We start from the raw sequence: 144,179 nt of genomic DNA, 5'->3' as shown, positions 1-144,179 counted from the left end.
ATTTTAGCTGTGGAAAATTCTTTTAGAGTTCTGGTTATGAAACCAAAAAGAAAAAAGATACTTTGTGTAAAATACTACAAAGCAGTTATTAGAAGGATACATGCAGTAATTTTTGAGGATAAGACATAGCTCTAGTATCTTGATTATTTAGGGCTTAAATGGATGCCTCACTATTGCATTTGGATTTCCTTATGGACAACGGACAAAAATGTCACACATGCTCAAACAGAGGTCACAACACCAAGCATGTCAGAATTCAAGTGTTTGGACAATGCATTCAGGTACCTGGTGTGATTCCTGGGGTGTCCTGTGCAGGGCCTGGAGCTGGATTTCAATTATATGGATGGGTCCCTTCTAACTAGCATATTCTATGATTCTGTGGTAAATACTTTCACCCTATTGCAAATCACACTCTGATCAACTGCTTTATTGCACTCCACCACTAAGCATTGCATATTGGTTGATGACAGATAAAAGCTGGCCCCAAAAACTCATCTGTCTGCCCACAGCAAAGTCAGTGAACATTTCATAATAAAGTTCTGCCTTGCATCATACAGATTTTAATCCAAAATAGCAAGCAAAGGAGAATATGAAACCAAAGAAGTGCTCTGGGTCACGCAAATCTGTCTTATTTCCTTACATTTTAAACCATAGGTGTCCCACACTGAGCAAAACACAGTGTCAAATTTGCAGGCTAAGCTTGGCTTGGCTATATTCAAGACAGGGATTTGTTTTACAGTTTGAACTGAAGTTAAATAGGTTAAGTTCTTTGTCCTTAACCCTGGCACTCACTAGGTGTGAACCAGTGTCTACAGAGCTTCTAGAACAGGGCAAAAGTCATACTTCTGAAAAGTTTTGCTACTTGGCACATAATTAATTCTGGGCTAATTCTGACCTATAAGGCCCACACCACTTTGAACCCTGTATATATTAATAAGATCATTGCATTTCAACTTGACAGATAAAGTATTTAAAGAGACAAGACTTGATGTGTGCATCTGGCTGGGGGTAAATGCACACGGGATGGGCTTGCAACTGAGCAACTGCCAGCTCACCATCTGGTATGATCTGTAAGGGAGGGTGATGTCAAAGTGCACCCTCCTTGCCAGGTCCTCTGGAAATTTGCACCTGCGTCTCAGGACAAGACAACTTCAAGAAAAATAGTTTTATTATCTAGAACTACTTTCTAACCCTCTGCTTATCAGAGCCCACGTCTGTTTTTTCTCAAGACCTGTTTTAAGACTAATTTTCTTTCTCAGGTGATATTTTTTTCTTTTTTTCAGGGGAGGTTTTTGTGACAGACAAAGGCTTTGATGAAGCAGGTTTGGCTACACTGGCTAACACAGGATTAGCAGCTGTCTAGCAACAGGGATGCTCTGTGACATATCTCAAGGGCAGCTGTAGAAAGAGTACCTTGTACAGGGATTTTATACATCTCTGGTAAAGAGTGCAACCTTCTGTATGTGCAGTCCATATATACAGAGGGTGAATAGTGTTCCTTTGTAAAGTATTTCTGTAACTTTCTTTCTCTCACCTCTGCTACCTAATGGTTCTGCTGTTTCTCAGGCTCTCTATATCCATCCAAGTGAGACAGGATTTCCTTTAAAACTAACACATCTGGAGTTGCTTTTTTTTTTTTTTTCAATTTCAGTGGGGAAATTTATTTACTTATTTTAAAATATTCCCTTCATGAAATTCTTACACAGGGTCTGCCATTAAAGTTCCTGCTACCTTTGGCAGGAGGTGAGTTTTACAAGTATGAAGAGCGCCATGAAAAGACAGTTTCTTTTCCAATAATTGCATCTAATTAAGGATTTCAAGTTTTCTGAAAGCCTTGCTGTTCTCTCACCTCCTGTGAGCCTTTCCTTCTCTGCCAGTACCATTTGTAGACTTTCAAGAGAATAAGGGTGGCTGTGCTAGTAGAGGTACCTGGGCCCTGGGTGTAGCCAGTAAAGGTACCTGAGCACCCACAGGCCTTTCTGGCCCTGCCTCTCCTGAGGTCTTTCACCACACCTGGCCATGGCCCAGGACCTCATTTCAGCTCAGCCCAGGGCTACCAGACCCTGCCCTGTGCCACGTGGCAGCTGTACCCTATCCAAATCTGCCTCTCCTCGTTTTGCCTTACAGCTGATTTTTGCAAGATACTCCCCAGAAATCAATTCAGTTTTAACCTTGCTGATATGATGTCAAATGTTCTTATTATTCATAAATATTTCCAGTTCTCTTCTAGAAAGAAAAAAAATGATGCTACTATACACTTTGTTTTGGTTTTCTTCTGGTTACAAATTTTTTAGACTAACTGTAGTTTATGACAGGTAAAATCAAGTAAAACACAATGAAGATTTCAATTTTATGTGCAGTTATTACAATGACCAAAACAGGAGGGAGAATTATATGGCTAATATACTGCATTACACATGAATGTTTCCCTCAGAATGCTTCTTCCCTACATATGAACTTTATTTGCCTATATGGGGTACAACAAGCCTAGCACAGACATAGGAAACACAGATAATATAGACTCTAACCTAGCTCAATCTCCAGTGTGTTCATAGCTGTCCAGTTGTGTTACACTGCACTTCTGACACAGCCAGCAGCAGCAGACAAAATAATGAATATAGCTTATAATCATTGCAACATGCAGTAAAAATATATAATGGCTGATAACAACTAATAAAAAAAACCTAATAAATGACTAGCCCAGAGTTTATGTGAAGCAAACTCACATTTTGAGTCCAAAAACTTTGAGTTTCTCTTTGATAGTTCAGCAACTCTAATTGCCAGTGATCACAATGAAAAATCAGGAATGTACTGGGCTGCAAATTGGTTTTGTCCATGCTGTGAACCACAGGCAGCGTCGTGCAGTATTGAACTGGTCTCTCCTTTCTGGGACAAAGTAGGGGAGCAAAATAACAAGAAACCTCATCAATAGGGGAGTGCCATAGGATTAAATGCTACCAAACTCTTTCACACTCCTAGCTATTACCAATTCCATCTGAAAATACAAAATGTACAATGCTTCCCCACCTGCAAAGTCTCTCAAAAGACTGATAATTGTATTTAGTCAAGTTTGAAACACAGGCTAAAGTGAGAATGGATGCCTTTCTGTGTCCTTCAGGAGTAAGTGCCTGGGACCCAGAGTGATTGCTAACATTGCCCATGTGTATGACTGAGAGACCCACAGGTTATTTATAGATGCCAGAAAACAGAATTTTAAGCTTGGAGGTAATTCTTCTAAGCACGTTTCAGAACTAAATATTTAAATTCCCTTTTCCCTAGAGAAAAATAAATTCAATAAATTTTCCCTGTGGAATTTTGATTTTGCAGAAACTGCTTTTCTGTCACAAAAGATTGTATTGAAAAAGCTCTTGAACTGCTCTGGGTGTTCATAAAAAAGTAAGGAAGAGAATATGTATCTGCTTAAATATTTCACATGAATGGACAGAAAGCCTTAGATGATTTTTCAAGAATGGAACAATTCCCTTTCAAGGGCATTTATTTCTTTGCATCAAATTTGAAAATAATCAAATCCTCTGTTTTTAAAAATAGTATTTTTTTTTCAACTTTAACAATAAAGTTTATTTTTAAAAGCACACAGTCTAATTGTTAAAATAAGTGCTCAGAATTGGTCTGTGTAGTAATGTGTGAATTAGGAACTAACACGACATAGCCAACAAGGTTTGCTGTTGAGTATTTTCCAGTAGGGAAAACATATCAGGTTTCCCTTCACATAGGGTTAAGAGTATATGAACGAATCTCTAGGATAAAGTGTAGCTGATTTCATTTATTGCAACATGTTCTAACTTTTGTCATTTGTTGCTTTTTCCATTGGCCATGTGCAGTAAGTTTTTTCAGCTGTTTCACCTCCTTCTTCAGAATATGTTCTTTAAAAGACTGAAAATAGTGGCTTTTCCCTGTGACAGTAAAATCCTCATTTATTAACCTACAGCAGCTAAATCACTCTTTAAAAGAATTTAGTAATATGAAGAACCCCTGCCAAGGAAAATTCAATGCAAATATTATGATTCTATTGGAAAGTAACAAATAAAGACTCTCACACTTTATCTGTTTGGAGAGACTATGTAAGTCAACTGTCTGCCCAGAATTTACCACTGACCCAAGGAACAACCTAGAATAAGGTGTCTTGCCTTCTCTCCACAGTGATTTCTCCTGCCATTCTCTTTCTGCTTGGCTTGTTAAAATAATTCACATTTTGTGTAGTATCTTTTACACTGTCAAGTTCTGCTCACAGTCAGAGTGGACTGCTGAACTCAATCTATACTTAATGAGAGTAAGAGTTGTTCTGTAGAAATACCAAAAATTTAGAGCCTTAAAAATGGCAATTTCCATTATTAAAACATTAGTCCTCTTCTTGCTTGGGAAATTGTGTGAAGGAGAAATGAGTCTGTGGGAATTGCTCTGAAGCCTACAGACATTCTACCTTGTTGGTATGCTATGTGCTGCAGATTTTGCCCTACTACAAATCTCGCTTTGCCTCCTAATTCACCTACCATGCACGTGAACTTGGCCTCCTCAAGTTCAAAGTTGTCAGTCCTTTGCAGAAAGAGAGTCTGAGGAGATGTGGTTCACCACTGTGCTGTGATTTCTTTGGAGCAGTGAGTCATAGCTGGCTGGATGCTTACGAGGTTCATTGCAATGTCCCTTTGGCTACTTTTCCAGTTTCTACGGAGCAGTCAGGGAAGACAAGTGGGTGCCTCCTACCTCTCAGGTGCTCTTCAAGGCAGAGCACATGGGCACCAGGCTTCTTTCTGCCTTCAGTGAGGTGTGGGCTGTTTGCTGCCATCTCCCACTTGAGATCAGCATTGGCTGTGGAGTGCATTTCTTCCTCTCCATCTGTATCTGCTGTCAAAGAGGTTACTTTAGTGCCTTGGAAGAATGGACAGTGTCAAAGGAGCTCATCTTGATCAGCTCTGCCTGATCAAAGAGGCAATCACTGCCTCTCACTTCTACTAAATTTTGCCTGCATGAATAATTCTTCATTTAAGATAAACTGATTGACTGATAGCAGCAATTTTGGTGGAGGCCTAGTGATTGCTAAAGCATGATTCTTTTCAGAGGTGACCAGCAGAGCATGGAGATCCTGGGTTTGATTGAGAAGTGGTCATTTTGAGTGGTTCCTGCTCTGGTGAGATGAATGTTTGAAAACTTGCAGTATTAAATTTTTACAGATTGGGGAACTGCAGTGCAACATATGTAGAGATCATGAACTTCTGCTGTGGTCACAGACTTGCAGAGCTTGGCTCAAGTTTTGCCAGTCTCATGCTCATAGACTCAAATTAAAGATTGACGCCTTGAGCCTTCTGTCAGTCCTGCTTCCTCACACTGCACACAGAATAAATTATCTCCATGCTCTGTATCTTGTTCCTCATCACATTCTTCCTCCCATCTTAGCACCCCTTTCCACAGCATATTGTAATGAAATAAATTTTTTTGTTTGATTTTCTTTTTTTAATTGGACATGCTGGGAAGTGATTTGCATTTGGTTTTGAATTATGGCTTTCTTAATCCTAAATATATGAGAAATTCAAACGTTGTTTATCAAAAAAGGAATAATTTCAATGCAATGTAAATACTCCGAGTTTATCTGCAACAGAAAACTGAGGTATCACTCTTTCAGGCCTGTAACCCAGGCTCTAGGGGCAGGTAGATAGAAATTATGGAATGATAAAAACAGTCAGCTGCACAGTGAGGCATGTCCTCTGCAGTGTTCCATGTGCCTGCTAGCACATATGAAAATTAACCAAATGAGATGGGTTAGAGCAAGACCTACTTGGTGTTCAGTGAGTCAGTGTATATCCTGGGAATGCTCTCCATGGGACTCCCAGGGCAGAAAATGCATTTACAATTGTGCCGTTGCCCTGGAGTGATAGCAGGATATACACGATAACTGAGTTTGCCAACTTGTTACTGGGCAAAGCTTCAAGCTGCTCTGATTCTGGCCTTCCCTTCAGTTTTGGTTACGCTGACATCTATGGGAAGTGTCACAGCTGACAACTGAGAGTGCTGAGTGAACAAACCAGTCTGAAGCAGCCGCAAAATGGGAGCAATGAGAGGACTCTGTGTCCTGAAAGAGCCTTCTAAGAGCTTCCTTTGACCTGATCAGGTGTACAGCCTGAAGGGGCATTAGATTATCTCACTGGATCTCCCAGTTCAAATGGTCTGTTAACCCAGTTCTGCTCTATTACCCACCAACCCTTACACTGAGAGTTGGTGGGTTGACCACCATTTATGAAAGGGTGGCCAATCAAACACCTTCCAGGCATCCAGTGTTGGCTGAGTTTCCAAGAGACAGAGGCTCTACCTCAGTGGTTTGATCATTCACAGTGTCAAATGTTACTTTATTTATATTGTCAACATACCTGACCTCAGACATTATCTTCTGTCAGACTAAACAGGGACTTTAACAGGTTTTTGTGATTCATCATCCAATCATCACTCTAGTCTCCATGCCATTTGTCAGTCTGTGTCTAATTAATGAATCTGAATGAGTCACAGTATTTTCTAGCATATCTTCTCTAGGCCTCACATGAAGCTTAAAACGTGTTTCAAACTTTAAATTTCCAATTTAAAGCTGTGTGCACAGGAACACATTTCCCATCATGAGTCTTTTCAGTGCTCTGGGACATGTCACCTCTTTTACAAAGCTGAAACTGGATTCATCTGGACATTGCACTGAAAGCTCTAGATTAATTTCTCTTCATTTGCTACCCTTGAATCTTCCTTTGAGTCCCTAGCTTCCAAGGTGTCATCTCTCACCCTGCAGATATATCCTTCCTGCTTCTTAAATGTAAAGAAGATGTAAAAGAGTGGATCCAAATAAGTAATCAGTCCAGATAATTTTGAGTACTTTATTCTCATCATCAAATGAACTACACAAAAAATGTCTCCTTTGGAGCATTAGAGAAGAGAAAGATCTTCATTGCACTTGGGATCGCAAAACTGAAACGAAAACATCTGAAAATTTTAATACAGTGTCACCTGGCATCTTATCTCTGGATTTCCAAGGAAGTGTGCAGGTGATTCATAAGTATGTGGAACATTGCAAAGCCCAAATAATTAGAAATTTAAAGGACTGTCTGACTAAAATCATAACCTCTTGTATTTAATGCAGAGTTTATGGATAAAAATAGATATTGTTTTGTTGGTTATCAAGCTATACCTTTTCTTCCTCCTTTTCTCCCTTCCCAGTTTGATAACATTTACTGAAGTGGCACATGAACATTTCCACATTGTGACAACCATAGTTAAAACATGCAAATTCAAGGAGTGGTTGCAGAGAAAGAGAAATGGAACATTACTTAAAAAAACCCCAACAAAGCAAAAACAAAAACACGCAGACATCCCAGAAAGCAGTCAAATATTTATGCAAAATGAGTGTAGCTTTATACATTGGCACTGAACAACACAATGCTCTGTCTCACACAATACTGTCATTCATGTGCGTACAAACTGCCACAGGCAAAAGTCCCACACAAAGTATTTTTATACAATTGTAGCATATTTCATTACAAGTTGTTTTTTTAATTCCCCTATGCAGGGATTCTCATGATAGAGACATTCTGTCTCCCCAGAGTTTCCTAAAAGGAAGAAGGGCTGCCATTAAGAAACTAGAGAAAATTGTGGAATAAAACATTAAATTTCAGTTTTAAATAGCATTACCAAAGAATAATGTTATACCAATAACAAAGGAGATGGAAAGAAACTTTTTCTCCCCTTAAGAAAACACACCGAGTTCTATTATTGTGTGTTCTCAGAGCTATCATGTAAGCAATTAAAAACACAATGCAAAATAGAAGAATTACTAGTATTCAATTTATAATACACAGCATATTAGAACCCTGAAATCTCTTAGTGTAAATAAGAACTGGAGCATACTTCTGCAACTGAAACACAGAGCAGAATGACCTCTCTACCCCAACAAGCAAATATCTGGTATCATTCTACCCACCCAAGTAACAAGTGATATGATGACAGAAAATGGCCTCAAGTTGTGCCAGAGGAGGTTTAGATTGAATAATAGGGAAGATTACTTGACTGAAAGTGTTGTCAAACACTGGAAGCATCTACTCAGGGAAGTGGTAAAGCCACCATCAGTGGAGATATTTAAAAGATGTGTAGATGTCATGCTTAGGGATGTGGTTTAGTGGTGGACTTGGCAGGGCTAACTTAATGGACTAAATTAAGGACTTGATGATTTTATGAGCTTTTACAACCTAAATTATTCTACAATTCTGCTTTGAAAGAATATCAAAGGCAAGTTCCCAAAGCCTTAAAATGTGGGCAAAGCTAACGAAAAGCACATTAAATGCTTCACTTCAGTTGTCTTGAAAGCAGCTGTGATGCAAAAGCCAAGGCTGAACGCATAGCAATCATATGCATGAGTTGAATCCTGGACTGTGGGCTGTCTGAAGCCCTGTGGTATCATGGGCAGTTGTTCCAGGTCATTGGTAGTACCTGGCCTCAATGTGCCTTGTTCCAACACTCAGAAGGCCTGTGAGTGAGGAAGGACCAGAAAATAATGTGGCTTTCCCTGTTCTACCCTCCTAAACTGGACTGCCCCTCTTCACTCAGCATGGGTTAGAAATAAGAAATATGGAAGCATTGTCTAGTTCTTTCCTGTACAAATAGACTGATAATTTCCTGGGGGAAAAAAATAAAATATACCCTCTGTGGAAGCATCTAGTGAGGAACCAGCTGTTTGTTCTTCTCTGAGATACCAAAGACAATGAAATGATGAAATCTGCACACAAGACAAAGTCTGCTTCATAAATGAATAAAACATTGGTTTTAATTCCTCTGTGGGGGCTTTTCTGTGAAATCCAGGTGTCCATTCCATTCAAATTCTCAGAAGAGGAAAAAAATTACACTATTCATTACTCCAGGCACAACATTTGCATAGAACACTTTTCATACTGTGGCTCTTGTCAAAATATCCCTTGCTCTTGCCACATCAGCTCTCTGCCACTATGTACTACTTGTGACACCCTGACATGCATTTCCTATGTCCACTACACTCCAGCGTGCTAAACATCCTATACCCTGCATCCTCTTCCTCTTTGCAGGATGGTGAAGATTTATCTTCCTTCCTCTTCCTGGCAGACATCGTATCCTGCTTAAAATCCGTAAATCTGTGTGAAAACTTCAGGTCTTTAACAGAAGGGACACACTGAATGATTTGAAAGTGGACTCCCTTTATGGTGTTTTTTTGTGAGGTCATTTTTCTCTGACACTTCCCAGTGGTTGACAGATACTTGTTTTGGGGGGAACTAGTTTGTTTTGATAAATTACAGGGCCTTCACATAGATTTCAGTGTTATTATGAAGCTAGGGGTTTAAACAAGCCAGTTCCTGTAACTTCATGCCTTTAAATGCATTACTCCTCTTTTATATCCTCTTAAATCATTTATGTACACATCACTATTGAACATACCATACTTTGCATTCCTCATGTAGCAGCACAGGACACTTACAACAATTCGAGCTAATTAAAGCTACAGGGTAAAACTCTGACCCTGTTGAAGTCAAAGGGAATTTTGCATCTTACTTCAATAGAGCAACTATTTCCCCCTGAGGCCCCTTTTGTCCCCCTCAGTCTTCCTGGCTGTTTGTGCAAAAAGTCCTAGAGAATATGAGGTCTCAGAGAGCCAATTAGCCAAAGACAGTTGTAGAACAAAGCTTCCTCAAGCCATTGTGGAGCGGGCAGCCCTCTGCCTCCAGGAATCAGGCCCAGGCTGGAAGAGGTCCGAGTGGGATGGAGCTGTAGCTCCAAGTGGCAGCCCCCATGGGCAGAAGGTAAAGGTGGAGGAGCTGCTCTGCTGATGCAAGGACATAACTGGATACAAAGCTCTGGGAAAGTCATTGAAGGTGAGGGGAAATGGCCTAAAGCTGTGTTGCCATGGCAAGTGATTTGAGCACTGGAAAGCCAAATGTATCCCCAGTTGCTTTTTAAAATGACTGCTCCTGACCAGGGGTTCCTAACCTGAGACACACAGGTCCCTCCAGTTGCCACTGAAGAGCAGTACATGAAGACAAATCCCTTGGGGAGGACCAGATGTCCTGCACATGCAGACAACATGAGATATTTTGCCTTTATTTTCTACTTTCCCAAGCGCTTCTCAACAGGAAGAGAGAGTAGGTTGCTGACTGGAGAAATGACTCCTGCAGTGCAATCCATTCCCAGTTGTTCTGCGTCCCATGGGGTCCTTCAGCCTCCCACAGATAATTTAATAGATGTGCACTTTCCACATAACAGGAAACAGGGTGCCAGGTGGGGCTACAGAAGTGGGTTGATCCATCTCCATTTCTACATGGCAAAAATAAGACACCATGTGAGATCTCTAATCACCAACATCACTGGCTCATCGTTTGCAAAGCTTTAAAATGTGACCTACAAAGATAAGTGCTTGCACGTACAAACTCTCCAAGCTGATTGCTCCTGGGTGGGTTGTGGAGTGGTCTGAGTAGCCCAGCAGGATTAATTGCTCCAAGTGTTAAGCTAGGTTTTGAAGCCTATAAGTGTATTCTGATCTGAAATATTGAATTAAAACTATATTTCTTCTTGACATATTTTGTTTCAACAGAAAGGATTTTGGCATGATCTGGCCTTTACATTGGCCAGTGCAGATCATGCAATGGGAGGATCATACAATAATTACAAGCTGTTGAATGCTCAGGTGGTACTCACAGAATAGTGCACTTGGACTAACGTTCTTGGACCGTGGTTACACTTACTGTGAAACTGAACCTAGAGAAGAAAAGCAATTCTTGAATGTGGTATTAGATCAAGGCTGTTTCGAGGTTTTTGAGATTCTTAAGCCCTATGAAAACGTGAATCAGACATTGTTCACCTTCCAAATGACTATGCCATTGCCTGAAGGCCTCCTTGGTGCTTGAAGTTCCTTGCTATTTTCACTTTACTTTTCTCTGTGGGAATTGAATGTGAACAAACAGTGTTCATTTTGGTACTCTTGTGTTGCAAAAGGTCAGGTCCAACTCTGTAATTCTATGTATTCATCTCTACAAAGAAGGGTTGTGTTCAATCTGGACTCAAAAGATAATGAAAGCTCTTTAAACTGGTCAAAGGAAGACATGGACTCATTTATCCAGTTAATTTTGTTGTTTTAAGAGCAGTGAAACACTGCTTTTGAAAAATCTTTGCTGAATTGCCTTGAGGAATCTTAGTGAAATCAAAATCGATATACTTGTAAATACTTAAAAAGCTGCCCATGCCATGATGGCATGAAGTTTTTTTATCTTCGTGCTGCAATCATTAGAGAGGATGACATAGAAGAGGAGCTCCACTGTATTCTTAGCAAACATTTGGATTTTTGGTTGGTTTTTTTCATTAAATGCTTTATCGGCATAGGGGTACATTCATCAGAAAGAAGCTCAGATTCAGAAAAATAAAGTTATCAAAATGAATGACCATTAGTTTATCCATGCCTGGCAGTGTTATTGATGAAATGCTGGAGTATTCAGAATTGTTGGATAAATTGGAAATAAATTTATTTTAGACCATAACAACTGTGGAAGAATTGTTTAATAATCCCCTTACAAATACAGACCAAATAATGAGATTACATAAACAGACCTTCCATTAATTCTCTTACTAATGTTATTGCTAGCTAAAAACAATAATACTCTTTTTTATGATTATATGTTTTGGGATGCAGTAGAAATTAGCTTTTCTTTTGGGTAAGTACAACTGGGACACTATCAGAAGACCATGATAGATGGTCAAAGGTCTTTTATAGACAATACAACAACAACCTTTGTTCCTGGTTGTACAGGGAATAACACTTTCAAAAAGGGATTTCAGGTGCATTTAGGTGAAAAGATTTTTAGCCAGCAGGGATGAATTGGTCACTGTTTTTCCTCTCAAAGTCACTCTTTATAACCTCTTGAATTTCTCAGGCATCTGAGCTGGAGAGCTCAGTGAAAATGCAATCATTATCAGCAGCAATGGGGTTAACTGAATGCAACTCTGAGCAGAACCTCTTAGGCCAAACTCAATCATCTTCCACAAAATACCACCACCATGCAACATACCTCATGGAATGGTCTTTTGTTGTAATAAAGCATGATGCACTGAACCGCATGATTTTTTGCCAATCTTAATATCTGTCACATGGCTGCTCTGCTTTATGGGTGGTAGAACCAGCTCTCCAGAAACACCAATCTTCACAAGTCCAGGGACCTGCTAGGCACAAACTTTGTCAAACTGAGTAAACTCTGAATTGCTGAGACGACTGCAGTCAATGAGCCCATGGCATTCAGTGTAAATGTAGAACTTGTTTTACAGCAGCTCCAGCTAAAAGAAGAATTTTCATGGATTCAGCAAGACAGTAACAAGAGGCATTTTGGAAGAGGACCTTTGACTGCAATGCTCATGCCAGGGGTGTGAATTTCCTAATGCCCTTTCCTCTGGAGAATAAACAGGTTTTTATTCACCACACTTTGAACAGATAAAAGAAAAATTTCTTTGATCCCATGCTGTAAGCAGTGTTGTTTCCACTGTCAGTGGCATGGCTTGCGTTTTCAGTCTGACCCGTTCTGTGATCATCTGTGCAGGAGGTGCTAACCAGGCAGTGGGGAGCTTGAGGACAGAGGCACAGACTGTGACAAACAGGGACCTGCTGGTGTCTGCTGTACATTTCGAGCTCCCAGAGCAGGACAGATGGATGTGCTGATGTGCTGTATGATAGGGACTGAAAAGAAAAATGCAGTGCATTGGTCAAAACCCAAGCCCTTTTATGAAGTCATTTGAAGTCAGTGGGTCAGTCAACTGGAAGCACATAGTCAATGCAAACATTCACTGTTCATAGCCTAAGATTGCTCTGCCCTCATTTTCCACATGGCATCTCCCTCCTAACAGGTGTGTGCTACCCCTCCAAAAGTTACCTTCAAAATAAAAGTTATTATACCATATTGCTTGTTGAATTGACTTCTGTGAAGTATTGATCTCTTAAGATTGGATATGATCATACTTCCTCCTCTATTCTGACATAAGCGTGGAAACAACTGTTCTTTTAAGGTCATAAATCCTTCAAACATGAGATTATATTTTGTTCTTGTAAGATGACAGTTATACCAGTATGAGTTTTTTGATTAAGCAACGTGAACAGCATCTTATTTTGCATACCTTGTTTGTAACTTTTAAAATGAAAGGCTGAAATATAATAGAATCATGTACTTGGAAATATAAAATTGTATTCCTTTCTCATATATGTCACACTTTTCTGATGAACACCACCCAAACCCTGGTTTCCTTGACTATTGAAAGGATTGATTTGCATCTCTGGATAAGGATGGTTCTGCTGCCCAGACAGCCATCTCCAAAATGCTTGCTCTTTCCACTCTTTCTAGTTATTATAATGAAGTACTCTAGAGTAATCTAAATTATGTAAATACTCTTTCCTATCAAATATGCTTCTTATATATTCCCTTAGAGCAAGATTAAAACAGTGAAGGAAGTGTGCTTGATACTCCCTCTAAAATTCTATGTACTTAAACTGTACTTTTTCATAGCTTTTCTACAGGAGTGAATTAGGCAAAGCAGAATTAACCTTGTCAGTCACCAAGTCTGTTTCTATGACACAGAGTAGTGTAACTAAGAATACAGAAATAAAAAGCGAGCCCCAATGCATTCACCCTGCACTGATTCCTGCACAGAGTATGTAAAGTGCTTTGGGGTGCTCTGAGGAGATAGACCCAATATAAATGTAAAGTAATAGTTAATGGAGAAAAGCCTTTTTGCCTGGAAGTGAAGGGCAAGGGCAAGTATTCTCAGGCAAAAAAAGAGCTTCATGTCCAAACCCATGTATGGTGAAGGAAACTTGGCACCAACCTGAGACACAGATATGAAGCACTGAGCTGCTGACTGGAGTGTGGGGACTGAGCAGGAGTTTGAGTAAAGAAAACAGGCTGCTTTAGCTCAAAGCAGAGGAAAAGGGAGAGACCAGAAAGATGCAGTGACTTGGGAGGGAGAGGCCATGTACAAAGTGATGTGAAAACTGAGTCCATGTGGTGGTAAACCAGCCTGAACCCCAGAGAACAGCTGCCAGATCTTCCTGTTCTGACTAATTTAGTCTGGTAAAGGCAGATGATTAATGGGAGCGATGCAACCATGTGTTTCTGAAAGTATGGTATCTGCCTTTCTGCTGATATAAGACCATAGGAATTATACATATATATATATATATATATATATATATATATATATATATATATATATAAACATTATAAAATGTTGCCAAAACATTTATACGGAAAACACATCTCAAAATGCTCTTTGTTCTGTGAATGCAGCAGCATTGTTATTCTGTGTCGTCCCTTGTTGACGAGCCTGTTTGAGTTCCAATAATGGAAAACTATCATGTTGATTTGCTTCAGATTAACCTCATCTTCTTGTCATACTACAGGTATTTTCGATAACAAGAAACAAATATATGGTGATAGGTAAATGATTTTTATAAAGTCTGACAAATATTTTAAAACAGCTGCATAGCTGCTTATTTTATTTTAGAAAAAAACAATAGCATCACAAAATGGCATTTGTCAGATGTCTTTGGTAATTTTATCATTAGGTGTTGTCATGACTTTCTACATCTGGCTGTAAGCTACAAAAGCTTTTTTCTGTGTTATAAACATAATTTTGAATATCTTAGAATTCTAAACCAATCAGTAAGAAGAGCTGAAAATAGTGAAATCACCAGCAAAACTAACATTAAGGACTGTAAATAATTGCTCTAACCAATTATAATAGGTTAGCTTCAGCCTACAGTAATTTTGTATCCCAGCCACAGAGCTGCTGATTGCTTCTTTTGTTTTCCCTTTCAGATGTGGGAAAAGTGAGTTATTCTGATCCTGCAAGGACAGTACTAATGTCACAGTGCAGAAAGCATCAAAGCATACAGAGGTGCACAATTGTGTGGCTTTTACTTTATCACTAGCAGTTACCAGAAGAGACTAAAAGTCAGCACTATTTTTTGCTATAACAAGACACTTCTTCAGTCCTTTCCAACACAACAATAACTTGTGCGATTGAAACTTTGGAATTATGTTTCAGAAGGTAAGCTCTGCACTTAGAATGTGTAGATGCTGCAAGCCTCTACTTATCCACACCCATACAGGTACTGTGGTGTGCACAGTAGCTCTCTATTAGGCAAATTAAAACACAAACCCACTTATGCTAAATGCTACCAGCACAGGGCTTAAACTTGAAGGCAGTCTCTGCTCTTTTTTCTACAAATTCACTCCTTTAACACCTTTATTTATCAGGGATGGAGAGCACTGACTGGTAACAAACTCTTGTGATTTAACCCCTTTGGACAGAGTGCAGCAGAATGTTGCATTCTGTTTGTCTGGGTTGGAGTCAAGTCACCAAGGAAAGAGCTTGAACAAAAATGGACTATGTGAAAATCCTTGAGATGTCCTCTACATTCCATAATAATACTGACTTCAGAGATTTTGAAACTACCAGTAAAGTTTGTCAGGGAATCTACAGGTCTTGGTCTGGTTTGGGAAAAAAATACCCAAACAAAAACCCCCATGTGCCTAAATTACAAACCTTAATACGACAAACACAGAAGGAGCTAGTGGTATAATTCTGAGCATTTTAAACCTGAACCCTATTGCTGTCTGATGCCTAGTTGGTCCATGTGACCATTTTCTGGTCTCTTTCCAACTATGATCAGAGAAACATTCTACCTAAAAATTCCCGTACCATGATTAGCACTTAATAAGCCATCCTCAGAAAAAAGCAGAAGGGCTGAAAAGCCAGCAAGGCAGAGTTGAGTCCTCTGATGTGACACCTCTGAAGCAGGATCTCCCTCCCTTGACCAAGAACAGGAAGGAAATTGACCTTGTCTCCATTTCTCCGTCACGCAATGCCAGCTGACCAGCTCACGGGATGTAACACTGACAGAGACCCACCACAGACCACAGGAGCTCAGAATGGATCTCCTCCTCTTGTTCCCACCGTGTCTGCAATTTCTGAGCACCCAACCCAGCTTACTCCTTCAGTTTAGGAGTGCCCTCTCACACATCCATGATTCCACTCTAGCATCCATTTCCGCTGTCCTACCTGTGTGAGGGAAGCACCCGGAATCACAAGAGGGTTTCTATTATTTCCACCTTGGGAAATTTAGTGCATTTTTAGTGGCATTATCTGTTTGTCCAGGCACAAAAGTAAGGTCAGATCTATTCCTAGGGCCCTGTTGGCATCCATAACTGCCTGATTTGTGCTCTAACCATATGTGACACCCACCGAGTGAATTTATTGTAGCAATTACTTTGAGCATATCTCAAAGATTTCATCATGATATTTTCTTGCTTGCAATGCCAGAGAGAGAACAACAGCATGGAATGAAATGCACAGAACTTCCCCTCATATGAAAGAGAAATGAAGGAACAGAAAACAGGCTGAATTTCTCCAGGGTAATTTTATGTAAAAGAAAGACCAGCAACATCCTTTAAGGCCTGAAATGTCAAGCTTGTAAAAATAGTATTCTTGGGAGTTGTATTTGATCATTTGTTAAATACTGTGATATAAAATGTAGAAATCCATGTGTAATGCTTCAAATCCCTAATCTGGTTTAAAAGGTCAGTTGAAGCCTAAAAGGACTTGACATTTTCCCTTTAAAAATCTGACTTTTTGACTCAGAGCTAACAACATTTGAGCCTGAATGACCTGAAGGATAAATACAAAAGCTGATTTCAATTGAACTATTTAGAAAGCAGGGGATCTTCTAATTTGTAAGATAGCATTCAGGGAGGTTTTTCCATTAAGAACTCAATCGACTGAAAAATTATTTCCTTGGGTATTCCACAATCTTTCAATGCTTGTGTAAATTTTACACAGGAGGGGGCAGCGAGTGAGGTTGAAGATATATATAACACAATGCCAGGAGAGCAGAAAGCCTCCTATGAAACAGAGGCAACTGGCATTTGCCTCAAAAAGATGTACCCTTTTCACCTCCTCCTTCACTGCCTTGGCAGACTGGGTCTGCTTCAAAATCTTTTGTGTCCTGTGCGGATGAAGCTTGCAAGTGAGTACTAATGTCTTGATAAGTATGAATATAGCCCTTTCCAGCAACACCCCTTCCCACAGACTTCATTTGGCTTGCAGTGAGTGCTCCGTGGGGGTTTGACGGCTGCCTTCATGGAGGTGTGCACTAACCACCTCCCTGGCTCTGCGGGTGTGGTTCCCTGCAGAGCCTCTGGCTCTTCTGCCTGGCTCCAGCTGCACCACAGGTTCACTGTAGAAATGAAAGCCCAGTCCCTTTTCCTTCCCCAAGCCTCCACTCTTCTCTGATCGCCTCCCACCCTCGTGGCCTGCAGTGTCAGACCTTCTCCTGCCTGCCTTGCACCCTCTCAGCCGATTTTACCAAGGCAATGGTGGAGAAACAAGGGATGCCTGGTGGTGGGTCATGCACACCCCTTGGGCTGCTCACACTCACTGGTGTCGGCCCCGCTGGGCAAAGTCCTCCAAGCACCCTGTGAGGCAGGGGGTGATGGATGCTGTGACACCTCCCAGATCCCCCGGGGGACAGGGTGCGAGGGGCCTGCCTTCCCTGGGCAATCACCACACGGCTCCCTGAGGTGCGGCACCACTGTGCCACACCGACACCGCCAGACAGAGCACAGCCATCCCTCACCCGCTGGCACAGAAATGCCATTGATTTCAGCAAGTGTTGTCCCAGGATGAATGTCTCCCAGCTTCCCCCGGTATTTGTTTTTGATAAATGCCTCAGTTTCGGCTCACATCCACCCAGCAGCTGGGGACTATTATGCCGTGACAACCTTCTATTCCATTGTCACAGTGTCAGATGCCTGAAAAGGATAATAGGTAGATATTTCTGCTCTTTGGATGTTAAGAAGTAAGTGGCATTCCTATTCCTTATTTAGTTACTTCTTAATTTTAATTAATGGCTTTAGTGATAATTACCAGATTCCTATATTGATAAAAACTGGCACATTCTGCATGTTAATAATAGCACAAATTTGATATTTATGAACTGCTGTTCTTTTGCAAATACAGACATTTGGTAATCATCATTATGGTGATAAAATTCATTAGAATTTGAGAAACAACCTATTATCCCTTCTGCCCATCATCTTTTAATTAAGTAACACAAAAAGATTTTATAAGACTTTTCTACTCACACTGCACAGTATTGTTTCTGTAAGGGAGTCTTTCTATATGAAAATACCTCCCTTTCAGTTTTTGATAGACTTAATGAAAAGACCAAAAGAAGACTGACAGTAGATTTATTCAAAAATGTATTTCAAAAATTCTAGCCATGCTTAGTTCAACACACACTTGAATCTTGTTTGGATTTAGACTGGGGTTTGTGCGTAAACTGGAGACTAAAAAGTTATAGTCTACAATACAATATGGTAGTTTGCAATAGGGGAAAACTTTTATGATAAATTATTCTTCGGGATTTTCTAGCAGTATGAATGCTGGAAAAATTGTGAAGTCAGTCACTCACATTAAAAGTTCACTGGTATCTAAGTAAGTCTCTATTTTAATGTGGATTTGGCCAAAAATCAAAAAAGTATTAGGATGGATTAGATTCAGACACATTCAAACAGTGCAGGCATTTGATGAGGTTCAGTTGGAGCTTTCAGTCCCTCATCTACTCCTTATCTACATAATACTTAAAAATTGTAATTTGCATTTTGAATTACAAAAATATAAACAGCATTAATATAAGGGGGGTTTTATATCTTATATATTAATATCTGGACAGAAGAGATTTCTTAAGCAGTAGGAGTGTTTTGTTATCATGATCATGACTTTCAGGACTACATCCACAATAGACACCATTTTTTTTATTTGATAATATCTTAAATTCAAGTCTCATCTTGTTAACGCACACCTGAAGTTACATTTTATTGCATGTATTTACCTGACTTAACCAAAGACTTGTACTAATTTCCTTTGATGCTTCCTTCTACTGTAATCAGTAGAACTGTCAAAAATACTGCTGACAACTTCTTTTCAGAGTTCTGCTGTATTTACCCTTTATTCCTGATCACTTTGATGCTGGAGAATACTTATGTGCACAGCACAGGGAAATGTTACAGGGAAAGATGCCTATCCTATCTTTGCCTTTCATTCTTAACCAGGGTCTAATATACCAACACATCCCGGCAGATTCTCATGCATACTGTGATATATCATCACTGTGTTCAGCCAAGAGTGAAGGAAGCAATTTTGTGAGGTCACAGGATGGTCAATGCTCTTCTATTTGAGTTTTTCTTGGGTTCATCCAGGCAATTTTAATCTCAAAAGGTTGTTCCCCTTTACATAGTTAATTCCTTCCTCTAAAAATCTGACATAACTCATTTGAAGAAAGCTACATAGGTGTTTCTTCTTCCAGACACAACCTGGAGTCCTAGAGAGACCATGATGACACAGTAACAGAAAAAATAATTTAAAAAACCCACATGAAACAGAGGAACAAAATATTTCCTCCTGCTTAGTCCAAACTTCACTTTCATGTTTGTTTGGAAATTACTGAGGATAGCTAGGGAACTAAAATTCCCAACAGGAAAAACAAACAAACAAACAAACAAACAAACAAACCACCCACCCACCCAAGCAAAAAAAAAAACAAACCAAAGAAACAAAAAACCTTAAACAACAAACTGTCCCCACTATTTTAATTAAAAATAAATAAAACCTCAAGAACTGAAATACTTTGTCCTAAATGCAAAGATTTAAAATGGGATATGATTCTGCACCCGGGATTTGCTTCCTTTCTGTTCCCACCATTTTCTGAGGGTTGACTTTCTCGGGCAAACTGGAGCACTCATTGATGCATGAGAACCACTTCTATTTTTGAAGAGTAATGGTATTTAATGGAAAATACCACCTTGTCCATCCAAACAACAGAATGAGGCAACTGGACTGCAACTTTCAGGATGTGCTAAAATTTTACCACAGATGTGGGGTGGGAAAACAAACCAAAACAGTTTGATCCCCAAACTGAGATCTCTTCTGAAACATTTGCTTGAAAGTGAACAAATCAAAGCACAGTTACTTTTCTCAGTCTTTCTCTAAAAATCATGTCAAATCACAAATTTTAGATGAATTCTATGATAATCTGCACATCATGAGAAACCTGCTGGATGAAAACTTTCCCATCTCTACGTTTCAGAGTCTAAAATTACCTGGAATAATGCTGAATTGCTGTGCAAACATTTTTACACAATTTTCGGTAAATACACAATTTTGTTGCTTTGAAATAGCAGATAAAACAAGCTATTTTAGCACAGACAGTCTGCTCAAGTACCATCTTTCACTAATAATAATAAAAAGTGATGGAAATATGATTTATATCTCCAGAAATTTCCAAGGCACTGCCAAATGTTGTCTTCAAGCACCCTGCTCACAGGCAGCCACTACAGTGAAAACATTCCCAACATCTTTCCAATGCAGCAAGCAGGAATAATGTAATACTCTTCCTCCAGATGCATTACATTGTTAAGCACTTAATCTCAAGGACCTTTTTGAAGTTCAGATAGTCCTACTTTATTCATCATCTAGTGTTTAGTTTAAAGTAACAAATGATTGAGCTGAAAGTCTTTCAGAAACAAAATTCCTTTTTTTCCCATACATAAACAGAGTTGCAGCCTTTGCATTTTTCGCCATCTGGCCCGCAGTGTGAAATGACATTAGTAGCATGTCAGGTTTATTCCCTTTTCAAAGAGAGAAATAAAGAAAGCAAAAGAAAGAAAAAGCATAATCCTAATCTATAGTATGAAGAGTATTAAAATGAAACATCTGCCTTGCTGAAATGAGTGGATGAACTCTGAAGTCTACAAGCTGCTGGAGTTTGTCAAGTACATGTTTACATTGCTGACTGCTGTAAATTTGCAGCATGATGACAAGAAGTCCACAAACTAAAATATCTTATTCAAATGTTTTTAAACATCTGTTTCAAACAGAAAAGACCAGAACAATGAAGTGGCAGAGTGATCACAGGCAGAGCAGGATGCAATAATATAACTTGGGTTACATAATAAAAGACGATGGCAACAGAGGCTTGTAACTGAAGTCGATTGACTGGAATGCTGAGAAGGTTGTGCCTGTCGCCAAACTATGTGACTCTATCCAGACTAAGGACAAAATACAGTCAAATGCTTCTCAAAAAGCTTACTTTTGCTAAAACACCTGCTGATTACAAAGCTTAATAAATTCTGCGCTCAGGACAACAGCTTTGAACACCTTCAAGAATGAAAGATGTCAGATTTCTCAAGAGCTTTGAAAAACCAAGCAGCATTTGACCAACGAGACTATATTGTTTAGCAAATAGATTTTGTCCTTGCTACTGAAGGGCTTTTGCTTTGCAGGACTTAAGAGTAGAGTCCTAGGATACAGGACTTCTTTTATCACCAACATGAACGTGAGATGTTGCCATGTGCTGAATAGTAATCTTTATTTTCACCCTAAAAAATACAGAGACAATTTAAAAAAAGGTGCTAGATTGTTTTGCTTTGCTTCTCATTATTTTGAGATGCAGCCAAGAATGAAGCAAGAAACCCCAGTATCTTCCTTGTCAGTACTCCTTTATAAACTAATTTATTTTAAAAAAATAAAAATTACTACACTTTACTTGTCTTTGTGATATAACATTCTTCTGAAAATCACCAAAGTCCTTTGGAGAGTGCTCAGACCCAAGTACTTTTGATATGAAGCAGGGATTGATGGATTTTGATATAAATCTGGGATTTATATAAATCTTTAACTCTAGCAAAATTAAAATATTGCACTGTCTTCAAAATAACTTTGAACCGATGGAGCACAGGGCCAGGAAGCTGAGCAGGGTGATCATGGCAAAATATAGCCATGGCGTAATTATGGCCAGGGCTGTCTGTAGTATTTATTGTTAGCCCATTCTCCCATGCAGTTTTGGCACATGTCAGTCAGGAACAGTATGCAGGAGTACTGAGGGAGACTGAAAGGAACGAGGATTGCTCCCAGACGGATTATGTTGGGCAAAACTGCTTTGGTTCTGTTTTGGGAATTAGAAGGCAATGTGAATTAAATTTTGTTATATGGATAGAGATGTGTCACTTGCTTGAAAGTTAGCAAATATTCCTAGTCCACTTTTATTTCCTAGTACCTGTATCATAATTTATTGCAACTAGCATTATCACAAGCAAAATAATTTTACTGTGTATTTGATCAGTCTAAATGATACAACAGTATATTTGCCCCATTTCTCCTCCACGTTATCTTGGGAGGATTAATTCCCAGCAATTTCATGTTTCTGCACCCAGGGTAAGGACACTTGCTCGTGTTTGTGAAGGAATGACAGTACTACTGACCTCATCAGTACAGGGCAGGGTGAACTGCCTACCTGCAAAGGAAGCATGTGATCCAGGAGTCCTGTCCAGGCTGCTCTGCCAGGCTGCCCTACCCAGGTGCTAAAGCATAGATATAGATATAGATATAGATGGAGTTTCTTGGGGCAGTCACATAGCAGCACAACCTAAATTGATGTCGGAACTTTAAGGAGAGGAAGTAAGATGAAAGCAGGAAAGGGAAGAGGGGTGATTTATAAGCTAATGATAAAGGAATGAGTAGACTCCCTCATCCATTGCCCACTACAGGGCAGTACAGGTCTTTGTTCTGAAGACATAACTCAAGATACAATTTATACCAAAGAATGCAGTTAAACCTCATAGTTGAGCTTAGTTAACATAGTTATCTGATTGGTTTCAGATAGCTTTTATTGTTATCTTTTTAATATTAGTGCCTGATTTACTGCATCTTCACAGTATCCCAGCCTTGCTAAACTTACAGTTAGCACTAATGATTACAGGTTTTATTCTTTATTTTCAGGGTTGCTGCCCTAGAATTCTTTTCAAGGGGAGGATCCCAGTAGCAAGTCTTCATTAGGCTATCTATGTAAAATAAATTATTTTCTCAGGGACCCTGTATGACTAAAACTTTAAGAGCGTGGCTATCCCTTAAAAGTACATCTTCAGCTTCTTTGTGCTTACTTGCAGTCAGATCCAAGGCTAAGGATTTTGCTTCTGTAGCATTTCACATAATCTTTCAGGTTTACTACAAACCTGGGCTCTATCACCTGGAGACAGCATAGAAAAATAACAGCCCATATAGAAAATAAAACAAGTCTTATGAGTGGTTTAGATAAAGTACATGTAAAGTAACTTAAATGAAGAAATGGCTGAAACAAATAATAATTACTTCTGTAAAGAACTTTTTTGTCTAAGAGGTTCTTAATAAACTCAGGAGGCTTCTTCATAGACTTAATACCATTCTTCATATACTTAATACCATTACTTGTTCATGTAAATACTTTTTAAGCTGAGGTTGAACAGAGAAGTGGTGGTCACGCACTTGGAGAGGGAATTTTGGTGGGAAGCACGCTATGGTTTTACAGAGATACAGGAATGTGTTGCTTATAAAGGTGTTAGGGTCCAGCAGTCAAGAAACTTGCTTAAAAGAATCTTCAGCAGCAGTTAGAACCACTGGTTTGTAGTTACTGAAGCAAAGGAGTACACTTTCAACTATTCTGGTTAGCTGCCCCATATTAAAGAACGTTGCACTCTCAGCTCTGTTTCTGGTGAAATCATTGCTCTTGAGCACATGATCCCAAGTTAATGTGGAAAAAAATTTTCTCCATCAAGATGAAATTTACTCCATCTATTTTTATTAGTGTTTTTTTTAATTTCAGTTTAATGTAGTACCCTCTTCTATTGAATCGTTCATTTATTAGGAAAAAGATTGTTAACATGAACTTACATTCTTGATTTTCCAGCTCCTTGATGGTTGGTGACCAGCATTCCTGATTTAGCCTATAGTTCAGCTCAGCTAAAAACACTGGAGTAAAATCTTTCAGGGTGAAAATTTAAGACCTTAAGGGATATGTGGAATCCTCATTCACTTAGTAAATCTATTGCTCAAAAAACCACAAAGCTTAGACAATTACCAATGTGCAGGCATGCCTGATGATAGAAGCATGTTTCTCAAACCTAGGAACAAATAATCACACTGTAGTTAAAGATTCAAATGCTATTTAGATGGGAAAGAGAAGCTTAATACCCCAAAAGAATGTGCATTTTCTAGCTGGTTCTCACACCTAATGTAGTCATATAAAAATAAAGCAGCCTTTACACACAGAGTACAGCTTTCTTTAATATGTCTTCTGGGTTCTCAGCTCATCAGATTGAAGTTCAAACAGAAGGCCAGAATAATTCAGAGAGTGTAGCAAATGTACAATCACAGAATCTTCTTCTGTGGCCATAATTCCGAGCAGTGGTGAAGTACTGCCTCATTCTATATAGAGATATAGGGATATAATAGGTGTATGTAAATGCATCTTGTGGAGATATGTGAGCATATTGTGTGCAGAACAGGATTAAGAAAAGGTCATTTGTTGGACTGTATTTCTACTGAGGGGAAAATTCACAGGGAACGAACAAACAAGCGACCTCACTAAAAATATGTTTCCAGCACACTGCCTGGAAGAGTGTGACAAGCCCCCATGGCGCTGGGAGGCTAAACTGCATTTCATAAAGGGTTTTCTGCAAAGCTGCAGCAGTGCTAACAAAGATTTGTCATTCTGAGCACTCAGAAGCTGTGTCGGCTCCACACAAATGCAAGTGCAGCACAAAGCCCACTGGATCTTCTGTTGAAGTCAGTGGAGTTACACAAATATATTATTTATTAAAACCTTTATCTAGACACAAGGTTTCTGTTGTAGCGAGGCTGCCAGAAGCATTGTTAGCTTCTCCACTTCACTCTTTGATAAAGTAAAAGGTCTGATCAAGTATATCACATGCTTGGGTTCACCTGCTATACTGCATGGTTACAAAAGAACAAAAAAATATACATGAGAAGATAATGTTGTCGGTGAGTTTGCTCTTCATCTGTGAACAGAAAATTATTCCTCATCATTGCTGAAATAATTAAACCTATATTTAAAGTTAGAACTGTATTTTGTGTATGTATTCAAAAATATTTGAACACAATATTTGAATATATTTGAATCAATAGCAGCATATATTAACATTTACATATTTTTGCTGCAAATTAAACAGAAAACATTTTTGCATTAACAAATAGTGGAAGAAATTGTGAACATCAAGATAAATTAAGTGAAGAAATCTTTCTTTCCTACTCACTGTTTTGGTTGGGAACAGGGAATGCTGAGGAAGGTGTCTTTGAAACCCAAACTCCAGACCACAATTTAAATTTCACAGACTTTTAACCTACAGAATTTTAACCAAAAGAAAGCAAGCTGGCAAAAGGTCAGCCCTTCAAAGGCATGATTATTTGTAAAAAAGTGAAAAGTGCAGGGTTACTAAGACTGTAGTAAATAACAGTTTTCTGAATGAACAAGAATTTCATACAATGTAAAAAATTATAACAAAATATTTAAAATATAGGAAAAAAAGAAAATTGAGTTATGACTAAATATTTTGGGAAATACTTCATTCTATATAAAAATATTACAAAAGTTGAATAATATAATGTACATCACTACTGGCAGTGCTCTTGTTAAGGAAAATATCCAATTTGCCAAGGGCCTTTTATTGAACATAGAATCCTTCAGCTTGACTTTAACTCGATAAAACTCAGAGTTTTCCTACAGAGTGTTTAATACTTTCTTGGTGGACTCCTGAGCCCTTCTCAAATGCAAAATATTTTGTGAAGGAACAAGCTTTTCTTATCAAGGTGCTTCTGTTTCCAGTTTATCTAAAAAGTGCATTATTGAAAACCTTTTCCCTTCACAGGAATTTTGTCTATTGTTTACATAGGTATCACAGAGAGATATGTTTGATACAAATTGTTTCAGTTGGAAAGAGCTCTGCCAAAGAAAACAGACAGGCAGCTGTTTGCATTGCATATAAAAATTTTGTTAAATATGGCTGCACCTGTGTAAACACAAATTTATTTCCAAGAAGTGCCCCTGCAGCTGCAAAAGCTTTCAGACGTTGCCAGACAAGTTATTTTTATTAAACCATGTAACATACTAAATAGCTCTTTCAATGGTTGTCATGCTGTAAGAACATGTAACATAAAAAAAATCTTGTCCATTTTTAGGGAAGATTTATTTTGTTTTTATTTTTCAAAATCCAACAGAGGAATGGATCCATGCTATAAATTAGCATTATGCGTTATTAGTATGAACAATTTTAAGCAATGCATAGATGTATATACTTTATGAACCCTGTGTGTGTGTGTGCGCACACTTATGTAGAATTTAATATTTTGCTAGAGCCTCAGTTTCTGCCTGATCCAGAGTCTATCAGAGATGATACAGAAATTTTTAGCGCCTGCAGCAGACTATGAATCAGAGTCAACTTGAAATGCCTGTATCTGGCAGAGTTTTGTATTTTCTGTGCTTCACCTCTAAAAAGCCTAAACAAGACATTAATTTAAAGACCAGGAGATGCTCGGATGCCCTGTGGTGGGCAGAGATGGAATGTGGGGAAGGAACAGGTCCCCTACTTTCCAGCATTCACCAACACGCTCCTGCTTCAGCGAGACAGGAGAGAGAGGGAACAAACCCCTGGGTGTGTTGGAAACCTGCCTGGACTGTGAGCAACCTGCACCCAAATTAAATGGCCAAAGAAAGCAGCGTGTCCATGCAGGACATAAGCAAGACAGTGCTTTCTAGCCGTAAGGCAGAATTTCTTGCCCAGCTCTGGTCACCCTCAAAGACACAAAAGCACCCTGCCAAAGTGGGTACAAACGAGTCTCCAGGGACCACCTCAGAGACCAGGGGCCTCAGTCCCTATTTACGAGTATGCATTCTCCAGTCTTTAGTAGCCTCTGGGGTAGGATTAATAGACATGGTGTGCCTCAGCTCTGGGTTTCCCTATGCAGATGCATATTATGTAATTTATCTGGGGTATTTGCACTCACTCTGTGGTCCATTCTGGTCCTGTGCCAAACTTGGGACTGAAAATAGATGTATCGTTATTTAAATCTGTACATATACACATTCAGGCTCTGTGCAACGCATCAAGAGGTCTACCTGTGCTTAATAAGTTCACAGATCTCCCACTGACATTTATTTTAGTTATTTATACTAAATCATTTTCGGGAGAATAGAAGCTCTTTTATACACTGTAGGCCATATGAATGGCTTCTCTAGAAAGCCAAAATCAATAGTGTTTAGTGATTCAATCAGTGTTAGGTGCAGCACCAATTCAAGGGTTAGGGAACTTCACTGGATGGGATAATATGGTGCCAATGAACCCATCTGAGCTTAGCTCTCCTTTCTGTCTCGCCAGGATGATGCAGGGGACAGGCTGCTAGAGGAACTGCTTCAACTGTAAGGTGAAGTAAAGGCTAGTGTTTTAATTTATAAAGTGATCTAGCCATACATAATTATTTTTACAGCATAATTCTGGTAACTAAAGTGTAAATGCAAAGACACATAGACACACATTATAAATATACTTTTTAAAGACAATTGTCAGTCATAGCTCCCTTGACAGTTGTCTCTCTGTGACCAATTCAAGCACTAGGGAATGGATCTTCAGTAAATGCCACAATACTTCTCAGCAGCCTCAATCTCACTACCCATGAAGATCTCAAAGGAAAACTAATTGGTAGGTGGGGTATTATGGAGCTGCCAGAGGAGCATTCAGTGAGAAATGCAAGTATCAGAGCATTTTATGCATCTTATGCATTTTAACACAAATGCAACCTGAATTAGTGACACTATTAATTCATCTTTGCAGGAGGAACAAGCCTGAAGTACTGAGGGAAGCAGATTAGATAGAACTGTCATGCAGCTGCTTGAAATAAAGCAGCCATATTTCACATGCTGCTCCACTTCTGATTAGATGCTCTAAAATTGCAGGGGTGATAGAGAAACCAGTTTGGAGAGGGGGAAAAAAATGAAGCCTATGGATGTAGGGAAGAAAGAAAAAGCAAAGCAAATATGATGAAAGGTGATCACCAATGTTTACTTCAATTCCAAAGGGATGCTTTTTCTGTTCTTCACAAGAAAGTTGCCTTTGGCTCCCACAAGCCTTTGGAGAATGATTTCTTTGAACATGTCTGCAGTGACAAGTACTTGGATCTGCTATGCCACATCAGACAACCGCTGGCATGAAACTTGCACCAGATACATGAGGAAAATGTATATGGAACCTACAAGAGGCAAAGTTAGAAATAATTTGACTTTCAGAAAATCTCAGGCAAGTAAAAAAGTAGGGATTCCTGTAATTTGAAGACTGAACTTTCAGATAGCTGTAAGAATGAAGTACTGAAATACTATGATTCTGGAGAATCTTGCTACTAAAGTGATTTGCACATATGCAGAAAACAAGTAAAATTTATTGTTCACCACTGAGGAATCCTTTATTACTATTTCAACATTTCAACAGTTAGTCAAAGAAATGAAATTATGAAACAAGTAATAAAAAATTTTCAAACAAATAAATGTTGAAATAGTGTTACAAATTCAGCCACAATTGAAAAATGAATCTATAAAAATGATGAATCACACATTCACCAAAAAAAAAAGACAAATCAAAACACAAAACAAGTAGGGGACAGGAGATGGGAGGAAAAATCCCTGATCCAAAGAAACACCCTCCCACATTCATGTTTCTCCTGGTAGGGGAAAAATATGAACCTCAGACTGTGTGTGCAGCTCTCCTACCTTGTACCAGATGAGTTTATGCAGCAAATGTCCATCCCAGAATCTGACTGTAAATAAAGGAGCATAAGATTGAATTAAAGTGTGTTGAGATCCTGGGACCATGATGAGCAAAGAGTAACTGTTTTCTGTGCCATTAGGGTATGAGTGAAACTTTGGACCATGGTCTGGAAGTGGTCTCCATATCTATGCTGACAGCTATAATTTGACATGTTTGAACCTGACTTTTGTAAACAGCATATTCTTTAATAGTGTGTATGAGGTTGACTAGATGGAAAACAGCACAAAGCCAACAGAAAAATTGAAAAGACAAGGTCAGTATGCTCCAGTACTCTTGGTAAGTAAGACTAAGGAAGGAGGCTTGTATCCACTCATTGGACAAACATTCTTCAACACAGTGCTGTGTCAGGAGGCAGCAGTGAAAAACGTAGAGTTTCCTTAGTATGAGGCATGATGGCATTCTGTGATTGAAAAAAAACATGGCCATCAGTTTTCCTGCTGAATGGGTAAGGAAACTGATGACAGCCATCAATTTGGGGGTTTTGCTATCCAAAAAAATGGATATGGCATTTTTCTGACTGTCTGCTGTCCAGAATGTACAGGAGTCCTGAGAGAAAGCATGATTGCACAGCCAGCACTGTGTGAAGCAATCATGAAATGCATTGTCCCTGTGGTGATTCATATTTTATTGAAGAAAGCCCTAAAATATAAAGTGTTGGTTGATTATGGGTAACCAAATCATGCTAGATGTCCATAAGCAATTATAATAAAATATTAAAATAGTTTTATAGCCTAGTAAAAAAAAAAAGATAAAAATATAGAGCCACATACTTTTGATTTAGTTGCTTCAATTTCCTTTTTTGTACATTAAAAATGTATACAGGAGCTGCCATTTCAGTTGCATGGGATATCAAGCCACTTTATTTTTCGAGAAACACCAACCTAAGTACAGCTGATTTGCCAAGTCACAAAGATTTGCCCCCACTAAGCTGCACATAACTGAGTTATGCTCATGATCCGTCCTTAAATAATAAATTTAGAATCCTTATTAAAAAAAGTGTTGCTGTCTAGCAGTTGAAGATAAACTATGCTGCAGAAGTCTCTCGAAAAAGATAGAAATAAGTCACTTAATAAAGTCTAAATCATTCCTTAGGTTAGCTAATAGAAGCACCCGTGGTTATAAAATTAATCAGTCTCTGCTATTACAGCAAATTGGTGAAGATTGTATTGACACATCTTCATCTGCATGTCTCATCAGAGGTGTCCGTGCCATTTAGCTACAAAACCCTGGAGGCTTTACTCTGCACAGAATCTTATAATACTTCAATTAAGGGACACCAAGCTGCCAGCCAGACAGCAGAGCATTTATTTCTTGATGACTCCTTAAGTTGTGCCACAGGCCTATCATTAAGAGAATATTTTTCACAGCATGTTGCAAAGATCCTCATGCCATTAAAAGGAATTGAAAAAGCATCAATTTGTTGTTTCCACCTAACACAGATATTTTTCATTGCTGGAACAGCCATTAAAAACAATCTGTTTTATTGCGTTCTGAAAAGATCACAGGAAGTACACATTGTGATTTATTTTAAGTATGACATTAGTATGAAAGGTATAGAAAATCTGAAATATTTGCAATAAATACTTAAAACCACAAAGTATTAAATATGTTTTCTTTAAAAAATTTGCAAAAAATCCTTTACTACGATTTCATATGTCACCTTCAGAGATTCTTAAATGACCTTGAGGGGATCTTTGTTTTTTGAGAGAGGATCACACTGTTTTGTCCCTTTGATGTTCAGAACTAATGAACAACCCTATATAACGGATGCAAAAGCTAAAAGTGAATTTTTGGTTTCATAAGCTTCCTATGGCTATGGCCTTTCCTTGACATGGGGTAATACAACCTCTACACCAGGAAACAAGGAAGCTTTACATGGAATATTTTATATATACACACACACACACACACACACACACATATATATATATATATAAACACACACACGCACACACATACACATACATATATATATAAAGATAAATTACATTTCCTCTAATAATTTAGGACTCATCTGCAAAGGGCCTTCAGGCATTGATGAGCCACCTGAACTGCTTAACTTCAATAGCAGGAAAGCAACTAAATCCCCAAGTGCCCACACTTCCTTAGACACCAAGGTTATCACCAATACACCTGCCAGCATGAGAATGCAATTTAACTTTGCTGACCAGCTGTGTGTTACCCAACACCTGGGTAATCTGGAGAGCAGCAAGCCCACACTGATCTCTCATGCAAACCCTAACCTAGGGCTCATTCCCAGACCTGCCTCCTCACTGGACTCAAGATGTTAGGGTCTAGCTGGGTAATACTGCACTGAGCACTGGGGCTCACAACATGAGAAGGACTTGGACATGCTGGAGCAAGTCCAGAGGAAGATGGTCAGAGGGCTGGAGCACCTCTCCCATGAGGACAGGCTGAGAGAGCTGGGGCTGTTCAGCCTGCAGAAGAAAAGGCTCCAGAGAGACCTAATAACACCTTCCAGCACCTAAAGGGAGCCTGCAAAAAGTCTGGAGAGGGGCTTTTGACAATGGCATGTAGTGGTAGAATAAAGGGGAATGGCTTTAAACTGAAAGGAGATAGGTTTAGATTACATATTAGAGAGCAATTCTTTACTGTCAGGGTGGTGAGGCACTGGGAGAGATTGCTCAGAAAAGATGTAGATGCACCATCCATGAAAGGGTTCAAGGCCAGGTTTTATGGGGCTTTGAGCAACCTGGCCCAGTGGAAGGTGTTCCTGCACAGGGTGCAGGTGGTTGGAACAAGATAAGCTTTATGATCCCTTCCAGCCCAAGCCATTCTATAACTCCATTATTTGATATGCTTGATTTTACCATACTGGTGGGTGAATGGGGCTCTCCTGTTTTTTCTCATCATCATTCTGCCTGCTGTAAATCAAGAATGTAAGCACAATCACCTCACACATCTGCAAGGGAGTCCATTTGCGAGGGTGTGCTTCCTGCTGGAGTGGGTCTCCTCTAGTGTCCCTGTTGGAGGTATTTTGCATTGCACTCCACTGTAAAGACAAGTAAGAAAAGGAAATGTGTGTCTTCCTAAGCCCATGTGCTAGCACCTCATGTAAGATTCCAAAACAATGGGGTCAGTGCTCCACATCAGGCAGTATGGGGATCTGAAGGATCTTGCATCCCCAATGGCTTGGTCCCTGTGCTGCTGTCATGGGTTAAACCAGGCTCAGTGACAGCTGACCATCAAAGCTGCTCCCTCACTCCGCCTCTCAGCAGGACAGGGGAGAGAAAATACAATAAAAGGCTGATGGATTGAGACAAGGGCAGAGAAAGATCATTCACCAGTTACTCTCACAGGCAAAACAGACTCAGGGAAGTTAATGGAATTAATTACCAATCAAATCACAGCAGGATGAGAAATAAAGCTGTATCTTATAAATAAAACTGTATCTTCTCCTCACACTTCCCTTCTTCCTAGGCTTCCCCCAGTTCTGTCTCACTCCTTTCCCTTGCCAGTGCAAGGGGACAGGGAATGCAGGTTTATCACAGGTTGTCTCTCACTCCTTCCTCATCAGAGAAACAACTCACACTCTGCTTCTACTCCAGCAGGGAATTCCTCCCATAGGAGTCCTCCACAAACTTCTCTAACGTAAATTCGTCCCATGGGCTATAGTTCTTCACAAACTGCTTCAGAGTGGGTCCCTTCCCTGGGGTACAGTCCTTCAGGAACAGGCTGCTCCAGTGTTGGTCCCCTGTAGGGTTACAAGTCCTCTTGGCAAGTAGGGTCCTCTCTGCTTCACATGAGCTCCTCTCACCATGGGGCCACACATCCTGCCAGAACTTTTCAGGAATCTTTCAAGAATCCTGAGAAGTCTCTTTCCGGAGACTTTTTTTTCAGGAATCCTTCCAGGATTCTTTTCTGAATCCTGAAATTCAGAAATTTGGTCTCTTTCAGGAATCCTCGTGCTTTCCATGTGGTCACAGTCTCTTTCAGAAATCCGCCTGCTGTGAGGGTTGTAGTTGGATCTCTGCATTGCCATGGACCTCCACGGGCTGCAGGGTCAAAACTGTTTCATCATGGTTTGTGTCACAGTCTGAAGGGAAATCTCTGCTCTGGCACCTGCAGCAGCTTCTCTCCCACCTTCTCCACTGACCCTGGTGACTGCAGAGACGTTGCTCCCACATATTCTCACTCTGTCTCCCTCTCTGGATGCAACTGTGCAGCAACTCTCCCCCCCTTCTTGAATACATCATCCCAGAGGTGCTACCAGTGTTGTTGATGGCAACAGCACAGGGTCAGCATTGGCCAGCAGTGTGTCTGTCTTCCACTGGCTCTGTTGAACAAGGGAGAAGCTTCTGGCATCTTCTCACAGAAGTCACCCCTGTAGCCCCTCTGCTACCAGAACATTGCCAAGGTTCAAAAATCATGCTGCACCCCTTTTTTGATCTTGACACTTTGCCAGACAGTTTTAACTTTAACTCGAATTTTAACCCTGGCTGTCCTGGGTACAGAGAGGTGGACAAGAGCCTCTTGAGAGCCCATACAAGCTTAAGCTGCCAATTTCTCCTGAATACCACCACTGCTACCTCTGTGTTCTGGGATAACTTTCCAAGACACCTCATTCTGTTTGTATTTGAGGAAAAACCAACTGTCACTGAGTGTTAAAGCCTTTCCAATACTCAGGTGCCTGATAATCTCAGCCCTAATGCTGTAGCTTCATGGTCAATTTTAAAGAAAGGGCATCCCTCATTTTGCACTTTAAGACGAGCATCACCCTCTCCCTGATGCTGGAACAGCTATTGATACAGTCATGGACATCATCTGGATAGATAGTGGGGATAAACTGGCTCAAAAAATATATATTTAGTTGGTTAGTTTCCAGCCAGATTGGGCTGAAATGGTCATGGTCAATGTATGGCTCCACAAAGGCATAGACATAGGGCAGGGCAGGCTGAGAAGGCAGGAAGAAACAAGGTGGAGCAGAGCAGAGCAGAGCAAGAATCCTTTCACCGGAAATAGAGCCAAATTTATTACTCTCTCAGGGAATTGTACTGCTGGTATGTCATTTAATTACAGCTGATTAAGTATCATATTCCAAATATCACAAAAAGATTGCTTTCTGAACATGTCTAACACACAAAAGTGAACAGCAGAACTGAAAGTGTTTGTCGCCATTTGATTCCTCAAATTGTTGTTTCAGTGTAAAATGTTTGCTTAATATAGACCAAAGAGCAATCGATTATATTAGCCGCCTGTTTATGTGGCCTTGATATTGATCCTAGAATCTTAACTCATGAACAATCCCACTGAATGAAATAAGATTCTTAACATGATTAAAATCTACTTCCTGAAGTAAAAACTTCTGGGATTAGGCTCCTTATTTGTAGCAAGTTTTTTTGGGATGAGCCATTACCAAGAGACATCTTCATTTCAAATCAACACTAAGCTATTATGTTAATATATGAGAGATTAAATTATTTGGCCTCCTGTCCTTATTCATATATGTAAATTTCTGAAAATATATTGAAAGAAGTAGCATTTGCAATTTCACCTCCTCTGCAATTAACTTATTTAAAACTAACATGTATGGCGAGTGACAATTTTGTGGAGAAAAAAAACCATTATATAATGAAGGCCAGACTCTATAGCTCTAATTCATGTGAATAGCCTTGCTTGTGTGAATAGTCCCATTGGTTTCAATGGACTATTCACACCAGTTCAATGGGATTATTCATATACATAATACACTATGGTATTTAGGATGAAAGACGCTATATAAATGTAAACTGTTATAAAAATATTAATAATATGCATTTTAACTTACAGCAAATCTGCGTTTATCCTGGTAGCCATTATAGCTGATAAGGTAAATCACGTTTGAGCTAAGAAACTCCTACTGTACATCCAAAACACTTATTTAACCGTGCGACTAATAAGTAGTTATTTTTGTGAAAATATAAATACACATTTACAAGAATGAAAATAATGACATGTATATATGAAAAAGCTTTTCAGAGCTTTCAGATAAATACTATGTATGTTTTCTTATTCCATAAAGGCAATATATTTTCTTTTTTCTTTTTCTAGAATAAACAAAATACAAAGGTCCAAATTCATCTCTGCAGTAGTTCTATTGACTTCAGTCAAGTTTACCAAAACCAGGGAGGCAATTTCACACAGAGGGTATCACAAAAAACCTCTACTGCCAACCATTTAAAGGACCAATTTGCAATGTGATGTGTGCAAGCAGTTCTTCCAAACCAGCATGCAAACCCTTCAGCAACTTCAGAGGAGCTGAATTGCACATTATGGTAAAATTCATGTTTCTAATGCCAAAACCTAAAAATCCATAGTTATTATAATTCCACATAAATTAATATATATAATTCATAGATTGCAGTAATAACAATAATTAGAGAAAAATTGACAGACAAGTTACATCTGAAGAACCTTTCCCCAATAAAATAGTGTATTTAAAAAACTCTGTGGGGGCACATCCACAGCCACCATGACTCTGCAGTCTTCAATTCAAAGTCAGCCAACTCCTTAAGAATAAAAAAGGGGAGTGAAAGCATGGGAGTGGCATACAGCCTTGTGCCTCCCAAACGAATAGCTGTGCAGTGAATTAATATCATACAGTCTAGGAAATCAGTCACTGTCATGGAAACAGTCTGCTAATTTATTAGTTTGTTATTAGTCTATTTTCTTATTTATTTATTTCTTGCCAATTCAGTATTGCAGTGAGCATAATGCAAATCCCAGCAGTACCCCTTGGTCTGAAAGCCAGACCTTTTTAGGCAAGTGTTGCACGTATGTAAAGCCTTATAAAATAAGGGCCTTTAAATCTTGGCTCAGACTTGCTACTCAGGCTAAGTAGAAGGGAACTATGGGAGAGTGATTCAGCTGGAATGGAGTAGAGACCCATGAGAGATGTGAGAGATGTGAGAGATGTGAGAGACGAACTGCGTGGCTGCTGCGTGTTCACATTGAGCTGTAGGGTGGTTGGATGACTTGGGCTTGTTGTGTCTCAAAACTGTGCAAACTGGTAACCAACTAACTGCTTAAAAAGGCCTGGTCTTTGCAATAAAGGGGCTCTCCTTTGCACCTGCCTGGGGACTCTATGTCGCTTTGCTTCATACAGGTAACCAGCATGGCAACCTAGCACAATGAAACTATGTTTGTGCTAGATGAGGCAGTTCCTCAGCTCTCTTCCTGCTTCTCAAAAAAAATTGGTCAGAGATAAGAGGGTGGTGGCTGAAACTTGTCCTCCAAAATGCTGAGCACTGTTACTTCCATTGGTGACACCAGCTGGGCTCAGCAGTTCTACCAGTGCATCTCATCAATGTGTTTTTTCAGTCTCTGTGTTGTGTTCTGACCCATGTGGGTTTACAAAGACATGAAAGTGAGGGAGCTAGGCCTGGTCAGCCTTGGGAAGAGACAACTGAAAGGGGACCTCATCAATATATATCTAAGTATTTCAAGGCAAGGTGTGAAGAGGATGGAGTCAGGATCTTCTCAGTTGTGCCAAGAAATAGGACAAGAGGCAATGGGCAGACACCGATGCACAGAAAGTTCCACCTGAATACGATGAAGAACTTTATTCTGCGGGTGACTGAGCACTGAAACAGATTGTCCAGACAGGCTGTGGAGTCTCCCTGACTGGAGATATTCACGAAACTTCTGGCTGCAATTCATTCCATGTGCTCTGGGATGACTTTGCTCGAGCAGGTAGGTTGGGCCAACCTGACCCATTCTGTGATTCTGTGATTACCATACACAATATGGTACAATAGGGTAGGAAGGGATGAGGTTTGATTTGCTGGTGTCTTGAGTGGCTCCAGTATTGTAAGTCCACATTATAGCTTCAATGGTGAGGAGGTCTGGGAGAGGTTCCAGTCCAGGCACACACTCTCTGTGCAGAGAGGACAAAACGGTAGAAGCCACACTGAGGACAATCTGAAGCCACACTGCAGGTGGACCATACAAATTTTGTCATCATGTGTCTTCAAATGCTTCCAGTAAAAAGGGAAAAAGGAAATTACACACTGTAATAGTGTGTCTAAATGCATGTTGTATTGCTCCATGTGTAGGCGTAAGGCAAATTTACACCCAAAATAAGCCCTCCAGTTCACTCTATTGACACTCTTGATTGACACTTTAACCTTCTCCTTTTTTTCTTCCCTACTCCTGGTGCTGGTGCTGGTATGGCTGTGGCACCAGACAATTTTCACAAGTTCTGCTCTACTTCTTTCTTAAATCCTTCATCCCATGTGTCAGATTACAGAAGACAGAGAGAAGAAATGCACAAGGATGAGAAGAAAAAAGCAGAAGCTGCTCCCTGCCATGTAATCTAAGTCCTGCCACTCTTACATTTTACAGGTACTAATTTTCCAAGCTCATTCAAACTATGCTGGACTTTCCAAAGTAAATAATAAATGCTGATCTGAAGAAGAATTACAGTGGAATGACTTCATAGTAACAGTTGAACTCGACCCAGAAGCATGCTGATCCACATCCCTCTATTTGTCTCCTTTTCTTGGCTTGCCTTGTCTTTGTTTTCTCCTTCCTCTGGTGAAGCATTTAATGCCATCTCTATGTATTCTTTTTCTATTTTCCATCCTATTTCTTCATCAAAAAACAACAAACAAAAAACCAAAACAACAACAACCAAACAAACCACCATGCAAAAAAAATCCACCAAAAAAAACCTCAATCAAAAATCCCAACCCCCAAAGTAGTACATTATTCTGTAAGTACTTCACAGCCAAATTTACTGGTCCCTGGGACTATTCTCTCTTCCCCTTCCCCCATTTGCAGTGGGGAAAGATGACTGATCAACTGAAAAGTACAAAGTTAATAGGAGGACTGAAAGTGCATGGAGACAACAAGGATCTGCACAGCCCAGAGGAGAGAAAGCAGATCTAATGCAGTGATCTGAATCTCACACAGTTTCAGTCCTGAGCTTAGTGACTGGGGAAAGGCAGTTGGATGCCTGAGCTCCATCAGGTCACAGGAAGATCTGAGAAGTTGAAAAGGGAACGTGTTTTGTCCTGTCAGACTCAGCTCAAAGTCTGGGCAAGCTTCAATCTCAGAAAGATCAGGCAGACCCATTCCAGTGGTTTCAAAAGGGCCCTTGAAAGCCTGGTATTTTCATCAGCATCCTAGAAAAACTGGTATGTTCATCATCTTTAGGGACTCTTTTTGCACAAGGTTTCTATCTGAAATCAAAGTAATAAGCAGGTGAGAAGAAAAAAAAATTAAATCCACCCTTGTTCACTGACTTAAGCTGAAGGTCCCATTGGGTCAGTCATGTTTAATAGGTATGAATGAACCAATCTTACATAAAAGTCTAATCTCTTTTGAAAAAAACAAAAACAACAAACCTGAACAAAAATGCACCACTTTTTAGTCTTCACAATCATGTAGCAATGAGTTCCACAACTCAGCTATATATTTTGTTTTATTTCCACTGATTGATCTCTCCTAAGCCCCTATAAGACAGTGACCTGAGAGTCACTCTTACTCTCTGGTTTTGGTTAATCTCATCTTCCTCCTTCATCTGAATAAATCCAAATGTTTTTCCCATTTTAAAAGACTGCTCTTCAACTGTAACTGTATTTCATTCTTGTCTCTTCCATTTCAAAAATCTTCAGTTTTTCCTGTTCAAATTTTTTTTCTGCATCCTCTTCAATCCAACTTCTACACTGCTAAGCCTGGAAAATTACACTTGAATTTCCCATGAGGCTATTCTGACCACTGAGGCAGTGTATAAAAAAGAAGAAGTGGCATTAATTCTTCTTCCAGATGTGCTTTCTCTGGGAAAAGCAAATTTTCACAAAGCTGCACCTTATTATTCTCTGCACAGCCAGCCTAGACTTCTTTTTTTTTTTTGTGTGTGTGTGTGTGTGTGAAACCTACAGCAAACAATGCTAAGACTGCAGCTTGTTTTAATGTTCCATTTCACTTCCTTACATCCATCTGCCATATATTTTTTCATCCTCTGAAACTTACTGAAACATGAGTTTTTTTGTCTTCTGCTTGTGTCTCTCCTTGTACACAGAACTCTGCTGTGCAGCTGAGACTCCCAGATGCTACCAAGCTGCAAGCAGTACTAATAACTTCACATCCTGCCATCAGTTTTTTGAACTCACATGCAATGTGAATCAAATTTTGTCACAGGTACAACAGCACACTTGAAAAAAGCCAGGTACCTATTGGGATGATGTTAAGTACAAATGCCAACGTTTTTAACCAAAGGTTGGTGCCGTGCCTGGGCTGGGGCAAGCCGTGGTATCAGCACAGGCTGGGGATGCTGAGAGCAGCCCTGCCAAGCAGGACTGGGGGTGCAGGACTGGTGGGTGAGAGGCTGGACAGGAGCCAGCCATGTGCACTGGCAGCCCAGGAAGGCAATCGTGTCCTGGGCTGCATGCAAAGCTGTGTGTGCCACTCTACTCTGCTCTGGTGAGATCCAGCCTGGAGACCCCAGCACAGGAAGGACCTGGATCTGTTGGAGTAAGTCCAGAGGAGGCCACCAAGATGATCAGAGGGATGGAGCACCTCTCCTATGAGAAAAGGCTGAGAGAATTGGGATGGCTCAGCCTGGAGGAGGGAGGATTTCAGCAAGACCTAGTTGCAGCCTTTCAGTACCTGAAGGGAGCCTACAAGAAAGATGGAGCAGGACATTTTACCAGAACATGACAGGACAAGAGGAAATGGGCTTCAAATGAAAGAGGAACAGAGTAGGCAGGGTTTAGATTAGATACTAGGAAAAGCTTCTTTACTGTGTGGGTGGTGAGACACTGCAACAGGTTACCTGGAAGAGTTATAGATGCCCCATCCTTGGAAGTGCTTAAGGCCAGGCTGGATGGAGCTCTGAACAATCTGATCTAGTGGAAGGTGTCTCCACCCATGGCAGAGGGGTTGGAACAGAATGATCTTTAAGGTCCCTTCCAGCCCAAACCATTCTATAACTCGATTTTCTCCCATATCACTAATTTTTACAATATCTTAGCCCTCTTTTCATGAAAAGGATGAAGCTGAGATACTTTTTCTCCTTTAGAAATAGTTCTGGTGAGTACTAAACCACTTTTCATTCTTGCTGAAAGTTAAAGTCATTGTGACTGCTTGACTGGGGTTACCACCAAACTAGAGACTAAATTAGGGCATGCTGAGATGCTCATCATTCAGCTACTTATTTACATGCACACAATGAAATAAATGTATTAATCTCAGAAACTCAAATTCTACCTAGGCACAGACTGAGAGTAATAAAATTATACAATAAATAAACTGGGGAAAGGAAGACGTAAATACAGGTGTGTGTGGGAATTTTCTGACATTGAAAGGAAAAACACTATCAAGGCAGACCCAGATCCTGGGGATACGGGTTTGGATAACTCAGGCTCTCCGTGCAAAAATTTGTTTAAGCGTCTGAAGATCTGAAATCAGAAATGTGTGGATTTTCAGCTGATTCTTCCTCTGTAAGAAGCCACCATAACTGAGCCATGAAAACTTTTTAATCTCTACAAAAATATGCTTGTAAGTAGAATAATACCATAAACACAGATGAATGCTCATTCATGCTGTACTTTTTGCAATAACTTGCAAGTCACTGTCAGATGACTAGTTTCCATGAGAGGGCTCATATTTCTTATATAATTTAAGCAGCTCAAGGCTCATGCATTATCTCAATCTAAAAGAAAAAAAACCCTCCATGTACAGACTTTTGTTTTATTCTGGCAAAACTCCCCCATGAAAGAACTGATGTGCTTCAAACACCCCACTAATGGTACAGTAAATTACATTTTCACATTTGGAACAATGTAATAGATTTCTCTACAGAGTGATTTATCATGCAACAATTAGGAACCCTCGGGAATTGGATGACCATTTTAAATTTTATCAGCTTGTTTCAATAAACTGTTAATGTGACCCTAATGTTTGGGAAGCACTTTAATATAATCAGATTTCAGTTGTTCAATCTACTGACATTAATGGCTACCTCATTAATCATAGGATTCTCACTGAGACCTCAGAGGCTGTGCTAAGTTCAGTGGACCAGTTCTTACAATAATAAAAACAACAGGCAATTTTCAACAGGGAAAAACTCTAACTGAAAAACATTGGGTTCTGTTATCCTCTTGGACCTGACAAGGTCATTTAATAATCCCTTAAAGTGTGGAAAAACATAATTTTTGTGTAGTTCCTTTTTATTTGTAAAGTGGTCAATTAAAAATTATAGTCATAAGAACTGCAATCTCATGCTTTAAACAAATAGTGCAGCCTCAGAGGTAAAACATGGGAGGAAGACTGTGTAACAAATGGCTCAGAATGTCTACCACATGTACCCAGGGACAGTGATGTTTCTGCCCTGAAAGTACTTGTATCCCGCTGTGGTGGCACTCAGCTTGCAAAATAACAATATGTAAGGTATTACCAGAATATTGCAGTGGCTTCCCTACCATCACCATCAAAATATCTTGTTGTCCTGAGCTGTTGAATGGAAGACCATACCAAAGGCTTTGTATCAGATAGGGTGTTAGAATTTGTCTCAAGGTCTAGGGAAATTTTTATTGACTGTTCTTGTAAAGGTCTTGACTGTAGGTGTCCATATGAAGTATGTTAGGAAACACACAGAGATATTTCAGTGCAAACCCTGAAGAAAGGTGTGGGCAAAGGATGTGAGGAGATACTTAAACAATTTCTGAGAAATTAGAACTGCAGCAAAAAATTACTAGTATCATAAGGAACTGCAAACTCAATTCAATAGGACTTTCATTCTGCACAAGCAGTTTTATCAGCTGATAACCTGTTTACCAGCCTTTGATGGACAAGCAGAATGGTGGAAACTTCCATCACCTCTGAAAGAAAACACTTTTCCTAATAAAGTGTCTTCTGGAAATGCAGGAGCCAATAATTGCTCCTAATCTTTAATACACAATCTGAGAGTATCAAACAGCAGTAAGCACTGAAACAGTTAATTTTAGAAGCTGATTTTAATAGGTTGTGGTTTGTTTACTGAAAATGTAATCTATTTTTTGTATATGTATATGTGTATTCCCCTGACAGTTAATACAGTTAATGTGTACTTGCCTTATTTGCTGAGTTAATCTGTCCAAAACAGGTACATGGTTGCAAGCCAAAGAGGGTATGTACAGTATTGACATATTTATCTAACAGTTTGTTGGAGCTTCAATAAAATTGGTTTTACCAAGTTACAGTGTCAGTTCTTTAAGACATTAGCAAGAATCATGAATTTTGATCCCTACTTTGCTTGGTAATGAAGTTAACAAAGACCACTAAATTAAGTCTATTTTTCTAATACATTTGAAATAGAAAAATATTACTTCAATCTTATCTGATAGATGTCTTCAGAGGAGGAAATGTTATCACCAATTTGAATAAACTGGAAGGCACCAACACAAAGCCATACAGCAGAGGTAATTGTTCATACAGCTCCCAAGTAAGAGATCCAGCAATTCACAGATACATTTTCAAGGCCAGTGAAAAAAAGCAAGGAACAACAAAAATCCTTGGATCACTAAGTCTACCTCCTGGCTATCCAAGCACCACACCAGGCCCTTTTCTTAATGCCTGTCTTTAAAGGGGTAAGATTTCTTGTTATAAATGCTTTCAATGAAAGTTACTCCAGTCCTTCTGCTCTCAAATGGTTAGAAATCATCTTAGTAAAAAAATAGTTATCTGTGGTAAATTTTACTATTGTATTACCATACTACTTTTGCTATTTGACTAGCTTTATCATCTGGTTTAAATGTTTTCCTATCAGCCATTCCCATTCCCTGGGCATATATCCTACTGAACTTCAAGTCTTCTATTCCACTGCCATATAAAATATATCTTATTTACATAAGTATCCAAAGCTTTTCCTTGTCTGTTCCACATCCACCTAATTCTTCTGGAACACAGCTGATGAATCTTGCAGAAGAGTGTCTTCAGAAAAGAACCCAATATTGGTGTGAAGAGACCTATGACAAATATATAATGGTGGATTTGAAACCAGAATAGAGAAGAGAGCTCTGATTAAAGACTGAGAGCTGCTGTTCTGAACTAGCCAGACAAACATAGGTGTGGCTATAGGAAAAATTGTATGAAGACAACAACTAGAGAAAGTAAATTCATGAGGCAAGCTATTGTATGACAAATAGTTCACAAAAAAAATCCTATTAAAAAACCTCCTATAATTTAAAGGGGACAATGTGTGAGAGCTGGGATTAGTGAGGGCAGAAATAATTCTGTAACAGCCAGCATCAGAAGTTTGAAAGTTTCTTTAATACAGCACCTTTCTATAATAGGCAAATTCAGGGACAAAATGAAGGGAAGGTGACTGGGGAGAGGGAATAAAACTAACAGAGAACATAGTACAACAATGAAATAGACCAGAATGAAGACACAGGAAAATGAATGGCCCTACAAGTTTTGGAAAGATTGAGTAATTTTAATTTTTACTGAAATCCTTAAAAAAATTTCAAGCCATAATCTGTTACTAATTATGTATGTGGCCTTGGCTGATGGTCCAGAGCAGGAGTTACCTGATATACAACTTTAGCGTGAAATCTGACATTTTTAGTACGTATTATCAGCAGTGATCCATCAAAGCATAATATGTTAAGATTACCCACTGGAACCCAGTCATTTGGCTTCAAGTGTTTTTATTTATAGTTTGTGCAGATGCAGATGAGGCAGTAAATCTAGGCTGGCATTGGAAGGCTTCAAAAAAAAGAAGCACCTTCCCTCTGGATTGTGCTTTGAGATAGAGAAGGTACTGTCAGCTGAACATCTCGTGTTGAACAGCTATTGTAAGCTTTAAAGGGACACTTAAGCCTAGGACACAGATCTGGCTGTTTGCTCTGTGTTTTGAGAGGGAGGGAGTATAGTAAGTGTTGGTGTTTCAAGGGAGGATGGTATTGCTTGTATTTAATTTATTTTGCTCTTTCTCACTGCTGTTTGGGAAGGAATGGCTTTGAACTCTTAATTGTATATTTTGTTTTTATCAGAGCACAGACCCATCCTGTCCTTTCTCACTCCCCCTCCTTTTCTCCTGCAGTCCTCACTTTACTGCTTTCTTCCTTCTCTCTTGCCTTTCATCTCCCACCCTGACAATAAACAGTCTGGAGCTGAATCCAGAGAGCAGAAATAGCTCTGATTCCCTCCCCATCCAATACATGTCCCAATAAAGCTTTAAAATGGCATCCAGATCTTTGCTGTGCGGAATAGGTTCTGTCTCTAGCACAAAAGAAAGCACACACCACAATTAGTCAAGGAGGGAGATTTTCCTCAAGCAATCTTCCTCACTAAAGAAAGCGCTCGCTCCCACATTAGCAGGAATGTTTTTGTTTGAGGAAGTGAGCACTAGGAATGGAAGCAGCAGCAGCTTGGGAAGAGGTGGAGCTTTGCAGAAAGGATGATGAAGATGCTAAGGACTAAGAGCCCGGATGCCTCTTGATGCATCAGGTATTTATGTCAGTAATTCTCATTAGATTTAATGTGAATAACAGTCACAAATCCTCTGAGGACTGAGAGAAGAACAGATTCCTTAATGTTTCCATGAGGAATACTTTGAAACCTTCATAAAACATTCATATTTGATGGAAAGGAAAACCTACTTTAATAAAACATGTTTACCACTATTATACAATCAGCAGTTGGTATTTTATTTACTTGACTATAATGTATAACATACTTGCATGGTTATTATATATTATCAAGCTAAAATTGCTTTACTTCATATTATTGGTTTGTTTATCTAACATTAACAGTTCATTTTACTGTAACCTCAAAACAGCATTTTAAGAAAGCCAGAACGAACCCAAGTTTACAGAACAGTTTCTTCTTTCTCTAAGACCCTATTTCTGAATGTAGTTCAAAGGAAGACACAGAACAAATGAGTTCGAAGCAATTGCTCTTTAATGTTTATTTTACTGCCTTAAATAAAGTTGGACTTAGTTTGGGGTCCTTTTTTCTGGGCACCAAAAAAATGCAGGAGATTTTCAGAGGCTAGTTTATTGACTACAAAGGTGTGTCACAAGACACCTGATATGCCCTAAGGTGCTTCACTTGGCTGCTTCCAAAGGCAAAAAATCCTGCAGGCTCTGTGCTTTATATGAACTGGGGAGCAGGCTCTTAATACACCACAGCAAACAAAACAGCATTAGATGCCTAAATTCAGACATCTTAAACCCATCTTTAAAACATTTGATGCTTCCAGGATACATCCAGGGACATTTTGCATTGCACACCCTCAATGTCCTTTGGCTACAGAGTAGCACAAGACATTCATAAAACAATGCACACAGCTACTAAAAATACTCCGCACACATACACACATACACAAAATTAATACAAATAATTCTGAGGAGAGCCAGAAAAGCAAGCTGTGCTCTATAAAAACCTTGCTCTGTCCCAATGTAATCAGCTTTCCACAGTATTCCAAGTAAAATTCATGAGTACCTTTCGCTGATGAAATTTATTTATCATAGTTTATTTTTAACTCATGTGTGTACATCTTATAAATTGAGGATAAAATGTGTTCAAGTTCCTGTGCAGCTGGGTAAGTACAGGTGTGTGATCCCAGTGTTTTATATACCTTCTAATGGTTGCTAGCATTGCAACCATTGTGAAAATAAGAGTATTACACATTTAAATCTCACATATCATGAGTAAAATCTGCAACACTTCTTGAGGAAATGTTAAAATGTTCAACATCCATGTTCTCAACAAGTAAATAACACATTATAGGGCTACATTATGACCAGATTATATCTATTAGTTACTGCTGTGCACCATGTAAATCTCCAGATTCCCCTGGGAAATGAGAAAAATCATTTCAGACTTCAATAACTAACAATCAGTTATTGCTCTGGGCAATAATAAAGCTGAATGCAATTACCTAAAGTGAAGTTAGCAGTGTAACAAATGAAATACAGATTTCTTTCTCTCCTAAAATAAATGTAGCATCTCCTCATCACACACCACTGCATGGTATAATAGGGGCTTCTAAACAGTGTTTTGTCTGAACAGCCTACTTGAGATTTGAAATACATGTGATTAAAACTTATATAAAAAGTTACTTTTTATGACATCACTTGCATGATTAGGGTTAGAAAAAGACTAATGGCTATGAATCTGAAAAAGCAAAGCACTCATTCTAGAAAACAGATTTTAAAAAAAGATTATCTGATCCCAGTAGTACTCCTCTTTCCACAGTAAAGACAATTTACCCCAAAAGGGAAATAGAAAATTTCAGTTCATAAAATGGCTTTGATCAGATTTTTCTCAAAACATGTTGAAGTTGTAAATGCAGCATCAGTCTTCACACTTATCCTACCTCCTGTCACATTAATTTATTATTTATTCTGTTAACATGAAAATGTTCAGTCTGTTAAGAAGGAAAAACTCTTTTTACTTAAAGCTGATTGTTAAAAGAAGTGCTTGAAAACTGAAGTCCCTAGAAGCTAGCACTTTTCTTAACTTAGCACTAGATTGTATAATATAAAGCATATATATATAAATGTTTGCAGGATGAGAAGTTTTGCACATAACTCAGGAATTAATAACATTTCAATAAGAATGAAAATATTAGATACTGGATAAAAGAATAATATGCACAAAAAATTCATAATTAAGAATAATAGTGTTTTCAGCTATACTACCTTTCACCTTATTATGTAAAGTAAGTATTAATATTCCATGCTGAATTATTGCTAATTAATTATCTGCATGTACTTTCTCTTTGTCACTACAGAATTCAATTATCCTGGAAAAGATTTCACAGTAGAAAGTTAATCCTAATTCCTGATCTTTTGAGAAACCAGCAGTTTTTTATTTATAAATACAGATTGGGTTTGAACCATGAATTTTGCAGTTATTTTGAGCTACTCAAGACTTTTTTTTTTTTTAAGAAATAGCTTCTTATCATGCAATGGGACTTTTTTTCGTATTTTATCCTACACTGGTGTTGACATCTTTTTACAGCTCCTGGGAAGTTAATGACCCCCTTTGAAACTGACCCACTTTTTAATTGTTGGACACTAGCTCATACTGTTATACAAAGCTCATTTTTAGATATTTTCAGACAAAAAATATCTTTCTCATTGCATATTTATATAATGCATGATTCAACATATCATTAGTACTATCAGTGTTAGTAATGATACATTTACAAAATGTGTTGAAGTAATTCCAGTCAGATCTGGCTGCCCTTCATTTTGGTACATGTTTTGTTTGAATAAAGATATTGAAAAGACGGCTCACTTTGGCTGTACGAATCTTGAATATCCTTTTGAGGTAATTTTAGCTTATACTTTGATATTCTGATATAAATCTCTTAAAATTAAAAAAAAAAAAAATCCATGCAGCCATTGAAGCAAGGCAGCATTAAGAAGAGCCTCAATATATAGCAGATAGGATAAAACATTACAGTGCAAAGCTGCATCACTTTGGTCCAGTATTGTCTCAGTTAACTGGAATAATGCTTGGCCATTATTTGTAAGGTTTGAGAAGTTCCAGCTTCTTATTGCTCTAACCTTATTCTACCAATGCAAAGCAAGGAGGAGAACAGGGCTGTTCTCCATGAATGCTGTCTACCACATTCTTAACAACGCTGTTAAGATTCAGTGTCTGAACTCTGGGTTTGATAACATTTAGACACAGGGGAGAATGACACCAACAAAGCCATAGCTCAGTAAAGGGAATTCAGTTACGTCTTTGGACTTGTGGCCAGCCAGGAAACATGAGTTGTCTCTGTACTTATTTTAATGGTTTGAAGCGCTGACAGAAAAAGCATCCACATTATTCTTGAATTCAGGCTGTGTAAAAATCCCATCTGTTTTCCCTCACAGGTGATGCCAGGATCTTTCTAGGAAGGATCCTTCTGTCTTGTGTCAATCATTACCAAAGGGAAAAGGTGTTGGGATGGGCAGCCTTGCCAGGAACAGCATGCCAGACACACAGAGAGTGAGCTGGTGCTTGCGTGGCTGAAGAGCACTTGCAACCTCTTCTGCTGTCATCCCTTCCAACCATGGAAAAGGACCAGCAGCAAAAATGGCTAAGAGGACACTCCTGAAGTTGCTCTCACACTTCAGTGGCCTGTAGTCACAGCACATGCCATAAGCAGGCAGAGGTTGTCAAGGTAAAAGAGCTGATTTCTAATTGTGAATTTTGTTATAACACTTTTTACAGAATTTTGTCCGTCCACTTGTGTTTGTGGGAAGAAATGGTGAAGGGTGACTCTTCTAGTAACAAATCAATAGAGCACATTAAAGATATTAAGAAACAGACAGTGAACCCAAAAAATAGCTACTAATGAAGATATACTTTAATAAGGTTTTTCTGGGAATGACAGTGAGCTACAGAGGTTTTAGGGTTTTTGTCAAAACTCTAGCTAGGAACAGAAACTCATTTTTTGTAACAAAAATGAGAACAAAAAGGTTGGCCAACAGCAAATAACATTGAGGATGGAATTAAAAGAGTGGCAAGAATCCATTACTGGTCTGGGATCATTAAACCATTTCTAAATGAAGCCAAACAAAAAATTAAAAGTGATACTTAGAAAGGTGAAAAGCTTTATTGCAAAAACTAATGTTTTGAAAATATTGTGGTCACTGCTTCCAAATGAATGATCCAATGCAGTTTGCCAAAGCAAAACTTTGAGAAAGCACATGCTTACTTTTTGGATAAGAAAGTAACTTCCAGGGTTAATGACATGCTTTAATTCTGAATTTGTCACTGATGGGATAATTTTTTTAATAAATCATGCACTCCTATCAGATGCATTCTGGAGATGCATTTTGATAAATTAGGCAGACCACAGCAGACACCTGTAAAAATTATGTGAGAACTGATGGAAATGCCTAATGATAAGAAATCTTAGGAAAACTCCCCAAATCTCAGTTTATTAAAATTAGGGTTAGTCTGTGGTCTGATTACAGTACATAAGCACCTTCCCAGTGAAAAGATGCTGAAAACTTCTCTGATAGATAAAGACAGAAGAACATTTACTTCTGATGTGAACTATGAATCTGGAAAATGCAGACACCATTGAACTGCTGTCTGTGACAAACTAAATTTTATCTGGAATACATGTTCAGGAGGAGTGAGACAAAACTCTAGGAACCATACTTACCTTGTTGTGTATCATGTAATCATTTAATTATTTTGTCAACTGTCCAGAAAATTTATTGATTATATAAAAGTTTAACATGGTTCACATTAAACAAACATTAAGTGAGAAGAAATATTTCCAAGTAGCCTTAACTGTATCAGCACAATAATTTGGGACTATCATGCAATTTGGAGAGTATAGATCTCAAAATATATTACAAATAATTTACAAAACTGTATATAGGTTTTTGTTTCCTAGATGATGACACTAATATTTGGAAACAGTCTTAGATTAATTCTGGCATTGCAAAATCCACATTCATTCTTGGAAGCTGAGCTTTTTATTTGATCCTGTAAGAGATAGCTATTATTCTGATATTTAGGAGGTTAGCTTTTTTTAATGAAATGAACCAAACTAGTGTCACAGTAACTTTCAAAACATGCTATTTCTCCCAGTATGAAACACATAATTGAAACTACCTAATTAAATCAGCAAATAAACAAATCTTCTTCCACAACAGAAATGACAGTTGCTCAGGTATAACAACTATATGTTACATAGGTAATTCTATGTGTTACATAGAGTAATACTTGCAAGCAGAAATTGTAGCAGGAAAATATTTTATTATAATGCTATCAAACTTCAGGAATCAGGACATACATATATACATACATGGGGATATATATATATATATATATATATATACACACACATGCGTATATATACACATACATAAATTTTTTAGGTAAGTGGGGATGTCTAAGTGTCCAAATTTGTGTCAAGAGAATGGAAAATCTCTACCATATAAAGAGATCTATTAATATTGTAGAATACAAATAAGGAGTTTTTTCTTTTTTATTCTTCAAGGTTCCCAAACAAATCACAGCTTACTTGATAGGGCCTGTTCCAAAGACCTTTCATGCTTCCTATCGAGTCAACAGACTTTGGACCTGGCCCTAAAGTAGTAAAACCTTTGTGGAATGTTTATAGATAACCACTTAGTCTGTGCCAGCTTAAGGAAAGCAAAAGGAAATAAATTAAATGGATCTTCCAGTGACATAAGTCTCATGAAGAATTCACTAGGATAAGCACTTACTCTAGCTGGTGCACTGTCGATCTGAACAACGCAGACAAAAATAATAATTAAAACATAGCTTCATGCTGAGATGAAACTTTCAAGAGTGTCTACTGTGTTAAGCTTATGATTTTTTCTGGTTTTGTATTTGCAAGCATAATTACGTCCCAGAGGCAACAGGAGCTAGAGCTTGTCAGTCCCCATTTTGCCCTCCGACAGGAGATTAATTTCTTTACACAGAAATCCAAAACTTGATACTAGAGCAATAATAATAATAATATAAACAATTATTTTATTCTTTTGATCTGGAATGCATAATTTAATGGCATAGTTGTATAAATAACGAAAATATCACATCTACTTTAGACAACTAAGGGTAAACTGAAGGTAACATTTAATGTAGTATTGATTGACCGCATCAACCAAACAACGGCAGACATCTGTATGGATGACGGCATTTAGGAAAATGCTACCAAGTCCATCAATACAGATCAAGTAGGGGTGGGATGGGGCAGACTTGATGGCTCAGAGTCCTGGTAATGGAATATGAAGCCTTTCACCTCCAGCACGCTGACTTGAGCCAGCCTAGGTCAGGCTGTCACTGAAAGTCATTACCATCAGACGGTTCAGTGAAATGGGTTTGTCCTAATGGCAGGCTGTCTGTGTCACAAAATGCACCATCTATCATGACTGACATCATGCTGAGATTTTCAGCTGGAAGGCTGGAAGGAGAGAGGATGGGCTCCACAACCCTCCTATCCCTGCAGAAAGCATGGGTAAGGACAGCTGTCTGGGGCTATGCTGCAGGGATTTTAGGAATGCCTGATTTTAGGGATAGTGGTGTCAAGCAGGATAGGAGGAGGCACAACATACCAGCAGCATGAAGTTACAGTAGCTCTCTTTTGGATGGATTTGAGAGAAACAGTGACATGTGGGGAAAGCAAAACAGGGCTTGTAAAAAAAATATAGCGGAGTCAGAATTCTTTATCATGCAGAGGGGAGAAATGACATATAAAAGCTAAGTGAAAACAAGACAGGATAGGAGAAAGAATTTGAAAATGAAAGCATAGTGTGTACAGAGCTGGCATAGAGAGACACTGGAGAGATGCAAAATGAGGAATTACATGGATAATGGGATGAGCTAAAGTGATTATTTCTTTCAGTAGCAGCTCTAGTTGGATATGAGAAGAGCAAGATTATATCTGTCAAAGCCACCAGAAATTACATTGTTAGGAAGTGACAGGAGCATGAAGAGAGTTTTAGCTTTGTGGTTAGATGGGGAATACTGTACCTTGTAGAAGTTCTGAAGTAAGGTATTATCTGAAAGTTTCAATGTTAGTCTGGATAACAGCCCAAATCAAATAGCTGTTTTATTGGCAATATTAGTAGAGTTTAGTTTAAGAGATAGGAAAAAACTCTTACTTGGTGATAGCAAAATTAATAGAACAAAAATAACTAAGAACATTGTTTTGCACCTTTGAACTTGACGTTTAGACATACATTAGGAGACTTCAGGTTAGACAGAAGACAAGTTGTTGCACTTCAGGGATATAGTTTTCTGTATGTTAATTCAATCTGTGTTGTCAACTTGGAACAAAGATATTGAGCATCATTTCCCAACCTTTTACCTAAACCAACTAAACTCTAAAAATTCAGGAATGGCTTTGCAAAAGATAAATAAAAGATGAAACCTATTTTCAATGGGCTCAACTACGCTTCCGTTAAGAAAAGTTTCACGAATCAGAAACTTCAAAATCATTGCATATAATGAGGACAAAAAGGGACAGATTCTCATCAGATTGTCAGAAGAATCTGAAGATCTTATGGAAGAATGAAAACAGGACGAAAACCACGATAAGACAGTCACTGAAAACAACGGCGATATATTTCCTTTAAGAAATTGTGAGGTAAAACTATGTAATTTAAAAATACATTAGAGTTTTACACTAATCTGATGCAGGGATATGACAGCAAACTGATGGGTGTGGTAAAATCAACAAATATCCTTCTCTGATTGAGATACATGGCAGTTACAGTCACATAATAGCAATGATACTTCTATTACAACCTGTAAAAAGAGATTTAAAATATCCTATGACACATATACTCCACCCAGGCTGCTTCTAATCCTACAAAACACACAAGCTTGTCACAGTAACACTTCATTGTCTAAAAGTCAACTGCTCTTCTGACCATTGCGTTCTGACCAGTGTGAATCGCTTCTTGCAGAAAAAAATCACAGTGGAAAACACACAATTTTCCCACAAAATGAGGATTAAGAATGAAGACATGAAAAAGTGAAATTAAAATGATGAAAACATATCAATGCTTATGGAGCTCTTTTTCATGAAATCACAATTCCTTGTGGCTTTTTTACAGATTAAGTATTGAGGCTGTCGGGTATACACTGGTTTATTACTTAGAAGAACAACTGAGTAGTGAAATGAATATTGTGATTAGGTCAAACTAGGTGAAACTGAACTAGAACCAGATGTATTTCGCTACTACAACTCACATGGATAAAGTCCTCAGCAGTGGTTCAGGTAATACAAAATAATGTAGCCAAGAACACCGACCTTGATATTTGTTCATGGAATTTTTTCTGGTTGCCAATCTACACGCAAAAAATCACATGTAATGCCTGTTTGAATGTGTTGCTGTTTTTTTTATAATACCATATTCAAAAATCCATGAGCATAATTGTGACTTAGATTTAAGTGAGTCATATGAAAACAATCAAGGAATTAAAATTAAATATTAATTTTACACCTATATAGTTTCTGCCCTACCACTAGGAGCATGAATGAAATAAAGTTATTGCTGAAAATTCTGAACACAGAAAAATCAGAGGGTGCCTACAGTGGTTGTGGCAACTCCAGTCCCAGAGGGGCGGGCACAAAATTTCTCGGGAAGAAAACATAAGGTTGCGTCCAGTGACCTGCCACATTCAAAGCTGCTAAATATCCTCAGTGTGAGATTTCTTGGCAAAAGAAAAGGGTACAAAAAAGGTATTTTGTTTCATGACTCCAAATCAGGACAGGCTATTCTTCTATGAAAGATATATCACTTAAAGCATCTATTAATCTTGGAATAGAAATGACTGGAGAAAACTGTGGTTTGGTACGCATGCCAGACACAAACTCTGAGTAATCAACTTTTCTGCAGGCTCATTCTCCATCTGTATCCACGTCATCCAGAAAGATGGGGAAGTTCACCTGGGTATGGCTTTCATTTCCTAAGTTGTAGAGGTACACAAATGAAAATGTTTATTTTTCTCCGTATCTTTCCTTACAAGGGAGAGCTACATTTGGCCATCAGGTGCCACTCTGCAAGACCCAAGGCATGCACTTTCAATATTAGCCAGTAGACTGTTCTGAGAATCAATGGCTTGCTTCTTGCACAGAAGAATTCTGTTGCAGAAGACCCAGCACCATCTCAAGGTACCCACAAAATTACCTGCTGGAGTTCATAATTATCCATGTGTTTTGTTTTTAGGACTTTGAATGTAAGCTTCCACTTGGCTTGTACTGATGGGTGCTGGAGCTACATCATTTTTATGGTCCCTTCCAACCCAAACCATACTGGGATTCCACAGCGTGAAAGAGGCTAGTTGCTTTTCGCTCTAGAAGTCTGGAGCAACATGGTACCTTCCCTGGAAAACCCTGCAACACACCCGAGTGCCGCACGCGAGCGGGAGCCACGCGGCCACATCCAACGCGGCGGGGCCGGGGCACGGCGGGCGGGACCGGGAGGCGGGGACGCTCGGGCAGGAGGTGGCGGGAGCCCCGCTAGCACAGGAAGTCGGCCCGGCGAGGGAGGAGGGAGGAGGCGGAGCAGTGCCGCTCGGCCCGAGGTACCGCGCCGCGTCCCGGGGCGGGCGGGCGGCCGCGGCCGCCGGGCCCGAGCGCCGCGGGGGCGCCGCCATTGGCCCGCGGCAGGCAGGGCTCGCGCCGCCGGCGCGCGCGGCCGGCCCGCTGACCGCCGCGGGCCCGCCCTGCCATTGGCCGGCGGGAAGCGCGCGGCCCCGCGATTGGCCGGAGCGCGCTGTCAATCTGGGAGGCCCCGCCCCCGGAGCGCGGGCTGGAGGGGCTGGGGTGGGAGAGGTCGGCGGTGCTGCCGCCATTTTGGGCGTGGGCGGGAATGGTTGGCGTGCTGCCGTCGCGTTTGGGGCTCCGTTTCACCGTACCGCGACCCCTCCAGTGCCAGGGCTGCTTTTCTGTGCTCGAAGAAGTACGACCCTGACCAGGCAGCCAGACTGGAGGGAAACAAACCCCTCACCGAGGTATCCTCGGCGGGGCCGTGTTCGAGGCCTGCCCAGCGGGGCCGAACTGGCTGAAGCCTGCCGTGCCTCCGTGGCAGGATGGCTCACGGTTTTCCTTCGTGGGCATGACTACTCCCATGCTGCCCGCCTGCGCGGTGTGGTTGGGTGTGTGTGTGAAACTCCGACTTGTGTGAGGTTTTAGGGTGTCTGGAGCTGGACAATCCGCTGCTCTGTGCGCTGACCCCCCACGTGCAATGAGACCGGGCCGTGCAGTGCTGCTGGATGTGTTCGGCCGGCTGTGGGTGTGCAGTAAATCTGATCCAACCTGGAGTGTTGAGCTGGCTGTGTTTGCCTTACAGGCGTGATGTGTTCCGGGTACATTGGACTCCTTTGTGTTCTCTGCAGAGTGCTCTGGTCACGCCTGCCTGTGCTCAGAAAATCCTGGACAGAAATATGTGAGAATATGTGAGCTGCAAGAACTTCTAAATGTGAAATGTTGGCAGGGGATTCTCTGCCGCAGTGTTCGTGTAGCTCTCAAGCTGCTCCACCTTCCATCAGCCCACACAGTTACAAGGACAGATCATTGTAGTATCAGAAACCCCCTCTGAAAGAGCTTATGGTGTCATTGGGTTGTATATGCAGCACACACCTTCACACTCAGTAATTCAATTGCATGTCGTAGGTTTTGAGTTCCTTCCCGTTGGGGCCCAGCCTCATTCCTAAAGAGTTAATCAGAATGCAAAGGTACTTGCCATTAAAGGTGTGTTTCTATAGTGGAAAACTGTGTAAAGTGATGTTTAAGAGATACACTAAATTCTACAAATGCGGGGGAAATAGAACAATTTCTTAAGTACTGCATTTTGGCATGTCATCCTTGGCTGAATCAGTCACTTTTTGGTACAGAATGGACTGGAGATAATCCATTGTTCAGAAAATTGCTTGTCTGCTCGCCTGAAGAAAAATTTGGCCAGTTTTTTGGTTGACATGATTGTCTTTCATCATGCATTGGAAAGATGTAAGTCTACTTCAGATGTAATTTATGTGTAAGTCTTCTCACTAAACCTGGTTGAGCAGGAACAGATGAGCACAAGTACATGACCTCAAAAGATGCATGAACAGTCTTGGGAATTATGTGATTTTGCTTTATGTAGCCAAGAAGAGATTACCACAGTGTTCTACAACCTGCTTGTTGTGCTTAACATAGTATTTTGTATCTGCAAAAACAAGACAGAAAATACTTTTTCAATGCAAATGTGGGAGCTCTTCAGACATCTAGATTTTGAATGATTACTTCAAATCAGATTACTAAAGAAGAGATGCCTTTCAACAGTGGCAAAATTTCTTATGTATTTAGCTTACACTGTCTTACACTGAGTTTTGTACAAAGACAAATATATGTGGCTTCTATAAAGTCATATAAACAGGACTATTCTTTCCATTTCAGATATAAGGAGCTGAGTTCCAGAGTTTATTACTGCATCACATTGAACGACCAGGATTTTTCCATACCTTGTTCCTTAAGAACATACTTTAGTGAAAGGTAATATGCAAGGAGATGCATACTTTGTTCATAAAATCGGGAGTAAAGGCAGTACGTTTGTTACTGGTTTTTGCTTGCTTAGTTGTGGGTTTTTTTCTATGAATTTGAACTATGCAGAGTAAGTTTGCATGCATTGAAAGATGCTACACTCACGTCTGCCCATCCTGAATTTTGTAGTTCTTGCTGTTAGACTCTGCAGCCTCTTCAGATTAGGAAGCCAGTTGGAAAATAATCTACCTCTCTACTGGTCAAAAATACAGAATGAAGTCTAGTCATGTAAGCTAATATATTGAGCTCTGGTACCACTTGGTATCTTTAGGATTTACTTAATTCAAATATTTCTGCAAAATTCCCACAGCCCATTCTAAAGGGCATCTGAAGCTCAGTGTACTTTATGGCAGCAGCTCCAGAGAATATCCAGTTTTAGTAGACCCTATGTAGAAAACAAGACAAGAGTTGTTTTCTGTGGATTATATTCTTGCAGTGCAGTGAAGACATTGCCCTTGCATTTTTTTTTTGTGGAATTTGTTTCTCTAGACCATGAATTGGTTTTGGTTAGATAATTTTAAATACTTTTCAAAATGAATTGATACCATGAACTCTAGCTACGGTTAATTACAGTTAGAATTTTAAGAGTTTTTGTGAGATTTTTATCATAACTAGGAAGTTGTTGGGTTTTTTCTTTGGGATATTTCCATATTAATCTAAATATTGCATTAAGCAAGGCAAGCTGTGAATTATAGGAGAGGAGTAGGGCTAACATCACAAAATTGCGTTGCATGTTAAAATACCTAAACCAGTTTAATATCATTGTGGGGAGCAAGTCATTCCATTAAGTACTTGTGAAGAATAAGTGAATTACTATTTTTACACATTATGAGACATGGGAAGAGAATGCAACATAGGTGATTGTAAGATGTTGACAAAGAAGGCAGTCATTTCCATTTGCAGTAGAAGTCTCCCCCAGTCCTCTGACTCTCGTACAGTGCTACTCTTGTAATACAGTTACTCCTGGGAAACAGGAGTGTGAAAGTCAATGTTTTCTGACCCAAACTCTGCCTTAAATTTTTCTGCTCTTGTGGATTTTTTCATTTGCTTGCAGGTTTACTTTGCTTGAGGAAAATATGTGAAGAGATTTACAAAACAAATACTAGCTGATCATTTTTCAAAATAAAAAATGAAGTGCTTTTCAGTGAATGGCTGTCCTCATTCCAAGTGAAGTCTGCAATGATTAAATATTAAAATGATCCATGGTTTAAATTAATATAAAGAATTTTCAGGAGATTATTACAAAGATTAACATTTTTAATGTTTTAATAGTCCCATAGTTGATCAATCATAGGCACAGTGAAACTGCTTTTAGTTAACTAACCTGATGATCCTATATATCACTGCAGTATTATGTACAACATAAACCTTATGGCGTGGTTGGTAAAGGAGATGAAGAAAACATTGTGTCTTATAGCTCTTTAATAATCAGGTTTATTCTTGAAGTATTTTTTGACACGCGAAACAAGCAGGTAACTTTTTTTTTCCTTTTGAAAATAGGAAGGAAAGACAGTTCTAGAAAAAATGTGTTTGCTGTAGAGGAAGGAGCTGTTGTTGCATGTAATGACAAACATAGATGGTTACTGGTATGGCTGTGGAAGAACAAGTTCTTGCATGTATGTTTTCAAATAGAACTTGCATTAATGCAGCTTTAATATTGCAGAATTATCTGCAATAGCCTACGATTCCTGATACGTTTTTATTCTTTAGAATTTTGTTTGAAGGTCATGGGAAAATGTCATGGAATCCCACGTGCTTTTTGTATCACTAGCTGCAAACAGATACCCCTGTAATCAGTGAGTTCAGTAAATACTTGAGGCATTCCTGACAGGGACAGTGCTAATTCCTTTGTTTCTCATTTGTTTTGCGTTTTTTTAGCCACAGGGCAAAAATCATCATTAGTGATTTTTTAAGTTTGATTCTGGCTTTCTAAACACACACTGCAGTGATACAGTGGAGCTTTGCACAATACAGTTTATTGTGTCCTGAGATTTTTTTCAGTTTTATATATAATACATACCTCATCAAAATATTGTTCATTCATGTGTTGTGATTGTTCTTGTTGTTATCCTTCGCTCAGTATGTTTTACAATCAAAAAAGAGGCAGAATTGGGAAGAAAGGCTGATGAATTAGCCAATGTAAACCCAGAAGGGTTTGTAAAGAAGGATTGGAGATAGAAAAGGAAGGGTGCAGTAGAAATCCAGGGCTAGATGTTGAGCTGGTAAAATGAACAAATAAGTAAAGACTGTTCTGACAGCAGAAACTTATGGTGAAGTCACAGCAGAGAGGACAAGTGTGAGAGGGGCAAAGAGCAAATGACAGCAGTAGGTTAGTGTTGGGAATGATAGTTGGAGAGTTAAAATCCAGAGTACAAGATGAAGCACACCATTTTCTACACAAATTTGTTGTCTCTTATTAATGCTATTATTTCTAGTTTTAGGTAAGACAACAAATTCAAAATGGGGTTGCATTGTCTGTAGTTGTTTGCCTCTAGCCAGAAAGCTAAATTAATTCTCCTGTATTTCTATTGAAATAAAAAGTGAAACAAAATAATAACATTTTATGTAATGAACTGTTTTTTATATTGGGGAAACAGATTGGGTTGAAAATGTAGTAGGTTTCGAAGTCTCAGTTGTTTTCTCCCTGGCTGTGCTGTGTGGTGTAAATGAAGAAAAGGTTACGTTTACCCATGATAATTCCCTCTCACATTTACATTATCAATCAGCCTGTGTAGCTTTTTGTGCTTTTATCTATTGTGTTTTTCTTGTAATCTTTACATATGAAGTTCTCAATTCTACAAACTCTTATGCTGAAATTTATTCACAAATGGCTCTGACAGATGTACTCTAGAAGCCTTAAATGCTGTAGTTTAGGACAGTGCCAGCTGGTTGCTTCTCCCCACCCGAGACTGCAGTCTGTATGGAGGAGCTGGCAATACCTGCACCTCAGTTCACTTCCCTCACCTGAGCTCATATTCCTTTTAGGGTGCTGTGTGCTGATGTGGAGGCTGGGAATCAGATCCTGGGTCCTGGGCACAGAATATTTCCCCTTTTGTTGTCCTTTCTTACAGCCTCCTAAACTCTGGCAGGAGATTAAGCACCTGGGTCAGCAACATCTTAAAGCCTCTCAGGTACCTAGAGTTTGTTGAAGGGACTCTCTCGGTGGTTTTGAGTTGAATATATTTAACTTTTTTAAAAAATTACCTATATTTTCAGTTTGTCACTGTATCAAGTCAGTGTGGAGAATTATTTCCAAGTTTGGCTTTACTGTATTACCATCTCTGCTTAAACTCTTGGCTTTTGTCTGCTTTTAGAAATGATCATGCCTAAAAGCTTATACTAAAAACCATAGATCTTTCTTTCATGTAACATGTATGCTACAGAAATTGTTTAGTAGGCGGTGTGTTGCTCTTATTGTGTGAGGAGCTGGTTACACTGCCTCCAATTAAGATTGCATCACTTACTTTACTGCTAGACCAGTTTTGTATTACTTACACTCTTGCCAAAAGGAAATTGTTAACCTGAAGCTGTGGATTATTTGTTTTGTTTTTGTGTCTTGGCTGTCAAACTGAAAGCACACTATTTATATAGCTAACATTTAAATTTGGTTAGGTCCTTGATTTACTGTTACTCAACTAAAATTAATTTTAAAATTCAAACTGTACAGTAACAATAAAATGGATAAAGAGCTGCTGAGCTGTCAGCACTCAGAAGTAATGGCTGGGAGGCCAGTGGCAATGGTTGAGAGCCTGTGAGGACTTATCCCAGCATTTGCATCAGGTGTGATGAGCTTGTCGTTTTGGTCAGTTGTCTGTGTGTAAACATACAGGCATTGTAGCTAAGTGAGCAAAGCATTGTGAATAGTTCAGTGATTGCTGGATTGATGAAGAAAGGATGAAGTTTAAAGTACGGCTGAGATCATGGTAACATGAGTCTGTTAGAATGTAGTTCATGTGCATGTGCCAAGGAACAAGGAATGTAGAGGTGTGGCTGAGAGAAGACTTAGAGGTTTGGGAGGAAGGTCCTGTAGACAAAGGGGATTCAGTTGCAGGGTGGTGTCAAGAAGGGCTGGTGTTGCCTAGGAGAGGTAGAAGCATAGTTTGAATAATAAGACCAGTGTAGGAATGTTGCATCTAGTTTTATTTCGATGGAAAACGTTTCCTGAAAAGTTTGAAAGCATGACGAAGGTCCTGAACAGACTTAGTTCTGTTTGTAGAACTGCCCTTGGGAGGTGGTTTGAGATTGGGTTCACGCTTGCTGTGGTGTTTCTGACCACACATCTGCCTTACCTCAGCCAGCACTGTTAGCTCTCCCTCCCACCTGGTTGCTGCAGAGGCCCTCCTGCATATGTACTGTTTAGTGTCCTAGGCAAGGCTATGTTGAATGTGTTTGAATTTGTCATTTCCTCCCTTTGCGGAGGACATGAAAAGCATTGTTTCTTTTTTGTTGTATATATATACATGCAGCATGAAAAGCTTTCAAGAATATGTTTTTTCAACAAATTTGAGTGTTATTTTAATGGAGTTGCTAAGAATTGCAGCAGCTAATAGTTTACTAGTTGTTTTTTTTTATTCTGAAATCATGAAATGGTAAAAGCAAGGGTGGGATGTTGCTTTCCTTGGAATTTTTTGACATGCTATTTAATTTATGAATGAATCTTCCTGTAATTTGGAGTGGAAAGGTTAATAAAGCATTGTTAGATTGATGCTTATTTTTTATTCTGAAAGATAGGATAATTTGAAAGCAGGGGTTATTTTGGTATCTTTCTGTGTATACAAAGCTAGAGACCAGCAGGCTAAACAGGAAGGGTGTTCTGGAAAAAATATTATAGAGACAAAACCTATTGAAAAAAGCTTGAAACTATTTTCATTTTAAGTACACCAGTGGGGTTAAATAATACTAATAACTTCTGTTAGAGTAACAGATCATAATAATTTAAAACTAAAGTTCCCGGCACACTTGCTAATATCTTTTATAGCTTCATTAAAATACATCTGAAATAATTTACAGAGCAAAGCTTCTGGGAGAATTCTTCCAGTTCTGCATGAGAAGAGTGCCTGTTTATCTTCATGCATGTTTATATAGACCTGTGGAAATTATGATGTAAATGTGGATGCTGTACTAAAACATAGCCATATATGCAGAGTAAGGAATTCAAAGCATTTGTATTCTGTCATTTATTGCACACAAGTAATGTATATTGTATAGGCTTGGTATAATTCTGTATCCTGACCATAGAAGGGCACTATAGAATATGTACTCTACCTTGAGGAGACCTTGAAGGGGAGGGAATGATGTGTGTAGGAAAAATCCCAGGGTGATGACTCTCTTACCAAACTCGTCTCTTTTCTGGTTTTGAGCCTTCACATTTACATACATTGCTGGAAATAGCGAAGAGCTGGGAGGATGTTTCCCTTGTACTATACTGTTACACATTTTTATTTACTCACCTTATTAAAATAGATAGATAGATCTACATGTGTATGTATATATAGAGAGAGATATAGGTATATGTATGTATATAAATATATAAATACATGTGTGGAAACAACTGGGACAGCTATAAAGCTGTGTGTGGGATAAAGTGTTCTGAAAAGTAAAAGAGGAGGCAATTTAGCTTCATTTTCAGAGTTGACCCAGCTCTCCTTAAACTTTTAAACTTACTTATAGATCTGTACAGCTGTTGATACAGTAGTGGCCAGACTGGGCAATTGTAGCAGGAAGAGAACAGACCTGCAGTTTCTTGTGATGTTGGTGTGTTCTTAAGAAAACCAAACTGAACTCATTTTACTGTATGCTCTAGAAGGTTTTTCATTGTTGTATGTCATGTATGCAAGGTTAGATTTCAGGCAGTGCAATCACCTTCTCCTAATAAAATTTTATGGCAGAAGCACACATTCTGCTATGACTCTAGCCAAGGGCATGTGCAAACCTCTTGTCCTGGTTTGTCACCCAAGGACTCCCTAGTGCTTAGAGAGAGGCACTCAGGAAATTTAAGCAAGTGGACTGGAATGTCATCTGCCATTTATCTCAGGCTAGATTCCATAAGAAATGCTCACAAACTGGTTTTCAGCTGATGTCTTTTAGCAGTCTTACAACTATTCTGTTTGTGGTATAGGAATCTCTCATCAGAGGTATCTTTTAGACCAGAAAAGGCCAACTTTTAACACATTAGAATTCAGGATCTAAAAAAAATGTGCCATCTTCTGAAGCAGCCCCCCATTAAAAAGTGTTCAATTTTGTATTTCATTTCTGTTTTTATGGTAACTAAAATTTCATTCATACTGAATGACTCAAAACAAAAGGCATACTTCTTTTTAATGTTTTTGTCTCAGTGTCATCCGTTCCTTTGGCATTCTTCTGGACAATGAACCCTAAAGCAAAATCCCTTTATTGTGACACACACCTGCACACTGTTCAGGAGCAGAGGGAAGAGATGGGGCTGTTCCCACCCTGTTCCCATTAGTGGGGGGGAGCCATGAAAGACCCCAAACAGGCGTTTGCAGAAATTATTTCATCCAAAACCTTCAGCTGTTCACATGACGTTCTATTTCAACTGATAATTTTCTGCTGGTTGATGATTTTTCATTTTGCTGCCTTTCTTTCCAGCTGCACTGCACAATTTTCTCTGCCTTAAAATGAGGCAGGGAAACAGTTTACCAGATTTTCTGATGGTTATTAAAGCTTACTTTCTCATTTGGTCCATATAAAGGTTTTAGCCTGATTTTGATCCATTAATTTCATTCAATCTTTGTTCAGGGTTCAGATTGTTGATAGATAACAGTGATCTTATACTCCCCTTTTTGCCCAAATACAACATAAAGCTCCCAAAGAGATGGTATCATGTAAGCTATTACTTTATTCTTTATCATAAATATCATTGCCTTTAATGGGATCTCTAGGTAGTTCTCAGGAGAGCCAAGTCTTGGAGCAATTTAGATAAAATCTGCAGAGAGTATGCTTGCCTATTGTTTTGAACAACTTTGCAAACTACTGAGCTGGTATTATTTACACCATATTGAACTTCTCACCCACTTGTGACCTAATCCTTCAAAACCAAGTAGGACTTGGTTTTGAAAATGCTGCTGTTAACATCTCTGGGTCTGTGTTAAGTAGGGCTGATGATTAAGCTCATTATTAAGTGTTGTAGGACTGAACTTTACAGTTTTTCTGTTAACACTTAAGCTGGTTACTGGTTATCTACTGGTTTTGGTCTCAATTTTAAAGAAATAAAGTAGAAAAAAAGATACATTGTGTTAAGGCTGATGGAATGCATGCCAGCTTTATGTTCTGATCTTTATGGGGAAGATCTGTATCTGGATGCAGTCCTATGCCAGGTGAGACCCTCCTTGATCAGGAATGTTGGACCAGATGACCCACTGTGGTCTCATCCAACCTGACCAATTCTGTGATTGCTCTGTCTTTAATGAGCTGTTGAATAACGGAGGAAAACGTAAATACAAAACCCACCAAATTAAAACTCCTTATACTTCATGTTTCTTTTGCCTGGTGACTAGACTAGATGATTTTTTTTGAAGCTTAGCTGCTTTCCTGAATGCTTAATACAGCATGTAAAGCAAAACAAAACAAAAAAGGCATAAAACTTGTTTTTCTTCATTCATAGATCAGCCTTTTTAATACTTACTGAGCTGCAATAGCTTCAAAGAAAGAAAAAAAATGTGCCTTTGTTCTGAATGCTGGATGGAGAGCTTACCTGAAGTGGTGGGCTTCAATGGGCTCTTCTGAGAGCGACCAGCGCTCTGGGGCCCGGAGCACACTTGCTACAATGAAAGAGGTGGAGGCTGGACTTTTCTCTGGACATCTGAAAGCTGTTTATTGCTTCAGAGGGGGTCCAGGGACAAAGACAAACTTGGGCTGAGGGCACAGGATTTTATATGGGGGAAAAGGGGTCAGTCTGAGGATCAAGGACAACGGGACCAGGTGAAAGTGGTGCAGGGGAGGGGGCAGCCAAACATTGGAACCAGTAGGGTAACAGGGGTGGGACACTGCGGCAGACTGGAACCAGTGGGGATCAGTATAGGGAAGAACATTCTAGGGAGTAATCAAATATGGTGAACAAGGGTTGAACTGGGGTGGAACAGCTGTACAAACCAGTAGAACTTGAGATGTTAACCCGTGCCTGTAAAGGCTTGTGGGAGGGAGGCTCTTCTGACCCTAACCTTAGAGGGGTGTTTCTCCCTGCCTGCAGCGGCGGCTGGCCTCGAAGATACGTGTGTCCCAGCTAGCTGCGGCCACCACCGCCGGCAGCACGGGGACACTCTCCCTATCGAGGACTTCGTTGGGAGAGCGCCTAAGGCTTTCGCCTTCTGGGAGCGAGGATCTGCGGAGCGTAGAAAGAGAGGCTGCTACCCACAGGGCAAATGAGACTCGGACCACGACTACAGTTCAACCCAGGGTTTATTCCAGGGGTGCTGACAGTTGAGGACCCAGACCGAATCCCGATGAGAGTTTTTATAGGGGTGGTCCTCAACCAATCATAAAGAAGCAGGGAGTGGTAAAGGAGTGAATGACAGGGTTGGGAATCCAATAGGTACATAGTGGGGGCGGAGCCCTGGCCAATCTGATCCAATCACTCGATGCCCAAGGTAGAAGGTTCTGGATGAAAAGGTGGGGACACCGAGTGACAGGCAGGAGACCAGGGAGGGATCAAGGGAGGATACAATGTTTGCGAGGGAGGAGAGAGGCTGGAGGGACTGGACGATCAAGGGAGAGGGAGAACCTGGGCAGAACCATTCAAACAAAAAGGGGTAACAGGAATATACCAAGACAGGACAATACATTACATGAAAGGCACACCACAACACCTGCCTGCTTTGGCCTCTCCAGGGCCGAGGTGTTACAGCTCTGGTGGCAGGCTTGGACCTCCACGATTATCCTTTAAGTCTTGTTGTACACCAAGTTTAGTAATGGAGCTAATAATTTTTTTTGCTGAAGTGTTACAATTAGGTTTATGTGGACTGAATTATTATTTGCTACTGTCATTTGTAGAGCGCTTTCAACTTTTGCCAGCTTGCTCAGGGTAAGATGGGAAGCAAACATTTGGCCATAACATGGTGACCAATTTTAGCAATTACTATGACTTGAAGTTGTATGATGGGACATTGTTTGATACTACAGTGAAATATGTTACAGAAGGGCACATTTGTCTGCCTCCCAGCTTTGTGCCTGCATGATGTATTTGTGACTGTTCTCTCTTCTGGTTTTCAGATATTAAGATAATTTTATTTGCTGAGAGTTGGGTTTCTGTTTGAATGACAGGCATATTCAAGGAGAGTGGCTATCAATGTTAGAATTAATGGAGAAAAACTAAGTGTAGACTTAACCTCATATACTTTAAAAAGTTTGGGTTTTTTATAAACAGTGTGAGAGCATGAAAAGAAAGAAAAAATTATAGCAGTTTCAAACTGTCTTGTTCTGATATGTTACTTTAAAAAACTGTTTCAGCTTTTAAATAATTTGCTCTAAAATCTTTTGGTTTTAGTAGTTTTAAGGTAAGGCAAGTGAAAAGAAAGGCATCATAGAAAATAAAAGTAAGATAAATATGAAATTGCTACCTATTCCAGTTTTTGTTTGTGTAAATAACTTTGGAAGTTATAGGATTTATTTTCAATAAAGGTCATTATCCCATATTGCAATATTGAAAAGTTTGTGAAACACTGTTCTCTGGATGATTGAGAACTGTAGTTTAAGATGGATATACAAAAGGGAAGGATAATCCCTAAATACTTCTTCTCACTGGAGGAAGAAATCAGAATTTCATTTCCATCAAAAATGAGCCTAAGCTTAAAAATCTACAAATGAGAAATTAACGAGTGTGTGTAATTGAAGCAGTCAGGCTTATAGCAAGGCCATGGCTTGTGGCAGTCCCAGGAAGAAAGCATTTAGGAAAAAACAGAACTTTTGTTAGTTCCCACAACTAAAGAGGGGAGAACAGAGGGTTTAATTTCTCATTTAAAGAAGGGAAAGAAGTCACTTTTCCCTTGCTGTAACACCTAGGAGGGCAAAACAGTCTCTGAGACTTTGGAGTAAGACTTCGGTAAAACCATATGGGACTCTATTGCATTTAAGAATGGCAACTTCGTAATGTACTGGAAGTGAAATGCTTAGGCAGACTTAACTGATTTTGAAATGTAAGGTCTTTGATCTCTAGCTTAATACCTGTTATTTAAATTGGTCCCTGCTTTATCAATAGAAGTGAGTGCTGAAGGGGTATGTGGCAGGGATCAAAGAGGGAGTAAAATTGCTGGGATACAACTGAACTGCAGAGGTGTCCTCTGCTGACGCATCAATTACTGAGACAGAGCAAATAATTGTTTCTCATTGTTGCTCTTGACTCTATGCATTTTTGATCTCAAGGCAGAGAGGTGTGCTTCACTGCTTTGTGTGGTGGAGGTGGTGACATCCTCCCTACACCTCATGCCACAGAGGTGACTGTACAGCGTCTGCAGGTGCTCCCATGAAAGCTGTGTCCATCCTTGGCAGATCTGCCTCTGGCCAGTGGGGTGGTCTGGGTGTCTGTTCTTCTACCCTTTTTAGCTCTGATTTCTACCATAGTCCCATGTCCTTCCCTCTCCCCCTAAAAATGTTTAGACAGATTTAGTTATTTTGAAGAATGTTATTCTGAAATACGGTGTCAGTTATTGTGTAATTGTCCCTTTAGTGGAGATTACTCTTCTCTCTGTGAAGTACTACATTTTAAACTGTCTGGCAAGGCAGAAATGAACCACATGTATGCTTTTTCTCCTTCATGAACTTCTTTAAGGATATTTTCTTGACACATCAGTGCCATCATAGATTAATAAAAGTGGGGGGGAAAAGTTCCTCTTCAAACATTTGGAATTTTAAATTTGTTCAGATGAAGATCTGTCATCATATTAAAGTGAATATATGTTTCACACATGCTATAGCTCTACTCATCTCTGAAGTAGGGAATCATGTTCTGAAGGCATAACAGTCCAGTAATGAAAATAAAATGTAAGGTACACAGAATCACTACAGTTAGGAATATTCTTCTGCAAAATTTCCTAACTTTTTATAGTAAGAATAACACCAATTGCAAAATAGATCTCTTCTGCATAAGTAGTGCTTTTCTAAGTGTGTTTTGGCCTACTACGTTTTCATCCTGTAGAAGCAGAGGCAAACTGTACTCTTCTGGGAATGGAAGGAAACCTTTTAACATTTTTAATAGCCTACTTTTGCTTAAGAAAGCAATTTTACATAAATATTAAGTCCTTTAAAAAAATCTTATTGAGGTTTTGCCACCCTTGAAATGTTCACTCTTCTCCTAGCTGTGAGTATATGTAAGGATGATCCTTTCAACTCTTCAGATGTTTGAAAACATTCCATGTTTAGCAAAATTATGTAGACTCTTCACTAGGTGACAAAATGCAAATATTTGGGTGTAAATAATCCCACCAAATTTTAGGCACTGTGAAGAGAATTGGAAATAATAACAAGAAAGCAAGATTGCCAGAGGTGATTTGGATTTCTAACCATTACATTTCTTTCTTCACCCATTGCAAAGGGAGTGGACATGGCCTCCTGTGTAGCTTGTGTGTCTGAGTTATATTCCTGAAATTTAGTGGGACTAATCTGGATTGTTGATGAAATTAGTTTTTCAGAATATATTGTCTTAGGATTTTGAAACATTCATGAGGATATGCTCAAAATTCCTATGAACTATTACCTGTTTATTACTTTTGTTAAATAAATGCAGAGCTAATTTCCTGTAGTTTGTAGGTATTGTATAGCTAAAAACCAACAGAGCATCTCCTTTCCCTATAGTGCAGAGGGTACTAATTGGAAGCAACAATGTGTGTTTTGTTCCTAGTGCTTACATGAAGCTGTGAAACAACCTGATATATATCTGAGTAAAAGTTGTAGTTCCTATATAATTTGAATCTTGGGATGTGGTACAGTGTGTGTTGTCTTTGTGTAGAATGTTGAAATTATTTTAATATCTATTCTGACTGGAGTTATGGATCCTGTGTTTTTGATTAATTTTCCTAAATTTAATTAAATTTAAATCACCTCTGCTGCTTTCAAGGTTAAATTAAGTAAAGAAGTATTGAGTTTCTTTTATTAACAGAAGAATAAATAAATCCCCAGATAAAGCAGAGATTGATTCTGCAAGAAGCACCATGGGCAGGGGACTCTTTCCTTGGAAATAATAGTCTTATTCTTTGAGAGAGGAATGGAGGACTACTGTAAGGCTTACCAAAAGAACACGAATGTATTTTGTTTGTAGAACTTTTTTTTAAGGTTGTAATAGTAGTAAAGATTTTTAAATTCTTTGTCTTGGCTACAGTATGGTTAAATAATTAATCTACATTATTTTAGCAATTTTGGCTGCAGGCTGTTTCCACTGTTGTGTAGACAGATCTTAGTTACTGTATTTCAGCAGTACAATAACAAAAAAAGCCAATTATAATAACCAGAAGCAACAATTTCCAAAATACCTACAAGCAGATGGCTTCCCACTTTAAATGTAGTGCTGACAGTTCTTTGGGATAACTTGGTGTTTCCAGATGATCCAATGTGCTCCTTGAATTTTACCTGAGGTAGATAAAGTGCTATTTTGGCTTTCTTATAACTTGTAAATATTTTACTATCCATTGGTTATGAAACGATCAGCTATGGAGTTAACTGGGGGAAGACCAGTTCCTTCAATGATATCAGTAAATTTTCGTAGCCTCTTTGAATGATGTTAAAAATAAATCAATTTATGAGTTCAGATGATCAACCTGCGTTACATCAAACAAAACAAAAAATGAGTTATGTTTAAGGTAGATATCTATTTGCAATTAAAGATGAGGAACTTCTACATATATACAGATGCCAAAGACTTGGTTCAGTAGCTTTATGTTCTCTAGTGGTTCTTTTCTGTCCTGAAGTTTTACTTGCTTTTCTCTCAGCTGACTAACTATATTTCAGCTACAAAACTAGTAATTTCATTGATTATTTCTTTAATATACCCAGTGTTCATATTTAAGCAACCTACTGGAAGAGTGCAGACATGCTGTCAAATATCACTGCTAAGAAAGTTTGTGCACTTGCAGATATGCATGTCTTGTGAGTGTGCACTGATTTACATTTTAAGGCTTATCGTTGTTATTAATCATTTGTGTTGCACCAATAATGTACAAAGTGCAATCCCTGTGTATATAGATCCTATTCTTAATTTTTATTAATATTTCTAAAGTCATTCATAGCAAGTTTCTATTTCATTAATATAATTCCTTCATTTTTTTTAACTGGTGTAGAAAATACTATGTATACATCAAGAACAGTGAATTGGGATTTAAAGTGTAGCCAGACCTTGAGTGGACATTTAGAACTGTTTTTTATCTTACCAAATGGTATTGACAGTTAGGGGTTATAATAAGCAATTTGTTATGTGCTTTAATTATTATCAGCCACTGCTTAGGAGTAAAAGAAGAGAGGAACAAAGTGTTTTTCTGAGTGTGTAGCTTTCAAAGGTGAATTACTAGAGGGGAAGCCAAAGGGGGTAAAAAAATAGTGAAGAGTACCACAAAAACAAAGATGTCTTTTAATCTTGTAGCATCTCTGAAGCAGAAGTAAATAAAAAAATCATTGGGGCGTCACTTTCTTTTCTTAAAACCATCTTTTATAAAAGCTTGAAAGGTGAGGACTGCTCACAGTGCTTTCATATTATCTGAAATTACTTTTCAAGTATTTTGAGTAAAAGGAGCAGTAATAAGCTCCTTTACGTGTTTTTTTTAATAGTTGTGTAGTCATTAAAACTTTAGGGATTGAAGGCTGCTTGGGATGCATGCAGCATGGTGTGCTGCCTGTCCCTTTGGCTTGGCAAAGAAATACAGAAGAAGCCTCCAGAAGATCCTCCATTTGCTGATGTCAGAAGCAGCAAAAGGGTCAGAGACCTGAATGTAAATTTCTTTTACAGTAAAGATGACCAATTATTGTAGGATGAGCACTCTTATTTTAAATGGGGAAGATTAGTTTTGTAACTCATAAAGGTTTCAGGCTTTTTCTTTATCAAGAAATGGTTAGAAAGTTGCATTGAAAATCACTCCTGCAGCAAGGTCCATAAATAATGAATATTATCTCTTATTAATCCATATTTTCGCTTAAATCTAGCTCATTCCCAAAAATATTGGATTCTTTACAAGAGAAGGTGATGAGCTGAAGTCCCCAAAGAATTAAATTGTGAAAACAATCTCAGTTTTGAACGTGCTAATACAGACCTGTTATTCCCTTTCCACATCTATCACAACACATTCTAAATTGTGGCTGATTTTCTATGCAAATAGCTGTCTTATTAGACACTGGGCTCTGTGTGCCAATGTCTCCATGGGTTTCTCAGGCATTGCTATGTAACCATCAAAGCAGTGGAAATGAATGATGATTACTGCATCCCTTTGAAGAACAAAGAGGACTCGAGGTTCTAGATGCGAGAGTTGGTGACACTGAGCCACACAGGCAAACCCGAGTATCTCTGTGGCTTATTTTAAGTCAAGAAATAATCTTTGCCCGTGTTTTCTTCTTCTGTTTAATTGGCATTGCTAAAACTGCAAACATCTTTCACAGCTGATGTTTTGTTATAAACCATTAATAGACTATGGAAATTGCAAAAGGCAAGTCAAAACAGTCTCTTAACAGTGGCATAAAAAAGCAAAGAGCTAGTTTTGCAGTGTAAAAATGTATCTGTTACCTCCTCAATTAGCTGAAATTTCAAATTGTACTTTTATTTTTCCATTCTAATTATTATGATGTGAATGTTATTAAATACAAGCCAGTCCTGTGAAGTATAATAGAAGGGGAAGGAAATGCAACCCAGTGAATTACAGTTCACTGCAACCGTATTTTACATAAAACAGGAAGTATTCTCTGAATTGAACCAAAGTAATGTATGGAAAAATTAAGAGTGCTATAATTGAATTATCAGTTCAGATTAAAAACTAGTGTCACTCTTCTCTACCTTGCTATTATTCCTGAATACATTTTAAAAAAGGTTGCTGACTTCGGAGCATCCCCGTTCATTTTATGCCGTGTGTCCCACAAATGAAATTAAGGAGCCTGGATGTGTCACACTTGACATTAAATGCCCGTAATGCATATAGAACAGATAAATATAAAGTAATAAACTTTATGGTTTTAAAATGCACCAATAGCTAGTGGGCATCATTCCTGCAGCTATGTTTTAAATCATGTTTGAAGCTATGAAGAAAATAATGGGATGCTGGCAGTAGTGTTCAGCAGTGCCATGGCATGCTTTTTGGGTCGTGATTTGGCATCTCAGTGCCTTCCAGGGTTGCAGTTCCCAGAAAGCGTGCCTTGGCAGCAACCAGGGACACTTGTCTTGCTGTAGCACAGCTGGTTGTGCCTAACAGAAAAGTACAGCTCTTGCAGATAACTCCATGGCCATATGTGCACAATCTGCTCATGGTTTGTGGCTACCCAGGATGATTCAGCCGAAGTTTGCCCTTGGCATGGTTTTCATCAGGGCCAGTTGGGAAAAGGCAGGGGTTGGCTGCTGTGCATCTTCTGTGCTTGAACAGTAAATCTGACACTTCTTGAAAACGTCAGACCTCTCATGAGTGTGGGCGTTTATGTTGGGACTCTTGTGTTGTAGAGGCAGTCAGATGGTGGGGCTTATCATCACTGTGGTGAGTCATGTCTTCAGCCCAGCTAAAAGGGTTCAATCCCAGTGTTTTGAGCAATAAGCATGACTGTAGCAGCCAGTTATTTCATAACCAGGGAAAAAGAGGTGAAATGAGTGTGTTTGTAGTATCTGCCACTTGAGAGGCAGCCCTTTGCGGGATGAATATAAAACCATAAGGTTTTGCATGTTAAAAGATACATGACGAATTTACTAGAGCAGTGTTCAGATGGTGCTTGTTCAGTTACATGAATGGTGTGGAAGCACCAATATACCAGAAGGAACGTCTTTGTATGGATGATTATGCAGTTCCTTGTGCAGTCCTAGTGTCACCTCCTTGTGAGGGTGTGTGCAACACGACTGTGTAACATGAGAATCCCATTGAAGAGTCTGCATGGTTGTTACCTAAATGCAGTGAAGGTGATTTGAACTATCAATACTATGCCTGAGACATGTAAAAATGCATACAGCCCCAGCTCTCAGTTTTTGTTTTCCATTTCCTATTCGTTCACAGATATCTAGAGCCCATGGAAGGAAAATAGGAGAGAGTGGAGTTGTTCTAAGTATCTGCTCATCTGCAGGTGGGTTTCGTGAGCAATTTCACCTGTGGATGCACACAGCCTAGTCCTGCCTCTGACTCCTATGAGTGGTGTAAATGTATTTTCAATAATGGAAACAGCTCACAATTCTCCATTCATTCCCTGGTTTACTAAAGAAATAAATTATATAGGAATGTAATTGTTGGTACCAAATACTGAATTACAGTGGTACCAAATGCTGAATTACAGTGCAATCAGTTTAAATCCTTTCTTTTTTTCTTTATTTTCATTCAAACTAACAGGCATTCTGTAATGTTAATAACCCATGCAGTGGAGAAAAAGGTATGTTTAGAATGTATCTAATAGTCTTCAGAATAGTGATGATTAACTCCAGTGTCTCATTGTACTCTGGGAAGGCTTATGTCTTTGTGTATAATCATGTAAATGTTGCTTGTTACCATTTTTCTGACGTTATAAGCAATTGATTTTGTTAGTAATTTATTTAGGAATAATGTTGTGGTTTTTGTTTTTGGTTTCTTTGTTTTTTTTCTTTCTGATACTGACAGTGATTTTTGGATTGAAAACAATGGGTAGAAAAGATGCCTCTACATCAAGGACTCCTGTTGACCAGTACAGGAAACAAATAGGTAAGAGTTTGAAAGAAAAGTTTGTGTGCTTAAAATAAAAACAAATTTTTATTTTTTTTCCCAGCAAGGCCCACTAGTGTAACAAAACGTAGCATTCCTCTTCAAAAACTTCATTTTGTGTATGCTGTTGAGTAAGTCGTTCAACTTTCTGCAGATAGTATTTTAAGTGACTTCAGATAAATTATATACTGTCTGTTTGGAAACAGGAGGGGGAATATTGCAGCTAAGTGGCTTCACAATGTTTCTGAAGTGTTGGAACTTTCCTGATTCTCCTGTTTGTCTCTAATTTCATATATGGGCATTTTTACCAAGATACTTTCCTCATTCATAACAATTTTTGATACACTGAATGTTACAGACCTTTGCATTGCATAACTGCATTTATTCTCACACTGATGGATATTTTAAACATGTTAATTTTTTTTCCTTGAGACTTTTTCTATCCTTGACTAATATTTATTTAGGTAACACGTATACAAAGTATGTACATGCACACATGTACCTTCACATAGATACTCACATAGCAAATGCAAATCCCTCTTTCTTTGCTTAAATGCAAAGGTGAATTATTTTTGAAATCCATATATGAGGATTCTGTCTCTGTATGTTAAATAATATAAAGGAGTCACAGTATTTTGAAAGTTTATATATAAAATGAAGTACCTTAATCTGTACACAGTTATTTAAGTAAATGACTTTGTTTTACAGTTGCTAAGCACACACATCTGATTAAATATGCAGAAAACAACAAATGTCTGCGGGGGAAAAAAGGTTGTTTACAATGTTCATTCTGAAGGTGAAAGAGCTAGGGTTGTGGTGATGGTGTTTGTAGTAAATTCATTTTTTTTAGATGTGATATATTGCTCTTAAGTTGGCGAAAGCAAGTGTTAAAAAATATTGTAGGGAAGAATCTCATGCTGGCAGGCAAATAAACTACATAACCTAGGAGGTGCTTCTGTGATTGTAATACTCCTTAGAGGACAGAAAGCATGAATAGACTGTGCTCTGCCTTTTGTTCTGACAGTGGTTGTTTCAGCTCCTACTCTGGACATTCACTGATACCGCTATAGAGTTTGCCAAGGAAATCAGTTCTCTGAACTTAATGAATGTAAGAGGGGGAGTTTGAAAACGTGTGAATACGATTTTAGACTTAAGTTTTGCAGTTGTGTTTGAGTTTTATGTGTAACCATTTTAGGCTATGTCTTGGCCTGGTAGCTGAGCTTGGTGGAGTGAGCTCTCTAGTCTCATTATGCCATTAGGTGTATTATGGGACAAATAGGTGTATTATTGACAAATATAATCCAGTTTGCCCTAATGAATATAAAAGTGGTGTTGTTTTTTGGGTTTTGTTTTTTTTGTTTGGTGGTTTCTGGTTTTTTTTTTTGGTCATTACTGCTTTATTTTTTGTTCTTATATAGTTTTGCATAACTGGTAATAATTCATCCATTTGTCACAGGATGGTTAAGGTTGACAGGGACCAGTGGAGGTCATCTCATCCATCTGCCCTGCTCAAGCAGGGCCACCTAGAGCTAGTTGCCCAGAACAGTATTCAAATGGTTTTTAAATATCTCCAACCTCTCTTCCTGTGTTTGACTATGGTCAAAGTAGAAGGTGATTTTTCTTTTGTTTTTCTGTGTGTGCCCATTGCTAGTCCTTTGACAGGGCACCACTGAGAAGAGCCTGGCTTTACACCAGGCTCTTTACACCCTCCCTTCAAGTATTTCTATATACTGATGAAATCCTCTTTGAACCTTCTCTTTTCTCCCAGGTAAGTTTTCTCAGATCTCTCAGTCTTTTGTCATAGCAGAGATGTCTAGGTTGTTCATTTTAACTCTTCTTCATTCTTCTTGGCCTGATTTCATTCAAGTACTTATTAGAAATTACACAGAATGAATTTTTTTTAAACAGTCATTCTTTAAGACTTAGATTTGACACTTAGGTACTTTTGCAGGGATGTTTTAGTGTGAAGCTGTTCAACAGATGATCCCTCAGAACACAGAGTGCCCTAATGCTCCAGGCTCAGTTGTTTTGTAGATGGACATTTGGTCACCCTTTCTAAGGTAGATTATGTCTAGAAACAGTAAGCCAAGTGAGGCTGCACAGGGCCTGTCTTTAAAAAAAATAATTAATCAAATGAATTTAAAGCTCAAAATCCATGCTTGGAGTGATTGCCGGCCTTCTTTTCCAGCCATTTGGTATCTATGGATTGTTGAAAACATTATGATGGATGCTGGCTGAACAGCTATCTCCTGCTGACTAATGGTGTAATGTTATTTTTTAGCTTAAAACTTAATGTTTTCTAGCCTTGCTGGATACAAGGTAACCAGATTGAAACATTTTTCATACCTTTTTTTGATGGAAAATGGCAGCCTTCAAGGAACAACATGTCACAAAGTCATATCAACTTCCAACACAATTTTCAGTTAGATGTTTAGCGGAGTAATTTGAAATAGAAGCAGATTTTTAATTTCATTTTGTTCCAAGCTTTCTGTTTTGTTCTGAGTTTCCATACGGCGTGCCACATGTTTGCCCTGTGCCATGGTTCAAGTTCATGTTGATTACTTCAGTTCAGCCGTTTGCCTTTTTCTCTTCTCCATGAGAGCAGGATCACTCGTATCGTGTTTGCCTCTGTGCCACTAGCAGTTGCTGTTTGCTTCAGTAGCATTTTCAGAGGATTCCCCCAGTACAGAGATTGATACTGTTCTTCCCTGTCAGCTGGCTTTCAGCCATCTCTTCTGTCACCAGCCAAAATTTGTCTGTAGTGCCACTTAAGCTAGTGCTCCAGTATCTGACAGTGGCACTGCCTTCTCAGTGGGGTGCAGAGACAGTTACCAGACCAAACTGGCAATGGCTTTGTGAAGCCTAGCCCCAAGTGGACCAGGGACAGCCACAGCAACCTTTTCAAACTGGCTTTAGCTGTGCCTGGAGGAGGGAGGATGGCACCAAGGGATCTCTCCCTGTTCAAATCTCCATGAGCAGCCAAGGCTGTAGAAGAAACCATGAGGAAAAGTAATTTTAACACTTCTTGCTCATCTCTCACTCACAAACCCAAATATGTACCTGTAGTGCAGCAGCAAACAGGGAAGCTCTTTTGCAGAGCATTTCCTTCTCCCTGCTGCTGTTTGTGCTGCTGTGCTTAATTTGCTGGAATCTGAAGAAAGGTGTGAGGCAGTATGCATCCTTCTGCATTTATGCAGCTTTGCTCCACAAATGCTGTGAAAATAGCAACAGGTTTTTTACCATATTTGCTTTGTTTACTGTTATGTGTGCTTTAAGTTCCCAGAACAATTCCACATGTATATTTTCCATCCTTCTTCATCTGGTGTGTCGCTTGCTCAGCATGGAAGCTGCAGGATTTGTGGGTAGTGTTCATGACTTGTGTGATTGTGGGATCCTAAGCAGGCATACTGAGAGGATTATAGCATAACTAAAACCTGGTCTACAAATCAGGAATAGACATACTTTTGGCTCCCATTACTATTGTGTTGCTGTAGCATAATTTTTCATGAGGAGAGGTTGTTTGCCAATCATTCAACCTTCAATTTGTAGACTCAAAGGTCTGCCTATTGTCTGTTCTATATCTCCTGACTTGCCAGCTTGATCTTTTAGGAGCTGGAGCTTATATAGGCATAGCCTGGGGGTTCTTTGGAGCAAATAAGGCTTCTCACATCCCCCTGGGAAAGAGTAAAAGTTATGAATGAAAATATGTTCTCTTTTTGTTTTGGAAAGCACAAAGCTACTCGTTTTGCAGTGACTTGGTGATGGAGGTAGTGCTCGTTGCCATCACACATGTGGAGCCATGGGGCAGGGAAGGGGACTGGGTAGGAGTCCTGAGTTCTGCTGTGGCAGCACAGGAGTAGAGAGAGCAGTGACCACCTGAACTAGCAGATAAAACTTTGTAGGTAAAGCTGGGCCTTGTAGGGATGTAGGTACACAGTTTGTGATATTTGGGAGTGGGGCTGCAGCCAGCCTCATCCCTAATGGGCTACAGCTCTGCAAAGCAGGTGAACAGCATTGAAAGCAATGAGACATGAGTCCTGAGGTGCACTGACCAACCACCAAAGGGAACAGAAGGCACACAGGTACAGTGCATGTAAGGTGAAGAGTATAAAAGGTTGGGTTAAAGAACAGGAAGGGCAGATACTTGAAGCCTTCCAAAGTGATTTGATGTTACTCTGTATGGGCAGATGCTTAAAGCCTTCTGAAATTGCCTGGTGGTCCTGTGTGTATTGTGAATGTCTCAACTGTGACATACGTGGTGTGGAGACTGGTGACTTGTCCAGAAGAAAGTTGTCTCATCCTAGGGCTGAGGCTGTGATGTCACTGAGATAGAGAAGAGCTTGGGGACTAGTGGCAGCATGAACATTTCTGGGGCTCCCACCTCCAGCTACCAGCTGGGGCATGGACCTGTTGCCTTCTTGTCTCCAGAGAGAAGCCTTTCTTGTGGCAGATTGCCTTTTCTACCTACCCTACTGCTAAAAAGTTGTCTTTACCACCTCAACTCTTCTGTTTTGTGTTACTGTTTACTTTCTCTGTGTTTTTATGGACTTAGTGTACCTCTATCTTTCTTGCCCTGAGTAGTGCTGTTGTTTACTCAAAAAAAGCTGGCCACTATCAGCCTTCCTTTTCACATTAAAAAGAGTGAAAATATTATATTTTGATACTTTTACTTGAAATATGTTGCATACTTTGACATGAAATGTTGTTTTGGATCAGGAAATGCTTATTATCAGAATGAAAATTTGTGACATAATTTCTGAAGTAATAGGAACAGCAAAAAAATGTTAGGACTGAATTTGTACTGAAAATTTCAAAATGTCCCTGTTTCTCACCAAACAGCAATTCCTCTGTCTTTTGTCTGTTAAGAAAAGGCATGGAACCAGAAGGCAACACATACATCATTGAGATTGCTCTCCTCTGCCATAAGCAAAGATGTAGCAGGAGAGATGTCAACGGAATAAAAATTCTCCAGTCTATTTTTTTAACTAGTCATATTTTTTCCCTTTTTCTAATGTCAGTTGCCTGTTTACTGTGTGAAAGGAAAGGAGGGGAAACAAATACTGACTACTCAGAAAGTTTTCTTCTACAGTTTATTTATATTAGAAAAAAAAAAAAAACAACCAAAAATAGCAGTTCTGGTGTACCTTTTTTTGCATCTAGAGCATTACATTTGCTGTCTTGAATTTTTCTAATAAAAATCTATTACTAAGCACATAATAAAGAGAAGTAGGAAAAAAAGCATTCCTTTTGCTATTATGTGTGACTGTTGGCAAGTTTTGGAATTTGAATTTTGTACTTCACAGTGATAGGCCATTGATACCATGTGTAGTTCCCTTTTTTTGGAAAGAGGTTTTATGAATAATTAATTTGGTGTCACAAAAAAATGAACTACATCCTTTGGTCAGTTAGTGCTGTTTTGATTTTAATTTTATGCCAGTGGAATCACTTTCTGGAAACTGAAGCAGGAGCAGCTGAGGAAAACACTGCTGTGAAGCAAAGCCTAGTCTGGCTATACTAATTTAATCCACATTTTGTGATGATTGGGATGTTTTTAAATATGTTCTGTGAAGACTGATGATGAATTTTAAGCACATGCAGCTTGTGATCACATATTTTGTAAGTCCAAAGCTGCAGAGCTGTGTTTTATTGCCTTGGCTGAAAGCATAGAAGGTGATGGAAGTTCTGGATATGTACTTACATATGTGAGGATATTATTTAGTTTTCATTTGTTGGGCAGACATAGACTCAGTCTGAGCAAGAATGGGAGGGGTGGCTGCAGATCCAGAGGACTGTGGGAATGTGTTCATACACCTTGAGGAGAAGCTAAGGAGAAGGGTTGTGTATCTAAACCCTTGGCTCCCATCCCTTCTCCACAGCAATAGATAGTTTCTTTGAGCTTGTTTGACTATACTGCTTTTACTATATGTTCATACTACACTTGTTTAGTACTCTTATACAGATGGAGGTTCATAGTCTGCTCTTATTTTGATCTCATCAACAATATCACTATTTCATTCAGTGGAGTTGCTACAAATTGGTATAGGTGTAAATGAGAGTGAAATTTGACATGTTTCCAGTTGCTGAACTGGCTTTCAGCATGGTGTTACTTCAAGCACTTTCAATTCCTGTAAGGTATGCAGTGTCTACAGGGCTGTTGCAATGTTACATATTTGTGTTTGTACTTCCTCTCACCTTCATTCAATTCTTCATGAATTGAATTCATTTCTGTAATCAAAGTCAACTGATTTTCAAAGAGAAAAAACTTTTATAATCCTTTACAAAATACATAACATTTTCATTATAGACACATAAGCATGTATATATTACATTCAGAGGCAGAGCAGTTTAACATTTTTAGAAATTCTTTCACCAGGCTTTGAAAATCTTAGCTCATGTGTGAAAGCTGGACTTCAAAGTACTCTCTACAGTGTGAATATGTAAATCTAATTTCAAGCACCCTTTTCTAAAAAAATTCAGACATAATTTTTTGCTGTGTACATTGTTCATCTCACATTCTCTGTGTGTGGTGCATTATATTTGCTTATATATTTGTAGGTGCTATTGCATTAATATGAATTCAAGGAGAGTTGGACAGTGAACTACAAATTGGATTTCCTCTCATTTCATCATAACAAAGCAGTGGAACAGACATGAGAATGGAATGCTTAGCACGGATGCATCTCTCTGGATGTGCTTGATAAATATTTAAGGTGAACATAATTCATAGTTGTAACTGCATTTCTTTAGCTACAATGCTATGAGAAGTAGCTCTGGTTTTTTTGGGTGCATTTAAGTTTTGTCCAGCTGTTGTCCTACCATGCAAAGTGGTGGTCTCTGCTGCTCCTCCCCTGTCTGGACTAGCAGGAATGCAGGCAGCAAAGTCTGACAAGCATTGCAGGGGCAGTGGTCTAAGAAGAAAGACATAAGAGTCACCTTGGATCAAGTCAAGAGGTTTAACTGAAAGGATTTTTGTATTTCATGCTTCAGGATGTGACCACATGCATTACATAGTCCATCGGGTATTGCACCTATTTATGGCCTTGAAAGAGTGTGTTAGGTGTCCATGTTCAGGGAAAGCATGAGTGCAGAGTAGTCATGTGGCTTCTGCAGTGAATTGAATGTGATGAATCACATTAGTGATTGCTATCATGCAGTCCATTAATTGCGTGTTGTCATGGATTTCTGTAACTGGATTGTATTAATTTTTTTTTTATATGGAAGCTTTTGCTTGTATTTTGGAAGAAAATTAGGAACTGGCTATATTGTACTTTTCAAGATCTTGAACTATTTATGGCGTTGTCTGCTCAACTCTACATATTGCTTGCAGGCTTAAAGTGTTGGATAAGAAAAGAAGTTACAGGGCAGAAGGAGAATGGTCTTAGGAAGCTCAGATTGCTAGAATGAAAATAAGAAAAAGCATTTGCGTGATTTGAATTACAGTTACAGAAATCTATAACATCGTGTGACTAGCTTTTATTTGATGGTAAAGACTGATTAAAATAAGCACTATTGAAGGTATTCAGACATTCAAAGTTATTTTGAGATTTTTCATTTTTTTAGTAGTTGAATCAGTACAGAAAAGCACCATGAAGTGAACGAAGAGCTCTACAATAAGTGGAATGTGGGAAAACAAATAATTTGCCCTGATTGAGCACTCTGGTTTCACTTAATAAATTTACAGATAATATAAGGCAAGTCACTAATCTGTTGCTTAGTTTTTGAAATACTTTACTTGAAATCTTGTCCTTGTCATTATCTCAGTTACATAGATACCCTGTTCACTATGGGACCAGCTAACAGATTTTTGCTCAGCTAAGCTATTGATACTGTTCTAGAGTAACTCATAGAGTAAACAATAGTATTTTCAAGAATTTTGACTGCCTGTTAGATAGGCAGAGTGGGAAAGCCTGTTTTTTCGTTCATTTATTTTCTGTGAATATCTGATAATTATCAGCATATTTGCATTGTTGCTGTAAGATTTGTACCAAAACTGATATCCTCAGTTGCAATATTTGATTTTACATTAACTGAGTAACAATAATTTTAGAATACATAGGGAGTTTTTTGTTAGAAATAATTTCTTGTGATATTTTAACCGAATACCTGTGGGCCATTCATAAGCATTGGTGTTTGGATGATCTAGGGTGTGATAGGTAAGAGGATGTGACACAGATTGTCAGTAAATCACTTGCTTAGGTTCAGCCTAGGTGATAGTCATGGGAAGATGGTAACTGCCTGGCAGATGTTGGGTGGCATTTATGATGCGATGTTTGTGCATTCAGTTCCTAGTGGAGAAGTGTTGAAAAACATCATTATTTGTTGGCAGTCAAAACAGAGAGGAGCTGGATAATGAACTAGCATATGGAGTGAAAGAGTGTCTCAGCGTTAGGCATAGTCTCTTCAGCTCAAGGTTACAGCATACTGGTAAGAGTGCTGCTCAGATTTACTGAAGCTGTGTTGGGTAGGTCTGAGCTCACACTGTGCATTAAACTCTTCAGCTTTGGGCCTCTTGAGTGCAGTCCTTGAGTTGACCTGTCTCTTATCAGCACTAATTAACCTGGCCATGAGGCTGTGTACTGTGACAATGCATCTCCTGCTTGCACCTTACCAGAGTGTGCAGCTGTCAGTTTAGACCTGGCCTGAGGGACCTGCAGTCGCTGTGAACTGAAGAGCAGGGAGAAGTTTTAAGTTAAAGTAGAATGTAAATGGGGCCTTTTGCAGGCACTGAGTGGAGATGTGTAAGAATAATCTCTACAGGCTTCTGTTCTAACAGGTGAATGGTGAGTTTGGGTGATGATTCATGTCTGCACTTGTAGGTTAAGCAAGAATTTGTACTGCTTTCTGGCACAGAGGTCAAATAACCCTGATAGTACTGTTAAACTCTTTTATCCCTAAAACAGAGTGGCTGCATGCACACTGCTTATGGAAAATTGCTCCAGGCAATTTTCAGTTCCTTCTTAACCCATAGGTAGGAATTACTTGGGAGAGAGTGACAGTGGGCAGTGTGTCAAAGACTGTTGTAACAATTGGAGTGAGCATACCCTTTAATTCCAGTTCTGTTCACGTTGTCCAATATATTGGTGCACCTGCAACCTGATATTCAGAGGGTACAGTTCAACATTACAAAGTGATCTTTAACAACGCCTACCTCTCTCCTTTGTTCCTGCCACCATGTCGCCATGTATAGTATACCATCCTCTGGGGTGGCAAAGCTGTTCATATGTCATTTTGATCCAGCTTGAAGTGAAACATGTGCTGAGCAGTTTGTGAGTTGAGTGAACTCCCTGATCTGCTTTGTCATCTGGCTGCTTGCACCAGCTAATACACAGCAAAGCCAGGACAGCACTCTGCAGGAACTGGTGTGGCAAAACTCAGGCCAGCAAGTGCCATGAGCCAGTATTGCTGCTGAACACTTTGCAAAGCTGAGCCACGTGTCAGCTGAGTTTAGGAAGAGTTGTTACTCCATATAACATGGAGATTGATTTGTGCCCTCTGTTAATTTCCCTCAGTTTCTCAGAATCAGTTTTGATCTCAATCCAGTGGCCTCTGTAGGTCAGATCAGGCCTACAGGTTGTGTTACTTTATGAATAATAACTACAATAGTTTAAATCCATGTATTTTTAGAGGTATTTTACACTGTCTTCAGTGAGCAATGATACTGCCTTTCCTATGTGTGGAAGGCGTAACAAAACCTGAATGCAGTCCTGTTTCTGGCACAGCCTTTTCCATAACGTTCAGGTATAGTGCAGTGGTGTTTTGCCTACTGAAGAGCGGAAAGAAGTGGAGTGAAATGGCAACCCCCAGCTAGTGGGGTTGTCTCTGAAGAAATACTTTTACAGAAAAGATCGGCTCCTGTCCTCTCTGCCTTTTCTGGAATAGATGAGGACTGTGCAAACTAGAATGCACAGAGAGAAACATTGAATAAATTGCAAATCAAATAGAACTGAAGGTACAATCCTTAACATACTTCATAGTGTGAAGTGTCTCAGAAAATCCACCTGTTAAGTACAATACCAGATGGAAAAGATTGGTAGAGTTACAAGACTCATGTCTGTGATACAGGAAGCTCTGTGTGTCTTGATAGGCAGCTTGGAAAACCACAGACCTTGTAGCATATATACTCCATGAAAGAGCTTCTATCCAAATGCTTTAATGGAAGAAAGAAATATCACCCATGTTTGTGTAGAGAAAATTATCAAATTCTAATGAGTAATCATCATGAAAAGGACAAAGAGGGAAATGCTTTCATGTATTCCTCAGAGAGGGAGAATAAAGCATTTTGGCTCTTACAAAAACAGAAAAAATGTATCCCACAGAGGCTTGTCTTCCTCATCTTGTTTCTGTCACAGATGAAAAAAGAGAAATTAAAAGTATAGTTTAGTGTTAATTTTTTTTTTTTTTTTTTGCTTTATTCAGCTACCTTTCAGGTAATTTTTAGTCTGCAGAGAAACACTTCCTACAGTCAAGAGACCATGAGTAGGAAGGTTGGATTTTCTCGTGGTGGAAATTTGGGACAGGTATCACACTACTGAATTTAGCACTTATTTCAGATGCTTATCCTTGTTACTGGGAGCAAAATCCAATCCATAAGTGTGAAGATAAAATGAAAAACATTTCAGTGCTGGAAAAGCTAATTATGTTTCTTCACCATTTGTTGTTTATGGCCAAAATGGTATCAAAAGATACATTGATGACCAGCTAGTTCACAACTAGTGATATCAATTAATTGGCTGGAAATCTTAGTGGAAAGTTTCCCTTGCTCCTAGTGATTACTCATGGTTATGAAAAAAGTGTACTTTACTTGTATGTATTTAAAGTAATGATAAAAAATATTGAAGCTATTAAATAGGGTCCTGGGGACAGTGAGTGTGAAGTACTGAGTACTGATTTGCTCACCTGTGTTTAAGAACGATGATTTGGATGTGAAAGAAATGCTGAAAGAACTACTAGGGAAGACCAAGAAGAGCCTTGTTTAACACAGCTAAACACAAATTAAGACAAATATGGTTCCTTTTGGAACTCCCCGAGTAAACACATGGAAAAGACACAGTCCATATATATCCAGTCCATAACTGTATAAATTGTTCATAAAGAAACATAACAGGAAACAGAAGGCAGTTTCTTAACAGTAGGAGATTGAGCTTCTTGGGTAATGTCCTATTGGTAGGCTAAAGCAAAAAAAAAAAAAAAAACAAACAAAAAAAAACAAACCAAAAAAAAAAAACCCAAAAACAAACCAACCAAAAAAAGCTCCCCAAAAAACCCCAAACTGAAAGCTCTAACTTGTTTTCCAACTGATCATTTTCTATGATCAGTTTTAAAGAAAACAGCATGATACATGTGCCTTCTCTAGCAAAGCACTGGAATTCAGTAGTTCACCAAGTCCTTCCTAGTCATATGTTCCATATGGACAAAGTTTCACTGTGAAGTGGAGCAGCTTTCATGGGTATTTATAGCAAGAGAATGCATTTGGAAGGATTACCATAACTTTCTAACTGAAGTTTCACTTGTGGAAAAATTAATACTGAAAATCAAGATTTCAGGAGAGCTGACAACATAATCTTGAATTTTACTGGCTTCTTCCTTTTTTTTTTTTTTTGAGAGAGAGAGAGAACATGTAATTCATGCTGAAAGGAGAGAGATAAGGGAGAAGGAACACATTTTGATCATAACACTAAACTTTGTTTTTAGTGCCTGTGCTCTCAACACTGTGGTGAAGCTATCACAATATTTCTACAGCATCATTTTTTTCTGTTTGTTTTGGGGACTTTTTAATAAATTGTTGAGTGTGCATTTGGTGCTGCTGCACTTTTTGTTCTTTATATTACAGAAGTGCAGTACCTAACAGTCTGGTAGTAAGTATAGTGTGCAGTTTATCAGAGGATCCCCAGTTGTACATCTTAGACAGGACTTTCCTATGTTACCCATTGGTCCTAGCTGTTCCAGCATGTCCCAATGGCAGGATGTGACACGGACATTTTGTAATCAAAAAATCTCAGTAGGAAACTGAGGGGCTCATACCACATACTTCTAGCAATTAGCTCATCTCCAGGGAGTGACAGAAAAGAAAAACACATAGTGTCTGTAAATTGACAAGGAATCTAGGAACATATTTTATTTAGTAAGTAAAAAGGAAGATTTTCAAACAGTTTACAGCAGGTGCCAAAGGTGGTGGCATAAGGGCATGGTAAGGTGTTCTATCTGCACTGCATACATCACTGACTGAGGTGCTTTCTTTAGGTGGAGTTTTCTTTCTTCATCTATTTATTTATTACACAGCATATCAAAACCAGTAATTTGCCAAGTATTATTTTAACTTAGTCTATCACATTTTGAAAGAAATTCATGCAGGTGCGCAGCAGTTACTGGAATCTTCCCCACAGAATTGCTCAGATCTTAGAAGTATGGGGGACATTGGAAGAGCTCTGTTCTCAGTAAATCTTGGAACAGGTTGATATATTGGCTAGACTGGGTTATAGCGAACACCTGGAGTGGAAAGTGATGAAGGCACATGCATATCTGGGGACTGTTGGTCACTAACATATCACACTGGTGTGTCAACTAGGGCTGCCATTTGAGCAGTGTTTGAACTCAAATGTTGTAGTAATACTGTTTTAATAATTTAGTGTTGTCTATTCTGCATTTGCAAAACATCCTTTGCTAAATTCTTAGAACTGACATAGTGAGATTCAGTGGCTTTTTTTTGGCTCTAGGAAAAGCATGTCTGTCACAAGGACCGTGTTGTTACTGGAAGTGACATTGTGTCTCTTTTCTTCTGAAGAATGGAGCTGTTGAAAAATGGGCCATAGGGAGGGTGTGTGGCTTTTTTGTTGTTGTTCTGTGTTCTTGTATCTACATATCTGTCTATCTGCAAAATGAGACATTCAGAGAAACATTTCATTCCAAATGTGAGACAGACCTCTAGGTTGCGAGGAACTGAAAAATTACTTTGAAAAAGAAATATATTGAATATTTTTCACTCTGCATGTTATGTATAATAAAGGTGTCCTTTCTGGTGTGTTTAAAGAACAGAAGCAGCCGGATTGAGGAATGTCAATAGAGGACCATTCAGAGAGTTTACAAATAAACTCTCATCTGCACAGATCAGTGCCTGTCCTGTCTGTTGGGAGCCCACCTGGGGGACAGGGGTTCCTCTGTGCTGATGGTTTCCATCAGGACTCTCTCACAGGAGCTGAACTAACACCAGGTCACTGGCCACCTAATGATGCATGGCTGATGTTCTGTGTCTTCTGTCACATGCTGGAGCACATTAGGAGCCTCTAGACTGAGGGACTTCATCAAGGGAATGCAGGGGGTTGCACATAGGACCTTTGTGATCAGAGCAATGTCCACATACAGTTTGTGAGGAAAAAAGCATAGCTAAAAGTTAGTTTTCTGTTTAATTCTTTTTAATTTTGTATGCTTTTAATTCCAGAAGCTGAAATTGCTTTGTCCATGGATTTATAAATATTTAACACACATTTTTAATGAATAAGAAATTGAATTTAATGGTCAGTAGCAGATTCAGTTACTTTTTCAGGTACTTGTTTAATTATTTCTCATTATATTTGTAAATGTAATTTTAAAATCTTTAAAAATAAATTAATAGAGGCCATCAGAGAATCATCTCCAATAGATAACATTCATGAGTGTTTTTTACTTCTATTACAACATTAGGATCTCAAGAGTTTTTTATGAGTACCAAAGTCTTGCAAGGAAAAGAGATTTCCCAAGGTCATACAGTAATTTTATGAAAGATTCAGGAAGAAAAGACAGCTCCATGCTTCATCTGATCTCATCAAATAGTTTTCCAGACTGTAGAATTTTTTCCTAAACAGTCTTTCCATCTTTTGTATGTTTCCTTCAAGAGACATCATACTTAAAAGATCATCCTTTGGAATAAAGATAAAAAAAGGTACTGGGAATACTAAAAAAAGGTACTGGGAGCAACCATTGATTCTTTGACTAAATTACCCTAATACATGCATTTTGCTATTTAAATAATTTATAATATAGTGATGTTCAAAGTAAGGCTATTACTGAAACCAACTGATTTTATTCATTAAAATATCAGCAGAACAGTGGTCCTGATGCAAATAGTGAAATAAAATCAAAAGGTCTCAGATAAAATCATTACCATCACTCTGATGTCAGTTATTGGGAAAAAATGAAACATATAAGTTACTTGACAAGTAAAGAGAAGGTTTGAAGTAAAGCCTAGCTATTCTTCACTGTGTATTTTAGATTGCAGTATTTGTGAAGGATTTCAGACATTCACCTGTCAGGCAGTAAGTCCAGTCCCAAAGTTAGGAGTAAGATGCCATTGTTTTGCTATACACACACATGTAGTTCCTTTTCTGTGAACTTTCAGAAAGGGAAGAGGATGGAGTTGAAGATCTGAAAAATTAAACTTAAAAGCTAGTCAGGCTTCTCTATTCTGTTATCTTAACACCCACCTCATCACTGACAGAAGCCTGGTTGGTTCTTGAAGGTAAAATTCTGTCTCCTAATATGCCTTCAAGACATTATTACACCTTTAGTTCTCAGGTCTATAAACCATTATTCTGGATGCTCATAAATATGCATTTTCTTTACACTTTAAATAAGCTGCTATTGCTGTCATTCACTTTTAGTTAAGACCTGTCAGGTGGTGTTTCTGTTGAAGGAAATAAGTTTAAATTACAGGTGAACTGAAGATATGTAGTTCTTAGGCATGCTAAAATTATGGGTGAGTTGTAGAGATTATTCCTCACAAGTAATTTTGGGATCCCAAGGGATAATGGTGATGTGTACAAGAGATGTTCCCTTCTTAGCTAATTCCATTAAAAGCTTCTGATTTCTGCATTGCTGGAGTGAGACTCCAAAAATCTGCTTTTCTGTCTTGCATAATCACTTTCACAGTATCCTGTAACATCCACCTCTGCTACTACTGTCAGTGCATTGACTCTTGGAGTGACAGTGATATGTAGGTCTGACAAAGCATCCTTTGCAATGTGCTGCATTGAAGTGAGAACTGCAAATGCTGTCAATTTGGAAACCTTTTCCTGAGGCAGAATTAATAAATTACACCTTGTATTTTGGGATGGCTTTGTTATATACAACTGGTCCAGAATGATATGACTTACTAGTAAGAAATGAATCTCTGCATCTTGGCAGAGAGCATTCTATTTATTTTCAATTCCAAGAAAAGCATTATCCACTGGATAGTTAAGGTATTCAGGATCACAGTTTTGCCATTCTTACAGTGTCTGACTTCTTGCAGGTCTCCTTACACAGATTTTTCTTCCTTTCACTTTCCAAGCATGGTTGTGATTATTCATAGCCTATCCCCCTCAGCTCTTGCAGGTCTTCTGCTCCTAGATGAACAACATGAATCCCATCCCTTGTACTAAAGCCATAAATTTAGTCTGTCCCCCACAAGTTCTAGCTCCAGTCCAGGCTTTGTTTGGTTCAGACCTGGGAAGATTTTCTTTAGCAAGTTGTGACCAGTGGTGAATTAATGTAAACTTGGCAGCAAAGTCTCAGGTTAATGTTTAAAGAAATTTCTGCTCAACAAAGCAATTGTTACAGAGAAGTGGCCTTAGCTCCTCCTGAGCTGTACTGTCTCTGGTGCTCTGTCCCTGGTTCATCATGTGACTTCGTTAATCTTTGTTTACTGCAAGGCTTTGTTTGTTTCTCATAAAATCAGACACATGCTTTAATACTGTTCAAATAGTGCCATCCTATTGTGTGTGAGAACAGAAAACTGAAGCTGATAGAAACAGATGTGATATTTGCAGTGAAAGTCCTCTATTATGTTTCATATGGCCTCATCTGTTCCCTGAGTTGCTCAGGTTTTCTGTGCCACCTCCAAGGCCTCTCTGTTCCTATTAGGAAAAAGAGGCTGTGGGTGACAGATTGTGTCATTCCCTTCCTGGACTAGTTGTCACCATCCCTCCTTTAAGCAAAGCCCCACAACAGAAAGGTTGGTGAGGTGTTGTTGTGGATGCCTGTGGCTCCTTGGAAGGTGCTTATGGAGAAGCATTAGACATGGGAGAAGGGATGACTCCAGGTTCCTGTGGTGCCACAGTCCCACATGGCACAGTCCCTGTGTGATGCCCCAGGGACTGGCCCCAGTCACCTAATAAGGTTGGACATGTCAGGTAGTGTGATGTCACCTACAGCAGAGAGACAGCCTCCTCTCCTGAAACACCAGTGACTTTATCTAAAAGGTTTAATAGTGTTGCTGCAGTACTTGGTGATATCATTCTTATTCAGCAACCATTTTTGGGAATGATTTAGTAGTGTTGTCTGGCAGTAGCACGATGTACACCAGAGTAATAAGGAAGAAGTTTAAAATTACTGTTATTGAAGAAATTCTTCAGGCAGTGGTTGGTTTGTCCTGCTTAATGCCAGAGATGTGGTCTGGAAGAATTTCTTGACGGTTTAGATGGACCAAGGCTGCTGGACAGATTTTCTTTGGTGAGGAATGAAGGAAGGTGACATCCTTTTGACCAGGATCCTTTTGATCCTGGTGCTAGAATCATATACAAGTATGTTGAATTTTTTCCTAAAAACATAACCCAGCGAGTATCTGACTTCTCCTTTATTGATTTAGTGATTTTAGTTGCTCCTGTTCTGTTCAAGGTCAAAAGGCAGTAATTAATATAAGACAATGGTAGAAATTTCTGTAGTTGCAGAGATAAGAAGAGCAGAGAAGATATTTTGTGGAACATCTGTTACAAGGATATGCTTAATTGTGGGCAACTGAATAGGATGACTTGGTTATCAGTGTCTATATTTTCCTTTGTTGTCTTTAAGTGCTCTCAATAGAGAACTATTAGTAGTATTTTCTTACTTTCCTGCCTAAGCACAAGCCAGTATTTGTTGGAGCTAACCTCTGCTAGTTATAAAGCAAACATCACAGTAACAAGCAGACAGATGGAACATATAATGTTCATAAATTATTGATTGCAGCTTCCTCATCCTTCACAGTAAGCTCTTCGAGATAGGGACAGTTTCTTGTAAGGATCCACAGTCCAACAGGAAGATCAGCAACAGCCAATGTATTTTGGCTATTTTCAGTTCAATTTTCTTCTCTGATAGAGTAGCAAACTTAGCATTGATGGGGAAGAGGTGCCATTTACCTTGACATTGTATTTTGGTAAACAATATATAGATTAAGCTGCTGCAAGATGGTACCAAACTGATAGGAGAGCTGTTCTCAGTAGTTACTAGTAGAGCCAGGGTGGCCTGGACCCAGTATTTTAATTGGCAGTGGGATGATGAATTTAGTCTGTGAATTATACCAGTATGAGAGGCAAATTCAAACTAAATTTGAGAAATCAGGGAAATGGCCTGGAAAAATAGAATAAAATACAACAGAAGAAGGGCAAGTTTCTTAACTGTGCCATAAATATTCAACCTACAAACTGAGTAAGTGTAAGAAATTACACTTATTGCTTATGCAATAATCTTGGAGAAAAGGTTTATAACAATGAGCAGAGTCACAGGCGGAATGTTTGAATGTGTAAGGAAAGTATTTACATAAAAGATACCAATAAGATCTGTTTCCACTTTTGGGGGGATATATCACATTCCTCTGTTTGCAGCCCACCATTAATAGAATCAGTGTAAGCCAATTGCAGCTGGGTGCAGCCTGAAACAGAGGCAGAAAGACTCATTGCATTCTGTGTGTCTCTCCTACCACGCCTTACACTACCTTTTTCACACCTCTTATCATCAAAGAAATTGTACAATAGTTTCTGGTCCCCAAAAATAATCTCATCAAATGTTTGATGAAAATGTGGCTTTTAGTTGCATTGATAGTGAATACTTCAGAGAATCATAGAAGAGTTTGTGTTGGAAAGAGCCTCATCATGTTCCATCCCCTGCCATGGGCAGTGACACATCTCACCAGATGAGGTTACTCTATCTGACCTGACCTTAGACACTTGCAGGGATGGGGTATCCACAGCTTCTGTGGGCAGCCTTTTCCAGCTTCACCACCCTCACAACACAGAATTTTTTTTCTAATATCTAATCTAAGCCTACTCTCTTTCAATTTGGGGCCATTCTCTCTTGTTACAATATGCTCTTGTAAATAGTCTCTGCAGTAGTAGTTTTGGTTTGCTTTTTTAATTTTCAGAATTTATACTAAAATGTGGTTGTTTATATGAAAGTGTAACTGCAAGCAGTTGTTCCATAGCAAAGTTGTACAAATGTACTCAAAACAACATGTACAAAGTAATGTATGTATATATTATGTAGGTGGAGAAGAAATAAGCTAAATACCCACCCAGTGATCTGTTTCAAATTAATTGTGTTAATTTATTTTTAAGAAAGGTATTCAATGTTTTCATAGTTGTCTGTTTGAGTAGGAAATGTTAACAAGATTGTTGGAATGGTTAATTGAAGAGCTGCCATGCTGTGTGTGGAGGCTCCTTTTACATGGAGCCACTACTGTTTAATGGCTGTAGGTGTGCACCTGTTGGATTTAAGCACAGGATTGCAACAGATAGTTTAGCCCTGAAGGGCATTAAAAAGGACTGCCTGTCAAATAGTAGCAGTAACCATCGATATTTTTAGTGCTGTTCTTCAGATCTTTCATGATAGTGTTACAGTTAATTGAGTATATTCTACGGGTATTGAAAACAAATTTCCTGAATAATTAGCTGATTTATTGTTTTTATTTGTTTTTCTGTACATTATTAATAATTGGTTTCCTGAATTTATTTTCTTAAATAGTTATATAGATTTTTAAAGTATTCCTTAAGTATCAGAAAATTTAAATATGCTCTTAATTACTTCTTACAATCAAAATATGGCTAATACGAATTTTAAATGTAAACAATTTTTTTTAAATGAAACACTGCTTTTCATGGCAACTTATAGAAAATTTGAGGGATTTTCTGCTTCCAGTCAGAATATTATATTTAACAAATATTACCAGGCTTCTGGTTTGGAATCAGGGAAAGATAGCAATAATTAAATGGGTATATTTTGATGTACTTAAGAATGCATTATATTTTGGGGTTTTTAAATCTTGCATGCAGCATAAAATGAAGTTATTCATTTTAATGTGTCCTTCTTGTTGGGTTAAAGCCGAAATATAGTTGCTTGAAAATTAATTTACCCCTCATGAATGACTGGTTGGATTATCTTTGTAGCATTGAATGTCAACCCTGAGCTCAGAGCACATTGTGTCTACGGTAAAAAGTTGTCCCTGAGCACTTAATGTTGTGTTAAATGATGATGTGTCCTTTGCAAATGTATTATTAGTGTCAAGCTGTTCCTTCTCTCAAGACTGAAAAATGGTCAGTGATTTGAGCTGCCATTAAACCTGAATAAAATAGAGAGGCTGTGGGGGGTTTTCATGCCTTTTCTCAGTACAGACACACTCTTGTGTAGGTATAAGACATATAAAAATCTTTCTGTTAACCTAAGACTCCAGAAACTCCCTTTGGAATCACAGCAATTAAAAAGAAGAAAATCTCACTTCTGCTTCTCAGGAAAAGAATGGTCATTGAATGTATCTGTGTGACACTCATAACACAAACCACAATATTAAGTACTTGAGATCTTGATCTTGTTTCCATAGATGTGAGCTAGGGCTATATTGCTAATTCTCAGAGATTGTAAAACTGTTACTGCTGTGTGGTTTGCCAACTGATTTTTACTGAAGTTAGGCTTGAAATTCCCATGGAATCTTGTTTTTCTGAGGTTCCTCAACATTCTAAATAAATAGTTGTTTTCAGAATGAAGCAGGCATGTTGAAGATGTGTTCTCTGAGAGCAGAGTTTCACAGTGTTTCACTGGACTGAAGATTGAAATAAATTCTGTTATTATACAATTAGAATACAATGACTGGATTAAAATCTCTCAAAGATCATAGAATTAAATACTTGTTCATGCACTTTAGGAGGCAGGTGTGTAGGTACTTCAGTGGTTTTCGAGGGTGTTACAAAGCACTTTAGAAAACACTTCTTTCCCCATGCCAGACACCTAACTTTTTGGCATTTAGAAAGGCACTTAAAGTAAAATTGTACTGCTATGTATGAGATGATGGAGCTCAGTTTTGAGCTCATACTTGGTTTTTTTACTTCCAGGGCATGTAAGAAAATAAATGCTTGCCTTTACTCCCACTAAGAAACAAACTACTCTGAAGTTAGGGAATTGGTGGTAGTGCAAACTGATGTGAACCTTTTAGTCCATTGACTGGCTGTTTGCAGACCCTACTGAATTCCTTTGGGGCTCTTTAGTTCCATTGCAATGGTGGCATTAAGGTACTTCAGGCAATGTAATTTTATGACTAAATTCTCTCTCCGCTGTTAGCCATTTAGCTGGTTCTGTAGAAGTGATTCCCTGATAGTTGAAAAAGGCAAGGGCTATGCACATGCAGAAGAAAACAAGGACATGGACATAGTATAGTGAGTCCAGTGAAGGGTCAGGATGTCCATCTGGAGTACAAGAAGAGGCTGAGAGAGCTGTCTTTACAGCTTTAAGAAGAGAAAGCTCAGCTGAGATGTTATTGCTGTCTACAAATACTTAATAGGAGGCTACAGGCAAGGTGAAGCCTAACTTTTCTCAAGGGTGCACAATGGTAGGACAAAAGGCAAGTTAGAATATGAATATCTTGGTAGGTAGGTGAAAAGTATTTTTACTAGAGGAGTGATGAAATGTTGGGAAGAGTTTCTCAGGGAGGTTGTGGAATCTCTTTCTTTGTAAATACTAAAAACTCAGCTGGATAAGCTCAGCTAGTCTCGCTCCCAGACTCACTGGAGGTGACTTTCTGGGTGAATACAGTTTAAAAACTGGTCCTGTTCTGAGCAGAGGGATGGATCATATGACTCCCAGGAATGTCTTCTAACCTATCCCCTGAGACTGTAGCTTGAAGCAGGGCCATAGCTGGTACATGGGAGCAGTTCTGAAGAAGCAGTGTGCTAATTGTGGTGCAGAGTGCAGTGGCTCTGTAGCACAGGCATAGCTAACTGGCTTGGGAACCAGCGCATCATAGCTGGGCAGGGATGGAATTCAGGCTGTGGTTTTCAATGCAATTCACAGTCCCTTCATGGATCTGTGATTTTCTCTCTATAGTACTAATAATGCCCAAGATTATTACTTCAGAGGTAATTTGACTGTGTCTGTAAATGACTTGAATCAAGATAAAGTCATGTAGGAACTGGTTCTTCTTCTCTGTTTATCCCTTAGAGCTATTTCCTTAGGTCATATTTATTCTGCTTAACCTTGGAGTTGAAGCCAACCCACCTGACTTGGATTCTGAACATCTCTAGTTGTTCTTGACAGTGGAACAGGCAGCACCAGGGAGCTCTTTAGGTTGTGCTAGGCTGCTGTCACTCACTCTTCAGAGAAGTCTCTCTATGGGAGGTAAGGAGAGACCTAGACTAGCAATCACCTAAAACTGGACTCAGGTGTAATGGGTGTGATCTTCTGTGTCTTGTGTGTAGGGAGGTTGTGGAGGATGGCGTGACTGAACCTTCCTCCATCCTGGGCCTTTGTCCATGCTAATGAGATCTCATTCTCCCTTACCCCTGTTACTGCAGGTAAAAGGATGGGATGCTTGAAGTCAGACTGTAGAAACCTTGAGAAGACCAGAAGTCCATTTTCTTGTTCTGTTTATTCTGTGGAGTTTTGTGGAGGGTTCTTAAAACCTTCATTAATTCCTATCAATAATCATGATAAACCAATTGATTTCAGCTTAACTAGGTGTGTGACTTCATGCTTGCAGTTTGTCAGTAAATCTTGTCACAATCTGTCTCTAGTTTCTAATTAGATATGTATGTATTTTAGTATGGTTTTCAATATCAGTTACAGTAAGGTACTTTAGTTAAACTGCTACTGGTAACTAAAGTTTACCCTCTAGTTGTAGTTTTATTGATCCTTAAGCAGTACTTCAGCATATGAAATGGATTGCTAATGTTTGGAAAACATCTTACTAATGTTTTTAGTATGACTATAATACCAGCACAGAAAGATTCAGGACAGCAGTTTGTTGGTTGTTACAAATTATACTGAAAGTATTGAAAGGAATTTAAATCTGTAGCGTGATTAAAAAATGTAACTATCTGTCAGGTTTTTTGGCGTGCTGTAAATAACTCATCTTCAAATTATTTGTCTGAGTAATTAAATTTAGATTGCACATTTCTCATTTCAAATATTTTGACTCTTATCTATTTGGTTTTCCATTGTGGCTTAATTGATGTGGTCTATATAAACGGACAATAAATTTATATACCTTTGTTATAAAGATCAGTCAGTGAATAGAACTTGGTATTCATCCCAGACAGAATTATGATTGAATGTATTTGCAAGATTAAAGCACTGAATTTACTTCTTTCTAATTAAAGGCAATTAAAGATTTGCAGACACAAATAAAAGACAATGAATTGAGGAATAAGTGTAGAAGCAAGTCCATTTGCAGGTGAAAAGAAGTGCCTTTGAAGCAGAACCAGCTGTATTTTCATTGAAAGAATAACAGTTTAGGAAGCTTTTCTGCATGTGCTTGCTTGATAGCATAATGTACTCATAAGCAGCTTACGCAGTACAGTATTCAGAAAATAGCAGTGCATTAATTTTTAAAGTAGCAAATGCAGGCGAAGAGCAATGCTGCCACATGATGATAATGAAGGTGGATATTGTAAAGTCTGCTGAGAGAAAAGAAAGCAGGGAGCTCCTGAAATGTGAACATTTATAAAACAATAACTAGATATTCATATGATAATAAGCTTGGACAGCAGCATCAACAAAGGCCAAAGATGCAGTCCTGTTTCTGCTTAAGCCTGATGAATTGAAAAGCAGAGAGGCAGTCTTTAGTCTGTTATTCAATTCCAGTAATGAGCTATTGTTAGAATGAAAGAGTAAATATCTAGAAGGGTTGGAAATACTTTTTTTTTGTGAAGTTATTCTGTAGATTTTTTTCAGGTTTTGTCTTAAACAGCAGCATCTTTAAATACAATCCTAAATGTAGTCAGCTTTCTGTAATACAGTGCTCAACATCCTGCATTCTCGGTCACACATATAAAGGAGCTTGGTATGTATGCAGAGGTACAGTGTTGTGCAAACTACCTGGCAGTGTCACAGTATTTCTGCAGACTAAAAAAAAAAATAATCCAGAACTTAAATGAACTTGCCTTTTACTTTGTTTTTTGGCATTTATCATCATGTCATTGGAGGTTTTAATTAAAAAGAATACTGAATATCCAAGATCAGGTCATCTCTAATATGTTATTAAAATTATTGAATAGAAGATGTATGAGATCTCAGTTTCCCTTGTAAGCAGAGTTAAATTTAAAAAAATCTTGTACAATTCATAGAGTTTTATTCCTAGTTACATGAAGAGAAACAAACTCACTTTGCATGTTGTATGAATCTCTAATATCCACTCTGAAGGAGGAGGCACGCTTTGTCATTTTTCACAAACAGTAGCTGTTTTAGTAGCTAAAAAGCTCCCTTATCTTCACCCTGTTCTAATCCTATAGCTAGTAAAATGGCCTTCATTTCTATCCCAGGAAAGTTTTCCAAACAGGATCTGTAAACATGGCTCAGCTTAGTTCAGGTGCTACTGAGGTCACTTTGCCACCAAAGGAGTGGAAAAGAAGGATGGAAGGAGGAGATGAGGTGCCAGGCAATCTCTGTAGATTTTCTGACAGGCAAAGGCTACTTCAAGCACTGGATGGGAAGGTGGATGATCTTTGGAGGCACTGTCAGGAAGTAGGACAAGCAGAGACCTGTAGTCAGTAAAAATAATTGCCTTATCATGGAGTACTTTAAGTCTTTGGCCTTAAAAATAGAATGGAAGTAAGTGATGGGACTGAAAAAGGAAAGAAGTAGTGCATTTGTTTAAAAATAAATAAATAAATAGCAGTAGTTGTAAAATAAGTTTAGGGAAGCTGGCACTAGAGTTTAGAGTTTGAGATGACAAATTGATAACAATAATGACTAGTCAAAGAGATAAGGATTATGTTTAATAGAAAAAGTAAGATTTGGTCTGGAAATCTTCTAGTGGTATCTTTTTGGCTTCTTCTTGCCTTCATATATTCCATCAGGAAAACTTGGTGTCTCAGATAGGCATTGGATAAAGCAGACAAATGGGGCTTTGTCTGATGAGTCTGTCTCAACTGGCTTTGATGATCACTTCCTGAGAAGAAGAAATAGCTTAAACGGATGACTCTGACAGATAAATGTACCAGACAGCTTGCAGGATAAGTAAGATAAAACTAGAAGACATTGAGAGTGTGATTATACTTATCCCGACTGGTTGAATTTGCAAGCCCAAAAGAAGGGAGGCTGTAGGGAGCCTGTATTACTTTTTTCTGCTTGTTTTCCAGGTGGTAATGATCAGTATTCACGTGACAGGATTTTTGCATTTCATTGTTCTTTGTAGTCCTGTAGTGCAGATGTCTTTCCCAAGGCCTCAGAAAGTTCACATGTTTTAAGAGTCTTTTAGTACGATTGCTGAATCTGGTTTTCATTACAAAGAAGTCCACAGATGCCCTTTTTAAACTTTTGCACTTGGTGGACTCAGACTGTTTCCCTACCGTATTGTTTTCCTTTTGGCTATTACATTTAGCAAGGAGAGTGGTAAATTAATGGCAGGTGCATGGATTTGGAGAACTACCAGTTCTAGAGTCATCACTGAAATAGCCTGGTTGTTATAGGAGGGTTAGTTGTTCATATCAGCCTTAACAGAAATCTGGAAGTATGCTCTAGGTAAGTAGCATCCAGTCTTAGCTGTAGCCATGATCCTGGAATAAAGAGTAGCAGGGTGGCAGGGAAAGAGCACCAGTAAGCTTTCTCATTTGGATGAATAAACACGGTTCTGCCCATACATGTATTTCACAGTCTGGGTCTTCTGTGCAATATTTGCCCCTGCTCATGTCACCTTCACATTTGAGCTGTGGAGAAGAGGAGGGAGAATGGGCAATGGGAGGAAAGGGAGGTGGCTTTTACTGGCTGACTTGTGTCCCATTCGTAGTGGACCTTACCAGGCTTTCTAGTTTTCATTATCTAATGCTGTTAGATTATGGAAGGGAAATTTCTGACTGTCTGGTTTCATTCACCTCTGATGGAAGAGCAAACCTGAATTATGAGAACTGAGATTGAACGTAGTGTTTGTCAGTTATAGAGTTCTAAATGAAGATATTTTTCATGCTTAAAACATTTCAGATTGATACATTTCTATAGTTTGTTCACAAGTAAGTAAGAACAGCTGCATCACTTATGAAAGTTGGCTCCCAACAAACAAACAAAAAAATTCAAGGCTGGGGTGTGTCTACGCCAAATTTCAGCCTGGAGTGTATTTTTATGAGTAACGAACTTCTTCCATTTGTAATGGAAGTTCAGAAAGATCTTTTAACTATTTCATGGCAAAAGTATGCATGTGAGACTTCAGGGAGAAGAAACACATTCTGGCTGATGTCATCTCATGACTTAGCCATTTTTGTGGTTTCTGCAAGTCTTTCTCCAGCTGTTCTAAAAAATTACTGTACTCCTGATGCATTCTATTATCAGATATTATTGACTTCTGAAAAATAATGCTGCAGTGGTCCTGTCCTGCTAATAAGATGTATTGACTGGATGAATATATTGGAGCCTCTGACATAAATCATCTTTCTGTCATCCTTTCTTCACTCTGACTTCTGAGTTTCCTTGGATATATGCTGCCTTTTTTTTTATTCGTAATACATATGGTTTCAGTTATTTTTCTATTTGTTATTGAGTATTTTTAAGTTATTTAAAGTCTTTCATGAATAATATCTGACCAAAGAATAGTATGGAGACCTTCCCAATATATAATCCATAGGATTGAGGAGAGATTATATAATGAAAGCAAATTTGTAATGCAAGTTGAGCATTCACGTTACGCTACACAGACAATATCTGTATTGAGTATGAGCAGGGTGATACAAGGAGCAGACAAAGTCAGAAGTGGGTTTCCATTAATCCAGTGTATTACTGGAAAGAGATATTCACATTTCAGAATTTCATCACTACACAGTAATATCCCAGTTTTCAAGGTAGCCATAAAATTAGAATTTTGCATTATTGATTATGAATGTTAAATAATATCTGCTTGGATAAATGGGGTTTTGTATACAAAACCACTGGACAAAGTTTTAGAGGAAAAGTTAAACTATTTGACTGTAACAGCAATGAAAGCTAATATACAAATAGGTAAACTTAGTGATTTGAGAAAGGCCAAACATTCTGCTTTAAGCATTATAGTTTAGCTTTGGAATTAGGCATAAAGAAAAAAAAATATATATGCATTAGGAGGGAAAAAATAAAAAAAGACTTTTTTAAAAAGCCAAAGCAGTTGTACTGAGGCTGAATCCCTCCGAGCAGTTTCGTCACAGATTCTTCATTTTCTTCTCCTTTTGTGACTATCTGTACCTTTACTTCTGTTAACTGAAAGAAGCTGTGGTTAGTAGTTCATAATACAACACTAACAGGCCTTTCAGACAGCAAAAATATCCCTGAGATATATCAGGTGTTTTATGCTTTGTTATTAAGTTGAGATAAATGATTTATATCATTTTTACCATTTCTGAAAGCTTACATGTCCTCCTCTGAACTCAGTTCATATGTACTCAGTGTAATCAAGCCCTGGGCTGCACTCTTTCTACCTGCAAGAGATAGTTCCTGTAACTTGTAGAAAGTTAAGAGATAGTTCCTGTAACTTGTAGAAAGTTAATCTAGAAGATTTTGTGTAACGTCTTTCTACAAGCACATGGCGTTAACCAATGATTTTATTAGCATTTACTTAGACTGTCTCCATATCTCTGAGTTCTGATGCCTGCAAGTAATGTTCCACTTCAGAATTACAAACCTTTACATTCAACAGAATGTCTTGTCTTGCACATTTATATGCGCATTAGAGATGACTAGGCAAGAAAAATTCTAATGGAAATTTTCGTTTTGATTTCAATGAGAGGGGCAAACATAATCTACCTTTGATCTACTTATTTGCTGACTGATTCCTATGGACCAATTTATTAAACATTGTACTAGAAGATATTTATCCATAGATGTATTTTGATGTCACTCTGGAGTAACAGGTTCTACACTGATTTGTCAGATCTTGTTTCTGTCACTGTCTGTGTTAAGCATGGTTGTTCCACAGATTGAATCCCTGTGTGACAGAGTAGCTGTTGTTTAAAATGCTGGACTGTGGGATGTTTTTAATATGTTGAATCTGACTTTTCAACTGAAAAAATGCTCACGTTCTTTGTATTATTTTTACGTTGTTTTCATTGAATATGCTTTTTTACTCTAGGGAAACAAGATTATAAGAAAACCAGGCCCATGTTAAGAGCTACAAGATTAAAAGCAGAGGCCAAGAAAACTGCACTAGGCGTAAAGGTAGAGACTTCTTTAATAGCTCAAACCACCTTTGTGTTTGTTTCTTTTCCCCATAGATGTGCTGTGTGAATATTGATTTCTGAGAGATATTGTTTATGACACTTCTAAATCTAAGTAGAATGCTACAATCTAAAATATTTATGATTAACTGCTTTTACTTAACCCTAAAATGACTTGAATGTTTGAAGTGCTGAAAGATTTTAGGTAGGCCTATGTTCTTGTTATGATGCATGCTTATTTTAAGGTTGAAAGTACTGTGTGCTTAGAAAATTGATGGTTTTAGGAAGCCTGTCTACACACAGAACAAATTCTTTAACTATTTCATATTGTTAGACAAATTACAATAAACATTTCTCATGTTCCTCTTCTCACCCTATATCAGTAATAATTTAAAGACTGGGTTTGTTAAGTATTGTTAATTCTCAGCATTATTGTCTCAGTATGCATCCTTGTGTACTGCTTGTGACTTGCAAAAGAAGGCTTAACTAACAGCAAAGGAAAGCATATGGAAAGGTACTAAATTTTATTTTGAAAATGTTCCCTTTCCAGGCAGGTATGAACTGTAACAATTATTTTAGATCACAGCTGTGAATATGAGCAAGGAGGATAATTGGAAATATTCTTCGTTATCTACTACCCGGTGTGTCATCAAAACAGGATCTGAGCACACATTATTTATGTTGCCTCCAGTATTTTTTCCTCAAATTTATTTTTTTTAATCTAACTGATACACTATTAACTTAACAGCAAGAATAAAACCTGAGGAAAATAAAAAACTAGATCCATTATCTGGGTATTCTAGTAAAAGAAACTTCAGAAATGTTAAAAGGAGAACATTTTCTTGTTTCTGGCAGATGAGAAATCAATTTTTTCAAGTTATAGCTTATAGCAAATGCCAAGGTATTACTACCAAGCTGTAACAGCTGTTAGGCTGCCAGATGATGTATTTGGTTGTCTTCCAGAATTTGCTATTATAATCACGAAACAGTGCTTTCTTTTTGCTCCTGATTGCTGATCTCGATCAAGCATTACCGTGTGATGCAGTATGTTTTCACAACATAATCTCCTCAGTTAGTGCTGTGTGTCAGGTTTTAATGAGAAAAAGTAGATTGCCTTTTTTGTTTAAAGGATAAATTATTAACCTTTTGAGTTCCTTTTCCTTCTTCTCTTATTAAATTTTCCTTTTAGTTTTCATTTTTCTCCCAATGGCGTGACCTTTTAAAAGTGATGTTCTACTTGGAGGCTTAGTGTACAGCCTAATTCTTTTAAAATGAACATGTTTTTGCATGTCTTTCACAAGTGAGAAGAGTATGAGATTTAGTCCTTCAAAACCGGTTTCATTTCCTTGTTTTCTTAAGTAATTCTTTCCTAAAAATGAGGGTGAATGGGAAAGCATATGTGTCATCATATATGTAGTGAAGAATTGAGTATTATTGAATAAAGGACTTACGCCATCAAGGTGCGCATGTCCTCTCCAGGTCCTGAACGGGTGTTTCTGGGGTTCTGCTAGTTGTACTGTGTGATGTCTCAGGTTTACAATCCTGCTTTTGCCTTTTAAAAAAAAATCTTTAGAATATCTTCTTTTGGCTGTAATATGTTTTTGTGCTTCTGGACCTTAAAAAAAATATGGATGATCCCCAAATAGATCACAGTAATTTATTTTGCTTCCATATTGCTGAGAAAAGCTGACAGAGCTGAAGCAAAAAGGAAGGCAAGTTGGGCACCTTTCTCATCGGGGATTTGCTTGTAGGGGAAAGAAGGCAGGGCTTTTAAATGCATCCTTTTCACTGAGCCTGCTTAATGCCAACAACCTCAGGCTTAGTAAAGGTTACAATACTTCTACCAGAACATGGGCAATTTCTGTGGAGTAAACTCTGCACTTCTGCTTACAGAACCCACAGTGCTCAGCATGGAAGCAAAGTGTATTTAATGTCTTGAGGTAAAGGTGCACCTTTTCCTGCCTCACAGTGACAGCTCTTCACCCTGCTCAATCCCTCCAGCAGCAGAACTTTACCATGGACAGTAGATGCTCCTGGAGTGCCTGTAGGAAAATCTCCTTCCTTACCCCTGGAGAGGCTGCTTAGTTGTGAAGCCCCATAACCTGTATCCCTCTCTTGAGCACGGCTTGTTTTGCTCAGTCCGTCGTTAAGATCCTCCAGCTGCCAAGTGCCATCTTTTTACATCCATCCTCCATAGCTATCCTAAATCCTCCCCTGCTGTGTTCTGGATAATTTTTGAAATAATTCTTGACAACTTGTGTTTGTTGTGACAGCAACTGGCAGGACAGAAGAGAACACCATTTGTTCTTCAGATCCTTTGACCAGTAGTCTCAATGCCCTGAGGTCCCGCTTGATCATCCTTGGTCTTTTTGGGACTTTGTATGTGTCCACCTGGAAAACCAGTGGGCAATAGTCAGTGGGCCATGCCAAGCTGGGAAATTTGTTGGTGATTTCCCCAAGGCTCACACACCTCCCTATAGTCTGGGTCCAGTTGGCATATTGGGCCCTCCATTCCTCTCAAAAGGGACTTCACCAATGGACCAATATTACCCTTATTTTTTCCTTAATTGGGGAGGTTTTGATGTGCAGGGTAGGTTGTCCTGCCATAGGCAAGGACATCCTCTAACCTGGATGGATCTTCATTCACATTCTCATCTCCCTGGTCCTCAGATTCCAGGGTCTCATATCTGCAGTTTAAGGGCACCTGGAGAGGTGAGGTAAGTCAGTAGGGAATTCACCTGCCACCACAAGCAGAAACCCATTTCTACTCCCCACTGTCTCTTGAGAGCTCCACCTTTTCCCTGGGAGGAGTAGTGGTAATAAGCAACATAATTCACCTTCCAGAGGCTGGGATTTTAGTCTTTTTTTATTATGTAGGCCCTAATTGTGTGTTGTAACAATTGATTAGCTTAAATCTGTGTTGAGAGAAAAAGAAAATTATATAACTGCAATGCAGTGTAATAAATAGGCACTTTAAATAGAAATGTCTAAATTTCTTGTAAGTCTTTGAGAAGAAACCGGACACATACGTGTATTTCAAATGTACTTTGTTTATATATGTATCTATTCAGTACATGATGCAGTATGCAGCATTTCAAAATAAATTAATCTTTTATTTTAAAAAGCTAAGTTGAAGCTAATAAAAATATTGTAGAGGAAGGATAAATGTAAAAGTATAAACTCTCTGGGAAAGGGGAATATGTTTATAGTTCTGTGAAATACATACACACAATAAGCTAACACAATAAGCACCATACAGCCACTTAGAACAATAGGCTTTTTTATGTCATTGATAACTCTAGGGTTGTTTTGCATTAGTGTCCTGAAGAAATTATGTGCCTGGCTGTAAACTAAGACTTAGTGTAGTATTTAGAGCAGAAAAAAAAGAGGACAAGAAAATAGTGAAGGGATTTTAGTCCTTAATTTTTACGAGGATAATGAAATTCAACTGTTGTGTATTTCGCCATGAGAGCTGACAACATTAGCTTAAGAAAAGGCCCTATAAATGACATAAAACTTTTGAGAACCAATCCCCTGGAGATTCTTCACATTTCATCGCTGGCATACTAATTAGCTTGTCTTGTCAAACTTTGATTGCCTTGTCATTTTAATGCAAGGTTTAAAGTAACAAAGTTTCTTTCAGTCGCTGGCATTTAGTAGTTTTTAATTTCCCCAATGAGGAATTTTTATCTGTGTTGATAATGTCAGAGAAGCAGCTGAGCACTAATAACTATCCAAAGTTAGTTCAAGCAGGGTGACCATGCTAGTACTTGGTGTGTCATATTTGCTCTTTAAACATGTTTAAAGATTAAATATTGTAGCAGAGCTATTGTACTGGCTCTGTTTGTATATGTGACACTAATGTAGACAGTGCCAAAATACATTGTGTCTCTTGGAAAAGCAGGACCCAGTCTCGAGAAACAGCTCCAAGAGAAAGCAATGTGCTATATGTCTCCTGGTGTTTGGATAAGAAAAAAATCCTTTGTAGCAGTACCAAAAAGGGAGCCTCTGAACTTTCTCTGGGTCATTTTGTTGGCCTCCTGTATGGGGCTTGTGCTGCTGGAAGCCCAGCTGTTCATCCTTACCAAGTAGAGCAGGAAGGCCTTTCCACCACTGATGCTAGCTCTGCTCTCATTGGGCAAGGAAAACATGCCAGCAGGAGGGTGACAAACAGAAAATGGTTTGAGAAGTGTGGAAGCTTGGCCCCCAGATAGCTGGAATTTGGTATGCAGAGACCAAAAGTTATGGGAGCTCTTGGGGAGAGATTTTTTTTCACAGGCTGTAAGAACAAATCAGTAGTCCATGGGACAAGTGATGAAGTTTTCTCTCTTCTTGAAAGGTCGACACAAATCTTAACAGTAGTATTTGCAAAGTACTTGCAAAGACATTACTGACTGCAGAATATCACTCCAAAGAGAATTATTAGCAACACAGTACATCGATTCAGCTAAGGAAAAAATGTTTCCTAAACAAAGTGAGAACTTACTGTCTGTCATTCTTTTGCATATCTGCTTAATCTGTTGTGTAGTTAGATACCTCACTATGGAGCATTTCTCTCATCTGGAACAAGTTAGATAGGAATAGATAACAACACATTCCTGGTGTATTTTAGCAAAGGATATTCTCCAATTTCATGCTGTTCATAATCTGCTAAGTTAGTGAACTACATTTTTCAAGATACAGTTTCATAGCTTTGTAGAAATTAAGGCCACAAGAGACTATTAGATCATTTGATCTGTACTTCTATATGTTACAGATCATAAAATTTCATCCAAATACTTTCTGCTAAGTCCAAGCACTTTCTAATGGCCAAAATACTGGGTCTTCAAACAAACTTATGTGTCTCACAAAATGCAGAGCAGCTTAATGTGCCAGCAATGGATAAAGTATACTCCCAGTTATCCCTGTAGTCAGGCTTTGATCCCTGACCTTGAAATGAAAGGGAGGGGAAACAACACATACAAAGAGAAGAACAAAATCAGATCCTTGCCTGACCTGAACACACAAGTGTCGTAATCATGGTGGTTTGAGATGTGAAGAAGATGCACCAAGCAAAATTTTAGGAGAATTGACTGGACCAGCTTGGAGCAGTAGACCATCTTTCTCAAACCTTCTTATGTCTCTATTTAGGACCAGTCTGTGGCACTTCAAAGAATAATCAACAACAGCAAAACCTCAAATCCTAGAAATTAAATCAATACAATTGGAGGAAAATGTCAACATCAGAAAGTTTGTGATGCTATATAAAAAAGTCTGAGAAGTTAAACATAGGGTGCTATTACTTATAATAACTTGTGGGATTCAGAATGTAGCACTGACCATGGAAGTAATCTGAGTTTTCCTAGGACCCTGAAGGAGAGGAGCAGCTAGGAGAGCTGAGTTTGCTGACTCCTGGTAGCCACATCCTTCTTTTCACACAAGCCAAAGTTGAAGTATTCTTTCCAATTGCTAAATAAAAACGTGCTTTTTTGAGAGAGATCAGATTATAAAGGACTCACAGGTATGAAAGTCCATATTTTCCTGAAGAATGTTCAATTATTCTTGCTCCTAAAAATTGGTATCATAGTTAAAGGCTGAACTTATCTAACTGCAGCTGGGCCTTGAAAGTTTCTTGTAAACATGATAAAAGGACCCCACACTGTGAAATGCTTTACTTAAATACAGGTGTATATAATTATATGCTGTAACCAAACTACCTCTCATTCTTCTCCATGATAAAATAAATACTGGTCATCTCCCTGCTGGAAATCCCACCACCTTTGTACATCCAGAAATCACACTGAGGGAGTAGTTACTCATGAAATCCAAAGCCCTTCTTAGAGTCACAGTTTTTCAAGGCAGAGTACTCCACTTTATAAGTACCGTATGCATCTTTGATACCTGTATATATTATTTTGCATCTAGCTGTTTTTAAATGAATCCTGTTGTTTTGTAGGCATATAGCCAGGTGTTTTCAATGACTCTCTAGTAGTACCTTGTTCTCGTTATTTGAGACAACAATGGACTTTCTTCCATCTGACATTTTCACAGTAAAAATTTGGAACCTAATAAGTGTGGATAAAAGTTCATAAATTACTTTTGTTGCCTTCTGTTAGCTGTAGAATGTCCTGCATTAAGGAAGTAAACATTCATTTATAAATACAATTTTGTTGAAACTCTAAAACATGATTGCAATGAATATCCACCTAAAGTCTTCAGTTAAAAACTATGTGAGATGAAAAGATTGTCAGTTCCTATATATTTATTTTTACAGGTATCCTTGGTCAGCATGATTTTCTTTTCATCTCTTTTCAGAAGGAGCTAGGGAGAATTTAGCAATTCAAAGAGAGCAATTTGTGCTACTATTTCACTTAATTTTAAGCAGGTTTCAGGAAAAAAAGGTGTGATTCTATTTGAAGGGCAATTTAAAAACATGTAAAACCCCCCTGACATTTCCTGGAAGTATGATATTTCTCTATATGTGTAGGATATGAAGCTGCCATACACAATATCCAGATTTGTGTTATCATAGCTAATATTTTTTCCTCACCTCCTCCCCTGATTAATCTTGTTTAGATCCCAGCTCTGCCACTTAGTCCATCAGGGTGAATTTGAGGATATAATCCAAGTATTTTGGCATGACAGACATAAAACTGACAAAAAATGATAAGAGAATTAAATCTACATCATGCTGTAATGGTATGCCTTTCTTTTATGAAAAGTTTCTGGAAAACTTAACCAAACTGAAATCAGTAGGGTTCTACATATGCTGTTCTACTTGTAAGAGAATAAAATAGAAAAATCTGTTCCTTTTTAAAGTCTTCTATGACTTTACTTTGGGATTTGAGAGTAGAAATGTTATTTCCTAGTGTTCTGTACCATTATATAAAAGAAAAAAAGGAGAACAAGCCCTCTGATCATTTTAAGTTTATTTCTATAGAACTTTTTCTCTATTCTTTAATTATTCATGGTAAAATCCTTTGAGTAAATGGATTTTGCAGAGGATGATGGGGATGATCCATAAAGTGCAAGAGAAAGGGAGCTATATATGCCAAGCAGGGAGCATTTTAACATTTCATTTCTATGCATGACTTAAAATACAAATAGCAAAGCCTGAAAAGTATAAAACAAATTAAAATGACAATATATATCTGTTGTTGCAAATACAGTACAGTGGTGCAGCATCTCATTTGCTATTTACCTTGCAAAATTTATGTTTATAAAAGTCCATAAACTGGATGCAATTCTTAAGAGACTGCATATCCCTAGCTGAGAGCCAGATGTCCTTTGTAAGGCCATTTATTTTATATTTTTGTTACTCTGCCTTTCTCAGTAACTCCAAACTAAGGTTCTTGCGTAATTCTCGAACCTGGAGTTTTAGTATGACTTTTCATTCCCAGGCCTAATAAATACTGATCCACCCACACAGTTCCTAATGGCTGTGCAAGAAAAATAGTATTGTTATCACAGTGTTACTCATTGTGAAACTTAGGCAGAGGAATTAAAGAACTGCTTCTGTCAATCAGTTACTGGGCAGCCCGAGAATAAAACTCAAGATTTTCCCAATTTCACTTCCTTTGAAACAAATCTTTAATGCAAAGGTTCCTGAAAAGTTTGCTGCTGCTACTCAGAGCATTTCATAAGGGAGACTGGGGAGAAGGGAGGGGAAAGGTAAACCTATTGTAAAGCAGAAAGCGTGGGAAGTGTGGCATCCAAACAAGGGGAAAACTTTTTAATACTGGAATGAATTTGCTCTCTGTGTCAAGTGTGAACGGTGCCTGCATTGTGCGGTTTTGTTGTCCACTCTCCTGAGCAGATGGAGCCTGCAGTTGTATGTCACTTGTTTATTACATCCTCTTAAGATTAGTAGCTGTGTGGCCAGATGGGTCTGGGAGCACAGCTGTGGATACAAGGAAATAAATGAAACCTGTCTGATGCTGCCATGCCCTTTTGTGAGATACTGACGTGTTGCAACTGCAACAAAGCAAAAATCACTTTCCTTTAATATATGAGTGAATTAGATGTACTTTTTTTTTAAATCTAATCATGAAATCAGGAGGATGAAGTTCAGAGGATGGTACAATTCTAAGAGGAAAATGTAGTTGAAATCTGTAGCCAACAGCCTCAGCAAATTTGCAAGAGCAATTTTAATGTGGTAAAACAAATTTAAAGTACATCTCAATCATCCATATAAAATAGAAAGCAAAGGTTTCTATAGAATAAAGAATATGCTCCTATAGAACATATGCCAACTAGGCAGTAGTATTTCAAAATTTATTAGATGGCATATGTTGAATTATTGATCCAACATTCTGATAAACTATATAATGCATTCATGTAAATGCAAATTAAATGCTGCTCTATAGAAGAATGCCAGATTATGGGCTAGACTTTTAAAAATGAAATGCACAGTTTTAACTCCTTCATGTCAGTGAACACAATGCTGGTCGCAAAGCCACCACCAACCTAGAGATGCTGGGTAGGATTAATCCCACAGTGCACACAAGAGGTACCATCTGCACTGCCATCTAGTCTAAGGGGAGAAATGGTAATTTTTGGGAAGAATTCACCTGGCCTCTCTTAGAGGACACAAGATGGACAGATTCTCTCCTTGGACAGTAAAGGGTGTCTTGTTGTCTTGGTTCAGTGTAGGCATCTCTTTTCAGTCCCACTGGCAGAGAAGGTTTGATGTGACATCTTCTGTACCAATTCAGATCAGTTGTTATAAAATCACTGAACTTTTTTCTTCTCTCATTTTAAATGCACATTGGGATTGTTCTGATGTAATTGTTTTATAGCTTAACATGAAGCTGAGAATTGGAGGGGAAGTTTTGCTTCTTTCCTTAGAGGGAGAGTGGGGTTTGGAGGTACAGACTAACCTTTGGAGCATCTTGAGTGCACAATTTTAAAAGTTCATCATGATGATCAGGAGTCAAGCAGTAGATATTGTTAACTATAAAGTCATCCTTTCTGTAAGCTGAAGGGGCATAAGGATTTTTCTCAAATTTATCTTGCATCTTTCGTTGTCTAGCAAAATGAGAATCAACACTATAGGAAGTGTGCTGTGCCTTACAGAAAAATAGAAACTTAAAAATGAGAAATAAAAAGGATGAAATAAAAAGGAAATGAATGAACTAAAAAGGAAAGAAAAACAGAAAATGAAAGAACTATTAAGAGGATGATTTTACTATAATTGCATTTTACAGAGTCCAGCCTTAAGATGATAGGCAATCACATGATGAGTATAATGTGTAGTATAAAAACATTTTTCTGCTTCTGAAAGCTGCTATAAATCATGTATACTTTGGAAGTCTCTTTTTTGTTAATTAAGGAAGATGCAGCAAGTTGCAATATTTAATGGCAAGAGAAGCAAGTGCAAATTGTTGTGCTTTTTGCCTTATTGCAGAGCTGAAGAAAGAAAAGTTTAATCCAATTCTGAGGGAGTTTGTAGTTCTATGTTGTACTGTATGCCAGGAGGTTGGAAGGTAGAGGTAGCAATTTTCATTGACTTCCACCATACTGTGTTTGCTTCATTAAAAAATTACAAATTTGTTGGCAAAAAGCAGTAACATATTGCTAGAAAACATCAAAATTCACAGTGTAAATTCATAACTTAAATTTGTGTTCAAAACTGTGGTTTGTGAATTCTGTCTTTTCCTTTAAAAAAGAAGGAACTGGATAATAAAAAGATATAAAGCTCCTATTTCTAGGTAAGACTAAAGATTTTCAAGCTAAAATATTCTCTTTCTGATATATATCAGACTCACCAAAATCTTCATTAAGTGAATGGATTCTACAACATTTGGAATGGTAACCACAATAGAGAAATCATTGAAGTATTAATGCCTTATGCAATTATACTGTGTCTGATGTGATTTTGATGTGCATTGTAGAAGGGAAATAATATTTATTCCTGATTAATCTGAAAATGTGGTATTATTTCTAACAGGTTTTTGTTTTCTTTTATTTCTACAGGAAGTTGCCCTTGTCCTTGCAGCTATACTGGTATTTTTGTTGGCTTTCTATGCTTTTTTTTATCTTAATGTTTCCAATGAAGTTGACCTTGATCTGGACCCAGATGAAAACTAGCAGATGCAATGAATCTATCATCAAGATTCTTCAGCTTCAATGAGACTACATAGGAACACATTGTCCCTTCACTGTAAGACAGTCAACTATGCCATTTCTTGCAGTCCAAATTCATAAGAAAATTTTGCAATACGTCAGTCACATTCCAGGTCTCTAAAATAAGAACACTTATGCCTGGCCAAGTGTATTTGTCTAACACCAAAGCCAGGAGCAACAGTAGTTTATTGTTTACATTATGTTTTTCTCAGGCAGACAACTTCAATGTCAAAAGACAGGTGCTACTATTACCATGGGTATTGATGCTGACTTCACAGGAGTGTCTGCCTTGACCTAATTTACGAATAAGAGCTTCCTAATAACCAAATTAGTTTCCTGTTCCTTTCTGAAAAGAAAGCCGAAATACCAAGTAAAAAGTCTGTCTTTCATTTGTGTTTATAATATATCAAAACACCCTTATCCTTTCTCTCCCTTTTAATCTTCCTTGTGCATGTGTGCGCATGCATGAAGATGGAAGAAATTGTAGGAAGAGAATATCTTCTTACAAGCAGTCTGTCACCTTCTATATGGACTTAATTTTCTGTCATTCCAGATTCTGTGTGCCCATATATCTGCAGTAATCTTTTTCATTCTTTTGCCAACTGTTCAGCACACATGTGTTCTGTTAGAAATGGCACCTGGATGACAGAAGCTTTAACATTGGCATATGCTTCTGAAACACAGTTCTTTGCCTCCTGTGCTGTCTGAACTAGTGTAAATAGAAAGTTTAGTCAATGTTGGTTTTAATTAGTGTATTGGTCTACTATTAATATAAAGTCAAAATTGTGTTTTAATTATGCTCTTCCTGATGGTTTTGGTATCAACTTGCTCTACCTATTAGGGACATGTTGTATAAAAACATTCCTTTCCAGCTATACAATCATATTAATCATCAAACTAATGTGAGAGGCTGTAAGTAATAAGAAAACACTTTTTCTCCTGGCGTACTAATAACTGGTAAATCTTGGCTCCATTACATCCCTCAGTTCTTGCAAAGTACCTTTCAAATTAGGCACTGTAGGTAGCATTTTTGTTCCTTTTGATAGCCAAAAGTCACTTAAGAATTTGGTGTGTCAGAGCAGCTGCAGGGAGCTTTAAAATTCTGGTTTTATCCTGTTCTGCTTTGAGTTTGGCATATAACTGAGCTTGTGGATGTAAAGACTCAGTTTTGATCCTCTTAAGTGTGGTCAGTCTTTCTCTGACTGAGATTCAGTTCCAATTCAGTTTGATATCAAGAAGAGCCATCGTTGCTGAATGTCCCAAGGAAATTTAGGCAGACTGACTTTCAGAAAAGTTTTCATTATTCTGAGGCTTGGTTTTGCCTTTGACATAAATTTCAGAGCTGAATGTTAGGTTTGATTGCAACTGAGGTATTTACTGTCGTGTTCCCAAGATGGCTGGCTAAGATTTCTTATAGTGATTTTGAAGACAAAGGGATACAAATCACAGCAAATATTATAATGGAAAATATATTTCTTTTAAATTGACACAGTCCCATTATCACCACTTAAGAAACTTGGATCAATACAGTTAATTTTTAAACCATACAGTAACTATAACCATATACATTATGAGTCTCTAAGGATCCACTTCATATGTGTCATAGTGTTCATTCACTTTATGCCATGCAAAACAACAACTCCAGAAATTCAGAGTACAACAGTCTTCCGAAAAATATATGAAAGAGAAATGTATATATGCAAATATATATAATTTTCTATGTATGACTCTTACAGACACAAAATCCTAACATTTACATATGCATATGACTTACAGTCGTACACTTGACCAAGCATCTCGCAACATGTTGAATTTATGGTGAAGCATTATCTGACACATGGCCCAACTTCCAGTGGAGGGAAAAGTATATCACAAGCTGTCTCCTTGGATGTGACATGCCTTTCACTCCGCCAGTACCCAACCACATATCACAGAAGCTGCAGACCTCTCATGTTGCTTTACACTAGCAGTTTTCATGTTCTATAACATGCTGGAAGGATTGCTTCCTTAATGTCAGCATATAGCTTTCTGGGTCATGTATGGTCTGAGAAAGACTCCCTTCATGCAGGTCATCTCGTAACCTGCTCTCTCTTTTGGTTGTATTAAAAAGCAAGCAATTCTTACTGTCAAATTTATGAATAAGAAGTTCCTAGAACAGGAATATTCCATTTCCCATAACTGTAAATAAGACCAAATCTGAAGTGCATATATATGTGATTCTATCAGCTTCCCTGATGTGTGGCTTATGAGTCCATATTGCCCATAGTTTGCCATTTGTCTGTTGCTTTTGTTTGGATTAGGTCTTTTCATTTGCATGTAATCATTGAATGGTTTGCATTAGAAGGGATGCAGAAGATCATCTATTTCCAGCACCTCTCTCATGAGCAGAGGCACCTTCTACTAGAGCACATTGCTCAAAGCCCCATCCTGGTGTCAAACACTTCCAAGGATGGGGCGTCCACAGTCTCCCTGGGCAACCTGTTTCAGTGCCTCACCACCCTCAGAATGAATAATTTTTTCTCAATGTCTAATCTAAACTTACTCCCTTTTAGTATGAATCAACTCTCTCTCGTGATGTTACTGCATACTTTTGAAAAAGGTCAATCTTTTTTGTAGGCTCCCTTCAGGTACTAGGAGGATATTCTCATGTGACAGGAAAATTTATTTTTGCTTAGACCAGGTAGACTTCTGTTCAGTGTATGTAGAAATACATGGTAAATGCTGCAGCAAATACACATCTTCTCTTATCAGTACAATAATTCCTAATGGGACATGTGGTTTATTTTGCCCTTAATTATATCTGAGATTGAAATATGCCTTTTGGATTTTGGACCATCCATCTTTGTATAAGTTGCTCGGTGTCTATTTTATTAATAAATGATTTTTTTCTATTTTGGTTCTCTTATTAGTGTTGAACACACTGAATTATGTATACATTTGAAAGGACATTAAAATAATCTAAACAGCAAAATGGTCAAAAGTAAACACTGATGTCAGTTTTAGAATATCTGGATAACTTTAGGCAGTTCTAGCCACTAAACTCATATAAAACTAAATGTGGCCTATGAATACCTAAAAGACAATGGAGAGAACTTCCTTTGGCATCCTACCCAATACTAATAGAGAGATCTCCTTCTGGAGTTGATCCATGCAGCTCTATCACTTCAGTTGTACAAGACTTTTTTATTCTAAAACTTTATATGCTTGCTTCAAAGAAGGATTACTGATCAAATAATTTACATGGCAAACTTAATGAGTGACTTAATGAGTTTTTTCAAAGATATTCACCTGAAGGAAAAGGTAGACATCAGTAGTTGCCGTCTACTCCTGGAGTAAACTGAATTTCTTTCTAGCAGAGGTTGTGGAGGAGATGCCTGTACTGGGTCCTTGTGCTTTGGGTAGGAGCAGATGTCCTGTCTGGAAGAATCTCTGGCTAGGAAGGAATAACAGTCTTCCACAAGTGATTTTGCTCAGCAAATCTTCCTAGGTGGTTTTCCTTTTCTTATTGATTCTTCAGAAGCAGAACCAGCATGTAGACCATCTCAGGACAGAAGCCACAGTGTAGTATTTTCAGGAGTGCTTCTAGTGAACATTGCCAAGGAAAGGCTCTAGGCTATACTACCTAGAGTCCATAAACATATTTTACTGGAAGCTTAGAAGGCATGTTAAGCATTTCCCTAATAGACCCTAGAGATACATTTACACTTTTCTTGAATGCTGTAGTTGAAGTTCACTGTTGCATATCATATAGACACCATGTGATTCAGAATCAGCTCCTTCCATGCATCAGACCAGCTGTAGCTGGTCTGGAGCAGGACTTGTAGACTGGGAGATTGTGCTGCAACACATAACTGCAAGTAGCCACAACATGAGCCAACTCTTCTGTTTACTTAGATGTTCTCTAGAGCAGCAGACCTCAAAGTTTTGTTTGAAAACACAGGTTTTGAACAATTCTACTAAAGGAAAGCACAGTGAAAGCCCTACAAACTGTTCATGCCTCTTCCATGAAGGTTGCTACGGTGGAAGGGCTCATCTGCTGACTTAGGGCCAAGTTTTGAATGCTGCCATTTTCAGAAGGAAAATGCTGCTAGGAGCTCCCAGCAGAGTGATGATTGATAAGGGATTGTCGTCCCTGTAAGGCACAACTGAGCCAGTTGGTGAAGGTCAAATGCATTCAGGACAATTCTCTGCAGAGAACTGTACTTGAAAAGCAGAGTAGGCAAGTTAGAGTGCCAACAAAACAGATACTACAGATCTTGATCTCATTTCAAGTTCTACTTACAGTAGCATAGTAATTAGCGGTGGTTATGACTAAGAAAATAACAGTATGGCACATCAATAAGACAGCAGAAATGCGATGTTGGAACTGCATCCTAAAAGATTTTACAGTGGATTATGCCTGCACTTTGGGAAGTGAAGCCATGAGATGAATAAATTGGCAAAGATTATCTGTGATCTTATGCTTACAATATTTTTTCCTGAAAGAGCCAGTGGAGATATTTTGCAGTACTTTTCTCCATCATCCTCTTAGTTTGCTGTAATGCATTTTTGTAGATATATTTCTTCACATTTCCAAGAGTGAAAATATTTTTTTTTTGCAGTTCATCAATTCATTTAATTGACAGAATCCTCTACTCATCCTTTTATCCCCCCTTAATCACAATCAAATTAGTGGGGAGACAGCCAAAATGTTAGGTACCAGTGTCTCTCAAGCAGATGTCACACCACTATTTTTTAGCTCGTTTAAATGAATAAACATGTTAAACTGTGAAGTATTACATTTTAGATTTTTTCATTAAAAAAAATGGGACAATCTGTTTACTGTCCTTAATTGAGACAACAATCCTGGTGGTTGCCAGTTTTGGCAGTTGTAATGATGAACTATAAATATTGGGACAGACTGACTGATGATTGTGGAGGATAGTTCAAGTACAATACTCATTCTGCATGAATTCTTTTTTCAGTGCTACATTTTTTCTAGCTTCTGTGATTGTTGTAGTGGTTTCGCATGTTAAAAACAAATAAATACCTGACTAGTCAATCAATAGGCTTGATTCTGTTGTCTTATTCTCCATGGCTACATGCAGCACAGAAAAGCTGTCCACCCTGGACCACACTTCATGCCTTGCCCAAACTCTCCCTAAAAGGTGTATGTCCACATCAGTTACAAATATGAGCTACAGAGAGCTTTGTTTTGCTGGGCTGTGGAAAAGCTGAGCAGCATAAAGATCTTCAGTACTCTTTTTGCCATTTCACAAAGATACTGTAAAAATTTAAAATAGTGCAGCCATGGGAGGTGAGTATGGAGTTTGGTGACAAACAGATGTCATTGTTCTATTGCACTTCCTCCAGAAACAAGATTGGAAGAAAATCAAAGCAAAATGGTCAGTTCTTCCAGGAGCCAACCACCTCACAACTCACCATGTTTCTCAAGAAGAGCTAAGTCTGATATCAAGTCAGAGCTATCACAACTTCGTATTTTTCATAGGATGATAAGAGGGCCACAAGGAGATAAAGGTGTCTGGAGCAAAGCAGCTTATTCTTGGACCAATGGGTCACTTATTTGAGTAAGAAAGAAACAAGGTTCGGGGATTTACACAAGGCATTGGTCAGAGTAGTTGCTGCTTTGAAAAAGTCACATTATGCTAAGATAGGGTAGCCTTGTGTGTCTGTTACAGAGTTAAATGTGAATGTTCTCATACTGGCAATGTCCACATTTCTCTAGAGGCACCTTCTCCTGTGAGACTGTTAGCAGAGATGGGGGGATGTGGAGGGAAATGGCAGGGGAGCCCTTTTGCTGATTCTGCACTCCTAAAGCATCTCTCCTGCTCAGTGGGTAGCTGCTGGTGTTTAGAGTAGGACTGCAGTCCTGGGTTGCTTTGGACAGGCTACAAAAAGAATACAGCAGAGCTTAACCTAGGGTGAATCTCCTACCATTACTGGTGCCTGATTTGTTACCAAAAGTAAACTCACTTTTATTTATTAGGCTCTCAGGAAGGTGCCAGAAAAATTGTCTTTTGTTGTTCTTTTGAAACTGTTCTGCATAGTTGTTTCGCTTACTGTCTGTGGGACTCCTATCCAGTCAAAGAATGCCACACTCATGCCTACTGCTCTTTGGTAGTATGAGCCCTTATCCTTCTGCAAGGAGGGCTGGGGAGTGACCTGCCATCTCCCCTGCTCTCGCCTGGCTGGAGCTGAAGAGGCCTCAAGTCACTATTACTGTGTAATGTAGTGAAACTTTCTCTGTTTTGGTGAGGACGGCAAATTGTGAATTCAGGGCAGTTTTATTTAGCCTTTCCTGCCTGAGGAACCTTTAGAGCCACAAGCATAGTGAAACTCGGGTTTTTCCCTACTTCCCTTTTGATGACTTCCTTCATCTTAAGATGAGCTAAGGTGCTGTGCTTGTCTACTTAAGGCAGGGCTATTTTAACAACAGTATCATGGGGTTTTGCTGCCCTAAAGGGCTCATGACTGCAGGTGACCCTGTTTATATTTATGTGTTCATTAATCATAGCCTTTCCTGAACTGCTCTTCTCAGGCAGTACTCTGCCTTTGTTCCACTCAATCTCTGCTGCTCCAGTAATAAAGGATGCACTAAACAGAAAAGAGAGTAAAGTGCTTTTTTAGATCATTACTAAAGCCACAAATTAATTTAAAGTTAGTCAATATATGGAGGCATTCTTCCAGTACACTGTATAGATGTTTATTTTGAAGAGCAGCCTGTTCTTGTGAATTATATTTGACAGTCCTTGCACTTATACATGGAGGTTTTTCAGTTCACATTAAAATAAATTATAAACATGACTGTGTTATTCATGAGAATACATCTGAATTTTTTATTTTCTCATAAACTGATCATCAGCTGCCTTTAATTAATAGAAGAATGGCCTCTATTTTTCAGTAATACAGTTTCTTGTGATACATTTCTTATCTGAAATGTTACAGAGTGGTAATTCCAGCCCATTGGTTAAGGGTTACCTCAAAATAAGAATTACTTGTAATATGTATGACTTTTTCTGGAGACTGCGATGATGAAATTTGGTAAATTCTCCACAGAAATATCAAATGTATGACTCCAACAAAAGCAATGCTTTTGAAATTTTTCCTTCAGTGGGTTTTACCTTCTGTCTTAGGAAATTTTCAAGTTGGTATCAGGAGGGAGTGGGAAATGCCTGAAGGCCAAATGAAAGGACTAAAATAAATGCTCAAGAGACTGTTCCCATGCATTATTCAACCTCTCATGTACACACGGCTGTGACTGGGCTTATGTCAGTGTTATGGGTGATGGAGAGGCAGCACATCTGAGACAGCCCACTTGGCTTGTGAATGTAGCACCCTCAAACCCACAGTGGCAAGTGTTTCTTCTACACTATATTAGGCTCCTGTACACAGAAGAGATATATTTTACTAAATTAATTCCTATATACAGAAAAATATTGATTCTTTTTTATATCTTTATATCTTTACAGATAGAAAAAAGAAGAAGTGTTTCTCATGAGCAAGGGCATTTGGAAATAAGAATCGTTCTTGCAGCACAGGAGTTGTGCATAGGCATCAAACATGTTCAATTTTAAAAAGAATACAAATACAGAAATGAAGATTTCATTGATCCACCATTCCTTAAAGTACAGATCTCTAGAATAATTTCCACAAAGCTATTATTCCCCCTATTGCACCACTAGTTTAAGGATTGTCGTTGCCAACTCGGAATGAAAAATGATCTTGTACTTCCCAGAACTTAAACAAGAAAATTAATGTATCTTTGTTAAACATTGAGTTACTCAGTTGCTTTGAAAGGGTCTACCAGAGGGTATTTACAATAATGTATAACTCAAAGTGGTGTAGAATAACAGAAAAAAAAAATATAACTGGATTTCAACCAAACTGCTACAGCTACAGCTGGCGTGGGGACCTTCACCACTTCTTGCTGCTTCCTTGCAAAGCCTTGAGGAACAGATTGGTCACATCCACTCATTGACATTTGTCTTAGTTACTGAGTTTTCCTGTCATTTTTGAAGAATTAAAACTCCTTGGTCATTGGCCTGGAGAAGGCTAGATTTGATCTTGGCACCTGGACCAGGCTTTCCATCTTGTTCATATCAAGGTTCTTCATCAGGTTCCTTCCAGAGAGCCTAAGCAGTTTGAAAAGAGTCTGAGTAGTCTTCCATCAGGTGAGCAATGAGGTAACAGGATGAGCACACTGAAAAACTGACACAGCCTCCCTTAGAGAGAGAGATATTTGCTGAGGTTGTCTGGCAGTGGGGTACACGATGTGTCAAGTTCTGTATCAAGGGAGGAGTGAGCCTGGGCAGACAGATCTCGGGATGTCAGCAGGGACTTGATGCAGATGTTCTGCCAGATGCTGCTGCTTTTGGACTCCCTCCTCCAATGGCAGAAACCCAAGAAAACTTATGAGAAGACACCAATGGAATATTTTCATGAGTAAGATCATGAGAAGTGTTTCTCATGCTAAGAAGGAGGAAAAGTTGTTCAGTTCATTAATTCAGGTGTATAGAAACTGCAGGTGCTACAATAAACAATTCTTAGCTTAACAGCCAAGGTTCCTTTGCAAACCTTCACAGAAGTCTATGCACATTACAGATAACTAAGCAATTTAATTGTTGTAGTCAGGAAATTGATGCAGCTGGATATGAGAGAGAAAAAAAAACACGCAGCAAAAAAAAAAAAAAAAAAGGAACAGAAAAAAAAAACCAAACAAAACAACAAACAAACAAAAAAAACAACCAACAAATTCCAAACCCCAAAAATATTTCAATAAGAAGTATGCTAATTCACTTCCAGTGGAACTACAGAGGCGCTAGCTCTGATGGAGTCTGAGGAAGGAGTCATGTACATTCCTGATGTCTCCTTTCATCATGTGGTAGTCACAGGGTAACACATCTTTCCACCCAGCCAACAGGAATACTTTAATTAAGTAAAACAGGATTACAAAACACCAGGCTACCTCACTGCCGTGGTTTAGAGACCCGCAGAAATAAAGCTCTCAGTTCATTAAGTTATACCTTATATAGATACCCCACCATTACATGCCTCACGGCCAAATATCAAAAACCAGATCCACCAGCAACATATTTGTGCTCTGTCAAGTTCTCCTGTGTCTCAGAAGTCTTGAGGAATACAGAGACTCTGTGAGAGATTTTGTATTATATTGGTCCTCTCACAAGGTGTTTCTTGACCTTAGCATGGGCTGAGAGATGAAGTTGGCAGGCTAATGAGGAAGAAAAGAGGATGGTCTGTAAAAACCTCTACTTTATGCTAGTCTTAATTATTTGAAGGCAGACATCACAGCTGTCCTTGGAGGTGGAACTGGAATAAAGTATTTTGGGAAAGACACTGTTGTTCCTCTTTGGAAAGTCCAGTAGAAAAAGCTTTGGGCCAGTGGAAAAAGCTTTGGGCCATCTGTGTCCCAGTGGAGGAATAATCAGTGATGTGGAAGGCTGAATAGTGAAAGCTGGTTGCTTTCATTTCATGGTAGTGAAATGAAAGCAACCAGCAAGCAGAGCATGCTCTTCTTCCTGAACCTCAAATCCACAGCAGTGCCATGGCCTGGAGGAGTAGCGCTTCCTCTCCATCTCAATCCCAAGTCTTTGGCCAGTTCTCTCAGCCTGGGAGCTTGGGAAAAACCAACCTTGTGTGACCTCTAGTTATGCAGGAGGTCTCTGCAAGAATGAAAATTTGCTCACAGGGAAGAAAATAGCTTGGAAAACTGTGTAATACTCCCACCCACTGACACTCCCTACTTGTGAACTGTATCACTGCTTTCCATCCCTCTGAAAAACAAAGTTGATTTGACTAATACTGCTATGTCTCTAATGACTTGTTTTTTTGATATATGGCAGCTGCATTAAAGGGGGAAAAAAGCCCATGCAGATAGTGGCTTGATTCACCGTGGTTGGCACAGAGATGGGTGCAGTGTCTCTGGCAGGGCAGCTTGTTTTGGGAAGGCAGAAGTCTGTTCATGGTTACGCCATCATGACACACAGCTCCCAGTGGTATTGCCTGCTCTGGGAGTTCAGAGTCCCTGCAGGGCCAGTGCAGCTGATGTGTTCCCTGCTGCTGCATCAGCCTTCCAGGCAGTTTTAGTATTGACAGAGCTGGTCTCTACAGTGGACCTGAGCAAGCAATACCCTGGAGACAAAACCAAGTCAGGAATGCACATAGCAGGATGAGTAGAAGCCACAGGGGACACAGAGCCTAGATTTGCTGAATTGTCAGGAGGCTGGTGTCTAAATCCAGCTCTGGTCAGAAATGAAGTGAATTTAGAGGTTGGTTTGTTTAAGGGCTGATTCTCAACTGATCCTGAGTGTGCAGTGAACAACTGGGCACACCAGAAGTCTCTGTAGAGCAGAAGGCAGTCTGGAGTTGCAGATGTGTGAATATGCCACCGAAGGGCAGCAGCCTGGCCATCTTAAATTTACTTGTGGGTGTGCTTGGGTGTGTGTGGGCTCTGAAGGGCTGCTCCCAGGCTAGCCCATGTTTGTTGCCTGTATGAGGGACTAATACACATATTATGCATGATATTGTGCTGATCAAGACTCTGGGCACATGCATAGAAGCACAGGATGATTTTGGCTGGAATGAGCCTTAAAGAGCATCTAGATCACACCCCCCTGCCCTAAGCAGGGTCACCTTCCACTAGACCAGGTTGCTCGGAGCCCCTTCCAACCTGGCCTGGAACACCTCCAGGGATGGGACATCCAGACATCCACAACTTCTCTGGAAAACCTCTTCCAGTGTTTCAGAGAGCCACCCTCACAGTAAGGATTTTTTTCCTAATATCCAAACCTATCCATTTCCAATTTAATGCCATTGCATCTTGTCCTATCTCTAGTGGTTTAAAGTTGTAAATTTTCTGTGACATAATTATAACCTTTCTGTTTATGACTTGTTTATGATTTGTTTTTTTCCAGTGTTTTTCACACCACTTTATCTAATCACCACTGAGATTTTAGCAGAGCTCTACTAGAATGTGTCATATTCTTTCTCCCACATATATGTGTGTTTTCTTGAGCTGCATTAAATAAGATGTTTTGCACTCACCATATTTTGCAACAAGCCAGTATAATAGAGTTGCAACTTCTGAACAGTGCTGAATTGAAAATACAGAGAAATTAATAAACCTAGTCCATTATTTGCAAAAAAATTAATTTAATAATGCACATTATTCAGTCACTGATTAAAATACTTATTTCTAATTATTAAAACATTAATAATTTAAATACTTTAAATATCTTTAATTAAATCCACTATGCTGAATAATACCAAATTCATTAAGATGAAAGTGATAGGTTGGGATGAAAGGAATCATCTTAAAAAGCAGTTCATTCAGTGCATGGTACCAACAGGCTTCCTCCTGAAACCTGCTCAGGATATGTCTTATAACCAGGGAAGTTACAGTGCTGGTATGTCACAGCCAGGTTTTCTCCTTCCTCCAGTATAGTGTAGGGATTGCTGCACAGCTTCAGATTTTGCCATTAGGTTGAAGCAAAACTCAAAAACGTAATAATTGCTAAACACCTTGTAGAACTTTTCTCTGAAGCAAAAGGCTTTTAGCTGTTGTTTTCCTACAAACATGAACTCAAATACTTTCCTTTTCATTGTTACATAATAATACTTATTCCTTCTCCTGATCCTATTCTATCATACAGGATTGACCTTACCCATCTTTGAGCAGATGTTGTGATTCACTCCAGAGGTGGCTGCATTTCAGTAACTGAGTAAAGTGGTCCCACTGCATCATTTTGCAAAGTTTGTAGAATTATTTAATGGAAACATTTTATTTAAATGTAAATTATTTCACTATTATCATAATGATCATCATCATTATTATTATGTCATTGTCATCAACTACTAGGGGTGAATACTAAGAATTTTTCTGTCCACATTAGGAGTAGAAAGAAGCACACAGGAATACAGCGGAGATAATTGTCTTCCTATTCCTTAGTGTGAATGGACACACAGTTTACTATCAGCTTTGTATTTTTTTACTTAACTCAGGTAGTAGTAATTGTAATGAAAACAGTTCAGAGGTATTTGTCGGAGTTCAGCAAACAAGTTGTTTTAAACAGATTTAACATGAATTTTATATTATGTCTTCATTTTCCTAGCAGACTTTATTATTCCTTTGCAGGACATCATTACACCAGCTGTGTGAAGCCCTCAAAGAAATGTTTTACAGGTGCATCTCACCTGTTGTTCATTGTGATAAAATTCATACAATTAAGAGAATGGCTGTAAAATGTTCTATGTAGAAGTGCATTACCTTGTTATCTAAACATAGTGCATACAATTTATCCCTAATAAAATCTGTTAGTCATTATAAACATAATCTGTTCTGCAACAGTGGGGAAATGTTTGTCCTTTGTACTTTCGAAGCATGCTGGCCACTGGCAGAAAAATTTTTGGAGTTTCCGAAATACAAATTGAAGGATTTAAGAGGATTCAGAACCAGTGTGGATTTTACCCATCCCAACACTCTACCACTGATGTATGCAATTTCTCAGTCCCTGATCCTTGATTGGGTGTCCAGGTCCATGAACAGCACATGGAGGTGCTGGAGGGTGGAGCATACTTGATGACAGGACACAGATATGTGGAAATCAGGACCCTGTCTGAAATCCCATGCCCTTCCCCACTTTGGAATGGCTTTTTAACAGGCTTTTAATTTCAATGCCCTCAAGAAGACTTGTCCATTTCACCACCTGAATGCTCTCCTGATGGCGGTTGGTGCCAGCTCTTGCAAAAGTGGAGCACCTGTTGGATCTCTTAATCAGGTCCTGATGGAAATTACCATTTCTTTTCTCTGAGAAGGGATGAGAAGATCTCACAATGACTTCCAGGGAGATGAAATATTCTGACTAGAGTATATCACAAGAGGAATATGCTCCTCTGGGGATCCTTGTCAGTGAAAAGTTGAATATGAGTCGACAGTGGCCCAGCAGGCAGGAGGGCCCACCCTGTCCTGGGGGGCATCAGGCACAGCATGGCCAGCAGGGCAAGGGAGGGGATTGTCCTGCTCTGCTCTGCACTGGGGCAGCCTCACCTCGAGTGCTGGGGGCAGTTTGGGGTGCCACAAGAGAACAAAGATAATAAACTATTAGAGAGTGTCCAAGAAGGGCAGCAAGGATGGTGAGGGGCCAAGAGGGGAAGCTGCATGAGGAGCATGATTTATTTTGAAATAGCTGCCATTGTGTTTTATGAAAAATCCAATTTCAGAGCTCTCTAGAAATTCTTGGAGTGCTCAAACCAGCCCTGAGGGAAGATAAACAAAAGAACATAATTTTGTGTCTGAACTAAGTTGGTGCCTGAAGTGGATGCTGGGCAACTTGATCTTTTTAACACCAAAGAGCTGTTGAGTATTGAATCCCAAATTCAAGATGCCTGGGAAACTTTTGTACTGGCAGCTGAGATTAGAGTGTGGAAACCTCCCGAAGCAGACAGCAGAATCTCTCTTTTGGATGTAAGCACATAAATTCCAAATCTGCCAGGTTGTAAGCACCTCTGGTCCTCTTCTGAGTATAAACCCATGACAGATACATCCACACTCTTCCATCTGAACTCCAAGATTTCATTCTTATTGCAAAACTCAGGAAACTATTAAACCTCAATTTATACTGAATATATATTGAAGAGTGTGCTGGTTTTGGCTGGGGTAGAGTTAATTTTCTTCACAGTGGCTGGTATGGGCTATGCTTTGGATTTGTGCTGAACACAGGGATATATATAGAGATGTTTTAGTTATTGCTGATCAGGGCTCACCCAGAACCAAAGCCTTTTCTGCTCCTTGTACTGCCACAATGGCGAGGAAGTTGGGGGTGCATGGGAGGTTAGGAGGAGACACAGCCAGGACAGGTGACCCCAAACAACCAAAGGGCTGTTCCAGACCCTGTGGCATCATGCTCAGTACATAAAGTAGTCGGAAGAAGGAGGAAGGGGGGATGTTGGGATTGATGGCATTTGTCTTCCCAAGTAACTATTATGTGTGATGGGCCCCAGCTCTCCTGGAGATGGCTGAACACCTGCCTGCCCATGGGAAGCAGTGAATTAATTCCTTGCTTTACTTTACTTGTGTTCATGGATTTTGCTTTCCCTGTTACACTGTCTTTATCTCAACCCATGGGTTTTCTACCTTTTGTCCTTGGATTCTCTCCCTGATCCTGCTGGTGGGGGAGTGAGCTAGCAGCTGTGTGGGACTTGGCTGCGTTTAGACCACAACAAATAGCATTTTCATCCTGAGTTTTCCTTTCACCATTTCTTGCTAAACTTGCATACAGCAGACATGAAAACACATGAGGGGTTTCTATAACAACACTGTGAAATAATAAATTCCACAAAGCAACCCTGGAATCTACAAATGATGTAAATGTTTTTTTTCATTTAATTGCTATCCACATTTGTGTCCAGCTTCAGAATAATACAGCTGCAGAAGTAATTAATTAATATAGGAATGCAGTTTAATAACAGCGCAAGGGTTCTGTGCTCACCGGTTGGTTATGGGCACTAGCTAGCATGTTGATAACAGGTTGTTGCCATTGTTGCCACCTCATTAGAAAATTAGCATTTAATTAACTTAGGAAGATATGGAACAATTTTGGTATGGGAAATATTTGTACACATTGTCTATTGGAATTAAAAGCTCCCATCCAGCAAAAAGCACAGCAGCCTCTACAGCTGGTGGCTGTTGGCCCACAGAAACTAAACAGACTCCTTGGTCTGTGCAGCTGCAGCCGCTGCCTTTGATTTGGAGGGGAAAGGGAAGCTGTGAGGCTGTTATCCGAGGCACCAGCTGAAAGGAGCCATCCAGCTGTGACGTCAGTGCTTGCCTTGCAGCAAGTCCCCAAAAGTATTAATGCACAGACATTGCAGGCTCCGAACTGTCGAGCAAAGTTTTAAAGGAAAGATGGCTCTGCTTCAAGCTGGGCTTGCTGCAGCCTGCCCTGAAGCCAGTGGGAGTATTTGCACTGACTTCAGTGGGCTTTGGATGGCCCCACTGGAGTTTCCTGGCCCGAGCATTGAGCATTGGTGCTGATTGAGCCAGGTGCAGGGAGAGGCAGGTCAAGCTGCTCTAAGGTTAACCACCGCTGGTTTGGAGGGGCAGAGGGTGGGGAAGAGAAGGGGACAGCTAGAAAGGAATGGAGAGCTGAAAGGCACCTGGATTTTCTTGCAGTTGCTTTGTTCCTGTTAACACTGGCTGAGGTTTTGTATGTTCTTGTGGATGAAAAGATCCTCTTTAAACTTCAATGTTGAAAAACAGCCCTAAACCTCCTGCTGTCAAACTCAAAACAGAAAAAAAGTTCCTGGTTCCTAGGGTGAATTGTTTTTCTGACCAGCCTCTTCTATGCAGTTAGATGCAAAACCAGAGGAACAGCCAGATGACTCTGAGCCTTGCTCCTGTGGGGTGAGGAATTCACACCTACGTGTGCCAGCTCTGCCATGGGCATCTGTGGGGGATTCCTCCAGGCGGGGGTAAATGCTTCTATCACCTCTGTCATCCCTTGGGCTCAGGAGCACATACTGCAAACCCTCTGCACGTGTTTAATGTTGCACATGCAAAGCCGTGGAGTCGTGCCAGCATCCCACAAGTTTCTCCCACTGCCGTCCCCTCAGCTGCAGCTGCAGCAGCAGGATCTGTCCTAACCCCGGGCTGAACCAGCGCTCTGCAGCAGCCAGCCTGCCCCAGCTGCTCTGGCAGCCCTGCTCCAGCGTCTCCAGGTACTTCTGAGAGAGATGTCACTGCCCTTGCCAGCAGAAGCTGCGCTCCCAGCTCTTCATTTTCCCTTCCCCCGGCCTGCCGAGCGGATTGCCACCTGCCCGGAGCGCTGCGGAGGGACATCAGGGGCTCGCTGAGCAGGACGGGCGGGCTGTATTGTGTAAGGCTGCCTCCCCTGGGGGAGCTCACTGCTGTCAGTGCAACGAGCTGACAGGTACGGACCGACAGCACCCATCAATCACACCCTTAAGAGCCTGAAACGCTGCCATTTCTCTTGTGGAGAGCAGCAGCCAAGCCGACAGCCTGCGTGGGGCTGTCAAAGGAGGCAAATGTCCTCCTTGACAGAGCTGCTCCTGAGAGGATCTCCCACAGTCATTCGTGTTTATCCCAAGCAACTGCCCCCTGTTCTTCCTCCTGGTGTGAGGCGAACAAATGCCAGAGCTGGAGGGACTGAGAATAATTGCGTTGTGGTTGGCGCAGATGCTTTTTAAGGCAGGCGCGGAGGTGTGTGACCCTGCTCTGCCGTGAGGGAGGCGGACAGAATGCGGTGGAATTCCTTGACACAAGGACAGACAGACCTAGCACAGCGGGGGTGAGGGGTGCGTGCCTCTACACGCCTTTAATTGGCGGCAGCAATTAAAAGTCTCTTTGTGTGTGTGAAGGAAGGGATGTAGATGAGCATAAGTGCCGAAGCTTCACCGTTTCTTTGAGGGGGAAATTATTTGGGCTTGAGAACTGCAGCAGCATTTTGTCACCCCCAAATCATCTGACCCTTTCTCAGTAAGATTGGTGCTGAAGGTCAAAGGTGCACGTAATGTAGCTCCAAGTCTTTTCGCTGCCCAGCAGCAATGGTTAAATACGACAAGAGAGGGACAAATAAATTAGAAAGCACCGAAAAAAACAGCAAACAAACAAAACGTCTCATTAAAATCTCATTCTCTGATGCTTGTATTTTTTTCCCACCGCTAATTCAGAAGAACCGGCTGCTTCTACCTTACAAGTAATCCGAGAGGTTTATTGTACGGTGCACGCGTTGTGTCCCCATGGACAGGTGACTGCTGTGTGTGCGGCTCTGGGGGAAGGCAGGAGGACAGATCCCTCATCAGGGCCTGATGAGCCACTGTGTGACACAGACTGATGTGGACAGGGACCTGCAGAACAAAACACCACAAAGCTGTACCCTTTTACACCGGCCTTTCCATTTACCTCTGTTTATGCATTGCTTTCACAACCAGTCATTTATCTTTGGTGTGATTTTGACCACCTACTGTGGCACTAAATTTCAAGAATATGATATAAAAACGTACAGACCACTGTAATTTAAGCCTAGAGGCACCCACATCCATTTAAGCAGATCCCAGAACTCCCAGGAGCAAAGGCTTCCTATTCTTGGAAACATTTGAGCATTTGAAGGAGTACAAATTGGAACACACATCTTGTGGCATCCCTGCTCCATATACTCCATTCCCCACACTGTGAATACCTGTGGGACACATCCACATAAGCAAACCATGCCAGGCCAGAACACAGTTGTGCCTCCTGCAGTTGTCCAAAATGCTTCTTCAGCATGTGTCTCCCCGGCAAGATTCATGCTTCAGCCCACCTGCTATCTCCAGTCAAGGTCTGGTGACAATCTGGGACAGTATGTCCATCTCTGCCCGTCCTTTATCTAACACCCACCTCTGCCATCCCTGGGTACAGGCATGCAGTCACCAAATCCTCACAGCCCATCCAGTCCCTGATCTCAGAAAATGTATAGAGAGTTATGCTGCTGAACACTGATGAAATTTCAGGTAGTGCTAAATCTCCCCACTACACACTACCTACATTCTGGCATTTCACTAATTTGAATTGCTGATCTATTTAAAATGTAAATTGCTGATCTATTTAAAAGGCTACAGCAGGAGCACAGTTTACGTGGAGATCCAGCTGGGATGGAGGGTCAACATTCAAGTTCAGTGTTTTCTTTCTAAACAACTTGGCTGCTAGAACAACACCTCGAGGATTTGAATTTAGTAGATCAAATTTTCTTCACAGTACATTCCCACTGACACCACTTAGGTCAATGGACCAGCTTGTGAACTCAGTTAAATCAGCATGTATTGGGAGTAACATTACAGAGAGTAGTGGAACTATTCCAGATTTAAATTGGTGATAATGAGACCAAAATTTGGTCCAATGTACTTGCAGAGATCTGAGAGCAAAGCATTCATTTCAATCCTCAAGTAAAAACTACCACCCTGCAGACGTTTTTAAATCCTTGAACACTAGTCTCTGTGTAACCATAAGGATAAACACAGTGAACACTAAGAGAATAAAAGAATAAAAGTTATCCACTAGCTTGTACCAAAAGTAGTAAAAACTACAAAGTTCCTGGGCAGAAGCAAAAAAGAAATCAGATAAGCTACATTAATTTTCAGATTATGAGCTTGCAAATATTTTTAAATGTTCTAGTTTAACACAATAATTTGAGATGAGAACTATAATTCAAGGTTCTGCCCTTGAAATAACTAGGTACATTACTTTTGTTAGTGGCACCAGCATCCCATTTTATCCATGTTATTTTGTAATTTTATCCATTTTATTTTATCCATGTTTTATTAATCACCCATATGATTCTTTGTACTTGTGGACTTTGACCTCTGACTAAATACTGGCCAACTCTTTTCCTTTTACTCTTCTCACCTTAGCTGCTTTGTGATTTACCAGCTTTTCCAGTGATTAATTCAGAAAGTGATTTTTTTTTTTACTATATGCATGAAAATATTATTGTTGATAGTTCTTGGGTGCTTATTCATATATGAGACCTCCTCCTCTTTAGCTTATTGGAAACATCTGTATTCTTCCTGTTTGGACAATGAAAATGATAACTAGCCCTCTGACAGCTGAGCTCCCGGAGTTAATACGTACATGATGCAGTGGTAGACAATAATATGCCATTCAAAAATAAAAGTATGAACTGGAAAACAACCATAACAGCTCCAGCTCCTCCAGCATTACTGGAGCTCAATGACGCTGCCTATTTGGGCAGAGGAACAAAAATCTCTATATTGCTTTCCAGCAAATCAGTTACTTTCTCTAGGTGTGCAAAATGACAGTCTAGAAGGGTGGGATAAAAAAAATACCAGCAGGAACGATTTTTTTTGTGATGTGAAAAACAGAGAAAGAGAGAGATATAGCAAACATATATCTAAGCTCTCCTGTCCCTTTTCTTTCAAATTAAATGAGGACACAGAAGTGGGTGGTAGGAGAGGGAGGTTAGGGCAAGGGAATAGCTGAAGAAAAGCTTTAATTCCTTTTGTTCAGAGGTACCTCTGAAGGAGGATGTTTCCCATCCTCCTGTTCTGGGACTCATTTCTTGGGGCTTGCCTTTCCCCCCCCCCATTTCTTTTACAGTTATATCTACATGGACTGCAATTCAATATAGAAGAATGTATATGCATGTATACACACGGTAGAGGCTCAGCTGTGTAAACCACTACAGTTTTTATGGGAATCAGTGGAGCTGTGCTGATTTACATCAAGAGGATCACACCTTTGTACCTGGTATTTAATCTGAAATAGCAAACTACTCATGGCCTAATTTGGACAAGGTTTGTATTTCTGTTTTAGCCAGTTTCTGATATGGACTGGGGGAGAAAAGCATAGATCTTTATTATCATCTCTAATAAAAATCTGAGCTCCAAACTTGATAGTATGTGACGGTGCATAAAATTAACTAGATGTGTCAGTTAGCAGATCTGGCTGAAGTTGTGCCTGATTATATTCCACAAGCATATTTGTTTTCATATTTGCAGGGGTGCCTCTATCCTGATGCTTCAGTTAACTGTTACTTTGAGGAAATAAACAGAGGTGAGGGTCCAGTCACCTTCAGCTGTTGGAAGTTAATAAGGTGTTAATGAAACGTTGGCAAATAGCAGCAGTTTAGCACTTGGTTGACACTTGATTTTTAAAAGAGACAGAGTGTAAATAAGCTGTGTTTGCAGTGAAAATTAGAAAAAGTGGGAGGTGGGGGAACAAATAACACTCTCACAGCTTATTAGTTTTAAGCAGGAAATACTCGATAGACCACATCAGGGAGAGTAACTGATGCTGCGATCACTGGCAGCAAACAATGCCCGAAGGCAAAGGGGTCTGTTTTCATACAGGCTTTTTAAGACACTCTTCTAATATAAGACCAGCCAATGCACACAAGGAGTGTAAGAGGACCCTTGGCACCGCTGCCTCTGACCTCTGGAAGTGCTCAGAGGGAGCATCTGGCCCGTTTCAGACCACAAACCCTATGAACCCTTGTGGTTGTTTATGAGGGATGGGCAGTCTCTTTCTGCAGGACACTTAAGGCTGTCAAGGAACATGAACTCTGTTATTCCTGCTGCGTTAAGGACAACAAACGACACCTTGAGAAATGGTAGCACTCTGAAGATTTATTAACTACTGTGTGCTCTAGCAGGGTTGTGGGAGTGATCTTTGGGATTCAGGGAGCAATTTAGGCTTGATATATATTAGGCAACTCTAAATGAGACAGTGCAGCATCATCCTGAGTGAACCTTGCCTTCTTACACCTCTCGCAGTATATGCTGGAGATAGTACAGCCAAGCTTTCTTTATGGGGTCTCTTGCTCCTAGCTCTGAAGAAAGAGGAGTATAGGGATGAACCGGGAGCTTCCCTGGTGTAGGAGTAGAATTGAACCATGGTAGCTTACCAAGCTAGCATTTCAGTTGCTAATTGTCTGGGAAGACCCCTTAGCAACTTGTTTCAGAATGGCTTCTTTGAATAGGGGTTATTGACATGGACACCTAGATCTAGGCTAAGTAGGAATATGAATAACTGGTACACTGAGAATTTCCTGTTCGTACAATATAATCAGAAAGATCTCTTGGTATAATGTTCGTCGACAGAAGAGTTAATGCCAAGGCCATTCAGAAAGGGAGATACCCCGGGGACATCACTTTTTCTGCATAGTTACAAAGACATGGTTTGTTTTTGCAGATGAGTGGTGTGTGAGTGATATTTCTTTGCCAGGCTGAAGAGATTGGTGGGTTCTGGCAGATTATCAGCCACATCTAAAATTACTTTTAGCAGTGTGGAGTTGTTATAGTCAGAAGCTGGAGCTACTTGATGTATCTTTTCCCTCATTCTCGTGTGTCATATTCATTCACAGCAGTCCTCACCATGGTGTACCTTACCAGCATAAGGTAGCTCCTTTTGCACACATACTGTATAATAATCTCTTACAGTGCATTACGATTGCAAATTTGAGCTACCTTTAGTTTAAAATGTAAAATTTCATTTTCTTGAGGTAAGCATTGTCAGAGGAATAAACCTGTGGGTGTAATATACCCATGGGTATTAGCAATTCTAAAGTGTTGAATAAATGAAAAGCACAAAGCCTATATTTTGTGTAGGGTAAATAATGCCGTACATAAATATTGAAGTATTGAACATAAAATACTCTGTGCAGAAATATAGACTTTGTTTGCTTGATTCTCCTGATGTGTTAGAAAAGCTTTAATCCAAGGGGGACTGTAAATACAGTCTTTAAGATTAATTCAAGTGTCACATGTTGTCTATAAACTTCTGTATTGAATTACTGTCTTATTTTAGTTTGAGGCAATATATTGTTTTGTTTATGAAGACTACAGTGTAGTAGGGATCTTTTTGGTATCAACACACTGTGAGATAAACATCTTGCAATATTTTTGAAAGAATCTGCAAATCCATGCCTCCCAAATGAGGCAGAATCTCAAATTCTGTAATATACCTCCCAGTAGCACTGGAGTTTGGCCACAGTCAGAATTGGGACGTTGGGCAAGGCACAGGGGGTGTCCCAAGTTGATTGTGGAGCAGTTTGGGTACCTGGCTGTTCAATCACTGAGGACTTGAGGTCAGGATATCCCTTCACAGGCTGGCAAAGAACACTGAGAGTACTTTCTCTGCCTTTGTAGTATATGGCAAATTTCCTAGGATAATCCATTTTTTCACTAGCAGCTATTATGAGGACATAAGACACCAGGAGGTGCACTTTGACCTCTCCTGTTCTCTTCTGTCATACACAGAGTATTTGAAGCTTTTGGCCTTTTGTACCAAAGGTCCAGTTTTGCTGTAGGATGTCAAGGCTCCTTTTGTAAGGGGCACAGAGCATAATTCCTATGATGCCTTTGTCACAACAGTGTATTTGTTTTAATGACAACTAAGCCACCTTTAGCAAAAGCAATTGACCCTTGGTGATGGATTGACTTGCTTGCCATCAGTGCGTGGAACATTTGTTTTGACATTAATGCAATAATAACAGCACTGCTACTTTCTCTAAGTATTTTTCTCTTACTGTGTATCCAAAATTTTTGAATGCAAAACCCTCAGTCAATACAATATAGGATCTGAGTGAAAAATCTTTTGCCAATGGAACTTTCATCCTTTTTCTCCTTGTTTAGGATTTAAAATATGGAATACAAAGTCTGTTTTCTTCAGATCCAGGTCAGTGCAGCAGAAGATTGTGTAACCACTTATAAAAAGAATCATTTGAGGCCATCAAAAAAGAAGAGAGAGAGAAGGTGAGGCAAAAATGCTATAATTTATGGTGTAGCAGAAATAAAGAGGGGACTGAGATGAATAGAAGGAAAGAAGCACTAATATTACTTAAATGAAATTATTTCCTCTAGAATATTTTAAAGGCAAAACAAAAAATAATAAGAGATTAATACCTGAGGAAGAACTGCTCTATGATTTTGCTGTGAGTTGCTCTTTGCTTATAAAGTTTAAAGTCTGAAAATGACCCATTTGGATTAGTCAGGAGCCAAAAAACTCCTGCACACAATTCTGCTTGATTGCAGATCTTGGGGAAGTTTAGGTGTGCCCTTTCCCCAACCTATGAAGACAATATTTTCTTAGGCCAGGCCAGAAGTTCAGGGCGGTGTTCACTCTGATATTAAGACATCCATACTTGAGTACCTAAATGCAAGTGTCTTAATCTAAAACAAGTCTAAACCATCTGACCCTCCATGGCTATTCTGGACTAATGTTTAATTTCCATTTATGCTCATTGAACATGAGCAGTCCTCTCCAGAGGAGCTGACATCCAACCAGTGGTCAGGATTTCAAACTAAGTGGGAACAAAATTCCTCAGGTGGGGAATTTGTATTGGACATCGAAGTAAATTTCATTAAGATGACTTCTACACCTAGCCTTTAAAATTAACTCTTCAGCTGTTCCAGATCCCTGTTAGTCCTTGTACATTGAAAAACACACTCTCCTGTATTGGCATACACCCTTGTCATACCACAAGGACACTGGTGTTTTACAGACACTTCTGATGGCAGGATGGCACCTGCTGCTGGGGACAGATGTCAGCCTGTGAACAATAGTGTGCTGGACATGCCAGAATTTCAGCTTCTGCTCTGGGCAGCTCTGGAGGAACTTATGGCTTCCCCTTGTGGAATTGCCAATAGTTTGCTTGCAGTGTGCAGTGGAGAGTGGTTGTTTCCCACTCTCTGATCAGGACTCTTATTTAGCACTCTCTAGAATGTACTGCTTATTTTGCTGCCCTTCTGCACTATCTGTGAAATTAGCTTTTGGGCACTCTTGGTATTTGTTAGCTGTTTTCCCCTGTTAGCTGTGGCACAGGGACTACATGCACAGCTTGCACTCAGGCTGCTACCCTGTTTGGGTAACTTGTCTGGGGCTCATAAATATGTTGCTCAAGCCCAGTCCCCCAGTGCATAAATCACCATTGCAAATGAGAGGAAGGGAGGCAGACCCAAACAAATAGATGAAGTTCCCAGACTAGCAGTGATTCAAAGGATATTGAGACCTTTCTTCCATGTATAATACCTGTGGTTTCTCTTACTGTGACTAGTTTGAAGTTTACACAGGTGATTTTCTGATGGATACCCGTTAGGGTGCTCTGATGCCAAGCAGCTGGACCACTAAAGTTGGAAGCTCTGTTTAACTGCAGTCTCCATGTCCAGATCAATAGTCATTCTGTTATGAAGCAACAAGCATGACTGTGCACAAAGGGTTGAGTCCTTTTTAATTAGGTTCTCCCTGACATACAAAAAAGGAAAATTAACCTATGCATAGTTTGCCTTCAAGCAGTCTTCAAGAGTTTCATTTAATTTGTCACTGATACAGAAAGAGGACTAATTTCTTAGTAGATATTTATCTGGAGGGGAAGAAGGTGGTAAATAGTTACCTATGCCTGTGAAGTGCAGGTGTTCATTAAGTGTAGCCTGACACAAACATCTTCCTTTTTTCTTTTGTCTCTTCTGTTTGTTTGCTCTCTGCTGTTTTATTCAGGACCAGCCAAGTGTTACTCAGCAGGGATATCCACCTGTGGTCACTGGGGTAGATATGTCATAAATGTTCCTGGAATCTCATTAAAATTAATCTAACTCCCAAGCAACTTTTGTTGGCTTTTGAGCATTCTCTGAAGAAACTCTGTAGCCAACATTTTTCTTACATCAAAATATGACTCCTGTCTTTTACATGGACTTCTCTTTTATATCACTTCAAAAAGAACTGGCTGTACTCTTTCTTCGAAGTGAGAGTTAAAATTTCATTTGTAATTACAGCAAGACCACACTTCCTTAATAGGCTGGAAGAGCCTTAAAAGAAATTCAATAAGAAACAAACAAAACAAAAAAAAAGAAAGCCCCCATGACCAAAAGCCAAAACTACAGAAAGCTTTAAACTTGAGTCTGCAGTTTGCATTACTTTTTGTTTGTTCAAAAATTGGCCAGATAAAACCCCTTTTTTACTCTTTTTCACATTTTTCTCAGTTTGACTGTCTGTGCTTTTCTGGTACAGTAGATAGTTTACAGTAATACCTCTTAAATTATTGGGAAGCATTGCAGCAAAAGCAGGTTTAAATCAAAAGGACCTTGAATATGAAGTCCCATTCCAAAATAGTTGCACTTTGCATTTTTCTGACCTGTTTCTAGAAGTTAGTTTCACAGATTCCACCTCTTAAAATATTCTACTTCCAAATTTCAATAGCCTTCATTATGGTTGCAACCATTTACGGTAAATGGTAAATGGCACATGGATTTGCAGCTACCTTGGTGGTGTCTAAGTTAAAAGCAGGTATTAATATGGCAATGACTTTACCTGTTATCTTCTTTGAGAATTTGAATCAAGGCACTGACCTCATGCAGTTAGAGACTGACAATTAGATATGAGTTTGGAGCACACAGAGACCCCAGACTTTTATCTCTTTTCTCTTTTGTTAAAACTATAATTCCCATATTTCTATACAATTTCAAACATATCTTAGGATTTCTGATAGATGCATGAAGCATTAAAAAATTAATTCGTTAATAAAGGTTATTATATAATAAAATATTGTTTTCCTGCTTTGTTAGGATTGTTGTCGTGTGCAACACGGTAAAAAAAATCCAAATAGTTAAACCAGAAAACTCAGATTGTTTCTTTGCCATATTCAAGTTTGCAGAAAGGTGTCATTAAGGGATTGAATTCCATTAATTTTAAACTTTTTTGGCACTTGTTCAAAAGAGATGATGATTTTGTTTGAATGCGTATGATTGTGTCTATATTTACTAGAAAATAGTAGTAAAGAGAAGAATAAAAGCAGTAGACATCAAAACTCAGTTGTGATCAACTGTGAGCAAAATTTCTCAGGCTGGGTATGAAAGGCAAGCGAAAAAGACCGCATAAACCAAGAGGGTGTCAGCAGTTAAGGTCTGGGCATGATGAACTCGAATCAAACACAACTTGAAGGATGGATCCTGCAAGGCCTGGGGACCCAGTGTGGTCTACTGGTGGACTTTTCCCTTCCAGCTGGAGAACACTTAGCAATGATGTCAAGTGTAAATCAGCTACAAGATTGTCCAAAGCGTGCCTATACTCAAGGCATCACGTAGCACACAGAGCATATCTGCTGGGATGACACTGCTTTTTTCTGCCTTCTTTACTCTTGCCTAATTGATAATGAAAAGTTTGGTCAGCAAACAGATATTGGAAAAGAATATTTGCCATTTAGATATTCATATAATTATTATTCAGCGTATGTTATATTCCAGTGGGGAATAACGTGCTGGGGTGTTTGGGGATGAATGCATAAACCATTCAGGAACTGTTTGATAATAATTAAGGAAATAAGATGCCTAGTGTATATAAAGTGGGCTTTTAATTATAATAGAAAAGAAATTCTTCAGAAATAATTTGTGAGATAACTTATTTCTCAAGTATGTTTTGGCAGGGTTTCAAATAATGTATCAGATAGTGATCACGTTTTCTGTGAATGGATTGCAACTAACCCAACACATTTTACAGGCCCAGCTACTGAAGCCCAGCTCCCATGCAAATTGAATGGCATTCTGGGAAGATATTGGAAGATTTCAATCTGTGTGCAAGATTTTCTGAAATTGAGTCAGAAGTGGAGAAGTGTGCTGTTTGCTCTGACACACAAAGTCCTGAAAGCATGTTGATAGGATGGTCTTTGCTGGGAATTTGAGAAGCACTTACTCCCCTTTGCAGGAAGGTGGTGGCTGCACAGTACAATATTGGGTCTGTTAGGTCCACATTTGATCTGGATCAAAAATGAGTATGTGAGCATTCCTGATAAATTAGCCAAACCACGCACTAGGGTTTAGACCTCATGTTTTTATGCCATTCCTTGTCAGGACAAAGAATAGGACAAAGCCATTAAAGCCTTTATCAGAAGGTTTGTCAGAACTTTTGCATGAATTTGTACTGGGAAAGCGAAAGCTTGATTAGCTCTTTTTATCATGTGACTACTGCAGGTTTTGCCCCATCAGAATTTATTGGAGGAGGCTTGTGCATGTTCTGTTTAGTGAACTTTGATCTGGTGGAAAAGCTCATGCTGACCAGTGCTTATGCTTGTGAAGAGAGTTAGTGCTGCTGTTTTCTTTACTCAGTGTCAGGAGTTGGAGAATAACTGCAAGGGAAGGTTGTCCTAGGTTTAGCTTCCTCTTTGTTCATTTGCAGGCATATGACACTCTACCAGCAAACTCCCAGGAGACAGCTGCAAGTGTCTGAGGACCTTAAGAGATCTGGAGGTGAGCTGTTGGCAGTTCCTGGGACAAAAAAACAAGGAGATTCAGTGGTTCTGGCATCACCCAGGAAAGCTCTTCCTGAGTTCCACAACATGTTGCAGTGCATATTTTGGTGTTTCATATGATAACATGAGTGCAGCAAAGCTGCAGCTAATCCTTTTGTGTTCGGGCTTTCTCCTGAGCACAGGAAGCCCAAGCTTGCTGTGTCTGCTCATTTGCCATTAGTACTGTAGTAACACCTGCAGAGGAGATAGGAGAAATTCAGAAACTGCCACCTTAGATTACAAGCTGCTGATTAAGGTGTTTTCTCAGGGAGATGAAGGTGAAAAGGGAGATGCCTTGGATTTGGTATGTGAGCAGCCTTTCATGTGGCTGTGAGAGGGCACAAGGCTGTGTACCATAGCTGGTTGTATATCACAGTTGCATGCCCACCACCTGGAAGGCTAATTATTAGAGAATCACAGAACAGCTGAGGTTGGAAGGTGTCTCTGGAGATTAACTAGTCCACCCTTCCCCCACTCCCGTTTTGGGAATCTTCCTACAGAACAGGGAGTGAGTCCTACTTAGCTTTATGCTTTTGAGACCTCTAAACCTGTGATACTCTTAACAATATGACCTTTGCATATAATACCTTGAAAGTAATTATAATAAGATCTCCCTCTTGAAATATGTATAATTCTTTTTAATTCTCTGTCTTGGCTTAGGAATTAGTGTAATATTTGCAGTTGTTGTAAACTGCCCTTGGCAAATGGTTTCTTCTCTTCAGCTGTGAATCTCAGGCTGTATACAGAGCCAAGGGTATAGCCCACAGTTTGCATTAAGTAGCATTTGATTAGGTGGTAATAACATTAATTGGCACCCAGAATCAGTTGGCTGTAGGTGATCTGAAGTGATAATGCACTAGAGCTTCTAACATTCTAAGTCAAAATACTCCCTTAGCCTGGGGAAAGATGCAGGTGTTTGGGATAAAAGAGTGCTTTGTAAATGAAGGACTTGAACACTGTGATTCCACTTCATTACTCCTCTCCTGATGCTTAATGTAAAATGATTATTGCCACCTCTCTTCTGTGTTTTAAAAGTATTAGAAAATTAAACTGCAAAGTTTAAAGATAAAATATGTCCCAAGTTATTTAAAAAAAATTCAAAGCAAAGAAGCAAAAAGGATATTGAATAACTAAAAAATAATTTAGAAACATTCCAGATTCAAGCCAGTATATCTATTACTAAAAGATACAATTATAAATGATCAGTTCTTGATTATCTTGCTTGCCTTTGTAACAATGAACCCCTCAAAACAATTGCCTTCCCTGAAAGACTGTTTCAGTTTTGTGGATTAGGGGTCTTCATGGAGATAGAATATATGTATGCAGCTGGCAAAGCAAGTGTCTTAGTGAATGGTAATTGTTCCCCAATTCCCACAAATCCTTTCATAAACCATAGGCCTGGTTCTTTTTTTAAATGCTCTTTCTTATATTTCATTAACAGCTGAGCCATTGCTAAATTATGCTTGATATAACCAGGAGTTAGCTTATGCAAAAATAGCATTGCCAACTGAGGGAGTGTGAGTGTTCCAGTAATTTTGCACTCTTTGGAAAAGGAAAAAACATGAGCAAAAAGTTATGAAAGCCTCTCAAATTTATCTACGCTGTATATGGTCCTATAGAATATTGGCATAAATATTAAATTTGACATTGTTGTGAAATTGCAGGGGTGCATTTCATATCTCATTGTTTTCACTGAAGCTTTCTTTCCTGTGATGTTCAAGGCCCGGGACGGTGTCTGGGAGAGATGCTCTGTTACCAGTGCATGTGCAGTAACAGAGCCAGAGCAGCCCTGGCAAGACCAGGGTGTTCTGCAGAGGGCACAGCACTTGGTGCCCCAGGGACAGTGTGGCGTGGGGTGGTCAGCAGTGGGGGGGTCAGGCTGTGGTGCCTCTGACACGGGTTTGTGCAGGAGTGTGGCAGCGACCTGTGTCATCTGCAGGATTAAACACATTCCTCTTCTTAAACGTATGCACTGCATTTGTCTGTGGTCCAGATTGTTCTCATGGGTTGTTCTGAGCAAGGTTTTGGTGTCCTGAGTTGTACCCCAGAATAAAATTGGTTTCCTTTATTTTTAAATAACAGAATAATTGAGATTTAAATAAAAAGCATAATAGAGAACAAGCAAATAATGAAGACACATGGGGTGAGTAAAGAACAAAACAATATTTAGACATGTAGATCAATAGTTCTTAAATTATGCTATCAGAATATCAGTGAGGTTCTATAGGCAAATCGTGTGTATAAAACACTGAAGAGAAATGTGTAGTGTAAACACAACAAAGATCTGATTCTTTTCTTGAAGACTGCTATGCAGTTTACATAGTTTGTGATTCCCAAACAAAGACTGGTTTTGTCAGACAGGGAACAATGTGCATTGCTGCAGGCATGAGAAAGGAGAGCTGCATTTGGAAAGTATTGCAGTTATAATGGGAGTAGATTACGAAGCAGATAATTAATGATAGGGATACAGGATCTTCCCTTCCCACTGGGATTCATTCTCACTCTGTTGGTGTAACTTATAGCCCTGAGGAACACCCTTTTTAGTTTCAAGACTCTCTTTTTTAATCTTTAGGTCTTTTGGTGTTTTATTGCCTTGGTCACAAAAGTTCAAGGAGGTCACTCCAGAAGATATTCTCTGCAAGGGATTAAAGTGACTCAGAGGAACAAAGTAATTTGGAAGTTTTTGCAGAAGCCTTCTTCCACCTTTAAACTAAAAAAGTATTTTCTTCCACTCCTACAAGACCACTTCTGAAGTGTTTTGCTCTTCTGATTTATATAATTCTTCCTTCAGGAAGATCAGAAAATAATATGTAAATTTAAATTGACTTTGTAGTTCTATCTAAAAACAATGGAAATGGTATTTTTAAAAATGTACATGCTTGGAATGATGAATTCATTTATGATATTATTACTGATAAATATAGAATTGCTCTTTTCAATTACATTAAATAATATCATTTTTCTCCCCCAAAAGTATATTTTGTTATTAAAAAAATAAGATTTTTAAAATAAATATTTTAATAAGAGGAAGAAAACTAATTGACAGAGGATGACACTTAATAGGGTAGACCAGTGTGTGAGATTTATTCCTGAAAAACTTGGAATAAATATTGAATAGAGTTATTCACAAGACTTAAGAAAGCAAGACAAACATTGCAAGCAGAGAAATTATCTTTAGATTTTTAATTGTTGACTGGTCAAATATATAAGCAATGGATAAGAAGCATAGGTTACTATCCTCTTTAGATTATCTGATACAGATTTTTTCTCAGTGTCTGGCCTGTAAATAGAAATCTTCCAATTTGCATGCTAAGCACATATATAAGAGCAAGAGAAGACTTGTAAGTAGAACACAGCATCACCTTGAAGTCTTCAAAGTTATTCAGAGTCATCAAAACAGTAACTCAAAGTATCATCAAAGCAGTAAGCAGCATAGCCTCCATACAGCAAAATGTAAATAATTAGCAGAGAACCATCTGTAATGCATTATGAGCAAGTGTGTTCTGGGTATTGGTCTGTTAAGGCATACATGTATTAATGTCGTCAATGTGCTGGGGTATGTCATGCTGTACAGACTGCTAAAAAGAGGAAAACTATTTTAAAAGCTTTTGTTTTTCCTGTGTACTCTAGCATTTCTGCGTTTTTGTCTTACATAATATTAAATTTAAACTTCATTGACTATATTGGTGTGATGATAACAAAGTCTTTCAGTCAATTAGTATGGCCTCCTGATAAGGGTAAAAAATACATTTATCTGGTCACTCAAGCCCCTGTGGTTTAACAAGCATGCACATCGTCCATTCAATTAATGCATTTCAGTACAGGGTAAAAAAAAAAATTAGGCAAGTTTTATAATTGCTGAGGTTGCTGGAAGAAAAGGTATATATATTCATGAAGTGGGCCCTAGACTTTGATGTTTTGCATAATATAAGCCCTAGAATCTCACCAAAAGACAGCCCTGCTTAGAGAAAAATGCTGACTATATTGTTTAATAAAAAAATGGAAAATTTTATTGATTTTATAGTAAAATTATATATGCAGACTTGTTTAAGATTGAATAATGTTTAATTCATAGCTGATTCTATTTATTTTGCAGAAGGTTTTGTGCAGTTCAATATTGCTGAAAAAATAGTATTTCTGCAGTCAAGCTTAGGGCTTGTGATATGGTAAAGTTGAATAGTGTTGAAATATGTAATATCTTAATATGCATAAAATTTGTATTTTATGAATGACATATAGATACAGTTTTGCTGAGACCTCAGTATTTTTCTCTAGCAGGTCTAACAAACTTTAAAAAAAAATCTTACTGTAAAATTTTGCATTTCATATTCCTCTAACCTAAACTCCATGGGGTATTTTTTCATGAAAAGAAAAAAAAATGTAACAGGCACTTAGGAGAGGGTACTTCCCATGCCAGTGTTTCTGTGGGTGAAGGTGAGGAAAGAGGACAGAGAAGCAGGAGGAGAAACAGTGTAGGTATTATCATGTCATATGTAAGAAAATGATATGGGAGAGAAATCAGCCAGCAGAAAGTTATTCAGGGAAACTTCAACACAACCAAGAAACAAGTCATTTGTCTGGCCCAAAGTCCTATTACAGGTTCTTAACCACAAGACTGGTTTTCCTTCTTCAGTTGAAAGTAATTAATAGCATTCTGAAATTATAATTTCACTCAGCCTTGTTTCCTGTTGTGCTGGCTGGTGGTTTTCAGTGTAGCTAATATCTTACCTCTTATTTTTCATTAATTGGTTGGCATTTGATTAGCCACCAGCCCCCCAAACCGCAGGGAGTTTTGTATTTGAGCAAGCTGAGGTGAGAATTGAGTCCAATATATGTTATTTGAGTGCAGCTGAGCTGGAGATTCAAGGTGTTAAGTACTTACTGAAGACTGTTCTTATAAATCAGGTCAGTCTGTGTATATACAACTGTGCAATTTGAATTAATACACTTCTGCATGTGCTGTATTTTAATAGAGCTGGACAAAGGAGGTACAGTAAGGAAATTAGTAACTCAGGGAAAGCCTAAGCTGCCTTAATGCAGGTGGGACAAAAATATCACCATATTTACCTCCAGTGTAACCAGACAAGTTTTTTTTAATTGGCATGTTTGTCTACCCTGAATGTGCAAATGGAGAAGTGAGGTAATATGAGAGATTAGGTTTGTTGCTGTGCTTTTGCTTCTGTTTGCAACTATCATCTTGCTTTTCTCCCTCAGCTAATATTGAGTTGAGGGCACCTTATAAGAAAAGAGGTTCTACAAATGTCTGCTCTGCTCCCTAAGGAAAGATTTTTTTTAAAGGTTTTTACTTTTGTTTTTGTTTTCTTTATATGTGGTAGAGCAAAGGGCTCCAATTCAGTTCTGGCTGGTGTTGAAAAGGGCTTCTTGCAGTTTGTCTCCCTTTATGTTTTGCACCCTCTGCAGTGCCCTTTTGCTGCCTGAATATTTAGCATGGCAGAGGAACAGAGATCCTCTAAATGTGAAACAGAGTTTGCAACGTTTTGGAATCAAAATACTTTAGCACCAAAGCTTCCTGTTTTTCTAGCATTACAGGAACAGAAGAGTTCATAAATTTATAAAGCAAGTCACTAGCTTAAATGTCATACAAACTGTGCTTGTCATGCAAATTTAGGAACTGATTTACAGGCTGAAAATGCTATCAATTGAGCTAGAGTGTTATGTAATACCTGAAGTAACTGCTTACCCTGCATTATTCAGAAGTGTGTGTTTATTAAAGAAAAACAAATTGAGATCAACTTTGCTTTTTTGTTAAATTTAAAATGGGGAGGAAACTGACAACTAATCAGTCAGAGCTTGTGAAAATGATTTGTGACTAGAAAAGGGAAGAGAAGAAAAAAAAAGACAAGGGGTGAGAGGTAAGCATTGTACTGTGCAGATTGGATGTGCTTTATTCTGGAGCAAACTTGTCCAAATGAATGTGGTAGCTCAATAATAAATGAAGAGCAGGAGAATACAAGCAAAAAAGTCAGGTGGATTCATAGAGTTGTCTGTATTTTAGTTAAGTGGATGCTGAAATGTGGTAATATAAATGTGTTACCTACATATCCTGTTTTAATGAACATTGCTTCATTACACTGCTGTAGTGAATGTTTCTAATTTCCAAGAACATAAGAGTGTATCTTACTGTGAGGGAAAAAAATATACTTATTAAACTGCAAGTTGCCAGCATGCCATTCTTGACAACCACACACACACACACACACGTACGTGTGCGCGCACATGCATGCATATGTACAGAAAGTATAAAATAGTTAAAATATTCCTGAACCCGTGCATACAATTTCATTTTTGTAATATTCATGTCATCTGTTGTAGAGAAATGCTGTTTAATTTGAATGAGGCTGTGAATTTTGCAAAATGAGCTGGTAATAGCATTCTACTTAAACTTATGGCATCTCTGTTCATATTGTCTGGTTCAGGAATGGTTTCTTTATAATTAAAGTGTCAAAAAACCACATTTGAATCAAGAATGATGAAATTCATTCAGGATGATTTGCTAAAGAATAATAACTTTAAACTTTCTCCCTTTAAACAGAATTGTTTAGACTCTCTCATCAGCTGTCCAGGGTTTTCTTATTTCTTTTTCTAGCTACCCTGGGAAATGAACTGGTCTTTTACAATGCTTTCTTTATTTCCATATGCTCTGCATATTATGCATGTTTTATGGGTCAGTTATTGGAGGTTGTTGTACCAATGATTTACAGGAGCATTAGTAAATACTTTTAAAACTTTACTGAGTAGGTAAGAAGAAGCAACATATTGCACCACCAGTACAGAGAGTATAATCAGTGAAAGTCCAAATTTTTTTCAGAAATGTGGAGACTTCCAGGAATCCAAGTTGATAAATGTGAATTTTTCGGCATGTTGAACTTGACTCCACAATATTTGGCTTATTAGTTCACTGCTGAGCACAGGATGGTACCTCTGGCCTTGATTCAGCAGTCTTTAAATAAATGGATAAATGCTGTGCTGAATCAGGGCCAGACTAGTGCAGTGTTGATATAGGGCATTTTGGGTGAAAGAAAATGTTGACCACAGGGGGTTGATTTCTTCTTCTTCGTAGGGGAACAAATCTGAAATAAATATACAGGAACAGTAGCAGGAAAGAAGATGGACTGAAAGGTTTTACCTAAAATTAACCTTACATTGTATGTTCAGAGCAACAGTGCTTGTTCTGTGAGATGGAAAAGATATGCTTGACTTCAGTATTATTTTTTTTAATTACACAGTGGGGTTGTATATAATAAGGGTGGGATTTGCTGCACCTTAATGGCTATCTGAAAGCTGTCTGGTCT

The 144,179-nt window shown here is 38.9% G+C and overlaps 1 protein-coding gene and 2 long non-coding RNA genes across 16 annotated transcripts; 1 reads left to right on the top strand and 2 right to left on the bottom strand.

Annotated features, from left to right (window-relative positions):
- Window positions 1-53,528: 53,528 nt before the first annotated feature.
- On the top strand, window positions 53,529-115,107 carry TRIQK (triple QxxK/R motif containing). 14 transcript variants are annotated; one of them, XM_064391506.1, is made up of 8 exons: window positions 53,657-53,756; window positions 54,524-54,619; window positions 55,068-55,179; window positions 55,609-55,704; window positions 71,928-71,994; window positions 72,519-72,599; window positions 99,874-99,959; window positions 109,913-115,107. In XM_064391506.1, the coding sequence occupies exons 6-8, from the start codon at window positions 72,539-72,541 to the stop codon at window positions 110,024-110,026; spliced, it is 261 nt and encodes an 86-aa protein (XP_064247576.1). In that variant the 5' UTR covers window positions 53,657-53,756; window positions 54,524-54,619; window positions 55,068-55,179; window positions 55,609-55,704; window positions 71,928-71,994; window positions 72,519-72,538; the 3' UTR covers window positions 110,027-115,107. The 14 variants fall into 14 exon arrangements, 13 of the variants coding, with proteins under 13 accessions (XP_064247491.1, XP_064247531.1, XP_064247576.1 ...); XM_064391468.1 differs by lacking the exon at window positions 53,657-53,756 and adding an exon at window positions 54,009-54,185; XM_064391477.1 differs by lacking the exon at window positions 55,068-55,179.
- LOC135282053 (uncharacterized) lies at window positions 62,865-63,840 on the bottom strand. Its single transcript, XR_010348399.1, has 2 exons — window positions 63,467-63,840; window positions 62,865-63,183 (listed from the first exon to the last, which is right to left on the bottom strand). It is a non-coding gene; the product is annotated as an uncharacterized LOC135282053 (long non-coding RNA).
- Window positions 75,040-76,844, bottom strand: LOC135282046 (uncharacterized). The gene is made up of 3 exons (XR_010348398.1): window positions 76,744-76,844; window positions 75,660-75,812; window positions 75,040-75,584 (listed from the first exon to the last, which is right to left on the bottom strand). It is a non-coding gene; the product is annotated as an uncharacterized LOC135282046 (long non-coding RNA).
- Window positions 115,108-144,179: the final 29,072 nt, after the last annotated feature.

Source organism: Passer domesticus, chromosome 1, assembly GCF_036417665.1.
Source record: "Passer domesticus isolate bPasDom1 chromosome 1, bPasDom1.hap1, whole genome shotgun sequence".
Classification (NCBI taxonomy): domain Eukaryota; kingdom Metazoa; phylum Chordata; class Aves; order Passeriformes; family Passeridae; genus Passer; species Passer domesticus.
This window is presented reverse-complemented; position numbering and strand designations above follow the sequence as displayed.

What these genes read in the sequence shown, in the direction of transcription:
- TRIQK (XM_064391429.1), top strand. Translation starts at nt 64,724, where the DNA reads ATGTGGACTGAATTATTATTTGCTACTGTCATTTGTAGAGCGCTTTCA. An exon ending in AAGTATCTGCTCATCTGCAG is followed by an intron (nt 71,995 to 72,518) that starts GTGGGTTTCGTG and finishes TGATACTGACAG; the next exon opens with TGATTTTTGGATTGAAAACA. An exon ending in AAACTGCACTAGGCGTAAAG is followed by an intron (nt 99,960 to 109,912) that starts GTAGAGACTTCT and finishes TTATTTCTACAG; the next exon opens with GAAGTTGCCCTTGTCCTTGC.